Source organism: Centroberyx gerrardi, chromosome 23 (assembly GCF_048128805.1).
Source record: "Centroberyx gerrardi isolate f3 chromosome 23, fCenGer3.hap1.cur.20231027, whole genome shotgun sequence".
Classification (NCBI taxonomy): domain Eukaryota; kingdom Metazoa; phylum Chordata; class Actinopteri; order Beryciformes; family Berycidae; genus Centroberyx; species Centroberyx gerrardi.
Window position 1 is genome coordinate 14,601,019 of NC_136019.1, and position 144,179 is coordinate 14,745,197.

Here is a 144,179-nt window from a genome sequence, read left to right on the forward strand (position 1 = left end):
TCTATCTTTAGGTCGTGGTACAGGGCCATCACACTGAGGCTTGTTGTTATCTCATTCAAAGCGCCCTAGTATTACACCCAGTGGATTGAGTGCAGGTCTTAAGACCGTGGGATTTGTTCACATATTAAAGCATGTCTGTTTGGATGTGCAGAAAAGAAACAGGTGTTCAGTGTTTCTGTGTGTGTGTGTGTGTGTGAGAGAGAGAGGGAGAGAGAGAGAGAGAGAGAGAGTACATGCATGTGTGCGTTCAGTGTCTTTGTGTTTTCTCTGATTCAGTTTGTGATTTTTGTGTGTGCATATGTGCACATAAAAAAGAAAACAACACATACACGCCGCATTCATGTGTGCGAGCATGTGTGTGTGTGTGTGTACGCGCACATGTGTGTGTATTTGTGTGTGTGTGTGTGTGTGTGTGTGTGTATGTGTGTATGACTTGACAGGGGGGTGGGGGTGCTTTATTGAAAAGTACTCCTCTCCTCCCCTGTTCAACATGCTGGATTAGCACCAGCAGTTTCCCATGGAGCCGTCCCTCCCAGCCCCCTGCCCATTTGCATAAGGCGCAGACAGGCAGAGATGTGACAAACAAACCTGGCACACAGCACCGGCTGCCTCCTTTACATGAACTCCCTCCCTCTCTCGCCGTGACAGTCAGAAGAAAGAGACGCAAGATAGATCTCAAACAAAGTGGAACGCGGGCTCGCTCGCTCGCTGGCTCGTGACACGGACACACACAGACACACACAGACACACGCGCACGCGCTTTCCACCAAAAAATGACTCCTTCCCTGAGTCCACACTGTACAATATAAATAAAATTAAAGGCAGTGCCAGACAGGAGTTTGAGGCCTGTATTCTTCTGGTGATCATAGTGATTCGCGGGTAAAGGAATGCAAAGGGCTGAAGGAGGTGAGAAGGGCTTTCATTGCTCTGTCATTTGGACAAAACTCCCCCGAATCAAAGCGTCCTCCCCCTCGTTTTTCTCTTCCTCCGAGATGGTAATGTTCACCTTAAAACATCTTTACTGTACTGTAGCTACATAACATAGCTCTCTGCACTGCTGTCCGGCCGCCAAGTTCCTATCAAGACCCTGATTTATGGTGCTTGATGCATTCCTCGGCCCTGGCGGAGGCCGTTTAGCTGAAATATGAGAAGAGATGCAGAGAACACACTCAAAGTGAGTTTCACTTCAGCCTGCCTGCGCGCTGCAAAGCTAACTTTCCAGCAGGAGTGTAGTCTTAAAACTGCGTCAGAGCAAAAACCTGAGAGACAACCTGGGAGTTTTTCTTTTATCAGTCATCTTCAGAAGGGGAAATATTTCAGCTATGCAGCGCAGTCTGTCTGCCTCATCAGCATGTCCTGTCAGGTGATAACAAAAAAAGACGAACTGTAACCCAGCTGTCACCAAGATCTTCCACGAGACCACAAAACCCCCTTTTGTTGGTTGTGACATGCAGCTTTCACCTTCCCAAATTACACTGGGATTAAAAATGGTAACCACAACTCCTTCCCTTTTCCTGTCCACTTCCATCCAGAAAATTGCATGCAGGTGTACATAGGAAAAGAGAGGAAAGGCCAACACCTTTTCGGTTGTATTTTATTGTAAATGGCCTTCTTGTTTGTGCAATAAAGGGCCGTAATTAATCACATAGATTTGAAGTGTCTTTTTCTCATCATCTGTGTCCTAAACCACAACGACTGGTAAATTAAAATCAACGGATAAGCGAAAACAGACGTTTTTGAAAAAGAAAAAGTCAGTATCCAGAGGAGTAAAAGAGTATTTATTGTACGCTGCATTGCTTTGTCTGCTCCCAAGTTACAACAGTGTGATTATATGCTTTATTAAGTGCTGAAGTGCTCTCCCTGAGTAAAAGCAGATGTCACCACAAGGTCTGTCACTGTGTCTGGATCGGGGTGCCTGTGGTCAGTGTCTCAGCCCGCCTGCAGCTCCCTGTGGTTTCCCATCACTTCAGCACAAAAACGCCGTCTCCAAACAAAGTGGGTAAAAAAAACAGACCATCAATGTTTTTTTTTTTGTTATCACTGCACTAGCTATACTTCTATGTCTCTATTTCTCTGTACGTATACAATCTGTATATATTACGATTTTGCACAATTTGTTTGTATTTTAACCTTGTGCTGAGCTTGGAGAAAGCAGTATAAGGTTAAAATAGACTTTATGAAGGATTAGAAAGGTATTCTCTACTGCGAAAGCAGGCTGTCTGGCATGAAAATGCTGCTGTAAAGAAAGTAGTAAGTTTACTGGATGGTGAACCTAGCTACTGTTCCTGTTGCTTTACATCAATCACATGACATCAATCACATCACATCACATTACAGTGTATCATATTACTTCACATTATATCACATCAATCACATCACATCACATTACAGTGTATCATATTACTTCACATTATATCACATCAATCACATCACATCACATTACAGTGTATCATATTACTTCACATTATATCACATCAATCACATCAATCACATCACATTATATCACATTACATCACATTATGTCACATCAATCACATCAAATTATATCACGACATCACATCAATCACATCACATATCACATCAATCACATCACATTATATCACATCACATATCACATCACATTATATTATATGACATTATTTCACATCAGTCACATCAATCACATCACATCACATTACATCACATCACATCACATCACATCACATCACATCACATCATCACATCACATCACATCAATCACACCAATCACATCACATCAATCACATCACATCATCACATCACATCACATCACATCACATCACATCACATCACATCACATCACATCACATCATCACATCATCACATCACATCACATCACATCACATCACATCATCACATCATCACATCACATCACATCAATCACATCAAATTATATCACGACATCACATCAATCACATCACATATCACATCAATCACATCACATTATATCACATCACATATCACATCACATTATATTATATTATATGACATCACATCACATCACATCACATCATCACATCACATCAATCACACCAATCACATCACATCAATCACATCACATCACATCATCACATCACATCACATCACATCACATCACATCATCACATCATCACATCACATCACATCAATCACACCAATCACATTACATCACATCAATCACATCAATCACAGCACAGCACATTACATCACATCAATCACATCACATCACATCACATTAAATTACATCACATTACATCAATAACATCACATCAATCACATCACATTAAATTACATCACATTACATCACATCACATCAATCACATCACATCACATCACATCACATCACATCACATCACATCACATCACATTAAATTACATCACATTACATCACATCACATCACATCAATCACATCACATCACATCACATCACATCACATCACATCACATTACATCACATCACATTACATCACATTATATTATATTATATTATATTACATTTTGTCACATCAATCACATCACATTATATCACATCACATTATTACATTACAATACAAGTAACACAACTATGTGAAAGTCAATACAGAATACTTTTCTGATTGCTAACACAGGTACGGACATAAGCAAGACATTACTCAAAATAATTATGTGAACAAATTTCAATCCTAACATCAAGCAAAACCCTCTTGCAGCTTTCCTCTCAGTGTTGCTTGATTGAAAACAAGGTGATGCATTTGCATGGTCTCCTTGATTTCTACATAGGGATTACTTTCCTTGATTTTTTGGTTCATTATCTGTACAAAGCTCATCCATAAAACAACAGTCTATCAAAGCAGTATAGATAGATGCCGATACACTCTGAATATTTCATTTAGCCGTGTTTTCCAGTGTTGATAATGAAGTCCTCAGTGATTCTCTCGATGCTGTTTCTGTCAAATCACATAAAGAGTAATGACACCAAATTGAGCATTAACCTGATTTTACCAAGCCAACACTATATTTTACTAATAAGGACCTTAGAGTGTGCAGGCTTATGTGTATAAAACATAATATGCTTGATCGTCTTATGTATCATTGTCTACAATATAAGAATGCAAGAATTCATACATGCCAAACCCATAGCTGCTCTATATAGAATGAATAAAGCTCATTTAGGTATAAAAAAACTCAAACAGTGGGGCTGCAATGTCTCTTATTCACTGTTTACAGAGCAACTCTACTCCTTTACATGTTGATTACATCACATGTTTGAGTCTTCATTCTCTGGCGTCTGGCTTTGGGAGAATATTCACAATATTTCACAAATATTGATTGGACTGTCTTAGGCTGCTGGAAAAACATAAATTCTCAAAATGAGTTTCATTCCCCTTTAATCTGAGACTCTTCCTGAGAGTGGGAGGGACCATGTTTAGGATTGTATACTATGATAGTATTAATTAATCATTGCACATCTGTGTGCGTGCTCATTTCGGCGCCTGTTATGTTTGTTGACTCGTGTGTATGTGTTACATCGGTGCTGTGGCACTTTGGCACCTGCACTACATTATAAACCTAGAGGCTTGGATAATAAGCTGCAGGTGCGCTCTTGGCAAATCGGGAGGTGATGGGTGGGGGTGGGGTGGGGGGGGGTGGTAGTGGAGGGGGTGGGTCACCTGCTGTTGGTGGTTGGCAGTCCTACATTAGCAGCTATATGACGTCAACCTGGCTCCTACCACAGAACTGGCAGCGGCTCCTATACCTCGCCTCGCACTACACACTCACAGGACATTATAACAGCGGAAACGACACTTCTTCAATTTCCATTCTCAGGAAATTGGCTCCAAAGTGCTCCACACAGAAAACAATTTTCTCGCAAACTCCTCTGCCCATCACGCTCCCCCTTCTGGGGCACTGTCAATAATTATTGATGTTAATTACCATAATGATTAGCGTAATTTCTTTATAGCTGTGTTGGCAGGTATGCAAAGTAAAGACGGGCTGACGGAGCAGACCACACGAGGGGCTTCTCTCGTTGACAGCGTAGAGTCGAAGTGACAGCCAATAAGGAGGCAATCTACTTCGTGGAAATCAAATTATGTGATGAATGGCGCAATGTATAGACTCTGGCACAGTAATATTGCACTCCCACCTGCGAAAATACTAGGTGGAATAATTGTTTACATGGGAGGAGGGGGGGGTTACTTTATTTATATAATGCAGGCAGTGTCATTTTTTCCCCTCATCTTTAGGATATCTGTAAACATCTGCCTCTTATCCCCCTACACACACACACACACACACACACACACACACACAAAGATGTGCATTTCTGTTTCCATCTTAATATTCACAAAAACAAATTATTTTCACTTTGACAGATTAACAAAATTAGTGCCAGTCTTGGAAAAAAAAAAAAAGTTGCAGACCGCACAAAACCGTTTTTTCAGGGTTTTGTTTTTTTTTGTAGAAGATTGATGAGTAAAATTCTCGTCATTATGGCTTTCGAATCCCTCACCTGCTTAACATTTACTGTACTTTCTGCTGAAGTCCCACTCTACTTTCTGCTAATGGCTTCCAGACTCCATCTTGGCTGAAGCGCTTCATTGTGATTGAGTGAGAATTCTCTCCTTGGCAGTTCCAAACTGTGACCAACTCCTGCTCAGCAGCGTCTGTACTGTAGGTTTCGGGTAAGAGAGATACGAGCGCGCTGGGTTTTCAGACACAGTGTGCATAACAATGGTTTCAGATCGAGCCCTTTCAGCTAAAATTGAAACCATGAAATCAGGGGGGCCGGACCTCACACCCTCCGCAGTGTGAAAGTTAAACCTTGTAAAGGCTTTTTACCTTCAGGATCAAGGCAGAATCTCCTGGGGCTTCAGGCATAACAAAGTCGGTTCCCCCAAACAGTTCTATGCAGCACTTTTCGGTTTTAAATTGTATTAACTCTGCAATTGTTGGCAACTTAACGTCGAAAAAGAACACCAGCCTTCCTGAAATAAAGGCTGTCTGATAGTGTGGCATATCAAAATGACAAATCTGAATCCTTGGTTTAGAAGTAGGCTAGCGAGACGGCATACAACATATGGCGCTGTGTGTACAAACCTGGCAACAAGCGGCGGATTAACAATGAATATTTTCCTGAGAATGAAACAAACGCATCAAAAAAGGACCATTAAAAGCGGTGTCAAGTGTAACCTTCACTTTCATGTGCCCTGGGGAGTGAGCAAGACAAGAGAGGGAGACTTTTTTTGATTCTTTCCGCCGCAGTTGGAATGAGACTGAGTGTGCATTAGGTTCTCCCATCTTCTCATCCACCCTTCCCCATATGGCATATGGATCTGGGTGCGGATCGAAGGAAGAGACGAAAAAAGGAGTCCCATATGTGTGTCTGTTTCTCTTCATTAGCTCCCAGCCAAACAGAAGTACCTCCTCAGCAGCTTGATTGAAATTAATGTTGTTAAAAATGTCAAGAAGTATGCGGCTCATTTGCATGAGGACTTGACATCACAAACTTGATAGAGATTTTGACATTGGTTAGAGAATAGGCCTATATTATGAAAAATATAAGATGTTTAGGCTGGGTTTGAATGATTCATGCCCAAAATCCCTTCCACTGCTTCAGTGAAGGACATTGCCGCTGACAGTAAGCAAAACTTACTTCATGATTGTTTGTAAAAGACAAAGTCGGGATGTAAGAAGCCCTGTCAAACCGTTTGGCTTCCAGTCATGCTGCAGGTACGCGTCATGCGGCGGTAGCCTGACATGAACTTGAACATTTTCACGGCAGAGTACGCCTCAACGCGGATTATTTCCTGACATGAATAGGCCATTTTGGACAGACGTCGGCCAGATTTTTGGATGTTTTATCTGATTATCTGATGGCACATTTCGAAGCATATTAGAATACGACAACCCAACACATAATTGACAAGTTCTGCTATTCGATTTATAAGCGAGATTCTACATTTTTCTGGGGATAAATGCTCCTACTCTGTGGTTTGCATGGTAAAAGCCAGAAAAAACTTGAGGATTCCATGTACTTCCAAGCCACCTACTTAAGTTCAATCCATTGATGCCGCAGCTCTATTCCCACCACAGTGACCCCTCCCTCCACTCGCCACCAAGTCTAGACAAAGTACCCATTGTACCACTGCCCTCATTCTTACTGCAACACCACCAACACCCTTGTAAGAATTTCACTCCCCACCCCCGCTAACCTAAACTCAGTCTTTAAATTTGAGAATATATATCTATGGCGTTATGCTTTTATCATTAATCAACTGTACATAATGATTTACCAATATATAAGATCTGATTTAACTACTGAGCCATAAACTGCCATAAACGTACCCATAAACTTAAAGCGGTAATTTTATTTTGTCTCCATCTTTGTTGCTAAGCGCTCATTGCTGTGTTTTCTGCACTTCACTTCCCAGAAATCACCTGTCAATCAAACAGTGTGTCCAGTACTGTGACGTCTTTTTCCTTGCTGTTGATGCAGTTTGAGTGTCTGTAGGTGGCGCTCTTTTCTTTCTCTGTTCAGCCATGGTGGCTATCGCTGCTCATGCTAACTACCCAGTTCTTCTTCTGTTTATGCCAAACAAACCGATTTTGCTTCCCGAATTATCTCTTTAAGTAGAACCCTAGCTTACCTGATGTTCGAGGAGAGAAGGGGTTGAATGGGGTCAGTGTGTGTCATGGTGGTTATAGAGTGGGCACCTTGCATCACAGCTGCTTCATTGAGTTACACCCATGACACCTCTTGGGGCTCAACAGGAAATTCCAGCATCCTAAAAACCACCAGTGTGTCTCTGTGTTAAAAGCACCCGTCTTACATTTCTTATCACACAGGGAGCATCATTTTGCACATGGATTCCCCTTGACACCTTTGCCCGCTTCCTTTCGGAGGGGGGGGGGGGGATGGGTATGACTCCTCTGTTACCTTGAAGAGGGTGTTGACATCAGGCCCGGCACCAACGAATTGCATCGTTGCCTCAATTAGCTGCCCGGGATCTTGTGTCAGGGCCGCGAGGACGAGGGGGGCGATGTGATACCCGGGAGTTGAGGCTCTGTCACTTACCTGGTGGCCCCACAGTGTGTCTTAGCATATCGTATGCCCGCGCACACACACACACTCGCACACCGGCGCGGCTCTTTTTACACGGATTCGGCAGAAACAGAGCCTCGGGGGCCTCCGCGGGTCCTCCTCTCCTCCCCTGGAACAGGAATGCACCTCTCTAACTCGGGCCAGGCCTGACAGGGAATACGTTACAACTGATCTGATGTCAGATATTCTCTGGAAGCTAATAGTTACAGGCAGGATTAAGGTTAAGGAGCATCCTGGTGCTAGATCTGTGCTTAGGGGCGTCTTGTACCTCGGAGGAAGTAGCGCCGGCAGACGGGGGTGAGTGTACCTCCCAGCTACCCCCTAGCCACCCTCCTCCAACTGCCATCTGATGTGAGGTAACATGTGAGGGCGAGCTTCCATCTGTCCGCGGTATACGCTAGCAGAAGGTGCAGCTAATGAGGCTTGATTTGCTGCTGCACCTGCCTCCAATCTGGGGGGTGGTGGTGGTGAGTGTGTGTGCGTGCGTGTGTGTGTGTGTACTGGGTTTGCTCTCTCTCGCTCTCTCTCTCACACAACCCTCTCCTCCAGCCCCCTCTCCCCCTCAAGGTGTAATCATTGGTTAGCTTGTATGGGAGCGCCTGCAGGTTGATGGACCCTGGGAATTCATTAGGAAGTAGGTGAGGCCTTGGGTGGAAAGGACCTCCTGACCTGCCTCCAAACAGCCTCCTCACATTGCAAAGCAGAGGACGATTCAAAGAGAGAGAGAGAGAGAGAGAGGCAGAGAATTCCGCCTGTCATTAAAAAGGTAACGTTTGGCCACTAGCTCTCGCAGCTTGCTTGGAACGAATGCGTAGTTGCATCAGCGCCTCGAGGTTCAGTGAAATGCGGGAAATTCGGAAACATTGTGATGCGAGTCCCGGTGGTTGCGTCAGGATAGGTGGCTAGTTGTAGCTTGTGACCAAAACAAGATCTTGCGGCCGCAGAAGATGAGGTTGTTTTCCTCCAGATGGCGCGAGGGGGAGGTGTTATGTCCACATGTTAAATGCAGCATGTTTATCCCCCTTCTCTGTTCCCTGTCACAGATACCATTTGACACAAGAGCTCTTCAGGGGCCAGTTATTCCAGGCCATTGAGTCCAGATCAAAACCAGCCTGTGTTTTTGTGATTCACTGTTCAGCTCCGCTTTTTTTTTTTTTTTTCACAATCCGTCCCTTAACCGCTTCTGGAATTAAGATGGAAGACAAATCCTCACCACAGCTTCGCATTATAGGCCACAAATATGACCGGCTCTCTTAAGGCAGAGGATAGCTTCTAGTTTCATACAGAACATGACAATAAAGATTCAGCGATGTAAACCAGCATGATAAACGTTCACTTCGGCCCCCATTAGTGTGCGTTCAGGTCTTAAATTTTATAACAATGTTTGTTACTCATTCTTGTAAAATGTGTGCGTGTGTGTGTGTGTGTAGGGAACCCGTTAAAGAAAACACCGGACCATGTGGTTCAGTGTAAAAACTGTGAAAAAAAAAAAAAAGGAAAGGACTCATTGCCCCAAGGCAGCACTTATAACTGGTAGTGAACCCATGGTTGGGAAACCTTCTTTGCATGCTGCGTGAATAATCCGCCGGGTGATGTCATCGCCTACAAAAGCGGCGTGCCACTCTAGATTATTTTCAAATTAGCTGGTCCATTCAGGAAGGACTTTTTTATGTGGAGGCCCAAATTAGAGTTTTGCATATTAATGAGCGACCTGGACGGACTAGTAATACTTAACATCTTCTCGCTTGCTTCGGGATATTTACTGAAACCACAGATTGTAGCCGCAGTGAGAAATTGCAGCAACTTTTTAAAGAGAAAACTACCAGCAACACTGACAATTGCCTCCATATTTGATTGTGTATGTTTCAGTAGAAGATAACTTGATAAAAGCAACATTGTGTGTTTTTTCAGGTTACATATGGGTGTGCTACAGAATCACTGAACATATGCCTTGACCAGTTTATTCATCAGCATCTGGAAGGAAAACTGTATCCTAGATTAGCATTCCAACCACTCCTACTTTACGCTACACCTCGTGATTTCATGAATACTTTACGGCTGCTGCTCCAGTTTGTTCAAATGGCTCAGATTTCAAATTAGGTGAACTTCACAACTGACCTGACAGTGAATGATATTCTGTGTACGCTCTCGGCCTTTATTGATAATGTGCGCCGCTGTGGCTCCTCTTAGCCCCGAAGACGCTTCCTAAAATGCATTTTAATCTCAGCCCGTCTCCTCTCTGGAAAAAAAAGATGTCAAATCTGAGCGCTGTTATGACTTCGCGGCTTCATCACCACATAAATCAAGCGGCGAGAGATAAATCTGAAGCCTATGTTGAAATTATGAGGCAGCTCCATGGGAAACGGGTTATGCTGTGAATCTGAGAATGCTGATCATCCCCTCGGACTCATTTGTTTACTTTCAAATTCCCTCTTTTGTGGGTTTGGAATTGGAGCAATGTTTGTGCTTGCTTTGGCCAAGGGGGGATGACTTGAGATGTGATTAAGAAAATGGATACTGCCCTCTTCTGGTGGAAACAATGTTCAGTTCTTCATGAATGCATAAAACAATACGATTACAGCAATAATTACTGCAATACAAAAGCACTGATGGATAACTCAATTGAACTGAACTATTGAATTGAACTGAATTTGAACTGTTTTATCATTGGAATTGTACATATATTTGATGTTTGCTGCAAAAGCAGATTTGTAAAAAAATAAATAAAAATACACTCAGACTCAGACAGACTTGTCCTGACTAAATTGTTTTCCTCAGATTTATAATTTTCATCAGTTTGTGTGTGTGTGTGTGTGTGTGTGTGTGTGTGTGTCTGTGTGTGTGTGCGTGCGTCACTGGATAACATTTTTCTTTTCCCAAGTATGTGTGAGTGGGGAAATGATTCTGCTCCACATTGCTATTCCTGTCCTGAAATTAACAATTGTGAAACAGTTTACCAGGCAGGCCATCCTGGTCTAACCAGGTAATTGTCCAAAAGCTTTTAATGACCATTGCAAATCATTCATTACTGAAGCAAGTGTAAATCCCATATGTTTTCTTTGCCTCTCTCTTGTGTGTAATGGTGCTCCATCCTGGTGGCTGACGTGGGTCAGATCTTCAGGCAGGTGGCTGGGAAATGGAGGCAGATGGGCTGAGTATGCCAGCGCTGAATCTGTGAACTTCTCTCTTCAGTTTCAAGCTGCACCGATGGGCCCTTGAATTATTACTGGGCCCCCCATTCATAATTAGCCCGAGCCTGGTGGGGACCAAAGCCCCACTAATGATGCCTTTGTTGCTGCTGATCTATGCACAATCAACAAGAGAGAACGTATGACTGGGAGAAGCAGTCCCACATTGAGCGATAACGTGCCTTTAGGGCAGCCTCTCTAAAACAATCACGCATGGTTTCAACGCTCCCCTCGTTAAAGATGAGTGTTCACATGGTGTGTGCGTGTGTGTGTGTGTGTGTGGGCGGGGGGGCAGTGGAGGTATATTATGTGTGCATGTGTCAGAGAGAGTGTGTGAGTGTGTGTGATGCGTGTAGTTCTTCAGATATGCCAGTTCCCACAGGCCATGGCAATTGGATTTCACAAAGCTTCCAACTGCAGTCACTGTGTGTTAAAGACGCCTGTATCCCTCAAAAAAATAAAGAAAAAAAAAATTCAATGCAGTCAATCTAGTCTTACTAACTATCTGATTAACTGGCTTTCAACTTGTCTCAGCCTTGTTCCACCAATAAGGATCAATTTGAATGAAGGTGAATTGTATTTTCTTGGTACAGATTGTAATGCTAACAAAATATTCCAATCTATTAAAATAGTGAAATAAACTGCATCACGTTTTAATTGTTTTTGTTGGTAATATGATTTAAATTTCATTCTTATATTTATAATAAAAGACATGACTGGCTACTGTTTACTTGTACTGCAAGAAATGTCATTAGACTCATTAGACATTAACATTAACATTCAACATTTAACATTACATTTTCTTTCAGCATTTTCCATGGTCTTTCAATTGGTCTTTCAAGGAGCCAGATTGCTGTCATGTTTCATTTGTTTCATTGCCATTCATTTCAATATTTCATTTGAAAGACCAACTTGTAACTTTGTGTAAAACTGTGTGGATTAGCCACACTAACTATGGACAATGTCACAGATGTATACTCCACTGGCCTGCAGTTGAAATAACTTTATGTCTAGATTTTCAGAGTTGAAAAATGCAAAACTATTTTGAACTAAAGAAGACAGATAATTTAGGTTGTAAGGAAGCTTCACAAGCATCAATATCTCATGCCAGAACGAAGGTTAGAAATGCAAATACAAATGGACTTTCTGCTCCCATGCAGTTTGTATTATTAGAGATGAAACATTTCAGCAACAAACAGTCATTCCTGAAAGACCAAACATTTCTATGGACATCAGTCAGGCTGAATGAAGTGGTACTAAAAGCCTGATCCTTCTAAAGAAAGTTTCAAGTAATGTCAAACTGGGCTCTGGGTATAACCTACATAATACATAACTCAATGCAACAAACACTATCAGCCCACTCCCTCCCTCTCCCTGCTCCGCTTCACCTCCTCACCCCACTCATCCCATTCAAAATGGAAAAAGGGCAGAGCCTAGCCAATACTGAGTTACATAACTTTAAAAAAAAACAAAAACACACTCCTACCTGTTTGCAATTTCTGATGACACAGACAGGTTGTATAGGTCTGAAATAATTTCACTCCTTTTCACTCCGTTCCTTTCTCCCCCTCGGTCACGACAACTCGTCTCCTGCCAGGAAGTAACTTGGAGGAAAAGAGGGAAGGAGACGGGGAGAGAAGAAGAGGAAGAGAGGAGGGAGAAAAATGAGGTTACTTCTGTGGTTGAATTCCATATTTATGATGACCTCATGCCAATAGATGTTCTTTACGAGGAGCTTTTTTGTCAATACGTTTTAGTCGTCATCAACTTTCAAGCGATAAAATCTTAGGTTTATACAGTTGATTTTATCAGTATATCCCAATTGAAGCATTGAAGCGTTATTGTATATATGTACACATTGATATTCCAGTCATTTCACATATGAGACAATCATGTAATCTCCTTGAGAGGATGCACTTGTGCCTCACTTGAGCATCCTCCACTGAAGGAGACAGAAATTTTTGGCAGCTTCTGTCATCTCCTCTGCTACTGGGAGAGCATGCAGGCAACATGGCGGCACCAACAGCTGTTTCTGGCTCACAGAGGCAAGGAGGAGCGGGTAAAGGAAAGTAGAAAAGTGTTTTTTCTGACTTTTGGGATGTATCTATATTCTCCAGATATGTACCATGTTGGAGATGATAGCTGAAGGAAATCCAGGCTGAGATATTAGACATGAGCTAGTTCTCCATTTCTGCATGAGCGTGCATCTATCTATCCATCAGGGACGGATCCCAAAGTCCAGAAACTTGGCCCTTCTTCAAATGAGAGGATACTATGTGTACGTTTATTAGTGTGCATTGACAGTCTGTGTTAAATGATTGCTCTCCACCCACTGGTTAAGCCCGGCTTTGAACAGTCACACGTGAAAGGATTACCAATCGTGTCCAGATATGGAAGGGCAGTGAAAAAAAAAAAAAGGAATACACTCTCACTGATTACTGTCACTTTCATTCTGCCTCTGAGTCAACCAAGTTTGAGTTGATTATGTTGGCTTTAACAGGGAACTCAATGGAAATGAGTTTTGGTAGTAGATAGAGTTGGTACTGACTGAGGGGAATTGACTGATCTTCTTCATAAACGTGGGATTTTGAAAGATGTAAAATCCTGTGCTGATAACACCATTATTAAATACTCTGAAAAGTCACCTAAGCCTTAGCATTTACTGGGGGAACTGAACCAATTCATAGATAAATCAAAGCATCTTAGTTTCTGTTGACTCCTTCCTAAGTATCACCAAATGTCACCCTGAGGTGCTTTCCAAGATCTAGAGCCTGTTAATCATTCAACCTTCAGCACACAGCCGTTCAAGTTTTGAAATGGGATTGTTGTTGAGATGCCGTCACAGTTGTGTGAAATTAACAAAGTCTGAGACAACTTGGCTCGCTGATTACATTGAAACCATGATCTAGGAAGTCAGCTGTGGAGAAGCCCTTTATGGTTTTTGGCACGTTGGAAAGACCGGTCGCAGCCCATTTTGCAAAACCTCTGTTGTTTCATTGATCTCGGCACAGGCGGTTCGGTGGCGCGGTGAACTGATAAATTCAGCTCAGTTAGCGGAGGACAAGATCTCAGTATTTGCAAAAGATGGTAACAACGATAGATGAAAAGCTAAAAGAAACATTATAAAGCCTGTACGTTTCAAAATGCACAATTCTTGTCCAACTCCATTTTTTCTGGCCCAAGACTTGAACCCCCCGCTGACCTTCCCGCTGTCAGCAGAACACATAACACACACTCACCTAGCCAACAATATGTGTCTGTTTCAAAAACATCCAGCAAGTGATATTTGTTTTCCTCTTGTTTTGGGACACACTTCTTATTAGAGAAACCCGGCGCGGATAGCGACTACCTAGTAGATTAGACTTCTCCAGTTCTTCCTGTTTCATTCCATCCAGGTGCATACTGGGAACGTTGCCATGTATATCCCTTGGTGCACAACAGTACAGCACAGCTGTGGAAGCCACCTAAATTTGATTCCTCTCGTTGTAGCCTAGCAACGCTGGGTATTAGCGCACACAAGCTGGATGGGTGCAGTTCTGGTGCCAGAGGCAGGATGGGCGCCTGGTTGCAGCTCATTGGCAGATGACATTGAGTGAAAGCTGGCATTCGGAGATTAGGGGATCAGAAGCTCACAGCTCTCTATGCAGGAAGTAGTATGAAATGTAAAATCAATGCCAGGAGGGGTTGACAGGTTCTTTACACTTGACGTACAGATGTACACAGATACACCGTACATAATGTAGTTACACAGCGCATAAACCCGCATGACGTCAACTCTATTTGCATCTGTTTGTGTACATTGCTTCAGCTGTGATTTGTTTTTAGTCAGAACCCAGCGTCTCTGTGGATGCAAATGAAAAGTCAATATTTGCGGATGCAACAAAAATGCAAAATAAAACAAAAGGCCATTTTAAAAACCTGTGATCAGATCTTGGCTCTGCCCTAAGATAAGAGAAGCGGCGCAGGATTTGAACAGATGCATTGGCCCCTCTCCTTTCCAGCGGTGGCAAATGCTTGATGTCACCTTTGCTGTTGATTCAGTTTGGATAGATGTGCTGTTTAGACTTGCGGTGTTAAGAACTTAGGACGGTACAGCCAAGCAAAACACTTCTTGTGGGTTTGAAACACAAGCCAGTAGCATTTCCACTGGCTGGAGGCCGCAGAGAGAGGGGGGAGGGGAGTCTCCCCCAAAAGCACTGGCAGCTTCGCTAGCTTCTGTTCGCTAGAATACCAGATGCCTCACGCCACATGCTTCAACCACTTTGATTTCATCTCTGTGCAGTTGTTGATCAGATCTGTCTCTGTTTGACGCAACCTGCCTCCCGTCCTCTCCTAACTTTCATCTTTTCCAAGCCGGGCAGGCGGGCGGCCGCGGCTGTCTTGAGATGTCACCCGGTGACGTGCCGTGTCCATCTGGTATACGTTGTACTGGGCCCGGATGAATGAATGGCCGGCCACTCCGCTGCTTCCTTTATGATTCTCAGCAGTGGCGCTGTCCAACTTTGATTCCCCAGTTATTAGGGAATCGAATTCCCCGCTGAGGCGACGCCCAGAGGAGAGGAAGAGAAAGAGACACACAAAAAGAGTGTGAAATCCGTGGCAGTGCTACAGAACGTACTGTACAGCCCACCACTGCTCTCTTCCTGCAGCCTGCTCTCTCTTTTCTTTGTGTGTGCGAGTGTGTATGAGTGTGTGTGTGTGAGTACATGTGTCTGCATACACATTTACACCACATGCAGCATTCTGAAACAGGATAGTGGGTAAAAATGTGGATAGGCCCCGATATGTAGCATAACTTTTGAAATCTGAGGTGTTTTTAGTTTGTTTCTAGCCTCTTGCACTAATGGCCCAGGTGGACTGAAATTTGAAGCTTGCCTAAATGAGCAGAAGTTGGTAGTAAAGCAGTCTGAAGGTCATGTAACCAACCAGCCACCCTAGGACAGAGACAGACTACACTAGGTGGGTGTCTCTCCAGGGAGTTTCCTTCATCTTAAAAAACTATCGACCGTTTCCCTCTGTACTTAAAGGGCTCCTACTGGATCTCAATCACAAGGGGATTAAAGAGGAAAAGGGCAACTGGGATCACTTGGAGAGCAGCCCCCTCCACTTGAGCCAACACTCAAGCAGGGATGAAGTGGAGGCGCAGAGACAACACAGAGGGAGAGAGCGCAGAGGGAAGGGAGAGACGGGGAGGTGGCATAGTTTGGATTCCCAATATGTGTCCGGGGAATCCGAAGTGAGGCCAGATGGCACGGGCCTGCCGGTCTTTGGGAATCACAGCATACGGCGGCGGGACGCATGGCAGAAGGTAGCGGGAAACAGTGCCGGGGTCAGCTCTTGATGTTGGACGCTCCCCGGAGCGGTTCCTTCCATCCCTTTGAACAAGAGAGCATCTCCGCACAACTGTGCCGCTTCTCTGCTTAACGCGGCAGTTGACTTCAAAAGCCGCGCTATTCCCTCCTGCCCAAAGCCTCCTGAGTTCTAAACATATGTTAGCAGACCTGATGAAAACACTGTGCCAATAACATGCCACTGAGCACCGCACACGGACATATGTGTTCTGTTTCCACCGCAACTTTCATCTCATACAATTTGGTTTGACTCGGTTGTGAAATTGACATGCGGGAGCTGCGTCACGAAGCCGCAGCGAACGGCAGCGAAGCTTCTCAACGCCTGTCTTGCTATATAGTGAAACACACTGTTATGGCAGCCAATTATATCAGTCAGGTTCCTGAGACAGATGTCCAATATAACCTGGTTAGCGCTAATAGACAGATTTTTAAACAAGAGTAATTATTCATCTTTCATAGACCGGTAAAAGAGACTGATGCTAATATGTGATGTTGAATGTGTGTGACAGGTGTTAGCACCAATTTTCCTCAGTGTCTTCTGGCAGCTGATCGCTATGAAAACACCTTAAAACATCTCTGCATTCACAATGTAGCCGTCTTATATATTCTTTTTTTTTTTTTTTTTTACAATGACTTTAAGAGAGAAGTTGTGCATGTGCATGGTGATTATCTTCCTCTATTTCTGTCTGAATAACAGTTTTGGTGGAGTGCTGTGGAAGCCAAGAGTGGTGTTGTGCTTGTTGTTGCATCTCCATATTCGTGTATAGACTAAGATCCCCTCGTTATTCTCATTAATTGTCCATCTGTCATCTTGGCAGAAGCCCACTGGTATAGAGTTAGCTATGATTAACATTTAATCTATATGATTTTCTAATAAGAGCAGGAGTGCCAGACTCAGTAATGATTGATTTGTTTGCTTTTTAATAATGGCTCAGGTTGTTGACTGAGATGTTTAAGTGTGCGCTAATTACCAGGTTATTGTTTCCCAAATTTGATAAAAATGCTACCTCTTAATATACGTCTCCCAACTATGTGTTTTCCTCAGTGATTACTGTAGTCACACACACTGTAGGGAGCATGAATACACTGTCACTCCACAATAAGTGATCCTAATGTTTTATAGTTCAGGAGTTAATGCTCTTGATATGGCCAGCTGAGAATCTTTCTGTTGTTTTTGCTTTTGTTTTTTTCGAAGGGTTACTAGGTTCATTTAGAATCGCACAAGGAAATCATTGCATGCGTACACACACACACACACACACACACGCACACACACACACACGCCACGGCTCCCATTTGTTTTTTTTTAAGGCATTTACTCTCATCCAGAGCACCAAGAAGAGACTAACGTTCAGTTCCTATAATCATCACCAAAATTACATGTAACCAAAAATCAGAATCACAAAGGTCAGAGACTTTGTGCCCTTACAATATTCCTGTGACCACAGAATGAACATGTCAGAGCAAAGTGCTGGGAAAAGAGATGCTGAAGAGCTAAGGGCAGAGATAATGAAGGATGAGAGTGATACAGATATAGATCGATAAGAGATATCTAAGTTGTAAGAACACACTGAATGCACTTGGAGAGGTGTGCGAGTTCGCCAAAGCACAAATATTGTGTACCGAATGCCGTATTGATTTTCTTGCCAAAGCCCAGGTTTTTACTGACTTGACCTCTCTCTTGTTTACTCCTACTCAAATAAGATAAGATAGGATAAGATGAGCTGATAAAATGAACTGACCAAATGAATATCGTGCCAAACGCAGCCACCATATAAAATACCCCTACGCCTCACAGACCGTGGATGCCACAAGACGGGGACTTGTGTCACGACTGTCTGCATGAGCAACGCAGATCTGGAACCTTCCATAGGCTCACTGAGACATCTGCCGTACATGGCAACACCAATAGAGCTGTTGGCTTGGGTTCAAGCTTTCGAGAGCGTCTTTTGTTGGTGAACGGCCTATTGTGGAGGGATAGGAGGATGGTGTTTACGGCCGCCGCTACCTCTGTGGCCCCCACAAGGAGGATAATGAGATACAGTTGTTATCAGTGACAGCCGAGGGCCACGAGGAGCCGTATCGGCCCGGTGCCTCCGCTCTGATCCTCCCAGGGTGCGAGGGGAGATTGGGATGACGCTACTGTTTACATGAAACCCTTCTGAATCTACGACGCTCCCTGACAGAAGCCATGGGTGTCTTGACTGTGGTGTTTTTTGTCAAATGCTTCTGAGCAGGAGAGACGGCGTGGGATCCGTTGTGTGTTTCAGATTGTAGCCAATCAGTCGGTCATGGAAGAGATGGGAGAGCTTTCAGGGATCCTCTCCGTTTTGAGAGGTTTGAGAAATACACACTCCTCTAAGAATATTTACTGCAGCAGCTGACTGATAAGCAAAGTATAAAAGTTTCTCTCTGACATATACCTTTGTTTGAACTTTGACACTTCTGCGTTTCCCACCAACCTCCCCCACAAACTGCTGCCATTAATTCTTATCTCGGAGCTCAGGCCAAACATAAAAGCAAATCAGTGGTGGCACACTCTTTACCCAACATCCATGTTGGATGTGGCACAGCATCTTAATTGATTTGTTCCAAAACCAGATGAAGTGAGTCACAAAAATCTGTGCTATATGCCCCTAGATAAGTGCAAAGAAACACGATTTCGCTTTGAAGGATATCCAGCAATTATGTGCGGTATTTGCGGACAAACACCATTGTTCATGGAATTTAGGGTCGGAGCTGAGGCCTCTACAGATGATTTGCTCATTCACTCAGGGATGGGGGTGGATGAAATGGGCAAATTTCATCTGGCTGCAGAAAGCTCCAGCCCAGCGGGCCCAGAGAAGGCTTAAACATAAGCAGGACGGGTGCCAGGTCCTCTCCTCGGCCATTGTGCTTTAATTAACCTACATAGGAGCTGACTGCTTAAATGTGCAGTGATAGATAAGGCCCCTTGGATGATTGATTTATTTACTGCACGTGCTAGTGATTTCCATAACATTACTACCCCAATTACTAGCCATATGAGGCACAGAAGTCATTAACAGGCAGCCTCAATGTATGTATGACCATGCATGCAATCTCAATCTAGCTAGCTGCTGCGAATCAGACGTACACGGTATATAGGGCGTACCGCGTTCCTCCTGATAACCACCAAAAACATGACAAAGCTTCATGAATTTGGAATCATCAGAAGGAAAAATGTCTCCGCATCAAGCTCAGCCAAGGTCACTCACGTTTCAGTGAAGGACAGCGAGGAATAATTACACTAAATGATCAAGAGATGGTGGATCCACGACTCTTGGAGACATTGTTTTACAAAAGCGCAGGCATCGGGTCTGGCATTGTCAAGTAAAGTCTGGCATGCGCCCAGCAGCAGTCTGAGGCTCTGATTGCAGCAGAACGTCTCCATCAGAGAGCACTAGAAGGTAACGGTGGGATTAAAATGGGCACTGCTGGCACATCCAGGCGGGCAGGGTGTTTTTTTTTTTTTTGTGTGTGTTTTTTTTCGCAGGGCCATTGTTCCATATGTGCTCCACCTGCGCCTCTCAGAGCCGCGCGCCAAACACACGGCCGGCAGGCTCTACCATCCTTGTTGATTGGAAGTTGCCATGGTGATGTTGGAAGCCAGCGATGGGGAGGGGGGGCCGCGCTGTAAATCTCAACATGGTATTTTTTTAATTTAGGAAATTGGCAAAGGAAGTGTAGTAAATGAATCGCCGTTAATAATAATTCACATATGGGACAAAACACAATTAGGCTGTTTTTGGCTACAGGCAAAGAGCAGCCAGCTCCCTCTAAAATATGATCTCATCTCATCAAAGGCACTTCAGCTCTCCCAGTAGTCCTGAGTGAGGAGATATGCCTCTATCTGATAATGATGTTTATGGAAATAATATCACTGAGGATTATCATTGGACACAGAGTGCAGCGAGATGGAGACATCAATCATGAAATGATGAGCTGTATGCCCACCCATAAATTGATTCCTTATCAACCGATGCAAATGGACGGTAAGAGTGATTCAGTGCTTTAGCTTAATAGACGACCGACAGAAAACTGAAAATGAGTTTTTCCCTCTGGGTGCCCAGTACCCAGCCTTGTTTTGTTTAATAACTTATTTTTTCTCAGGGTTGCCTACAGAAAGTGTGTATGGAGTGCAGGGGAGAGGCAAGCAGCAAAGCTCACCCGTAGCTTTTAATAACACGATGGCCACCATCCAGCTTCAGACGAGTGCTGGGATTGGCTGATCCCTTCACACCCTGGCACCTGGAGCAGCCAGAAGTGTATGTGTGTGTGTGTGTGTGTGTGTGTGTGAGAGAGAGAGAGAGAGAGAGAGAGACAGAGAGAGAGGGAGAGGGAGAGAGTGTTATTGGGGGTTGCACTATTGGAGGCGTGATTCAACCGGAATCAAAGGCCCTCACCTGCAACCAAGTGAAAAGAAAAATCATTAAAATGGTTTCAGGCCAAAAGCTCTTGCATAAAATCCAAAAACTTTTAGCATAAAATAATTTTTTTTCTCTGCTGTTGCATTCAAAGTTCAAAGTACGTTCAAGGAAATTCTTGGCTTGACTTTGTTATTTGCAGCAGGTGTGTAAGGGGAATATTTTAGGGCAAAAACCTCCTTTTAAAGTCTGCGGGGCTCCAGTTTATGTGAGATAGACGCCACCACAATGATCCTCCCGACTCACCATGGTGACCCAAGTATTTGCGTGTGATTAGCACCCCCTGCTGAAAACGGCTGTGCAAATATGATATGTACATTTGCATGTTTGTTGTCATTCATTTGACCATTAATCCATAATCCAAACTGTTGTGGTGGTAAACAACATTGTGTGTGCGTGTGTGTGCACGTGTGAGTGTGTATGTGTGTGTGTGTTTGATTGTTCAGCTGTGCTGGTGGGATTGTCCAATGGGTTAATATCTGCAGAACAGAGCTTTGGGCCGAGATCCCAGCATCGATAAAGAAGGATTCAAGAATTCCTGCCATTCGCTGGCACAGAGTTCCTAGTTTAGCAAAGATAAACTCAGACAGAAAGAGACGTCAGTACTGCTAACTGTAAGATGGTAATGTAATAGTAGTCTTGAGATGTTAAACTTCACTTAGTCCTGTTTGTGCGGCTCCTCCGTTGGCTTATGGCCGTGCGGATGTGACCTTTCCAAGTCATTGAAAATGCAGAGTAGCAACAGACAAACTGACCTGCGGAGGAATTAGCCGGTGCCCCTTTCGTCTCCTGCAAACCCAACAGCTTGAACACGCCTGGGCGCTGCCTCACAAAGGCGCTCTACAGAGGAGGCCTATTAATCTTCCCAAAGCCTCCAAAAGCAGAAGAGTCAGTGTGGGCCCCTGAGTTTGGTGCCTGGGGCCCACAGACAGGGCTCCTTGGCAGGCTCCGCAGGGTCACTCTTGGCCCCTGATCAAATAAACAGGGGCAGGACAAGGGCACATGACTATGTACCTGTGCCCTTTGGCAGATGCCAGGGCGAGGCATGCTCCAGGGACAGGTGAAAGGATTATTCCTGGTGCTGCTGGCCTTCACAAACATCAATCAGGATTCTAGCTGCTGTTGCTCGATCATTAAAAGAGGAGATAGATGTCGGCTGATCAGAAAGTGCCAAAGCTTCTCTCTCTCATGTGAGGCCCGACATGGAACCAGTGAAGTGACACCTGTGGCGCCGCTTTTGCCCCACTGTTGTCTCTGTGTTTTAAATGATCATTTCCTAGCATGTGAGACTTTTTTTTTTTTTTTTTACAATCAATTCGATCGACTGAGCTCTTGATGCAAGGAGTGATAATACATGGTAATAAAACATGCGTAATAAAACATGCGTGAAATGTATGTATGTTCTCAGTAGATAACAGAGCAAAATGGACCTGTACAGTATTTTGAGTTGCTGTGCGATCTGAATGCTACAAAGTGATTATTTTACAGCAGAGAGTTTGTTTGTATATGCAATAATTGATGTACAAAAAAAATCCCCAATTATGACTTAATGTATACAAATTCCATCATCATTTGTACATTTCTAAAAGTATTCAAATATATTTGGGTTTTTACTGGGACATTCTGTTTGGTGATGTTTGTTTACTTACATTGGTTGTAGCATTGGTTGTTGTTGCTTTCATTGAAATCTCTTTTGCACACACACTGTTTGTCAGTACTGTAAGCGCTGCCTTGTTGAAGATGCATCATTTGCATCTCTTGTAGCCTTTCATAAAACTCTATTCTTTAGTTTTTTGTGACTGGTGGGAATCAATACCCTTTCCCCACCGGAGTTAACACTATGCTAAGGGCCAAGTGTTATATTTGTACCCAGTTTTGCAGATGGCACATTTGCCAATAAACCAATGGCATCCATCACAGACAGGAGTGAGGCTCAGCTGAGCAGCCTGATGCTGGGGAAGATCCAGGTTGTCATTATAGACACGGCAGTGGATGTGTGTAACGGTGATCAGTCGGTCATGGACAGATGACAGCAACAGCACTTATTTCTCACTGTTTATCCTGAAGACAGACACAAAAATGTCTTTCAATATGCGGTGACTGCAAACTGGCCAATCTCCAGCACAGATATTTATCTGCTCTGCTGAAAGCACAGCAGCACCGCTCACACACAAGTCACCACAATACTATAGGAATGGAGCTGCTTAATTCTAGTGAAATTCACAAATAATTAAGAATACATTGTTAACTCCATTACATATTCAGGGTTGAAAAAGGTTAGTTTTAAAATATAATCCATCACAGACAATTGAAAATCCGTAATGTAATCTGATCACTTTCAATACTTTGCCTCCAAAAACTATAGAGTGGGAACCTAAACTGACACTTTATTCAGTACAGCAACTTGAGTAGTTTTATTAACATCATCTGGTTCAGCAGGGAGGCTTCGTGGTCAGAGAGACCATCCTTCAGCCAGACGACCCGGACTGAAAAACCCGTGTTGCTGAAGTGTCCTCAAGCAAGACGCTAGCGGTCCCAAGGGTGCCGTTCTGTAGCCGACCCTGACCTCTGACCCCCCCTGGAGGAGGTTAAGCAAAGACAGACTTTCCCTTCGGAGACCAAAAAAAGTCTCACATTGTTATTATCTCCATCCATTAACTATTTCAAGCCAGAGTATGTCAGAAAAAAGGATTCCGCGTCACACAGCCATTGAAAATATAGGCAAGGTGCTGCCCTTCTGCAGAGAAACTCCCAAACTCTCTGCATAAATCAGAACAACAAGACGGGAGAGGGGTGCAGCTCTGTGCTTAAAATTAATTTATTAGCAGACTTGCATTGAGCTGCGCCCTTTCCCCCCCCTTTTTTTTTATTTTGGAGCCACAGTGTGAACGGAAGTTTGCTCTCATTATCTCACAAGAACACAATAATTAATCATCTTTTTTCCCCCCAGTGATATTAGAGTGCATGTAGAACTTGTATGCAAGAATTTGCGTTCTCTAACAATGTTTTTTGGCGTGACCCATGACTAAAACTAATCGCGTTTCCTGGACTGATAACTCTCAGAGAACAAAGTGAAACAAAGGCAAACAGGACGGATCCCATTTTATTTGATCACCTTCGCTTGTCCAAATGCACAACCATAAAATCGTCTGCTTATCGTGTTATAGCCTCGGCGTCATTCAGCTGGCTCTATTGCCTCTTAAACAAATAGACCTTGCTTAGGCTTTTCAGTATGTGTAAGGACTTGTCAGAATAGATGTACCCTGCTGAGGCTGCTGCTCTTTTCACCCCACAGCCTGCGAAGACTGAACAGAGCTCCACTGTGCCTCGGCGGACATTGAAATTCCCCCGACGTTTGTACAGTGAATTCCATTTCCTTGCCTTTTGATTCATACTTTTTTTTTTTTTTTTTTTTTTTTTAGTACCTTTTCGTCCTCTGTTTGAACTTATGTGAAGAATTACTCCGCAAATGGAGGTTGGGGTTGGACAAAATGGGTGAAGTGAATCACTTGAGCAGAAAAAAAAAAAGAAAGAAAAAGGAAAAAGAAATGCAAAGAATAATGAAGAAGCATTGATCACAGTCTTTGTGGAGGATGGCTACTTCTGTCAAGGTTCTCACTGAGTGGTCTGTTTGTAAAGGTGCAAATGCAATTTTCACTATTTATCACAGCAGTGCAAAATGGTTCATGTGTTGCAGCAATCGGCGATGAATGGAATACCGCACACCGCATTGAATTATTTGAAAATTCATTTTAACTGACATTTTGAAAATACAACATTCTAGTCTAATCCCACAATTCATATTATATTATGATTTAATCACTTTTTTTTTTTTACTTAGCTCAGTATCATCTACAGCTTCTTGCTCAGGTTTGATGGACAAAAGCTGTAGGTTTGACACTGAATTATTGTGATTAATGATTATTATTAGTGATATCACTGTTTTGCTTTGGCAACAGACACTGAAGCATTTAATGCCAATAAAGCTAATTTGAATTGAATTGAACTGAATTGATTAGCAGCTCAAAAGGAAGTGAAGGTCAACCTGCACCACCGGAACTAACCTTTTTTTTTTTTTTTTTTACCCCACCCTAGTTAGGCCACTCAATGTCTCTATAGCCAATCAAAGGTGCCCACATTGACCGGGGGGTCAGCTCAGAGAAGCCCGTTCTCATCCCGGTGAGGTTCATCTATACTGTATGTGTGGTGTGGATTAGGGGATGAAAGAATGCCACTGACTGTGAAATTGCCTGATTTTTATCGGGGATGTTGGGGAGCAGCTGTGCACAATCCTCTGCCCTAATCCTGGGGCCAGAGAGAGGACCGAGCAAGGAGGGGCGGTGTATATGGGTGTTTTCGCCTGTGTGTGTGTGTGAGTGTGTGTGTGTGCATGCATGCCCGGGTGTATAATGGAGAAGTTCTAAATGGTTGTGTTTCTGCATGCTCCTTCACTAGACAAGTTATCCCTGATAAGTAAAAAAGCCGGTGCTCCTGCTCTCATAACCATATTTTCACCTGTGTGGAACCACCAGTGTCATTGGGATGCGGGGAAGGATTCAGGCAACAGCTCGGCTTTTCATGTTTCAATTGGTATAGAGGCCATCGCCAGTTGAGAGCTGTGTCATAACAATATTATTGATGCGTTGACTGTATAATCCTGTTTCTCCACTATCAGGCCAAGACTACTGCTGGAATAGAGGCGGATAGGAAATCCTGTCGTGAAGTTTATCAACACTTTTGCAGCATTTCAACTCACGCCGCATGAAAGTGAATACATAAACCTGGCTTGCATACACCGCTGAGGGAAAGTGAAAGACGTTCATGTGTTTTAAGCGATGTTAAAATTGAACTGAAATGAGTTTTGTCACAATCTGAGACACCCAGTATTTTAAAAACGTGATAAACTAGAGATTTAAAACAAAGTTACAGGATAGTAAGTCGTGTTTGGTCAATCAAATTACATCATATTTAGAGGTTGGATCATTTACATTTTGGAGATATCGTGATTTTTATTTCCATCAGTATGGCAGGGAAAACAGGGATTCTTTGATGTGGCCAGTTTTTGATGTACTGCCCACACATAAAGAAGCATGTGTGGTGCGGGGTGATAGATGCCACTGAAGTTCTCCCGGCTTTCTGGGAGTGGGGAATGGTTCCTAGTGGCGGCGCTCAGACATTTGCATACGTGATGAATCGCGGCCTATCTCGGCGGCCGCGCCTGACGCATAGGCTGAAATATACTCAGCAGGTGACAGACAAACATATGCCTCGAATGCCATGGGGTCCCGAAGCCGGATCATCTCCAAAGGCTAACTGGCAGGTCTAAGTAGGAATGGCTTTAATACATATTATTCACAAAGAGCATGATTGAACAGAAAAATGTGCCCGGCGTGTACCCAGCTGCTTTGTTGGCACACGGCTCCGCTGCTGCCAGGGCTTCAAGACCCAGCTCGGATTTAGCCATGCATTCACTGAATTCCCCATGCAGCTTTTATTCATTCATTCAGGCATAGGTTTAGCTGTACCAGTTGAACCAATGAACTGGTATGTACGTGTGTGTGTGTGTGTGTGTGAAAGAGAGAGAGAGAGAGTGTGTGCACGTGTGTGTTTGTCATGATACACGTTCCTGAATAGTCATTCTTTATCAGCAATCCTACCATTGGGGGTTTTGAAAAAGCTGACATTTCAAAAAGTCTTTATTTATTCTCCTTTTAATGTATTTTCTCTTGCTTCTTATTTTATCTCCCCATTATGTATTTCCCATTTCCTGATTTCATGTCTTCCTGTAAAGCACTTTGTAAACTCTGCTTTTAGATAAGCGCTATATAAATAAAGTTCATTATTATTACTGTTAAATATAGGAGATGTGACGTAAAAGTAGATGTGATTTAAAAGGGCCTCCTCCACAATGTTGGATCTTCTGTGCCCCTCATTGAATTATTGTAAAGCTGTTTTTCGGACACAGATGCCTGCACTATACAGCTGAAAAGAAGAGTAGAAACCCCTTTCCAACGAGCCGAAAATGAAGACTTTGACCTTTTATTTAGTGTCTGCTTTGCTCTCACTTGAGGTTACAGCACCCCTCTGTGGGCATTTTCATTTCTCCCACTGAGCTGAACTATAATCGTGTTGTGATTTTCATTTTATCTCCATTGTGGTTTCACTTACAATTTCACCTTCTCTTGCCTGTCGCGCACAAAGATGAACCAGTTTTTCTTGGGATTTGTCTTTCTTTGCAGTCCAGTACTTATTTAAGAGTGAGAGGAGAGTCAAAAAACGGGATGTGTTACTCGTGAACCTGTGCTTTCACTCAGCCTGCCAAGGTATTTTACTGCATTCATTATTCACATCCGTGACGGACAACAGAGCCCAGAGGAGCTGCTCTCATCTTTGATACGCAATGACCGCTAAGCACCAAAGATGGAGACGAAAGAAAAAAGAAGAGCAAGAAAACAAGATCTATTCAAGGCTCAATTATCAGTAGCTTCTGGGATAATTGTGGCGTCTCGTTGTATTAAAACTATAAGAAAACTTCAACCACACCGGTCAGGAAGGTACAAAGCACCAGGCAGAAGACTGATTTTCTCACAAGCTGCTGTAGTTTTCCATTTTCATTTCTGAACATATATGAATACATTTTTTCCATAGCTTGCCTCCCAGCCATCTGGAGGTCAGCAGGTGCTTCTACGCTCTCCAGATGTCTTTGGATGCTTCAAGCGGTGTGAGTGTGATGGTTATATTTAGAGATGGAGCGCCCTCTACAGCCAGGGCGGATAAGACTTCAGCCTAGGAACTGTAAGGGAAATCTCTTGGCCTAGGATCCAGGCTCTCATGCTATTGTGTGCCTTGAGCCATTTTAAGAAATCATATTTATTCCCCTCAATTTTTTGGATGTGTGTTACTCGTGTTTTACTTTCACTGGTCAGCACTATGATATTTTTACTATGTGAAAGCTTCATGAACAGAATTATTCACAAGTTTAAGAAATAGCTTTATGTTGGATTCATTTATTTATCAAAAGTTACAAAGTGGTTGCTGACATGGTAATCTTTAATTTAAAACAATTAATAAAATAATAATGATTCAAATGTTAATCAATCATTGTTAAAATGGTTTTGCTATGTTTGCAGGTCAAGTTGCATACAATCTTAAAAAAGGCAATAAGAGCTGAACAATCAATGGATGATAAATCAGTAATTAACATATTTCCCTGAGATACAAAACCAAGATGATTACACAATTAACACCATAGATTCATGTCTTAAAACAGATTGAAAATCCCTGGAATAATCACCGGAAGAACTGAATCATTGTTGACAGACGGGGCCTGTAAATATGTAAAATATGATACAACTGATGAGAATAAACATTTAAATCAGAAATCTGTTTGCCCAGTTTTTAGGTTGATTTCGGTAGAAATGATAAACTGAAGAGTGGATTAATATAAATGTGTTGCATGTATATGCCAGAATTGTTTTCACACTTACCTTTACCGTTTGTCAGCTTTCCAGAGGAAATTTGACTGCAACATAATTCAGTGGGATATTTGTCATTAGTTAAACATTTATGTTTGTCTGACTTCAGTGCGTTTATGCAAAGTTGAGCAAACAACTTAGATACTGTAATATGTTTAGGTAATACATGTTAATAAAATATAATAATTATAATACTAATTGTCACTACTACCAAGCTCTCCCTGGCCAGTGAAGTCAAACTTACATGCTGCCCTTTAAGAGGCTTGCTGTAAAAATCGGACTCCGCTGGGTGGCTTTTTCTCTGGCATTCAGTCACAGCAACATCTGGGGGGAAATTATCCAATATACTCAGCTGCATAGAGAATTGTTCAGTAAGAGAAATGAAAGACTCCCATTTAGTGGCAAGTGAAACTCAGCAGATCAAAACAAGGTCTTTGGGGATTTGATTAAATAACATTTCCCCGAGGATTAATTCTCCACCGCTGCAACTGGGACTGGAGAAAATACAAAGGCACACAAACACCAAACACACGTTTTCTCTGTGAAGACGGAGATGATTTTTTTCAAAGACTCACTTGCCGTGTGATGAACGATGTTGATTTTATCTGGTGGGGGAGAGAAGAGTTGCTGAGCCATTTACAGTATACAGTTTAGCACATTCATTTGTAAGCTGGTTACTTGCACCAGTGTAACTTTCACTGCACCTTTAATGTTTTATGGATATCAAACTTGATGGCTCATACAAACTGATGAAATGATGAAATGTTTATTGTAGGACTAATTCATATTTGTTCAAACAGATTATATCTTTAAACCTGCCATTGATTATGTGAAGTCCCTGAAGATTTTGACTACTGAAAATCTGTCTATTGTTTGTTTTTGGGTTAAAGCTTTCATTCCAACAATCTGGTTCAGGAAAACTATGGTGCGGTGAATGTGCTGAGCCTCTCTTGGATTAGAGGGAAGGTTGGACTCACATGATGAAGACAAGATGAAGGAATATTTACCATAAACACTGTCATCATCCTGTCTGCTGTTGATGATACTCGCTCTCAGCTGATGCAATTTCTCCTGTGGAGCAAAAAGATGCCTTCAGCACTTCTGCACACCGACATAAACATCCATTTATTCACACCTTATTCAAGCTGTTTTTGAGGTTCAAACTAGCTGTGTTATTTTGTTGTGCTCACTGGCTGAGAAAAGGAATAGAGGAGATGTGTCAAAAATCTTGGAGCGACCACAGCTGGCGCCATCATGGGGGTCCAGTGGAGAATTAGCTGTGTGCAAATATGGCTAAATATATAACGACCTAGGTAGAGAAAGAGAGATATCTAATAAAGATTGTTGTGGTATAAGTACGACAGTTCGGTAATGTTATAAGTGAAAGTGAATGGTCCAATAAGGTATTTTCAAATTTAGGTTACTGTGACAGTAAACAACTGTCTTGCCTTTCTTAGTCTTACAGCCTTAGTTGTAGCTTGAGAAGACAGTTCAGTGAACCTCAACATTGTGGCTTTGTTAGCTAGCTAACTAGTCAGCAGCTAGCAAAGCAATTGGTGTTAATGTTAACATCAGACTACTAACACTATTGGCTTTAACTACATAGATACATTAGCTAGTGCAGAAATCAGCTGTAACAGTGATGATTAGCTGACCAGATAGCTAGCTAACCAGCTATATGTTATCTAAACACAAAATCAATCAACATAGACATTAACCATGTTGAATTCTGTTGGGACAATAAGAAGTTCTCAGACATCGTTGCCCAAGTTCTGTGGACCTCCAATATGGCCGCCAGCGGGTGTGCTAGCCCTCTGTCTCCTCTTGAGGACAATAAACTATCATACACCAGCTGCTTTTTGTTATGACAGCCTCTTAGACGGCTTTTTAGAGCCATTTTCTTCACTCGGACAACCGAGCTTGATGTTTCCTCCCTCGGCTTTTGTGTCCGCGCGCTCTGTATTGTGAATGTGCCACAGTGTGATACCTGCTGGATGGTGTCCATGCCCTTCTGAACCCGCTGCCAGTCGCTAAAGCGCTCCAGGGCCTCATCCATAGTGAGAGAGCCTCTCTTCACCCTCTCCTGCAGCTCGATGAGCTGCTGCAGCCCGGGCGTCTGGCTGGGCACAAAGGTGTCATAGGTGGAAGAGATGCTGTCTCGCCCACGTGCTGCAAAAACAAAACCAGAAACAACCCGACAGAATGATCAGCTGCTCTCAGAACTCAAAAAAATTATAGATTTAAAGTGGCAATAGGCTAAGTAAAATTGACCATAACATACCCCTCCTTTCAACACACACACACACACACACACACACACGCACACACACACACACATACACTGACCTCTAGACAAGAAAAACTCATTGTCATTCTGTTTTTTGGACAAAGCCGTAGCCAGTTTGTTGCCTCCAGCAGCGAGACTGTTGTGTGCAGCGTATTTATGTGACAACAACTTAGTAAGGTAGTTTTCGTGTGGTTTAGAAACCATTTTGAAAGAGAATGTAGAAAATTAAAGCTGATCCTTTTTATTTATAATAGGAAACGAGAGGGAAATCAGAAAACAGAGAGCCTCCAGACGGCATGAATATTACCAGGGAAGGTTAATGTGATTTTGCCCATGCACATCTGTAATTTCAGTCAGTCATCCGGATGGTAAAACAATTTTCTGGGGGACTATGGTAATCCAGGGACCTGCCACACAACGTCACCCACAGCACAGCAACACAGGCAAGCGGCTCTATATCTTTGTAATGCCAGATGCAGCGGTTCTTGCACTCTTTTCCACAATTTCCTCTATTCTTCTAATTGTCTTGGCACCAAACTGCGCTTATCTCTTCCTTTTATTGCTCATTTGATATTCTACCCATGTGCGTATATTCTGTTTGTCTTTTCCCCATCTGAATCCTATTACTTTTGCTGTTGCAACGACCTAATTTCCCCACTGGGATCATTTAAATTTCATCTAATCTGATCTAAAGAGTGATGCTGCTCCACTCCGCCACTGGTCATGTGGCCCGGTGCCGAGAGCTCGAGTCAGCAATTGCGTAAAACACCAGATGTGGCTTTGGATGGGATTATCCTAGGATGTTAGAGTTAACTTGTACAGTACAGTAAGTAATTTCAACCGGATAAAATTCCTGTGGTCCTGACTCCTGAGGTAAAAATGTCCAGAAAATCACCAGATCTGCACTGGTAATACTAATGCTGTCCGGATAGGGGGAAATCCGAGGACATTTCTGGGGAAGGTGCCAGCCGGGGACAAAGCTTCGATTCCAGGGACTGTCGCCAGAAAGGTTATTGATCAGTACCAATGACTCAACAATGATTGCATGCCCCGTGTTTCGTGTTTCGGTGCTATAGAAAAGGTGCAGTACCCCCTGCTCACACAGACTAGGACAAACTGCTTTACCAAAGGGAGTCAGATGATCTTTTCTGACTTGTGGTCACAGATACTTCATTAAACTGCTTTACTGTTCATGCAAGGAAGCCCTCCCTTTATTCTTCAAAAGTTACTTCACCAGGTGCTGAGAAACTTACTTTCCAGCCCATGCTCTCAGTTTTGGAAGAAAAACTCCCCACCCCTTGGAGTTTCAAGATGCTCCCAATCCCCCCCGACCCCATCATTGCAGCCACAAAGGCTCAAAAGCCTCGATCTCAAGCCAAACAGGCAAACGGCAAGGCAGTGTTATTATTACAGCTTTTTGCATCATGATATATTACCTCTCCAGCAGACATTTCTGTTGGGTGTCTGCTCTAATTAGCTAGCTTTCTAGCTTTCTAGATTTTACTGTTTATGTCAGGATATGCCTGAGACTTGTGTCCAAGGAGGGAAGTTGTTGCAATTCCTAGTGGTCGTCAATAGAGGACATTAAAAGTCATAGGTTACATAATGCCCCTTTTCTGTAATAATCAATAGAGTGGTTCTAAAAAGTGCTTGACATGCTCATGTAGAAGTGATTGAAGTGATTGAAATTGATGTAACAATTTGGTGTAACAATTTCAAGCACAAAAACAAAAATCAATTTGGTGTAACAACAATTGATTTTTTTCTTGCAAAGTAACATTGCCAATCAGTCTCACCTTGTTTAGTGGGAAGAGAATACAGCGTATCAGAGTCGCCCTGTGGCGTCTTCTTCTGGAACACTGCAAACACAAAGCAGCCTACAGTAAGTATTATATCATTTTCAGACACTTTGCTTACAGTTACATTCACTTTCAAGCACAGTAAACATTACAAGGCTGCCACAAGTCTGGGCTGATACTACAAAGTTCTTAACATTGTTTGTACTCTTGTATTTTAACAAATCTTCCACAAGATGGCGCCATACACTCAATAAAATATGAACCTGTGGCTGGACTGGTCAAAGCTAAATGTGAATATCCAGAATGCTATTAACATATTTTTCAGTGTGTTTCAAAATACTCTACAATGAAATCTGAATATGTGTGAAATAACATATATATATAACTGATTTGGTATTTCACAGCATTCCTCCTTGTTTCTGAGAGAAAGACACATGCATTGAATCAGAGAGACAGATACCCTGGATGATGCTATTGATTGGGCAGGAAGTACTTAGAATGAAATGCTGGACTATTTCGCTGAGCCGGGCATTTCTTCTCTTGCCAGCGGTGGTGGAATTGCCTTAAGGCAGCGGCTTTGTGACCAATACTGGATTACAATTCTACATCCACACCCTGGAAGATACTCCCACCTCCGACTGTTTCCTACATGACAGCAGCGCTCTTTTCCACTTCATTTCAAACATGGCCTCTGTCTCTGTGTTGCATGTAATACAAAACCTTTCTGTGGCTGTGCGGCTAAATTCAAAATGAAACTGTGAGCGGAGCACTGCGTTGGATCCGGTGGAGTTCAGGGGAATCAGTGCAGCAATTACTTTGCTTTGCCTTTGAATGTGTGCAGTATTCTCCACGGAGTTTACATGCCCATTTACTCTTCATAGGATAGTCTAAAATTTTTATTCAGATTTCAGCATTTCAATGTTATTGCGCTGGAGATGTTGCAGCTAACAAAAGAAAACTCCTCATTATTTCCACTTGTGCAGTGTTCTCCAGTAACTGGCACGGCGCCTAATCCTCCACCAAGCCTCATCTCTCCTCTCGCATCTTTCACTGCAGCAGTGGGAGTGAGGAGCAAAATGTGATCCTTGTGTGGTTTTGAAGCTCCACTGTCTCAATAGATGGAAACCTCAGAATCCCTCTCCTTTCTCTCGTGCACACTGGGGACATGGACGATGGAAAACATGTGTAATGACTTATTCTGGCTGACTTGGCCTTGGTCTGGCCAAGATTGGTTGCAGATGGCAGCCCGGTAGTTCCCTCGCTGTTATGAGGAGATGGTTGGGATGCAGAGAGTATAGTATATTGGGCGAGTTCACTGGAGCACTCAATCTCCTTTTCGCTTTGTAAGTCCCACTGGGCAGTGAGCTGGCTCAGTGGATAAGCGCAAGCTCAATAAAGAACGACATAATGGGGAGAGGGTGCCTGTTACACAATCATAATAATTTTTAGACGTGTGTGTGCGGGTGTGCGTGTGTTGCATGCATGTGTGTTGTTTGTATGGATGGTTGGTGAGGGACAATTGTAATATTGGCTCTGGGAAAAGCAATTAATACAGCCTTGTGTGTATGTGCGTGTGCATGTTTGCATTTGAAAGAAGAATAAGAGAAGTAAGAACCGTATCAATGATTTATAATCCTTAATAATACCAGTCACTTTTGGATGTTTCATCTTCATGAATTATTCACGCTGCTGAAATTGAACAGTTAGGGCCTGTGGGCCCTCGACCATCCAGGCAAATGGGTCTTTCTCTTCCTCGCTTTTGTTTGTTTTGCAGAGAGGAGCAACCAACTTTTTGTGGTTTATGTGATCAAAACAAACTGCGTCGCAGAAGCCTCACTGCTCTATTCACCACTGCTCTGCTCACAATGGCAATGCACATTCCAGGCACTTCCTCCCCTCCCACATGATCTCCCAAGATCCCCTTCACAGACTGTACATAACTCAGTCCTGTTTTTCACTCCTAGTCAGTCCTATCATATCTGTGAAGAGGGGGTGATCATGGACGCATGGGAGGCAACAACCTAATAAGAAGGGAGATGAAGTTTATCATCCCCAGAAAAAAAAATTCTAGATCCATAACATCACAAACTGCCTCACAAGTGAGTCATCACAACGGAAATGCTTTATTTTTGGGCTTATCTGTCCATTCGTACCTTGAGCGATGAAGGGGGTGCGGTCTTCCTTAGCCGGGGTGCCCTCAGGCCGCGGCGTGGGTGCTGGTGGGCGGTTGGTAATAAGCGCAGCGTTGCTGGAGGTCAAGATGGTGTCATACTCTTCATCATTCACCCCCAGTGGTGCGTAGGGGTCTTCTTCCCCTTCCTCCTCCCCTTCCTCCTCTCCTTGCTCTTCTCTCTGCACGGCAGTGACGGGAGGATTCCCTAATGGGGATTTAAGGCACATACTGATAACAGCACTGCTAGTATCTCAGAGCCATTGGCTGCATAAGACAGGGTCAGATACAAGTCAGCAGCATGGGCGGGTGGGGGGGCTGCATCATACTAAATGAGACTGTCGTGATGAAGTTCTGCATGCTGTTTTCAGAATCATCATTTCACAGCTAATCAGAAGCAACACTGTGCGGCGTGACCCTCAGCATGAGAGGAGGGGGGGGGGGGGGGGGGGGGGAGTATTCAGCGATGGGAAATGAACAGCACAAAAAGCAAATCTGCCCCAGCTTAATGACACGTAGCAACATTTTTTCCATTACCGGTTTTCCTTTGTCCTCATTCCACTTCTCATCAGCCCCTCACTCACCTGCAGTGCACATCAGTTCGTACACACTGGCATCGCCATTGTCCTCGCCCGGGTTGAACACATTCTGCAACAACAGACCATAAAGAGATGTTCTTTATGACTCTGCCGCATCACGGCGGAGCAGCTCGATAGAGGCAATTCAAAATTCAAAAGAGTGATGCTTCTTCAGTTATGGCGCTGGGTGGTTGCTATACTTATGAGTGGAGGTTTTCATCCCAGCGGTAATACATTTGATAAATCCCGATACAATGAGTGAATGTTTTCCACATTAAGTTAGATTGCAATTGTGTTTTACGATGCGCATTATGTTCTCACTTGTAGCCTGCTTCCAACATTTTTTAGGGGGGAAAGAACATGAAAAACATGAAAGATGAAAATGACTATCCACTCTATAAAAAAAGCACTAAATTACAAATTAAAGCCACATTTTAAGGTCAGTGACCCTGTAGGTTGATGTCACTTTGGTCTGCTTGAATACCATGCATTAATATTTAATGTTTTCATACCAAATATGACCAGTGTCCAGATTATTAATTGAGGTATGTCACTGCAGGGATAGAGAGGTGTGCTATCACAAAGCAAACATAATCCTGCCTGCTGGCAGAATCCATGCACTTCTCCCTCTGAGAGCGACGCTGTGGAGCGGGCCTATTTGCTAATAGCATGCTGAGGGACAGAGAGGGGTATGATCAGAGTAATTATGAAATCACAGACAATCTTCCCCTTTCCGTTCAAACATATCATTTAGTGGGCAATTCAAGACCCAGATTTGGCTTGATATGTGGACTGCATCTGTGATTAGTGATTGAGAATATATTAATTTACTGGCATATTTCGACTTCCAGAAGATATATGAAGAACTCAAGGGTTACAAAATTATTTACAGTGAAAAGCTACTTTCCAAGACAATTTAGTTTGAAGGAGAAATTGACTGAGACGAAAGTTTGGATTGAATGCCATTCCACTGTATATAAACTGTTAATATTACTTCAAATCTGAACCAACTACCATACAAAGCAAAGCAAAGCAAAGAAAGGGTACTGGGTGTGTTTTAATAGACACAAAAACAGCCGGTGTGCTGTGTTATACAGAAAAAAGATTATGCCAACAAATGATTCTATCATAGTGGATATGATAATGTCGTATGCTTATAATTGATTGTATTATTAATTTAAGAGGACACATTTTGAATGTAATAAAAAAAAATCCCATGTGAATAAAATAATTATTTTCTATTCTTTGCAGAACATATGAGATACAGCTCACTTTGATCAGGATGTTCTCCATATAACCAGCCACGCTCTGTGTGCAGTTTCTAAGCAACACAGCCACTCATGACTCAATTACAATATTACACTGTTCCTGGTACTGCAAATTACTTATTGGCTGTCATGAATACGTTACTTAACAGTAGAGGTTCATAACAGCCCCAACAGGTAGACAGGACGGGTTAATTACCATCCCAGCTTGAGCATTGGATTATAATAGTTTGATGCTGTGCTTAAGCATAATGTGCTGTTTTCACTGGTAATTCCTGGAATGGGGAGGGTGGGGGGGGGGGTATTTATTTACAAACCGCAAAATGGTAAATGATTTTGCAGATGTCTGAAATTGCAGGAGCCCCAGGCATTCTGACAAATTCAGTTTCACCACCACAATCCAACCAGCGGTGCTACAGAAAAACAGCAGGAGAGTTGGCCGAACATTACTTTGTTGGAGGAAGGAAGAATTAACCTCATGTGAGTATAGAAGGAGGTCTATAAATCTGTTGTGTGCGGCTGAACTGGTCGGTTCACAAGCTGGCCAGTCCCAGCTCTGCATGCTGACATGATCGTAGTCTGGCCACAGCCTTTTGACATAGTGACTCCATGATAAGGCCGTTTGATGCACTGCAGATTGTGGCATCTCTTCTTCTAGCTCAGCCTATCACATTAAGGCCAGTCACATTCTGCGCATCAAGGGAAAAGAAGCAGTCAACTCAGCAGGCAGGGAGACCTTTCAGACTTCTGCAAAATTATAATCAATCAGTAAATCAGGATGTTTTCTTTAGCTTTCTGGTATTTCAAAGCCAGAAATTCATTATACGATTATGGAAACTGACAACATGGGGTTGATTAAATGTAAGGCCAGTATCTTTCAATAGCGCTGCAGCACACACGCTCCTTGTAGCGTCAGGGATGCAGACAGTTTCCTGACTTCCCTTCAGAGTGAAGATGACCGTATCATTCAAATATTAAACAAATCTCAGGAGATGGCAGACAACTAGCTCATTGTGCAGTAGCTACCCAAACAAACATGGCATGCAAAATAAGTTAGTTGGCATCAGCGGCCAACTGTTGGCCCCAGTGTAAGATGTCATCTAGTCTGGCTTACTTGCATTTGGATAAGAACAGAAAAGTACAGTATGCAACAGATTGACTCTTTGATCCCTTGTTGTAGGAATACCACTGCAAGGTAATTTCTCTTTTTCTAGCTGTAGTCTACTTCAGAGAGAACACATTCAAATCTCTGTTAGGAGTGCACAGGGTCCAGCTAATTGCCGAGTGCAGATACTCAGCCAAATTTGCGATCCAATGATAATGATAAATAAAAACAATGTGGCGTTTGGATTGGTAATTACTATTAGCCAGCCCTATCTTGCAGTTCTAAGATATAAGTTTGCAGCATAGCATTTTCTGTATTTGTAGTCTAGTTATGCTCTCCCTGAATAATTCAGCTTTCCCCTCTGGAGCAGTTCACAGCTAATTAACAAAGAAGTGTGGTGCCAGGCCAAGCTAGTGGATCTGACGTAGGCCCTGTGAGTGATTCAGCCTGTGTGTGGAGCTGGGGACCCATCCATCTAGGATTTATTGACAGAGAGTTGCTACGCCGACGCCCAAATCACTGATCCATCATGGGTTGATTAATTGGAGGTAGGGGAAACACTGTGGATGAGTTAATGAAACTGCCGTACAAAAAGGAGCGAGAACAAAGCCCCACCCCGCACTGATGACTCTCATACCTGCTTACACTAACGCGCCGCACACCGCGCAGTACGTGGGTAATTTTCCCATGTCAAGATGAATTTTAATTACACTCCAACAAAACCCGCAAAGAACTGTCAGCTCCCGGCGCATGTGGAACCTGTCTGACATGTTACATCTATAGGCTTGTGGAAGTCCCTGCGGGGAGACCTCTGCTTGACTCGGCTGCTCCCCTGTCACTTTACTCAGCTCAACGCCGGCTCACAGCGAGCACTTCGACTCACTAGAGCAATCTGATCAAACCTTGCTCCATCTGCAATCACTCGCAATTAGCAGCGTTGCTAGGGGGATAAATACATTTGCAACAGCTGTTGGAGTGTCTAAATTTCCCTCGAGGGGGAATTCTCCATAGGCTGATCCAAGACATCAGAGAGAGTAAAAAGTTACCGGTTTTGCAAACGAAGATGAGGGATAACACATAAATAACACATAAATAAATGTCCATTTTGCTGTACTCTCTTTTGCCAATTGATATACAGTAACTCAACAGTGATTCACACTAGCCTGTTCATTAAAGTTTTTACATTTGCTGTTCTAAACACTCTGGATGGTCTTTCCTGGGAAAAATCCTCTGCTGCACAGGATGTGATGTATTTTCAGTTTCCGGCAGCAGCAACCGCAGTTTGTTTGTAATAAACAGAAGAAGAAGTGGGTAGTTAGCATGGGCAGCGATAGCCACCAAGGCTGAACCAACAAAGAAGTGTCTCTGGGAAGTGCAGTGCAAAAACACCACACCAATGACTGCGTAGCACCAAATATGTTGCCAAAAAACAAAACAAAAACAAACAAGGATCTCGAAGATTACCACTTTAACTCAGCTTTGAAATGTTAGTGCCAGTGACAGTAGATACACCTGTTTGTACTTAGTGTCATTTTGTCTTGACAGTGATTGGCTTGCACATTGCAAGCCAATCACTAATACACAAGATCTGAGGCACTGTAACTAGGCTATTTCCATAAAAAAGGTTTTATGCTCATGTGAAAAATCTGTTTTTATGTTAAATGGAAGGATTGAGAGCGGGCATGTGTTTATCTCTTGCCATGGGTAATTATGTGCAGTTGGAATATGTGGGGAGTTATTTGCAGACCGCACCAGAGAGAACATTAGGGTGTCAACCTGCCATCTTGGCTGTATCACTAGGTGTATCATTTATTTTTTTAATGATTACTGTCCTCACTGCCTAATGAAATTAGCATCGGAAAGAGCATTATGATGCCAGTGTCCTCCGGCTTTATCAAATAAACGGATGCACACGCGTGCATGACGATCCATTACATTTGGATTGCTAGTCATTAGTGAGTAAATGGTGAACGTGCTTCTCTTGTGTTACTGTACCTGCACAGTGAAACAGGAGGTTGAGCAGGGAGAGGCTCTCCATATTAACATCAGAAAATGGCAACCATTACACGAGAAATCTCAACATTAGCGGCTGCATAATCATCCTAATGTATGCAGACGACCTGCACTCACACTGCAAACGCACCACTGTGCATGCATGAACAAACACAGCCTTTCTAGTCTCTGTGGGGGCGGTCCATCAGGAACCTTGCAAGCCGAGCACAGCCGAGACGAGGAGAGCTGGTTAGCCGTAAATCCACTGGCTGTGTCTTGGACTGGAAGTAAAGATGCTGTGGTTAGCGGGGGGAAGGGTGGCGGCGGCGTCTTCCAGGAGGAGAATGAGCTGACCCCTGACACACAGCTCTCTCTCCCTGCTTTCCATCCCTCTATCCACTCCAGCCTGTTCATTATTGATGGAGCACCACTCACTCCACGAGGCCTAACGCAGTACTGGCCTTAGTGAGGGCATTCCTGAGTGCAAGGCTGTATTCTTTGCCTGCGAGATCTCAAGAGGTGCGGCGCATTGTGTCGTTTTCCTCAGCTCTCGTCCAGGTTGCTAACAGGTTGCTATGGAATTCCATTTAGCTGGCATTGCGTTCATTCAGGAAACGGTCTGGACTAGCTACCCAAGAAATGTCTTCGGGTTGTTTTAACTGGCGAAGAAGTCACAGAACATGAAATGTGCTTACCAGATATTAGCGGTTCGAGGAATGCCTGTGCTATATGGATAGACCATAGAGCTAAAACATTACACTGCAAAAAAGGTCCATCTTAACATTTATCAGTCATTTAGTCTCATATTCAACCTTTTAGATTTGATTTTTCTTTAAACAAGAGAAAAATTCTGCCATTGAGGTGAGATAACTCCAATGCAGTTTCACTTGTTTCAGGAATTTTCTAGAAATGAGTGTCACTCTCTTGAAACGAGTCAGAATAAAGCAGATCACTGCACTACTATCAAGAAAATTAAACTTGATTCTACAGAATTCTTGAAACAATTGATTTGCATTGGAAACAAGTGAATTGATCAAACCCCATTGGCAGATTTTTTTCACTTGTTTTAAGAAATTTATGATTTTAGGACTCAATAATAGACTACGTTAAGAGGGAGATTTCTTGCAGTGTATTTTTTAACACCTTACACAAATGAATGCCTACTGGAACAAGGTGAAAGTCATCATGAGACAGAGAAGAATGACTATAAATAGGTACAAACGAGATAGAGAGGCTGATAGAGAGACCCAAGAGATGCAAATGGCCAATGAGGAAATGGTTACCAGTGTTTCCTTCAGCAAGATGTGAAGCTCTGTATGGCCGTGACTCTTGGCGATCTGGATGGGCGTCTGTCCGTGGCGGTTGGCTGTGCACAGCGCCCGCTCAGCACCCGGGCACTGCAGCAGCAGGCTGGAGACGCTCTTGAACCCGTTCTGGGCGGCAAAGTGGAGGAGCGAGGGCACGTCCGCAAGGTGGAGCTCTGCTGAAGACGATTTGGTTGGGTGAAAACAAGAATCTGCCCCTAAAATTGTCATTTTTTACAAAGTCTAGCTGATTTATGTAACAGTGTGCACACAGTATTCTTTAAAGACTGAAGATTGTACTTGATGAAGTCAGTGTTTCTTTCAGTGCCTCCATCTAGGTGATAACTTTAAATTGACCCAATGCAGTCTGAGGATTTTGGGTTCTTTCTTTCTTTCTCTGTCTCTTTTTGACGTGTTTACATTGAAAAGCGTGGAAGAAAGACAGCTCCGAGGCACATATTGACCTGTTTGTCATGGAAACATTTCCCTATGCCCTTTTTAGCAGAGTTAAGAATCAATCTCAGCAGCTGATGAAGCCATCAATCTGCCGCATAATGAGCCAAGAAATAATGGAAGGCTTTCTTCATGGCGGATAATGTGCATCATGCAGGAGGAATAAATTGTGTGAGCAGTAGCCTATGTTGCATCCATGCTGTTGTATAAACACATGCTAAGAGGAAGATAATGAATTAATTGGAGATACTGTTGTGTTGAGAAATTACCATAAATGCTGCTAATGTCTTGTATGTAAAACAAGGCATTCATCATTTTCTTTCATTGTCACCTGTCAGCTCACGTAATGGTAATAAGTTATTCCTATGCAGATCTACAGTAACTGGACTGTATGTGTGAATAATAAGCAAAAGTCAACCGGCTCACAAAAAATGTCTGATTATTACATTTCAATATTTTAGAGATAATATACAACTACTGTGTTTTGGTCACTTACTATATCATACTTTAGCTAACATCACATAAAAGATTTCTTTGTCAAATAAAAAAATGATTAGAGATGAATCACAGTCAACAAATCTTTTAAGATGGTGTGTTTGCTTGAGCATCAATGAAATTCAAAACGTGTGAAAGTGGTGATGGGCTTGGTTGGCCCCAGTAAGACTTTCCCTCATGGTTTGCGGTGTGACTACTCAGAAGATATTAATCACTCTCAGTCTTACAGTACCTCTCTCAGGTGCTTTTTCACACCGCAGTCCCGGAAAGCCCCCGGTGGGCATTCCCTCCAGCAGCATGGAGGACAACTTCTGGTCCAGCTTCTCCACAGACGACACCTGAAGAGCCTGCCGTCCACACAGACACTCAATTTGAAACCATCGGTTGAGGCATGGCTCCAAAGAGGAAGTAGGAACCTTTTTTTTTTTTTCATTGCTAAACTATAATTCACAGTGAACAAGTAATGCTAGCTCCTAGAAAACAATGGGAGTGTATTTGTTCAGCTTTGTAAGGACATCCAGCATTGTACGGCGGAGTATGTAATGGCAAAATGCAAAAATAGCAGGTTGGATACAAAATAATTTGGGGTGGGTAAAAGTTATTACTACCAGACATCAGTGTCCTGTATTGCCAATTTCGAGTCTTAGTTTGAAAGATGGCAGCATTCATTATTCTCATTCATTCTCTTGGCAAATTGGGCTTTTGGCATTGGGAAGTGGACTGCTCAAGTTTGCTTCTTCAGCAAAAGAGGCCTAATCAAATCAAGTGTTCATGGCTGAGGCAAGGCTGAAACTAAAACCTGCCGTCTCTTCAGTTTCAGAAAGGAGATGGTACAGCAGTGCACATAAACATCAGCAGGAAATATGCTGATTCAAATTATCAGCTGTTTTTCAATGTCTTTCTAATGGCTTGATGTGGATCGATCACAGGCAGCGTTTTGGGGTGGGGATTGACGCATTTCTGTAACTGAGTTACATAACGGTGAGTCACTAAGTATAATAACACATTCAAACTGGCTAGGTGGAATTACTTTGATTGAGGAGGAAGAGAAAAGCATTGTGCTCACACATATCCTTACATTACTAAATCAGTGATTGACCACTTATTTGAATGCATTTACAAAGACAACTTCACAGTACTTAATTAGGCCTACTCTCCAAAGTAATTCTGTAATGCAACTTATTACTTTGTTTGAAAGATTACACTTTGAAATACATACTATTTTCTCAGCGCTTTTACCCAACACTGATCGTAAACCACAGTTTACAGAAACCGTTCTATCAAATAAATAAAGTTTAGAAACATGTCGACAAGCTACATTTTAATTATAGTTCTGTCGTTCGCTGCAGTATTTGTTGAAAGCTTATGTGGCAATGTTGCCAGCCAATATCCACAACTGCAAATAGGCAACGTTATTTCTTGGAAAGTTAGATTCATAATATAAAAAGATATATCCCTTGGTCTAATTTTGATGTAAAATATGATCTTTAGATAAGGTTTTCAAAATAAAAGTATGATAAACAGCTCCAACTCCTAATAAGTTGTATGGACTAAAATGTAAATATTCTACCTGAGTAAAATATCCCTGTAACGGCCCTAAACAGCAGGCCTACCTGACACATGAAGTCTACAGGATCTGCCACCCTGGTCAGGAGGCGACTGATCTCCTCCATGGTGCTGTAGTACTGTAACTGGGCCTTGCTCAGTGCCTCTCCACCGCTGTACAGGGTCACACTGACGTTTCCTGCTGGGAAATCTGCAGCGGACAACACATAGTAACTGCACAGAGGCACTTAGATGTGGTTTGGGGCACATTTTAACACCTCACTTATAACCCATTTCAAATAGGGCATTAGGAGGAAAAAAAGAAAGGTGAGAGGTTTGAAGCAGAAGAAAAAGAAGAAGAAGAACAATCTGTATATGTAGCACTTTTCAACACAGGGTTACAAATTGATTTACAAAGGATAAAAAAAAACATAAAATCAACAGCAAAAGCAATAACAGCAAGCGGGAAATATAAAAGCCAGTCAAGAGGGAGGTCAAAAACAATAATAAACGCTCATTACATAATAGCGAGTCTATAAAAGTGAGTTTTAAGAAGTGATGATGCAGATTTAGCAGCCTGAGCTCCTCATGCAGGTCGATCCAAACTGTGGGAACCGATAACAACTTGTTTTTAACCTGCATTTTGGAACAGCCAATAGAAATCTTCCCTCAGGCTATGATCCAGCTCATACGGGATTAAAAGGTCAGAGATAGACCCATCTGTACCTTAAATGTGATCAGTAAAATCTTAAAATAATTTCTGGTAGCCTTTCTTTTCATTTTGTCCCAGCAGGAATCCTAGCTGCTGTGTTTTGTACAGGTTTGGGTGGACAGACAGACTTCTGACTGAGGCAGGAATACAGAGAATTGCAGTTGTCTAAGCAAAAAAAAAGATAAAAACATGAATGACTTTCTCCAGATCACTGAAGGACAAAAACTGCTTACTTTTGGAAACTCTCTTAACCTTCTTGCAAAAGCTGAAATTGGCATAAAAAACTTTACACCCAAGTTTCTAGCTGCTGGCTTTACATTGGCAGACACAGTACCTATTTGATGGTGAATCCATTTAATGAAGTTGGACTAGTTTTGGTGTGGTTTCATGTGGTTGTACTGTACGCCATTGCGAGGGCTTCTTTCCCCGTCTCTCCATTCAGTTTACGACATGAACCAATGATTATATTCCACCGTTTCCACAAGTTGAACTGCCAGTGAAGTGAAAGATATCACTGTAATAAGCATTCCTTTCATCATATACAGATTCGTTTTAATGATTTTGCTCACCTGGTGCATTGACACACAGGATCTGCTCATTCCAGTGGAGCGGCTTCAGTCTCACCCTCTGACTGCCACCGCTGAACTCCACCTCAGCGTCGCTGCCAGCCACTTGATCTTTCAGAAGAATGAATACCTCCTTGGAGCTCTACGAAAGAGAGACAACAGCATAACAGTATGTACCGCAGTATAGTGAGTGTTTGGTGTGTTTTATGAAATATAGGGCCCACTAGCGACTGGATCAGTGTCTCACCCCACAGGGAACTCTGGGAGGGACGACCACGACGCCCGATCTGACTCCAGGTGACTGCATTTGCTCCGGCTTCTGCTCTGATCCTGATGATCTACTTGGCAAGGGGTTGACATTTACTGCTGCGGCTGATGCACCTTTGAAAGACAGGACACTAATCTTGAATTACGCTCTAGCAGTGTTTACGTAAAGTGTCGTTCAAAAGTCTGAAGTTTAGCCAGGTGTGTGTGTGTGTTTATTTAAAACTGGAAGGTATTTCACCACAATTTGGGAAAATGCTGTAATGTGGTAATGAGGTTTTATGTGTTATTGTGTATTATTGTGATTATCTTAAAGTCACACTGAAATGAAAAATTGAGCAGCATACCATATACCTATTTGACGATTGTGACTTTAAAAAATGATTCAAATAGTCATAGAAGCAACAACAAAACTTCAACAAAAAATCAGAGTCTGAGTCAGAGTAAGCTTAAACAACCTATTCATGAATACCAGATATCTATCTCAAGGTTAACGAGTGACTTGTGCTGGTGTGCAGAACAAAAACAGTAGACTGAGCAACATACAGTAGATAATATGATTCGTGCTCAAAACGTACAATGAATGTTCCTTTTTCCTCTGCTTTAACCACTCAGGCAGCTCAGGGGAGAGCAGAAGAATAGAAAAAATGTGTGGGCACTTCATCATCAGTGTCATTTCTATGTGTAGGAGCAACACCAGACAGTCTCTAATTTACAGAAAATGTTCTTATTAAACATTATATTATTGATTTGAAGGTTGTTTAGGATGATTTCTCCATTTCTTGTATTGTTGGATATGTTCCTGTGTTTTGAAACATGCCACAGGTGTCTCTATGATGCCCATTAAATGTCACATTAGCTCAGTTTTGATAATGTTTATGGCGATTATTATGCATTTGCAGTTTCACCTGGGCTATAGAGTAAGCCCAGTCAAACAAATACCTACAAACTAACAATCAAACAGAATTATTCTTTAAGACTAGGGAGAATGTTTCCTTCAATGCCCTGTACTTCTGCCTTTATATTCTAACTGTGAGTGGGAGGCTGGTCTGAACTGCTTTATTGTGTCACAGTGTGATGAAGTGAACATGGTTCATTTGAATTTGCATGGCTAGAGATAACTAATCAGAGACGGCCAAAGAGGAAACACTGGCTATTTTGCATCAGATGTTCCTCCTGCACACACCTGTATCAATATCAGTTTTGGTGCCCCTTGTTATTTTATACAAATAGTGCAATTAGGAAAAACGGGAATGGAGACAGGGGGTAACTGGCAGGGAAGATGAGGACGAGCTACAAGACACCACAGTTTCACCAAACTTGCCTCTGCAGCTGGTGCTAAGAAACATTAATTGTCAGTCTTCAGCATACATAATTCTCAGGAAAAAAAAAAAAAAGGAAAAGTCACTAAACAGGTTGCCAAGCCGCTGCTGAGGCATTCTTACAAATAATGAGCATTCTTTTCCCTTCGCATTCATGACAGGGGAACAGCAAGGCCACACATAATCTTTCCTGGAAGACGTCTGTGTCGAGGAGTGTGATTGTATTCTGGGTTTCCAAGATTAGGACGCACGCAGCGTCTGAATTTCCGATCTGTTTTACTCTCTTCCATTATGATATTATCCAGTGGTATAAGCCAGGGGGAGACCGATGTATCGCTTTACGGATAAAAGTGATAAAAGTCAGATATCGGCCAGTCAATGGCGTCTACCTCTGATAAGATGACTTTGATGGAGTTTGTTTGATTGCATGTTCATTGTACAATTGAGTATGCATGTTTTATTATGACGATGGTTATTATCATCCTTAGTTTCAGTGGAGACTTTTGGTGTCCCATGGTCTAAATGTTGTTTCAGAGGCTTTTCCACTGAACACTTGGGGGATTTTTTGGGCATGAATCTGATCAAATTTAAAGATGTTGAATATCAGCACAAAATATCAGCTATCGGCAGCTTCAGTCCAAAAATATTGGTATCAGCCTTGAAAAATCCACTTCCATTGAACCCTAGTATTAACTGTGTGGTGATCATTCTCATCTTCTTATGCACTGATTGTCGTGATATGAAATGATAAGAACTAGTTTCGCTTAACTTGACTTATTTAAAGAAAGAGGGTGGAGTTATGGGGAAACAGAGGTGGAATACAATGGTTCCACGTCTCACTGGTTCCCAAAATAGGGTCTGGGGACCTACAGGGGTCCTTGAGGGGGTCCCAGGGGGTCCTCAGTGAACAGACAAATAGTTTAATTTCACTATTATTTCATTCTGTAGAGGTTAGCACAGTGAGAGAATGTATGAGGATGACTGTTTTGTTCATGAGATGCACTCTCCACACTGTTGCCTCCCATCTTATAGTATAGACAGCTGTGTATCAAGTCATATCTAACAACAAAATCCCCTCAGATGTTACCAAATGTGGTCAGCGGTCTAATATGTAGCTCTTTGGGGGTCCTATAAAAACTGAATACGTTTGGGAAGCGACGTCATACCTTTCCTCACAATATCAGTGACAGTGGACAAGTACTCGTGAGCATCTTGTTCGCTGGAGATCAGCAGGCACTGGTCTCCGTTGAGGGGCACCACCTCCAGCAGAGGGGCCAGGCTGTCCACCCCGCACAGCAGCACCACCACACGACCCGCGGGACTCAGCACCCGGGCCAGGAAGAAGCGCCACAGCTGGCACAGGCCCTCCAGCATGCCCTTGGAGAGGATCAGGAGCTTGCACTTGTACTCGCCCAGCCTGAGGAAGTCGTCCCGCCGGCTGGACACCGTGGCGATGTCGTAGCAGAAGATCCCACCCTCCGGGATGGGGCCGGTGAAGATGGAGCGCAGGTAGGTGGCCCACTGCTCCGCCTCCGACTCGTAGATGATGAGCAGGTCCTCAGCTGAAGAGAGAGATAATAGGGAAAAATCCCAGAATGAAAAAGGAATTGGAAGTTCACAATGAATTTTAACATATTTTGTTAAGAAATAGTTGAATATCAACAGTGGACTATTCAATAAAATTGAATAGTCCACTGTTGATATTCAACTATCAGGTGACAAAAAGTAGATGTTCAACAAAGTGTCACTTGCCTATTTGCTGCATCTCTACAAACTATGTAACCTTAATCCTGACCCCATTTTTAAATCTAAACCCCACTCTAACATTAACTCTAACCCAGACACTGAATATCTACTTTTCACACTACTGTAAATATCACCTGAAACTCAGTAGACTTTGTAGTGACACATTTTTAACAGTATAACAGTATCTTAACAGTATAATAGTGTTTTTCTGGAAAAACTGAATGTGTCCCTGTTCTTCATTATTTTACTTTAAGCTGCATAAGTTACATTTGTGGGAACAGGCATGTTTCCAATGTTTCCAGACTGTCCTGCAACTGACCCACATACTGTAGAGGGAAAGTGTTACTGCCTCCACTGCAACACAACAAGATATAACATACTGTATGGAGAGGATGTGCAAGCTAAGATCTTGACTCACACAATCAGTATTTAAATACCTTAACTCACAGGGTGTGTTCAGAAAATATGTGAATTATTCTTTTTACTGATGTTGCTTAGATATTGAAATCTAAAAACAAACAGACTAAGCATGGAAATTTAATTATTGTTGCTGTCAACATTGTGCCAACAAAACGATACAGCTGTAAGACACTAATTTAAATATATTATAATATTACAAATTCAGACTGAAACAATGCTGGTGTCACCATGATGATAAAGCAGCAAGACATACAAATTAAATCAATTCATCTTTATCGTTACCCCAGTAAAAACGTATATGATAATAAAATAATGCAATAATGAATGAATAATGAAAAGGGATGGCTTACCTATCTGGCTCATGGTTGCAGTGCTGTTTGTCTGCAGGTCTCACTTCGCAGTGACATGGAAAACAGTGCTGCTATGCAGGCGCAGGTCAGATAAGAGGGAGTTTCCTGCTACGCAAGATTGGACAAGGAGATGAGACCAATTTTTCAAAGTGAACATGCAGGAAAACCTTTCTGTGCAGTTGCTGACGAGGGAGTACTGGTTCAATGGCAACATTTCCCTGCAACAAAGTTGATATGGAATTAAAATATGATGAAAAATCTGTACCCATGCTCTGTGGTTTGGACATGGAGCCATTCTGTCAACCAGGTTATTTTCTGACATCGTTAATCAAGGAACTGGCTGAAAGCACCTCTCTACTTCTGTATATTGAGCCTGATATGCAGAATGGTGTTATAAATTTTGTTATAAAAGGTTTATAACTAGGCAAAGTTCATTCTGAAGAGGGCAGTAGCATGAAACATGTATCATCTGCATTGAAAAAACTGATCGTCAACTAAAACTAAGATGAAAACGAGGTGTTAAAAAACATTGTTGTAAACTGAAATAAACATAAAAACAAGACTGAAACTGAACTAAATCTTGTCTACTTCTGAAACAAAACTAAACTAAAACAGAAATAGCCTATATGACATATTTTTAGTTTTATGTTTGTTTATATGCAAGGGAATGAACTTTGGGTGGAGAATTTTGAAGTGGTCCCAAATTAGTTAGTTGAACATATTCATGAAAAATGTATGTGAATAAATTAGAAAAATAATTTATGATTTATTGTTTCTATTACACAATACCTGTTGAAAATACATACAAAATGTCTGTTCTGAACTTCTGTCATTATACAGTTAAACAATACCAGCCCAGCCAAAAACACTAAAACTAGAACTGAAACTAAATAAAAACTAAACTAAAACACAAAAACAAGAAATAAACTAAAACTACCAAAGCCACACTGAAAACTAACTCCTAAACTGAAATGAAATACAAATGATATACTTAACTTGCATCTTTAATAACCATGCCAATTATTTATATTATTTACATAAAACTTTCCTGGAGAAAGATGGAAGACGGCTCCATGCAAGCTTAATAATGGCAGACTGAGGTTGAGTCGGTGACTTGAGCAGAATTTAATTCCAGTCTGCAAAGCCGGAGTGAGCAGGGCACACCAAGTCCATTTTAAACTGACTAGAAGTTGAGGTGTGGTAAAAAACTATTGATCTAGTGTGAATGTCTACACTACAGGCAGAGATAAAGAGGCTGTGGGATGTTCTGGCCTAGTTAGTATGCACACATACAGTCCCTTATTGAGAGAAATCTTACACTCAGGGCTCCATTAAGTGCCTCCATCTGCCAAACAGCTGACTCATACTACACCAATGTCTCACTAATGGCAGCGTGCTACCATTTATTTCCTTTGAGAAACAGTAGGGGAACTGAAGTGCACAATTGTAGGGAAAATGAGCAGGTGAAAGCTGAAGTCTACTTCATGCAAAACGATGCCATTATCTCTAGTGAGGAAGCGACCACCGGTCTAGGTGCTGTGTACCTGGTGACTCACCGGCGGCACGTCACGCTGCTTTCCCAGCATTCAAACATACTGATGCAAAGATGGTGCGCTTTGTTTATGGCCGCAGCATGCACACACACACACACACACACACACACACACACACACACACACACACACACACACATCCATCCACAAAGGATCTCTAGATCTCTGCATCCAGATCTCTAATACAACCAATAACTTGCTATCCAGGCCTACTATCTGTCCATAACATGTGATTTACTGGTAAATAAAATGATTGGTTAACTGTAACCTCCAGTCAGTGATCATCAGAAGACAAACAACCACCAATATAAACAAAAAAAACATTTATATGTTCAGAAAAAGTTGATTCATGCCTTTTCCCTCCCTATCCTCATATAATTTACACCAGTTTGATGCTGCTTACTATGATGTATACTATTGATTTATGTTAGAGAGATGCCAGCCTGTTATGGGGGCTTAAAATCATTTATATTTTCAGAAAAGAAGGTCACTACTTCACTACATCCTTGGTGAAAACTGACTCAGGGAAAATAAATGTGACCAACTTTATGCTACATCATGGGATACAACATATCCACAAGAAAACCCAAGAACTCATTTGGTTTGATTCCTTTTACAGGCACACTGTCTGAGAACCAGCCAATCAGAACGTGAGCAGGAAAGCAACAGCAACATGACAGGGGATGCTATTCTTTCTGGTTGGCTAAACTGTCACAAACTGTCTGTGGACAAATTCAATACATATCTGCAATGCAGGAGTTCTATGCAGGAGTAGAAACAGTTTGAAGTTGTTGAAAAACCTGCATGTGTCCCAATGGTTATGTGCATGCAAACCCCCCCCCTTTTTTTGTCTATTGTATTATACAGTAGGCTTAGGCTACATTTGCAACTTGTGATGCACATGCAAATTGTTCATCTACAGTTACAGGTTTTGAATGGCTTTTAGCCCCATACATTTTAGCTTATTAAAAGCTTATTAAAAAAGCTTATTAAAAAAATGAGATGGGCACACACACATTCCTTTTTCAATCCCTCTACTCCTTAATTGGCATCTAAATCAAACAGATTTGATATGATTATGACTTTAAATTCTTATCTTTCAATGTCTGTGATGGAAGATGCCCCCCCCACACACACACAAACACACCTTTTCCAACCTGACTCAACTATATAGTGTTTCTCAGCTTGTGATCTCTAGGAACATCAAAGCCAAGTACTGAAATGTAGTATATTCCCAAACAAGGGTTAACTAAAACTAACACTAAAACTAGGCATGAAAAAGCCTCCAAACCCATCTGAAATAATATAATTGGAAACATTATGCTGCCATCAAGGCTCTATACCAAACACCTGTTGCGTGTGTTCAGACATTTGGGGGTGAAACATGGAGACGTGCTGTCTCCCACATATGCAAATGATTTAGCCGTTCAACCGTTCATATCAACCTTCTAAACTGGGGTTTAAAGTGGTTGATATTGTATGCAGAAGACCTGCAGAATATGCTAAATATTGTTGCTGAATGGTGTTGGAAATGAAGACTTGTGGTAAATCAGGATAAAATGCAAATTGTTCATTTTAGCAAAGAATGTGTTGAGTGAAGCCGTTTTCCTTTTATCTTTGGTTCTACAGTGTACAGTCATATACCGAGCAGTACAAGTACCTTGCCTTGATTTTGGATGAACACCTGACCTTTAAAGAGGGTGTGGGTGTATTATCTGATTCAGCTGGAGAGCAGTGGGAGCAGTATTGAATAGAGTGAAAGCCTGTAAGAACAGAGGATTTTGTATATACACAACTGTACAAGTCCTGTGTATGTCCTGTTTTAGATCATGTGTGGGGATTTCAGGAACACACAAATTGTAACACAATTCAATACAGGGCTATTCGCTGTTTTTCTGGGACAAGCTCCCTCCGATTCTAGCTATCTGTGGGAACCAACTGATATCAGACACAAATGTGAGATGCTTTGATTAGACCAGTAAAATATTTATTTGGGAAAATTCTAACTCATGGGCTAGTGAAATAATGTCTTTATTTTTTATATGACTGATTATTCATTTATTGTAGCTTACAATGTGACATACAGGATATTAGAAATAAGTTATTCCTTATGCACAGATTAATATGATCAATAGATATATGGTATAAACCTAAACCTGTTATTAAGAATATGGTCTGGTACTTCACCTTTAGCCATAGAAACAGCCCCCCAGAGGAGGACAGACTGTCTGTTGTGTGATTTGGGACAAACTGAAAATTAAATCCACTTTGTGTTCTATTGTCCCTTATATGATGAAATGAGAAGTGTGCTCTTTAGTAAAATGTCTTCTATCTCTGTTCATTTCTTTTGGTTGGGGTATTCTATTTGTCAAACTTTATCTGTAAGGCCTGGGAAAAAAAGGCAAAACACTTTGTTTTTATGATACTTGAGTTTGCATAAGGATATGCTGCTCTTTACGTTGTAGACGATGCAACTGAATGCATACTGTCCTGTCAGTCCATGTGGGCTGGGTACTTTGTGCATGGCAATAAAATAAATTAAATCAAATAATGTCATATAAAAATGAACCTGATTTCTTTTCAGTTTCAGTCTGTTGGCCATGCTATGACTGAAATGGAAAGAGAGTCACATGTTTAGGCGTGAGCCCCAGATTAACTATCAATATTTTTTCAACACATTGAAACCTATTGGAACCAGCTAATGCAAACCAGGTACTACTAAAACACTCTATACAGGCATGACCATTGAAATCCTCGACTTCAACAAACCTACAAACCTATAGGAACTAAACTTATAGCCCAAATACAAAAATAAAACTTAGATAAAACTAGTAGGCTAGATGCTGTGTGAAACCTCAATCAAACTTAACTGAAATGGAAACCAATAACTAAAATGAAAGGGGCCTTTTGAAGACAACTTTACACAAGATCTTTTTTCTCTGTATTGGGGAGATTCATTAAGACACAGAACCCAAATGCTTAGTTCAATTCATCATTTAATCATTTATGCCCAATGTACTATATTGAAAAACACTACCAATAAATAGTAGCCTATGTGGAATGATGGCTGAGTCTAAAAGTGAATATTCAATAACAGGCAAGGCAGGCTAATGTCTGTCTGAAAGAAACTCTGTAACAGATGTGGTTGGCTTGGTCGTCGTTCACCTGCCGGGGCCCTGAGGAGTCTTCAGACTGGCTTGTGTAGGCCTTTGGAAATCACATTCTCATTACTTCTGCAACCCTTTACCCATTAGCCTTCTCTTGGGTTAGAAATGTAAAGGTTTGTGCACATAGACCAGTCAATAGAATGGAGTCAAAGGACACCTGCAAAAAGTAGAATTAAGACTTATTCTCCAGGTTCTCTAATGAAAAATCACAATAATATGCCTATTTTATCCCTATAAGGACTTAGAGGGCCTGTGGTACTTAACAGTGAGTTCATTGTGACATTAATGTACTTTATGGTGTATTTTTTTTTTATTTCTTCTTATCCAGAAGTAGCAGGGGCTGCAATGTTTATTATTTATTTGTATTCTTTTTTTCTTTTTTTTTTTCTACTGCAACCCATATGGGAAAAATACATTTCACATATACTTCAGAATATGTTTAGAGATATAAATACATAATAAAAATTGCCCCCAAAAATGTTTTGTAGTCTAAATATATAGTGGAGAATGTATTTCCAGTGTCCAAATACATTTTAAACGAATGTCTTATTTATTTATTTATTTATTTATGTATCTATTTATTTATTTATTTATTTAATGACTATTGGGCATGCACAGCTAGAAACTGAGATCATAATTTATTCGTACCAGGCTAGATTGACACAGGAACAGTCCTTTCATAAAAGCAGATGTAAAGGCAGAGCTGCAGCCTGCCGCTCTCCGCCAATGGGAAGAGCCGGTGCGAGTCGGGGGCGGGTCCTGTCGGTAAGCAGGTTAGGCTGCACACTGCGCTCAGACAACTTGACACAGAGTAACAGTAAATCAGACAGAGCTGCTCCTACAGCACCAGCAGTGAAATTGTAACCCTGTTGCAAGTATTTTTGGCCACTGATAGGACCAAGTGAGATCACTGCGGTCTCTTCCTCTCGGATAGACTCACAGTTGTTCGGCAAGAGCAACGCCGGGATCGTTTTCAGACGCATTTCTGCTATATCTCAATATTATATCACACTGGAAATGTCCGAAAACAAGCCGAATGATGACCCGAAGTTATCTACGACGGACAGGGTGGTGAAATGTAAGTGAAATTTCGATGCAGTTTAACCACACCGTTCTTACGTTGGTGAAGCCAGACGCTACAAACAGAGCTGTCTCTGACCAACAGGAGCAGACTTGAACAATTCATGGTCGCAGCAGCAGCAGCAGCAGCAGCAGCAAATCTAGTCGAAATTATTTGCTGGCTACAGAGGAAGAAGGGTGTTAGCCGAGCTATGACAGCAGTAAAGTAGGAAGTGAGGGTAACTCCAGTTGTAGCCTACAACAATAATTTAGCTCGAAATGTGTCACATTCAGCCTGTGAGGCGTGATATAGCCGCTTGTCTCTATACACTGTGTTCACTAGCAACGAATGAACAGCTAACAGTGTGTGAGATGCATGACCATTTCATTGTCACACACACACACACACACACACACACATTGCACAGCAAGAAAGCAGTTTATGCATGCAGAGATATTGCACAACCATTGCATTCAACCCAAGGGCGTTTTTTTCCTCATTTTGCATGCATCACCAAACATAGTTCGGCTGAGGCTTTTTTCATCATTGCATAATACTACTTGATGTAGCCTATGTTTAGTCATTTCACATTTGGAGTATTCATTATGTGCATTTAGTATTCATGCCATATGGGCTCTTTCTTCCTGTCTCCTGTGTGTTTACAGGTCTGTCATGCCACCTTTGCAGTGTACCATAAGAATGCAATAAAGATCATAATCACATCGACCTAGCCCTTGAACAGGGAGTAAGAACAGTGAAGCCTACAGTACCTAGATTTCATGCCACTTTGATGCTGTCACTTGTAGGCTATTTAGTCAACACTCCACTGAAGTTGCAGAATCAAACCCTATTTCTCTGTTTTTTTTTTCTCTTCTATTTTTTCCCAGAGTGTGATCCCTTTATGTCAATCTCAGTTCTATTTCTTGTGGTAGAAAACAAAAGCAAAGCCCGTTAACTCAGATGGAGGATGATAAAACGTATTTATTTGTGGATACCAGTGTGCTGGGCGGTTTTGATCCAACACTAGTTGGAAACATTATTTTCTCTGGCTGTATCACAACAAGCATGTGCAGGGATCACAGGCTGCACAGGCACAGGGGGGAATTGTTGAGTAATTTTATTCAGGCGTAGTTGCTGTCAGGGTTCAACCAGTAGAAATGATCGGATCATCAGTGACCATTGAACATTTAGATGTGGTGAGAAAAGAGGGGAGGCAACGACACAGTGTTCAAAAGACCATGAGTGGAATGATTGACTATACGCTACATGAAAGGCAGCCATGAGCTGTGGCTTGCTAAGCTCTATCGCAAATATAGTTCCACTTCATTAGTTTCTTAAGCATCGCCTGCACCATTTGAAATGGGAAAGCACTGCCTAAATTAAACAAATGACAACTGTAACCATCCCCCCCTCCCCACTTGCTCAGCGAGTGCAGGAGCTAGCCAATTGTGTGGAGGCTACATTTTGCTCTGGAAATGGGGCTGAGTATTAAGAGAGTCACGGCATGTCTTGGGTGCTTTTGTAATGAATATTTCAAGAGATCATCCCCCACAGTCTCCAGCAACTTGAAGGGTAATGAAAAATGGATATGACAAGTATAGGTTTTGAAGAGATTTAACAATATCACTGGTAGACGGTCATGTTATGAGGATGTTGAGCTACTCTTCCCTTTGTCACATGGCTATATTGCATCCAGTGCATGCCGTTGTGTTGCGCCTCTCAATACAGCGTTTTCGATCCTTCGCTTGGCTGTTTAGTGAAGGTCTACTATGCCCTTAATCAGGTTAACAAAAACGTATTGATCGGTCATTGGCTGGGCTGTCAGGAAATCTCAAAGCCCAGGTCAGAGGGCCCTGCTCTTTAACCTGCTGTTTAGATCAGAAAAGTAATTTAACTCATTACTCATTCATCAGTTTCAAACAGTCATTGTTTTTGGTTATGCGTCAGTATTTTGACAACATGGAGACGTTGGCTGTGTACAAAGCACCTCTCCAAAATAACTGGAGGGGATATGTGTGAAGTCATTTGTTTTCAGCTGCCTAGTTTGCCCTGCTACCGAGTGTCAGTCCAACTTATCATAAGTGCTTTGCATCCACCTGTTTTCCAAATGCATTATCATAATGCTCCTGAAAGGCACTGCGGCATAATAATTACTCCTAGAGTTTAATCAGCTGAGACAGGAGAACTTGCATAATTTTCATCTTGTCTTCACCCCTGATGGAAATAAACAGAGAAATGTGAGCATTCTCCCTGCATAACCATGAAATTGAATGAACCCCGTCACTTACATGTCTGTCAGGGGCTTTATGTTGCCGGTGTCTAGAATTTCTGCTCATTTGTTGGTCAGTGCAGCATCACGTTGTAGAATTAATTTTTGATTGACTTACCTGGTTAAATGGTGGTTAAATCAGGGCTGGCATGGTTATGGCTGCATGATTATGGCTATATACAGGTGTCATTTGTTTAATTTAGGCAATGCTTTCACATGTTGCCTTGCCTATTTTGTCAGATATTGTGATCCCGATTATTTGTTAAATTAGCTTTGAGAATTTCAGGAACAAAATTATTTTACTGCACTTCTTGCATCTTAAATCAACGTCTTTTCAACTACAGCGGGCGTTCAAAATGAAATGTTTCAATATTGCCAACATGCCGTTATTCTACGATTAATTGTGGAAACTAAAATCGCGATCCACAATACATGATTATTTGTGTTTCCCTACAAATAAGTAGATAAATAATGTGATAGTCATGGCATAGTCATGACAGCCGTTGCCAAAACGAGTTCAGTAATGGTGTTTTTCCGTCACTAGCTGAGAAGCAAAGCCTCCGTGCCCCCCGACGGTGAGCCGGGTCCTTTTCTATGAGTGGGGATGGATAACATCTGACATTTGACTTTTGAGGAGAGGCCCCCATGCTCAGACGTGCGGGGGTGGAGGGGTGAGAGGGTGGGGGTGGCGGTTGGGGGTGGGGGTGGAGGGTGTCGGCGGCGACAGCGGCGGCGGCACAATGCCAGCCACTGATCCCAGCTGGTTAACCTCGTCATTTATAGAACAGAACATGAAGTAATGCCACATAACTCCATCCTGGCTTTACGTGCGATCACCTGCGTGCGGTTCCGCTTCACGCTCAACAGGCTGGCGTGTGTGCATCTGCATGTGTGCTGTCACTACATGCTCCTCACATCTCGGAGTACAAACACTGTCTTGTGTGGAGAATATTTCTTATCTACTGTGTTAATAACAATAATAATAATAATAATAATAACCTCACCATTTATTAGAATCTTTTCCTCATGTTGCCTTATTCTGGGTAATATTTCCTTATCAGCATGCATATAAACATTGTTATTAGCGATATTCGCAAGGGGCTAATATTACTATGGGGGCCTGAAGTGACTAATTGCGGCATTTGTCAGTGATTTTAATCCCATGTCAGCCCGCCATGTCTGTCATCTGTTAAATAAAAATTCCAGTGTAAATTGCCTACCGTATTTTGGTGAAGATAGAGGTCCCCTGATAGTAATCCTGTGCAAATCAAACTCGCAAATTTGTTCTTGGCACGTGATTGCTTCTTCTTCTACATGTGCGATTTCTATCCTCCTATCATTAAAAATGGAGGCAGTAGTGGAATCTGTAGAGGAAGGTTTTGAATGCGTTGTGACAAATCGTAAAATCTTGACCTTTTATACAATTGTATCTAGGGCACTGGTGATCTCAACGAATTTCATTATGCAGTGCAAATGCGCTTGAGGTTGGGGGGGGTAATTCATGAATTAGATGAGCTCCCCGCATAATACTTTTCCTGTGCAAATAGGGCAATTGTCAGACAAATATCAGGAAATTGTCATGGGGGGAAACTTGTGTTTGTGGAAGCGGGAGTCTCACGGTTCAAACCCTTGAGTTATTCCAAGCCACAGTAAATGAGCGAATCAATGCGCTATTCACTCATGTGAGGACACAGCCATTGCCCTTAGGTGTATTTGACCAAGGTGTTATTACTTGCAGAAAATGAACCATTCCTCATAGGTTTGCTAATGTACCACAGTGTTTGCTGGGATTGAACTGATTTTGTTGACCAAAACATGCTGCTACCTAGATCGAAGCAGGAGAAATGTGTATATATAAGTAGTTGGATTCCTATTTGCAGGGGGGGGGGGGAATCCGCTGCCATATGTTGAATATTTTTTGTGTGTCTTTCCAATCCTTATGAAAGAGAAGGCAGAGAAAAGTGTAAACATTTACTGGGGAGACACAAGGATACTGAACAAATAGAGGTGGAATCAGTCTGATGTTTCTAAATGTACTAACTAACTAACTGAAACTATTTTCATTCAAGATTTTTTTCCTAGACGGGTAGAATTGATTTTCTTTTGCGTAAGAATTGCTTGATAATTTGATCAATTCATTGCAGATGCTCGGCGTTTCTCGACTGCCCGTCTCTCGAATAACGAATTAAAATGTCTCATAAATCCGCCGGGGCGCCCCCCTCCCTGCACGGCCCGAGTCTTTTGCTGTCACGTCTCCTCGGCATCTGGAGAAGTCTGGGTGCTTGTGGCTAGGGGGCCGGCCGCCTCTTTCTCAGCATCTTTTGACAGCAGTCGACTCACGTGGCTCGACCTGGAAATGTCGCTCTACAGCAAAAAAAAAAAAAAAAGAGTGACAAGTAGATAACCAAACAAGCAGTCAAAACTTGTTTCATGTATCTGCTTGCCTAGTCTGCTGCGACTTAAGGGATTCTGTGGGCGGTTCTCCATGTGTGGTTAACATTGTATTGCATCATGTCGTAGCGGGGGGGGGGGGGGGGGGGGGGGGGGGTCCTGAGCTGCCTCTGTTGTGATGGGATGCTCAGATACACAGTCTGTGGTGTTCTGAACCTGAGTAAGTGCACCTTTACCGCTCATTAGATTAAAGAGGAATTAGGCTCTGTTGTGGATTTAGGGCACAGCAAAGCGGTGGATTTGGACAGATTAAGCTCCATATAGGGGGATAAAGGCAGCTCTACTCAGACGTTGTAATCTGACTCCATGCATTAGCTGCTGCTCTTGCTAATTCGTGTGAACAAATGGATGTTGGGTCTCGATAAAGCAATAGGGGGAGAAAAACTGTTTACCTACCTTGGCGTTTTTAGATTGTTGCTAAGCCTGTGAGTACAATTTAGGGATTTGCGCACTAGCCTTTGAACTCACGTTGTCGATGCATTTCGAACCAGTGCAACTTTGTCAGCAGTGACTTTGTAGCTCGTAACGCTGAGGGACCGAGTTTTATCATGGCTTTCTATTGTTGTTGCTCTTCATAAAGTGCTTTTGCACCTCAATGCTAAATTCGCCTCTTGAAGCATCAAAACACCATATTGTAGCAGAAGGCCAAACACAAAAATTCCCTACTAGATTGCCTGTGTGACCCTCACCCACAACGACAGCCATGAGCCATAGATCATAGTGTTATTGTATTGTGTTTAGTAAAAATCTGCCTCCCTTTAAACAAACCCTCAGCGTCTACCATTTCACGGCTGGCAGACACCGCCACATGGGCCTTTTGTGAGCCACGGTGGCTAACAAAAGCAATTTGGAACAGAGACAGGAGTTGCGTGTCATTAGATCCCTCTCTAGAGCTGGCCGTGGCAGAGTCACAGATCAATCAATAGAGTGTCTACTACAGATGTAACTACATGTTGGGCTCACAGTACAGTCGGTGTGGGGGAGGAGAGGCTAACCCAGTGAACTGGGAGCAACTGGGCCTGTAGAGTACGCCTCTGATGTGGGGAGTAAAGCTGCTTTCTCACCTTAATTCCCACTCGGAGGGCAGAAAGGGCTTGGACAGGCAGGGAAGTGATGGGATTGGGGGGGGGGGGGGGTAGTTGAGAATGCAAATCTACACACATGCAGACAAGCACGCACATCGCACTAGAGCAGGGGTCAGTTCACTTCTAGTTAATGGAGGAAGTGGATTTTCTTCAGAATTCAAATATTAAAAAACATCCAGTACGTGAATGTTGCCAAATCGTGTCTATCAAAAATTGAGAGTAAATGCTCTGTCGTTAGTGAATGAATTGCAGTCTTGTTTAGATTTTGAGTTGATTGAACGTTAATTGACCTCAGCCCACATGTATGCACGTGCACGCACACACACACACGTGCGTGCACCTCAAATCACAAGTTAAATGAGAAACACTTTTAGCAGCACAAGACAGCTGAATAATGCTTTGTGCTTCGGAATGGAAGATTCCCGCAGCTAGGTTTTTATCTAGGACAAGCCTCTATGTGAACACGCTGTATTTTGGCCTCAGAGTTTGCCTGCCATACCTTCTGTTTTGAAAAAAAAAAAGGAGGTGTTTACGTGTGGCGAAAACATACCTCTGTGCTAGACGGTAGGCTTGTCCCGGGTTGCAGCTCCGTTCTGGTGGATGGGACAAGCCCCTGCATGCTGCTGTGTGACAGACGCACACAAACACACACACACACACCGCTGTGTTGTGCCAGGCGGTCGTTTGTATTTAAATGTGGGTGAAATGTGTAAAGCCATCTGTGGGCTGCCTGTAAACGGTAGATTAGTAGGCAAAAGGAAAGTTTGTCACCACAGGGGGAGGGATGTTCTAACTCTTGTGTCGGCACATCTGGGGAATACAGATGGGAGGAATGAGATAGGAAAGGGGCACAATATCTCATTCTAACTGCTTCCCAGGTAGTCTTAATTGCCTCTTCTCTGGTATAATATAAACATTGGTACTCGTTGTCACCCACACACACGCACTGAAGCTGATGTAAATGCGACCTGTTCCTATGAGGGGCTGATGAATATGCAGATTTTTTCATTTCCAGTGCGCGGGCATGTGTGTCAGGAGACATAAAGAAACGCAGGCATTATGCAATAGGCACACTTTATCCAAAATTATGACTCGACAGAAAGATTTTACCACGTTGCCAAACCCTGGCTATGGGCGAGTTTGTTATGACGAGCTGACGGAGCCGTTTTATGTCGGCGCGCCCTAACAGGGGCAGTGAAGCTCCAACCGGAATCATCCCGGTTTACAGACTGAGCAAATTTGTTTCTAAACCGTCGCGCCCGTCGCAGCGAATCCTGGCGCCGGCGGCGGCAGCCAGCGAGGCCTAATTTTCACATCACATCCGACGTCGTCCAGTCATTTGATTTTCGCAGGGCGTTTGATAAAGCGTGTCACCTGCCAGAGCGACCACAGGATTTCTCCCAGAATTCACAGTTGGCCTGAAGGTGTAGCGCTGCGTTCCAGTGAAGGTGTTGGAGGGGGTTTGGTTTGGCCAGTCAGTGAGGCGTGGGCAGTGGGAAGAGCGCCGGCCAACATGGCATCAGCACGGCACGTTCAGCCAAGTTGCCCAGTGGTTCCTGGCCAGTGACGGGCTTCCAGGCGTCAGAATGCAGTTTGACATTTTACAGTGCGTTTCCAGCACTCGTAGCTTTTCACTATAAAACGGGAGACCCCAGAAGTTGGGGCTCAGATTGAGTGTCGTGTGTGTCAGCGTGCCAGTTGTTTACCACACCATGCAGGAATGCAGTGGAGCGCAAACCCACTTTTTTATTTGCTACTACCTCATTTAGGCTTTGCCTCTGGAAATCCCTTACTGGACAGATTTTATCAGACGATATCGAAATCTTGATCTTTCACACAGTTCCTTTTAATTAACAGAGGAATCAATACTTTTAATCAGTTGTAATGGTTATACTTCATTAGGAGCAATGGACACAAGAACAGGAATGACTGCGCCTGTTTTATTCCTCACATTTTTGTCTGGCTGAGTTAGATCACTTAAGAATACACGTGACTTATTATTTGTTAGGGGATTTATGTTTAGAAAAGAATACAGCCATTCATTTCACTTGGGCTGTTCTCAGGTTCTGGATGGAGCCTTTTAACATTATTTTATTTTATTTCTTAGGTCCATTAAGCAAATGAGCAGTTATTGCCTTAATTGAGGAAGGCTCTCGTTAGAGATGGGTAAGTGAGCACATTATGGCAGGTTGTTTTTTTCTATGTTGGTTCACTGTTCATCCTGCTGCGTGAAATGACGACCCCGGGGAGGCTTTTTTTTTTCTTTCAGGTGTCGTTAGCTAGCTAGCTAAATACCCAATGTGTGGACAAGAGAGCAACTCCAGCTATACAAATACAGCTGGAGGTGGGTCGAGGCCCCCAGGTTTATTTACACACATTCACACGCGTTAATTATAGACCGCCTGGCTGAAAATTAACCCTCTTATCCCATGCAGGGGTGAATTTGGTGTCTGCTTAGCTTTGTCTACTGTAGAAAAAAAAATCCTTCTTTCACCGATTCTCAACACGTGTAATCCTCCTGACAGAATCTTGTTTTGTGAGATGAGACATGACAATATTTCCTGCTGTGGGCCAACAGTCTCCTCATCCACTATTGTTTTTTTTTTTTTTTTTCTGAATCTTGGAAGTCAGGGCTTGATTCCCGAAAGCTGTTATGCTGCACTCGATTCTTATCAAGCTTATTTGATTATTATAATTTATTTATTTCTGTGACTGAGTTTATCACAAATGAACCATCAAGCTTTTAGTCTACATTCTTCGGCCCACGGATGTAAATGCTCATGGATCTCTGAAGACGCTTTGCGAGACACCCGGGCGAGGAGGGGTTAAGCTTGCCCCAGAGCTGACGGTGGCAGGCCACTCAGTCACTCCCGCCCACGTGGAGGTGGAGGGCGAGGGGGGTGTGGGGGTGCTGCCTGGCCCACTCACTCAAAAGACAGACTGCTGAGGCTGACCAGAGCCAGAGTCGTGACTGAGGTGTGTGTGTGTGTGTGTGTGTGTGTTTAGCTGGGGGTGGGGTGGGGGCGTTTATCTCTCTGTTTCCCTGCCTGAGCTCTTTGGTCTATTGAATAAGTCTGAAGGACCACCAGGTAAAATTTCATTCCTGGCAAATGGCTCTTAGCAATTATTTATCTCTGAGAATATTCCTTCCACTAATAAGTACAAGGTCAATTCAGCTCGCATAAAGTCGGAGTAGATCTACACTAGAGCTCATAATCACAACCATGATAGACGGCGCTGTAATAAGCTCGCTAGCAACATGAGGCGGTACAGACAGTCACAACCCCTGGAAGTAAAGCCGACACCTTTGTTGACTGGGAATTGGCCTCCGCAGTTGCCAGGCCAAGGCGAGTGCGATCATAGTGCAAACTGATATGTCATCAGCCCCGAGCTCACGCTGTTCCTCCTTCGGCCAGATTGTGGAGAGGTTAGTGTGTCCCATTGGCTCCCATTGATTTTGTGCCTGTCCAAACACCACCGGGGAGCCATATGTTACAATGACCAATCATTCTAGCTTTAATGTCGTCCCGCTGCCTATTGGACCGTTAGAAGGAGGGGGGGGGGGGGGGCTCGTAAACTCCTGACTTTATCTTTTTGCTGTCAAGTGGGCCTGTTGCTTCCCCTGCCACTAAAGACCGCCTCATATGAATGGTGGGGTTTTGCTCTGTATCGATTGTGTGCAGTGAGATCCTGTATCCCAGTAGGCTTTGCTTCATTGTCTGCTATCATTGCTGTGTGAGTGTGTGCATGTTCATACCCATGCGTGTGTGTGTGTGTGTGTGTGTGTGTGTGTGTGTGTGTGTGTGTGTGTTCACATTTGTTGTGTGTTGATGATCCTAAAGAATGTAGACTTCAGCATCAAGGAAGTAGTCTGGGCTTCCCATCTGTCTCATTGACATCAGTTTTTTTGTTGTGTTAAACTTGCTGAAGTCTGAACCGTGAAACCGTGGGAGACATGATGTTTCAACAACATAATCTCCACTCTGTGTGAACTCTCGAGCCGAAGATGTGGTCTATTGTTGCTAATTAATGCCGCTGTCACACCCTAGTCCTACACACACATGCTTGCCGTTTGTCATGTTCTTTGGCAGCCCGCGCATGGCTTTGCTATATCGTGCAGCCTTTTCGAGTGGCCCGGCCCCCGCAGAAACTGGAAAGGGTGACTGAGTGGCACAGTAGCTTGCTGCCACACAGTTACCGCCGCGAACACAAGCCGGAGTGTGTCCGTGTCCGGGCACAGCAGAGTCTCGAGCATACTAAAGAGAGTACATGTTCTTTGACAGCTTTGCTGCCAAAGCCTGACAGTTGTTTCATAGCCGGTGCTTCCTCTTTTCCTGCCCTGTAAATGCAAGACATATCTATATGAGAGCTAGTATTTTCTTTTTCACAGGCTCAACTTTTTCTGTCTCTCTCACTCAAGCAGCCCCCAACAACATATTTCATGTCTTTCCCTCTGTTCAGTTTTAGCTGTGGTTCTGCTGTCCCTACTTTCAACCATGACTACAATGCTTCCTCTAGGCCACCATCTGCCATTCATCCAGCATTTCTGTTCATTCCCTTTTGTCGCTTGTTCACTCTGCAGCTCAACTGTGTCAGACCCATGTTGTAACACCAAAACACCCATAATGCTTCAGGCCTGTCTCCCTGTATAGAACGTAATCCGATCCCCCTGGAGGAATGTGGCAGGCCTTGGGGACGGCCAAATCGAGGTACAAATCAGCCAGTCGGCTGGCGGATAGTATATCTCCAAGTGCTTTTGAGCATGTACGTGTAGCTCCGCAGCGGGACAGCGATTGGAAGTGTGAAATGATTTCAACTTCCCTCTCCTCCAACCCCCCAGCCCAAATTTATGATCATTTTCAATATGAGACAGTCTACTGCATGACAATAACACTGGTTGACAGTAGCTGTAAGCTCCCTTCTTACAGGACAGTCTGTTTTGTAGACAGGAGTTAAGAGGGCAGGGGCTTCTCTTCTGCCGAACAGATGGTGTATACAGTACATAGCTATGCAGTCCCACAGCATGGGGCTGCCAAACTGCATGGGATGTCTTCATAGGTGGATTTGCTTTTAATCAAGAGTGTTTTTGGGGACTAACAAACCTTAATACTCTTTATAACTGCTGCCATAATATGAAAACATTTTTGTTTTTGTGTATCTCTGCATCCAGTAGAGAAAATATACACCAACAGTTATGATAATTTTTTGGTGACTGTCAAAGAGATGTAGCCTATATTCAATAACCTTTTTCTTTAGATGCAGCATTTTGTTGCTGTGTATGCAGTGTTAATGCTTTAATGCACTCTGTCCTGCATGGCCCACCCCTTTATTTGTGAGCCTTGCAGTTATTGTAGTGTAACTTAAGCTAGGATAGCTTTGAAGGGGAACATAACAAAATATTTAAGGGGAAGTTGGGGTTGACTGAGTGGGGATGGCTTTGACGGGTACAAAAAAATAAAGAATAAAAACAGCTGAGCTAGTCTGGACTGAAAATATGAAAAGATTTGTGTACAGCTAAGGAAAATGCAAGAGGCTTCCGACCGCAGCAGAAGAGAGTCCGGGAGCAGAGACTCCCTTCAGGCAGTCAAGCTGTCAAGTGTCCCTCGCCGAGTCCCGAACTTTCTCACTGACCTGACCGTCAAGGACACACGACCCTGGCAACGGGCCTGTTTTGCCCGGAGGGATTAAGGGCACGACCTGGGCAGCCCACCGCTGCTTGAACCGCACTACCCAGCAGCACCTAGTGTCTTTAACAGCCCCTCCCCCTCACTTACACTACCCATCTTTGATTGGACAGGGACTGTGGAGATCGCTTTCGAATGCGATGCTTTAACTGCCTTTAATCTCTCGGCTGCTCGTAAAGCCTGCACAGATGGTACCTTCAGCATAATACTCTGCTGGTGAATTTTGAAAGTGCTATCTCTGCAATATGGAGGTCAGGCTGGTGGCAAAGAAGGATGATTTACGTTACAGTCACTTTTAGCCCAGAAGGGTTGCATAATAGCAGCTACTTCAGGGGCTCTGTCACAGCTTCTCCTGATATATAGGGCTCCTTCAGGGGGCTGGGAGTGGCGGGACAAGGTGTGTGTGTGTGTGTGTGTGGTGGGGGGTAGTGTTACATTCCTCGCTGAGTCAGAATTCCTTTGGTCTGTAGAGAAGTATTTCCTTTGTTGCCCTCCCTCCCTCCCATCCCAGCCCCACACTCTGCCATTTTTTCTTTACTTTTTTGGCAGTCAGGTGTCCCTGCTGGCAGGAGAACCCACCACACCCGCGCAGTCATGGCCTAGATACAGAGAGAGGCTTGAGGGGTGGGCGTGGGCAAGGGGAAAAGGAAGGGATGGCAAAGGAAGGGGACTCTTAGGGGCCTTGTTGTCTTGGCAGGAGGAGGGAGGAGGTGGCTGGCTGCGCCGTCCCATTGCCTCACCACCTGTCCCCCGAAAAAACCACAGTCAGTCTGCCAAAACTGCAAAACTGAACCATGGCTCTCTCGGATGCAAACACTTCATGTGGAAAAGTTGCTAGTTACAATATTAATTATGTTGTTGTGTACTTGAATCCTGTTATTATTGGGGCATTTTAACTGTAATTGTTTTATACAACAATTAAATTTTGCTTGCCATTTCTGACCCTCCCTTATCCCCTTGACACTGCCATGCGTGAATGTCATTTCCCACATGATAAGTGATGGGGCTATTCTTGTATAGGATGAATTGTTGGCTCCAACCCACACACCCTTGCTTGTGATAGCGGCAGAGGAGCATTCTCTCTCAAGTCCTGCAGGTAACCTTTCTAGTTGGGGTGGGTGGGTGGGTGGGCGGGCGTGGGAGAGGGGGTGTTAATTAATGATGAGGAATGTTATCTACAGTTCAGGCACTGTTTTATTTGGGTCAGCCTCATGGCTGGTATGCTCTGTTTGCTAAGTGTGGGTGCAAATATAGACTGGCCTCATCCCCTCTGTATGCGTCTAGTAATTGCATTCTAGAAATGCCAACATCTCGGCTGCCAACGAGCCCTCCTTGGGAGGTGCGATCACGCCTGTTGAGGCATATTATCTCAGAGGCAAGCTGTGAATGAGTACAGAAAACACTGAAGCCAGTTGGAGTTGTTGGAACATATCGACATTTCTCTATTGATTAACATAACATGTTGTATTATGTTAGATAACATTGTAGTGTATTAGATGGTGTTCATGGGTCAAGTCATTTTTGACCGTCTAGCTTACTTATCTAGTATTTAACATCTGGTAGCACAGCATGAGGTGGCATTTGACCTCTTGCAGGTGTAGAAAATCCCCAATCATATATATAAGTCTGATTGGCCATCCAGGCACCCGATTTTTGAAAATGTTGTGGGTGTTGAGGAGCAAGGTTTTTATCAGGGAAAAACTATATATCGTATCTTCCATGGGCTACTTCTGATTAAGTAACTTCAACTTATTCAAGTTAGAATTTACAGCTCAATTAAGATTTGAAAAACAGCTGAAGCACCCGTCCCATTGTGGGAAACTGCTAATGCTTATGTATGCAACCTAGTGTTGTCACGGTAACTGAAATTTCAACACCACTTCAGCGCCATTGTGGATGATTGAGTACACTATTGAATTCCATGAACATTCGATGCTTTCACCAAATGTGTTCGGCAAGCTGAAATTCCATTTCAACATTACCTCGGGAGGCTGTATACGTGTGGATTGGAATAGTTCAAAAGAAGAAAAAGTTTTGGAAAAGACGGAGCCGCAATCTGGCTCTTGACTGTGGACTGCAGTCAGAGTCAAACAGTTGAAAATATTCAACAGGGACAAAAAGTCCACCAAGTCTTGAACTCAAACCCAGTCCACGTAAACTGGTTGACAGAACTGAATATTAGTATCGGTTAGGGGTGGGGAAAAAAATCGATTCACTTAAGTATCGCAATTTTTTTTATTACGATTTTTAAATCGATTTTTTTATTCCTGAATCGATATAATTCAAATTCAATTGCTTCATTTTAGTCTATGCTTATTAGACGAGGTGGAAAGAAGTTACTGCTTTTATCCAGCAGATGGCGAAATGTAGCCTATTTGTGTTGAGGTAGTTGGTCTAGACTTTGATGGTCAACCGGGGAGCAGTGCGTATTTAAGACATAGACATCCGTGGCCCACGAAGAGTTAACCATAAAGCACACACCCCCTCCCCTCAACTTGCCCGAGGCCTTCGTTCTGTCTTGCCGATAGACGGAGAAACCCTCCGCGCAGCAGCAGCTCCTAATGTCCCGTTGGTGTTTAATCCGTGCGTGCAGCTCGTCTCTTTGTTGTCCAAGGACTGAACGTTAGCTAGCAGAATGCTGGGCAGAGGGGGTTTGTTGTTTCTCTGTTGGGTTCTGCACAGAGCCCCGGCGCGCTTCCCTCTCTTTGTTTTCCTCCGTCGGCGCGCAGGTAAACAAAAGACCCAGGGGAGTACGTGGTCCGCGATGTCAAAAGTCGGCTTTAAGTCCGAACTGGCTGACAATCGTAACTCCAAAAGTGTTTGCCGATCATACTGAATGAGTGAAAGTACCGTATGTGCAAAAAGAACCAGTAATACAAAGTAAATCCACACAAGTTTGCTGAGTTGACACGGAGCTCTCAGGTGCATTCCATTTGGCCAAAATGCGTCCTCGCAGCCTCGTCTCCTCGCTGACTCGGCATCCAAAAATGAGCCGCCATCATGAAGGACGTTCCAATTGGTCAAAAAACGCATGAAGGATCCTTCATGTGTCCTCGTCAGTGCGGCTATCGCACGGCGCACCGGAAGTCTTTTGAGCACTAGCTTGATGAGCAGGAACAGCTAAATGTAGCAGTTTACTTCAAAAAGTATATATATTTTTTATTCATTCTATTGTACATTTTATGTACCACTTTTATATGCAGTATAGCAGTGATGCTGCTGAAATAAATCTCAGAAAGACTGACTGACATGTGATGTGCATTGTTTTTGGAAATATGATATATCATGAGTCATATTTCCAAAAACAATGCACATCACATGTCATTTAGTCACATAAATTTTATGATTTGACTATATTTTACTCACATTGAAATTGAATGAGCAGTGCATGGGACAGCAAAATAGCATGCATCCTCTTATACAAAACTGAAAAAAAATCTAGAAAATGTATCTAAAGAGCCAAGTAATGCTTTTTTATGAATATAAAGACTTAGCCCAATATAACAAACCCTTTCATAGTAATTTTTATGTTAAGTTAACATGGCAAATGAATTATTTATGTACAGGACACCAAAAGGCATCCTACAGCGATATTGTCCCATATACAGTCTCTAGAAGTGTATGATTCAACTTTTTCCCATGGTCTAGTGTTAAAAAAGCAAACGAAAATCGCAATAAATTGTAATATCGAATCGCAATACTTGTAGAATCGCAATACTTAAGAATCGCAATACATATCGAATCGGCACCCAAGTATCGTGATAGTATCGAATCAGGAGATAAGCATATCGTCCCAGCCCTAGTATCGGTATTAAAGTCAAAATTCTGGTATGGTGACAACACTAGCGCTACCCCAGCTGAACTGCAGACACCATATCTGTATCCTGTCCAGCCGCCCCTCTGCATGTCACCGCTCGCACTCAGAACAAGCCGCCAACAAGGCCGCTTTGTAAAGTGGCTGCCTGGGCACTGGCGGACCTCTCCAGGGTTAGTGGGGACATATGTTCTCGATAGACCTGTGTCGTCAGCCCTTCCCAATACAAGCGCCAGTTGACAGCATGATGGAGAGCGGTGGAGGACTCGCACAAAGGTGGTTCTGTGCACGCGCGGGGGCCAGGTTTGTGTCGAGAGTGGAATCCAAACACGCCCACCGGTCCTTCCCCTGCTGTCTGACCTTCATGTTCGCCGCCTGAAGAGAAACGTAGCCTGGAACTCCTGCAGAAAGATGTCCTCACTGTCACCAAGACGACAGACCAGACACATGACCAGATAGACCGTGTGGGAAGCCTGATTTACCTTAAAGTACACTTTGGACACACCATATTTTTCTTTATTTTACTATTTTCCACATTTTAGAATAATAGTAAAGACATCAAAACTATGAAATAACACAAATGGAATTATGCAGTGACCAAAACAAGTGTTAAACAAATCAAAACTATCTTAGATTAGCTTTGGAAAGAAATTCATACATAGGCATCAACTTCACTATTTATATTATAAAAAAATTCAAGCGTTTAAGCATAAGTCTTTAGATCAAAATGGCTTTAAGATGATGAAAAACATGAGATGTGTCCAAACTGTTGACTGTATGTGTGAGTTATATTTTTGGAGCTGTGAACACTACTGATGGTAGATACTGGTGATATTTGCAGAGGAGCAATATAATAAGATCCCTTTCTGCTTTTTGATCATTTTATAAACTGTATTTTTTTTTTTTTTATGGCAGGTGAAATTCTTGAACCCACCGAGGCTGGTGATTGTGATAAGTAAAACAGCAAATTGCGACAATAGGCATGTAGCATTTATGCAGCAGCTATGAAAGTCTTGCTGTAACGTGCCACAGGTTCCATTTGTGGGAATAGCTTGCATACAGCCAAGCATGCACCCTTAGCACCCTGTCTTCCAGATCCTTTCAGCCTCTTCCATTGTTCCGTCTCTGCTATGCTCCAAAGCTGATTACAGCGCCTTCTCTAATGAAAGCTAATCCTGTGTCACGGCATTGTGGAGGAGGGGGGGGGGCAGGCCTCGGCACGGCACTGCTAGCAGGGAATGTCTTCTTTAGGGCCTGTCAGTCGACTGACTGGCTCTCGGAGGAAATGCCAGAGAGCGTTAACGTCTCCGCAAACCTGCAAATCTACAAGGTGTTTTACACCGAGTTTGAGCTTTAGTGTGCCGGCCTGTTGGCCTTTAACACTTTCCACATAGCATAACCCAAACTCGTAATGGCCTGTAATAATTCACGTTTACTATGTTCAGTCCAGCCGTTCAGCAAAGCTTGGTTGGAATTGACTTGTCTAAATCACTTGTGATATCTGGGCCGGGGTTCACTAGGTGTTGTTATCTGGAGTTTTCAGTTCTCTCTAACACTTGCGTCCCGTTGAATCACATCTTCTTGTCCCGTGTTGCTCCTTTGCTTGCACTGAAAATAATGTGCAGTCTTGTCTAAAGGAAAACCCCTTTCTTTACCTAACACTTTTCTATCATACATTCTAGTTACACAGGAATATTTGTTATTACATCTAATGTCAGGGCGCTTTGGCTCTACTATGCTTTCATTATTGGTTCCTTGTAATTTTGGTGAACTAGAAATTCCAGCTCATCCTACTCATTTGAATTTTCCCTGAGTATAAGTGTCAGCTAAATGTCTAAAATGTGAACGTATTATAGATATGATACTTCCTTCTGGGGCTATGAAGATTTTTGTTTGATTTTCAGAGAATGTTTTTTGAGACCTGAATAGTATGTTGCAACACTGTGTTGCAATTGCGGTTCCTCTTATTCATGAAGTGGCCAAATATGTGAAAAATGTTTCAGCAGCTTGCTTTTTAGAGCTTTTTGTGGAGCAGATTTCAGAAGCACCGAGTTGACAGGAGGTGCTATGGTAAAATGCTCAAATATTTCTACATTTTTAGTTACATTTACAGCTGCAATCCCTAAGTGCTGTAATAATACCTTGGCCGTCTCACTCACCACTTGAATCTTACATTTCTATATGGAACCAAAGCTCGCCATGTTGCTGACTGCTTTGATCAGTGGAAAAATTTTAGCTTGCAGCAAAGAGGTGTAAAAGCTACATCAATATTGTCCTTCACGCTCAGGCAATTTTAGGGAAGAAAGTGCTTTCTTTTTACGTTGTCATTTTCCACTGTGACTTTCTGGACAGTGAAGTGACTTGACTGTCAGTCGCCAGGGCGTGACATACAGTTTTGCTGTGGACTAGAAGTCCTGCGAGGACGGTAAATCTGTCCAGAGATATCCCATCAGTGGACTGTCAGGGAGCGGATGGTTTTTGATGGACTGACAGCTTCTCTCACACCAGCATGCTGATTTTTTGTATTTATTTTCCCCTCAGCCTCGACTCTCCATGCATTTTTATTTCATTGACTGATCTCTCCCTCTCCCTGACTCGCTCCCCTCCCCCACCCCCCCAAGCCCCGAATCGCTGCAGTCATTTGCCAGCCGTGAACCGGGTCCTCGCCGGCCTCTCACTGTGTCATTGATCCCCCGCTGCATTGATGGCTCGCCGCACGCCCAGCCACCACCAGACAGCCAGCACAGGGACGTCCCTGAGAGAACGGCCACCCACCCCCACAACAGTGCTCAGCGGCCACTCCCATCCATCCATCTATCCATCCGTCCCTCTGTTCGCCCACGCCAGCCTCCCACACTTCCAACCCTAACCTCACTAATTAATCGGGGACTTAGTCAGAGTGCTGTCAGAGCAACGGCGCATTTTGATCACCTGCTGCTGCCAACGCTTTTAGATTTCTCATCTAAAATCTGTTGAGCCAACAGCAGGATTTACGTTTGCTCGTCACTCACTCGCAGGCTGCTGCCGCTCTGGTCTCTCAGGCAGCGCTGTATAGGCTGTTGTTTGTGTGTGAGAGCTTGATGGTCTTTGACAACCCTCACAGCTAGGATGGATGGTGGTCTTGGGCGTATTGTTGGCTTGTTCGGTACACAGCCCGTCTGTCATAATCGGGGGATCCCTGGATAATTGTCATTGAGGGGAAAACCTCTGTGCAGTGCTATTCCTACACAGGAGACACAAGTTATGCAGTGAACAGCTGTGAAAAGCGCCATTTCACTTCTGTTGTTTGCGCTAAGGACGTTCTGCTAATGTGTTGTTTTCTAAGCATATTGGAATGTACATGATTAACTGTCCAAATGTACACGATAAGGCGCACGCCCCCAAAATTCTTGTGATAACCAGACACGGATCCACATAACGGAGCACTAACGTAACATGCTGCTGGCGACTCTTTTTTAAGCCAATATTTTGATGGATGAAAGATTAAGACTGAGACTCCACAGCGCTGTTTCCTTGGCAACCCCTTTTACTCACTTTTATCTAATATCTCTCCTGTTTGTTGATGTGATGTAAAAGCTTATAACACTGCAGCAGATGATGATGGTGGAATGAGAAGTGACTCCGCCTCTTTAATGTAAATGTATTATAAATAGTCCACTGGTAGCATTAGAGGGAAGCTAGTCATTAGAGCTACAATTGGTTATGACATTGACTAGTGTCCATAGATTAGGGAAGTGGGGGGACTAGGCCACTCTGCAAATGCCATTGTAAAAAAATTATAATTAATGTAATGAAATGTATATTTACAAAGCATACAAATTAGTACATGCTAGGAAAAGGGAAAGATATTTAATTTGTCATTTGTGAAATCATTCAGAATAAGTCTCAGTTTTTTCCTTGTGTGTGCGTGTTTTAATGGTTTGCATGAGGCTCCAAACATACGCACCTTGTAGTCTGCAAAGACCCCCTCAAGTCATTCAATATCATTATCAAGATTGTTTTGTTTGTTGGGCCTATTAAGTTCCTCTTCAAAGCAATGCGTGTCCTCATGGCACGATATCTATCTTGGATGTAGGCCTCCTGAGTCTCTGTTGACAGTTCTGCTCTTTCCCCTTTGCATTTTTTGCTTCCTCTGACACGGCCAAGGGCTCTCTCTCACTCTCGCTCTCTCTCTCTCTCTCTCTCTCTCTCTCTCTCTCTCTCTCTCTCTCTCTCTCTCTCTCTCTCCCCTTCTCTCTTTCCTCTTTCTCTCCGACTGTCTGTCTCTGGGAAGGTGGGTGTTGTTGGCTCTGTCCTCCTTCCTGCTTCAACCACAGAAGTAACCACCCCATTCCCGTATTGCACACGGATATAATCGCAGCTTGAATCGGCGTACTCAAAGGCACGAGCTTCAAAGCCGCGCTCTGCTAAGCGTTTCGTCCAGAGCCAGCTTCCATCTCTACTAATGCATGCTAAAGAGGTTCACGCCAATTTCTAAGTGACCTTTTCTCTGTTAGCCCTTAAAGCCTGTAGGCCTTTTGAATCCACGGTCTGTCTACAGTGGCCAGATGGGAAGCCTTTGCTCCATAGGTTGACTACCATTGCTCTTCATCCTTATGTACATATGACACAGTATGGAAAGCCTGAGTAGGTTTCTTCTTCTCTGTATTGAGTCACATTGCAAATATACCAGGTGTATGAATTCAGCTGTGCTGCTGCATCGGCCCAAGAATAGACTCCAGTCCTATTAACTCTTTCTTTTGGAGAATTGTCCAAGAACTTGAACTTGGGAAATGAAGTGACTTGTGTTTGAAAGACCAGATTTTGAGACGCTCTTTTATTGGCAAGTAAAGAAGTACACACTGTACTGCAGAAATGGCTGCCCTTTTTTCCCATTCTGGCCCATAGCTCCTTAAGAGCTCATACAGCAGTTAAGAATCAGTCTAAAACCTGTTGCCTTCATATTAAATACTCTTTTGCATCCTTTCATGTACACAATATTGTTTTTCTGAATTGGACTGTGGAGAAGGGAGTTTTCCACACTGACTTAGACCAGCTTTGTACACAGTAGAAGCTTGTTTATGGGAAGAGGGGTTTCGTAGTAGGATTACTGTTCATTTCTGCTTTGATTTCTTTGCTTCAGAATAATCTCTAAATGAAGCTGGCAGCCATAAATCCCCTCTTAAATATTCTTGTAATCCCGTCCATATTATAATACACCATTTACGCTGTAGACTGTGGGCGTCATTCTGCCACCAGAATTCCTATTATGTTAATTGTATGTGAGGAATGCATCACTTCATTAGAGTGCTGACTTATGAATTATTGATTGACAGCTTTATAGGCTTTCTAGATGGGCTGAAGGAGGAGGCAAAGTTCTGTAAGTATCGAAATGCAAATTTGAGGCCTAACGTAGAGACACCATGTTGATGTGTGCGTGAGGTACAGCATGTAGCAAATAATTTATCACCTAACCAATATAATGTCTTATATGGTTCAACAGCTTCAGTTCTTAAGACAGCCATATGATCTCAACCTTTTGCATTATGCATGAAAGGTAATCGGCTCCAGAATGGACTATGCAGGAGTGTAATAATGAAGTAATGAAACTGCTGCCAAGTGACATTTGGAGTTTAGATGCTTTCTATTATACAGTATGTCCTTTGTCTCCTACCGCCTACAGAAGCTCATACATTCTGTTCATCCTTGTCTGCTAAACATATCCCTCTATAATTCAGAGTAGTTATGTAATTTAATTAAAGAACCCTGACCAGCACTGTTTAGGAAATGAGTTGCACACTCTTTGTGCCCTATTCAACACTTGGCAATCGTCCTGCGCACATACAGTACACACAGTGAATACTTCATCACTAAAAGGCTTCTAGCTGGAAACAAGTCTGCTAAGAGTGCGATTGAAAAATGTTGAGAGATGGAGGTTTTTTTTGTATTTATTTTTTTTACTTGTCCATTACAGCCTGTCTGGTAGATTCAACTCATTGTATTCTTTTATGCAGATGATATAGCTACATTATAATGGTACTATGAAACATTATGACACATTAGTCAGTGTCTTAGTGGGCATATAAATATAGATTTTTTTTCTCTGTGTGTTGCCTATGGCATGCCTACAGCAAACAAATTCTGCTGCACGCCGCTCCATTTTGGCTGTGTTGAGCTGTCTTACCTGGCGCTGTATTTACACCAGTGGATCAGATAGTGAGCTTCCACTTAGTTTATTACAGAGAGGTTTTTTGCTCTACCAGCCACTTACTATGCCTCAGGGTGAAGAGCACAGAGAAACCTCATTCAGATAGGCAAACGGATCAGGGGAACACTGTCTCGCGTGAACCAGGAAGTAAATCTATAGATCTGTATCGTGCTCTAGATCAAATTTCACACTCCCGTCCCATCGTTTGCATAATAATATTTCACCGTTCAGTCAATTTACTTCCGGTATTCTACCCTCTGTCCGTACGAATTGACCTTTGCTGCTTTCACACATCGTTCTCTAGTCTTTGTTCTGCCTCAGCTCCCTGTTGGTCATGCTGAGCTTTCCATTGGTCATGCTGAGGCTGAGGGCAGGGAAATTGCTGGCGTGGTGGCTTGTCTGGGGGGGGGGGGGGGTTCTGACGTGGGCACTGCCAACCAGAGTCTCGCCCACACTCTCCGAGGACTCCCGCTGCATCATGCCCTGTCAGCAATTTCTTGGGGTCAATTCCGCATTGGATTGAAAGGTGCTGTGCATTGCAGGATTTAGGTTCCCAACCCTGGAATTTGAGGATTTTATCTTAGTTTGGTGCTTCTCTTGCCAAGCGGTCTGCTGTTTCCGTTTCCAAAGGAATTCAACCAATCCAGCCATGCCCGCTTATTGGCCACAATCCCAGCCAGACTCAGACAATGCAGACTTAATGTTTTTGGGTGTTTTGGTTTTTTTTCTCTAGAGGCAGATATTATCAGATAGCTTGTTCTTTATGCCCGTCTGGGGCATCCGCAGTCAAGTGAAATTGCTGGTGTGATAAGGCAATGTTTGTGAACCCCACTGGAGCGTGAGAGAAAGGTCAGAACTGTTGTCTTAACTTGTATTTTTGCCAGACATAACAAAAGAAAAAATGACGTTCGCCATGGGCATTGCTGTGCAGATTTTTTTTAACTCAATATAAAATGGCACCACTGCTTACAGTAGTCAGCACTAGTTGGGTGCCCACTGGCAGATCATATTGTGTGATTGAAGCTGTATCACTGCAGTTAAATTTTTTTTGACTCTACCAAGTTACAGAATGCATTTATGTTCAATGGTTTGGAATTTGCATTTGCTCAGTAGTTCAAAAATATCTCTCCTGAATAACATCGGTGACCGCGATTCTACTGTCGTTGATTATCTATTTATAATAAATCTTTTGCACACGGCTTTTAGACAGCTGAGAAGGCCAGGAAGGAAAATGAGCAACAGGAATTGTAGACATCTAATGCTGCCTGATCAGGCCAGCCTCTCTGTTGCACTATATATTCTTCACTAAATGAAAATGGCCAGGGGCTGCTTGGTGAGCTCTGCAATAGTCTGTCTCACTTTCTCCAATTAAGCTGATCCGTCCAGCGCTGTACGACTGCACACCTCCCGCTGTCTCATTCCTCAGAGACATCGCGTTAGCTCTGAACTAGACCAACCTGAACATTTCAAGCTGCCCGTTCTCCCACTGCTCATTGGCAGTTTCAGATGTGCTGCACTTGGTAGTGCAGATTTCTCAAGAATCAAATCTGAATGTCTGCTGTACACTCGCATAATTATTCCTTTCATAAACAAAGGTGGTTGCTGGTGTTGATGAGCTAAGGCCTTGTGTGTACAAGACCCAAGACCCAGTACTAACATACTGTAGAAGGGAATGGTTATTCTAACAAAGTGTCAGATGTCGGTATAAACCATGTTGACCAGCACAATATTGTGTTATACTTTTTATTAAAGAAACTTGAGAGTTAATTTAACACCCCCTCCAGAGTTTCAGAGGTTTAGGGCTCTACTAGTGTTGCATTTAAACTTAATGGCTGATGGATGGCTTAAAATTATAGGTCGCAAATTGCAATGCTAATCTGAGACAAATTACCAGGGAAAGTTAAACCAGACTCCTGGTTCTCTCTCTCTTTCTTGCTCTCTGACTCTCTCTCTCTCTCTCGCTGCTCTCTCACTAGATATGAGCCTGCAGTGCAATTTCCCAGTTACATAACAGAAGGGGGCAGAGAAATGGTGAAATTAATGAAAGTGAAAGCGATCAGCTAATGGAGGCCAGCTTTGAGTCATACTGAGTTTCAGGCAGGTAGCCTCCGGTCAGTCTGTGCTCTCACAGCGATGAAGCACTGCAAGATAGGATGGTTGTTTGGATGCACAGGGTCAACAATCGACAATTGGTGTGTGTGGGCATGTCCTTATCCATCTGTTGGAAATGGAAGGGTTTGGGAGGAACAAGGTGTGAAAGGAAAGTTATGGAGCTTGAGACGACAGCTGAGACTCATTTTTTTCTGTCAGACTTTTGACTGTCAAGAGCTTTGCAATGGCAAATTAGTGTAATGGCTCAGAGATGTGGCCCCGTTATTTAATGCAGTTTTTGACACCACCATTTATTTTCTTTGTTTTAATAACTGCACACAACCAAGGCCTAGACGCAAGCTTTCCCTCTTGCTGTAGTTGTTCGTTCAGGTTGCAATCCTTTTTCCTCAGCCCATGACTTTTCATTTTTGTCATGAGAGAAAAGCTTTTTCTTTAGACGTGCCCGCTCAGTGAAGAGTGTAGGACCTAACATAACATTGTGCCATGTAATGCCCTGGCAAAGAGGTGGGTGTTACTCTTGCTAATAAGAGGGCTGTTAGAAATTCCACAAGGGGAAAGTCCTCAGTATTTCCATTGTCATGACTGTAGGAAATGGGAGGATGATGTGTTGAGAGGTTGCCAGTGCGCCAACAACCACAGCTTTCATGCGGAATATTTTTCTAAAAGAATAATGTTATTCTTTACAATTTGAATTTTAGAATGTGTTATGTCGCTTCAGCGGCAACAGATGTGGCCCGCTCGACATCCACAGCCACTCTGATGGTAACAATTGCTTTTCTGCTACAGCTTTTCTTTGCGGGGACACCTATCCTCCGCAAACGAAACCTGTCCGCTAACAGTTGGCAAATACTCAACTCAAATGTTGACAGCATGTCACACCGGCTATGGAAATGCATATTCAGTGATTCGTCCCAGTGCGCTTCCATCATGCCTGCAATATTTGTGACATCACACTGATGTTGCAAATTCTTGATGTAACTGTCATTTCAAAGCTAATTAAAAGCAGCATCTGTAAATGACTGAATGACCTTTCAGTCACGGTGCAAACTGATGAGGATGTGCACAGACCTGACTGTGTGTTTAGGCGGAGGTTCATTAGAGTTCATATGAGTGTTTATACTGTATGTTCCCACCTTCTCAGGGGGCGAGTGTGGTGTAGTCACTCAAGTCAGAAGCCACAAGGCCCTGGCATCGGGCTAGAGTTGCACAGCAGGTGCTTGGGGAGGCCGGCCTGGGGCCCCGGGGTAATTCTGTCTTGGATGGGGATTTCTGAATGCCCCAGGTACCTGAGTGGAGACACTGATATTGTTTCAGAAAATGTCACTAAGCTCATCGATTGTCTGGCATGAACAATGTTTGTCTTAAGGGTCCGCTCCATCATTCCCTTTATACATAAAAATGTTACAAACTTTAAAAATAAAAGGTTTTGATTTCATGAAAGAGGAAAGCAGAAATAAATTATTAACACAAATGTATTGACACTGTCAGTTGTCCTAAATTAACAACATGATGCATTGAAGGAATTGAATGGGCAAGTTGCATAAAGATGTCAGACATCTAACCTGTTTTATGTAACATATAGCCTAACACCTAACATTAAACTAGGTAGGTAGGTAACATTATAATAATCCAAGTTCTTAGGTAACTTGTCAGCAACTAAAATCTTGACTCGTTTCACATTTGCTATCATTGAAAATAGGTTTTCCCTTCACTTGCTGGCTTTGTCCCTGAACGCAGCACTTTTGACTTAGCATTTTGCCATTTTTGGCACAAGGAAGCTTAGCAATGTAGCTAACTGGCTCGAGCATTGCACTTTAGAACAAGTGCGGAGAACTGTATAACCTCAAACAAGGCAGCAGACATCTTATTGCACATGGGTGTGTTACATTGGTAAAGCCGTAGAAATGCTGGAAATATTCCGGGCGATACTGAAGGAACTCTGCGAGTCCAGTGAATGTGCAGTTTGGTTGTACACCTGTTAGAAAGCTTTAAATACTGCAATTAGGATACCAAATTTTATCTGTCGCTAAGCACAGTGCGACACAGAGATAAAGTGGAGGTCTGATTACCGCTGATGTCACCTTTGGGAAATCATTGGATCTTAATTGTGATACCCCCCCGCCAGCTCAACAGTATTCCAGTAATGGCTACTGGCAGAGTGCATTACTCACACCAGTATGCTATGTGCAAAGTCTGCACAGGGACGTTAATTAAGAACATGTCCTATTTTTCAGTGCTGTGAAGGGGCTGAATAGAAAAGTCTATTGGATATGGTCTTTAATTGTCTTCTTTTTGTCCCTTGTATTTTTTGTTTGCGGTTGTCAATAAGTAATATGTTTCTCAGAGGGGTATAAAAAGGAAATATTAACATATTAGGTTCCACCAAAAGCTACCATTGATAATGGCGTCATTTACACCTTAATACTTTTTTTTTTTTTTTAACTATTAGCTTGTTTTTTGGGGTGGACATTTGTTATTAGGACAACCTTTGTTCCCCTTTAATTTAAAGTTGGTTTGAAGACTCTCATGTGGTTATTTGCATAAAAAAAAAAAAAAAGAAAGAAAAAGAAAAAAACATGCACCACCTATTTGTCCCGCTGTGAATAGATTGGAAAGTTCACCATTTCACATTGAAATGCATGCAAACCGGGTTCAGCCTTGAATGCATCGGTTGTATCCAAAATTACTAGAGCACAATGAATTGAATTGAAGTGAAAAGCTTCTTTTCAAGGCACTAATTATGGAAATTGACAGTAACAGAGATTTGTTGTGGAAATGGGTCCTCTAATTTCCATGATGCCTCCAAGACCCTCAGAAAAAGATAATTGTACTCTCAGTCGTCTAAATAATTCTGACTGACAAATCAGTAACTACATGCCAGACTGCGGTATAGTTATATTACTGTCTCTATTCGTCAAATCATATACATAAAGCAGAGGATATTTTTTAAAAATGGATGGGAATGGTTTGACACATTGAACACTTGAAGAGAGCATATCCACAGACTTTAGACTTTTTCCCCATATGAAATGCTCTTTTATATTAACAAAACAGAAGGAAAATGACAGTATTTTCAAGTAGATATCTGTTTTCTGCTCAGTGACTGATATCTCCAATTCTGCCACAGACATTGCCAGGCGAACCCACTGTCCCTAGCAATTGTGCAGGTTTGTTTTAAATGAAATGACTCGCAGATCATAGCAGCAATCAGGTAAATTGTCTCCGAGGGTGGGCTCCAAGCACGGGAAGAAACACTAACCGCCTCTCCTGCAGGGAGCGGATCCCCTGGAAGATACACGCTAATCAAACGGCTTAATTGCCGTTTCCTCGGTGATGTGGAATTACCTGTGTATCTTGATTATCCTTTTGCCAGTGAAAAATAAAGTACATCAGGATTAAAAAGATGCTACTATCTGCATTTACCACTGAAAGACTGAACAACAGGCTAAACTCTCCTCTTGTGTTTCCCCCTTGCAGCCGTCCCGTTCCCCCCCAGCCACCGACTCACGGCCAAAGAGGTGTTCGACAGCGAGGGGAAGCCCAAGGTGGATGTGCTGAAAGCCCACCTAACCAAGGAGGGCCGCGTGGAGGAAGGGGTGGCCCTGCGGCTCATCGGAGAGGGCGCCGCCATCTTGCGCGCAGAGAAGAACCTGCTGGACATCGAGGCTCCCGTGACGGGTCAGTAGACAAACACCGCACACTGGTTGTACACATGGCCTAGTATAGACATACCAAAAGCAGGGCTCAGACAGAGAGGTTTGCATGATGAAAATCAGTATGAAAACGTAATAAGTGAGTCATTGTGCCTCTAGGCCAAACGCGGACCATGCTGCAAGCCACGGCAATGTATTTTAACAAGCGCAGAGGGTCAATTCACCCAGTTTGTCAGAACTAACAAGCTTTCTGACGCTCGCTCACCGAGGCTGCTTCATGCTTTAAAACACCCCACTGGAACAGACAGGCCCAACAGGGACTATCTCTGTTCCCGCACTGGCCGACTTTGAAAACACCTGCTAACCTTGAAGAAACGGAATAGGAAACGTTTGCCTCCTTCTAATTAGAGCCATTAACCATTCCGGTGTAAAAAAAAACCAAAACACAAACAAAACGAAAAGCTGTGACATTTTCTGCCACTTCTTTGCCGTTACTCATTTTTCACAAGATTTATTGTTTTTTTAACGTTTGAGCAGTTCTCTCAGCAGCCGCCTGCGAGTTGAAATTCAGCTGATTCACATCTGCCTCTGTGAAGAAACTTAGTCGGAGGCAGACTGATGCATATATGCACAGATCTAACGCAGCTATTGTTGCCTTTCTTCCTGGTCAAGTGCCTGGTTCCCCCATTAGACTTTCTGATGAGGCTTCTTTGATGTCGTTGTAATCAGAGGCAGAGAGCCACTCAGAGGAGCTATGGCAACCCATCATTTCCTAATAGAGATCACTCCCAAAATATATATATGTAGGCCTATGTACATATTTGCATTTTATCCTGAGTAAATGTATGTGTGATCCCTATTTTTTTTACACAAAAGGCTAGGTCTCCAGTGTTTGCTGAGGGCGTTATGGCAGGAGAATGTCTTGTTTAGCTGTTAAAGAGAGTAGAGCTTAACGAGGCTCAAATAGGTCAGGCAATTGCGAGCCTTCTTACCTGCCTCTGTGTTTATTACACACACATAGAGAGTCAGGTGTGCTGTACCGTTGAGCAGGCCAATGAGCTTCACGTCTGCCCATTTAAACCAATGAGCTTCAAGTCTGGTCAGATTGTCGTTCCAATTCCAGGAAGCCCCTAAGCTTTTTTTGTCAGATTTTACAACGGGTAAAATTGTTGATTGACCAGTAAATCTAGTGCCTTTGTTGTATGAAGTGAGTAGAAACGGAGGTTAGCTTTGTTCTGTGTTTAAGCGAGGGATTCTGAGGAACTGTGTGTTTGTGTGTGTGTGTGTGTGTGTGTGTGTGTGCATGCGCTTGTGTGCACGAGCATGGCAATGAGGCACTTCTTTCCCTCCTACACAACACCCCTGTCTCAACCCCTCTCCCACTCAGTAGTCCTGTTAAAGAAGGATCTCTATTGCTCTCTCTCTCTGTCTCTCTCTCTCATGCAAAGCGTGCACACACACACACACACACACACACATACACACACACACACACACACACATACACACAGGCCATTCCATATAAACATTTCCTTGTTTCTCAGTACTAGCCTCTTCTGTCTGTCCGCCATGTTTTATCTGTCTGTTTCTTGCTCTCTGTCTGTCTGTCTCTCTCTCTCTCTCTCTCTCTCTCTCTCTCTCTCTCTCTCTCTCTCCCTCTCTCTCTCTCTGTGTTTCTCTCTTTTGCTCTCTCTTCTTCTCCCCTTCAATACACACCCCCAATCACAACATGACACATGGTCAGCAAATTTGTATGTAAATATTTATCATAGATGCAAGAGACCAGAACGACATGTCTCTCTCTCTCTCTCTCTCTCTCTCTCTCTCTCTCTCTCTCTCCCTCTCTCCCTCTCTCCCTCTCCCTCTCTCCCTCAGCCCTCCTATACACTCTTGACACATAGTCACTTCCTGGTTGAGCCAGATGGCAGGTGGGGTTTCATGGAGGGAGGGGGGCGTGACGAAGGGAGCCGGCTTAGGCCACAGAGTACAAGCTGCTCCCATGGCCCTCGCACAAGTCAACCATCAGCAGAGCTTCTGCAGCCACATCACCAGGCAACACCTAGTTTTAACACTGTCCGTGCACTTGTTACCAGTTTGGCTGCATCGCATAGAAAACCAAGTTGAATCCAAGTCGGAGCTCGATCACTAAAATGCACCGATACACGTTGCACTTGAAATGATAGTTTTCATGGGATGCATAGAGCACACTGCACAATATAATCACTAAAGAGCATTTGAGGGTTTAGTTGTTTTTACTTAAATAGATCCATTTTGTCTGTATTGCATATTGTCATTATGTATGTATAATTATTATTAAATGGTGAAGTATTCTGTGTGAGGAAATGTTAAAGGATAAGGCCGGTGTTTTTTAATGCATTGCTTACCGTCAACAAATCCTATGAAAATAACAAAATCAGCAATGATTTTGTTTTGCCAGCAAATCTCGTCCATGTAGCCGGTGCCCAATGAAGCCATGTCCCAGCAGCCATAGAACTCCATTGTATTAAAAAAACGATTAAAAACACGTCACAGAGCCATGCCGTTGCTCTGGGCAACATATTTCATCATCGCGATGTACCGGGCCAGCCGACTTTTTCCTCAAACAACTTAATAAGCCGGCTGTAAAGACATTTGCGATCTCAGGAAAGTAGTTCCGTAGCACCGAAAATAGTCCCCGGCGTAATGAAGAATTTGTTCCCATTTGAATTTGATTTGGTAATAACTACAATAGCTTGACTTTTCGTGGTAACAGTTAGCGATTTTTAAAATGGAAACTATGTCTTTGTGAGCTGTATTTCAAGGTTTTTAGCTTACAATTGGAGCCAATGACTTCCGGGTTGACGGCTAAAAATGGCACGTGGGAAGTCAGAAAGTAACGGGAGTAGAGCAAACGCATTGTTGATTTTGTTATTTTCATAGGATTTGTTGACGGTAAGCAATGCATTAAAAAACACCGGCCTTATCCTTTAAGACCTTGATTGGGGAGTAATTTGCTCTCTGCAGACCTTACAAAAGGCCTATTGAGACAAGCAACCTTGATGAGGATGGCAGTTTTGCTCTGTGCTGCATTGCCAGGCCTTCCTGACATCCTTTATACCTTTCCAATACGTTCTTATGCAACAGCCGTGCAATAGGAAACACACTTGTATGAATACTGCCGCCATGCATCACACCTTTTGACATTCGAAGTGAAGGCGAATGGAAAGAAGGCAAACAACCGAGTAATTAGTTCCCTTACTTTTTAACATTTAGTTTATTATTATTATTAGTAGTAATAGTAGTAGTAGCATTTTAACATGGTTATATAGTATTAGAGTTTCTCAGCAGATTGCATGCTCCACCTCCGCCTTTGTGTAAATGTGTGCTCTGCAGGATTTTAGCTCTGAAAAAGTGCCAACGTAAAGCCCGGAGTATTGTTATCATCAAGTCTGCTCAATCAAACGATGATCTGGCATAGTCTGCCTCCCCGTGGATTTCTGCAGCTCAATGAGCTTGGCCTTTGGAGTGGCCTGTGTAGGTTCTGAAGCCGGGTTGTGTAATGCCCACCACCCACTCAGTAGCTGCTGCCCGCTGATATGCTGCTACTCAGGGAGATCACTCTAGCGCACAAGCAGGAGATGGCCAGAACAAATTGTATCTCACTCCAGATAATGTACTCCCACCTGCTCTTCTTATGTGGGCTTTGGTTCTCGCCTCGTTTTTTTGTGTCTATGTGTTTGTGTGTGTGATGAGAGGGAGGGAAAGCGTGTCTGTAGGTGTACTGGAGCAGAGGGAGAGGTGGATTGTATGTGTTTGCTGTGATAAAGCGAGTGAACCATCGCAGGGTTTCTATTTAATTTGCACACGCAGCGACCATCATCATCCAGCAGCGCCTACACAGAAGAGGCGACCGCAATTCACCGCGACCCTTGCTTCAGGTCTTCGTGGCCTGTGATTGAACTGTGGCCATCCCCGTGTCACCCTGCTTTTGTTTCCATCGCCGGCTAATGACAGCTTTGCTAAAGGTCGGCTTTGTCCAGAGCTGGCGATGCCGTCCTCCCACACACAGCGTTTCTGACGTGTGCTTCAGGTGCTTCTGCGGCCACTTGCTCCCTCTTTGGATGCCCACCTGCAGTGTTGACTTTTAAAAACATGGAAATATTGTTAATTTCCCACTGAAGGCTGTGAGTTTTAAGAGCGCTCATATAGTTGCAGTTTGAATCTAGCCCCCACATTTCAGCGGCGAGCAGTAAACAATATATTTTAACAATAATTGCTCTCTTGGTGGTCATCCATTGGACATACTGCACTGCAGAGCACAGTCTGTTGTGAATGTTTTCAGGAAAATTGCTTTAGAGAGGAGCTGTTGCCTATTGCATGCATCTATGTGTTCCCACACAATGGAAACATTGCGGTGTTGTCGTTGCCAGTGCTCTTACAGGTCCTTTATCAAGTCAGTGACAGCTGAGGAATTTTTTTTCAGTGATATGAGTTGTCATTGTTGAAAGGTTTTCATGCCATTGAGATGTTTCCATAGCAATAACCAGCCTTGGCATCATGCAGTCTCCCTGGTAAAGTGCCATGAATCAGTAGGATGCCTAATTTTATTGTCCTTTCATTTCAGTGCAAAATATATTGATTTTGTTTTTTTGTTGCATTGCAACTTGAAATTTAATGATACCTTACCTTGTTTATCCTTCAGAGGTGACCAGCAGGCATGTCACCAAAATAAACAAGAATATTGGTATTGTTGGACGAAGAACATTTATCTTATTTTTGCTTATTTTGATGGTTGTGTTTTTGTGACATTGTATAGTGGGGTTTTAACAGGTTTTATAGCACAAGGGTTATGAAACTCGCTCAATACATACACCATGCCAACTTTCAATTCAAGTCAAAGTTAAAAACAACTTAATTAAAGTCGCTTGTTTTGTTTTCAAACAGCAGCAATATATTTTATTAATATAATAACAATTCCATAATAATTACAGCTTGAGTTTTATCTATTCAAGCACCATTTGTGTCGTCTTTGTTCCAGTAAATCCATTTTGCCAGGAACCTTCAGCCGATCTAAAACAGACCGGTGCTTCATGCTGGTAATGGGAGCACTTGATTGCAAGGGCGAGTGCGAGGACACCTTTAGAAATCGGACGCAGATTACAAGGCGCCTTTTTGAAGTTTGTCCCTACTGTGGAATTAAACAATTTACACAGTGTGGGTTTAATAAAAGACAAATGGTAAACTGACGGTTTACGATGCAGTCGAGGAGAGCAGATTCTCCGAGCTGTCTGTCTCACGGGGCTTGTAACTTGAGCTAATTGCTCTCCAACGCTGTCCTCCAGTTCGCACTAATTGGGCGTCTCTCTGAAAGGCTTTTTCACAGGCTTCCATTCTAATTCTTGCTGCTAGATGCAGTTCATAGAGCAACAAACAGCCATGTGAGAAGTTAGCATGTGTCCTTTTCAAATTAGATTTCACTCCATTCACCCTGTTGTTAATGACTTAATTAGTTGATTGCATGAAGAATAGGTGAATTGCACCACTTTGACATCATGCTTGGATGCCACGCTTACTGCTGTCATCGCAATAGTGTTCACATGAACAGTGTTGATTGTTACCTTTGTTTTGTGGTGGCAAAGGTCATTTTTCACACTTGTTTTCTATAGAGAGGTATAAGGTCAGAAATGGAAAATGGTTCATTATATCAGTGTGTCTGTTGGTGCTGTTGGCTATTTTGATTTAATGATACCCTGTACAGACTTATGCATATTCTATGCATTAAATGTCTTGGCATTTGCTGGAACCTAAGCTCTTCATGAAGGTGCATGCAAGTCTCTGGATATAACATCAGAGGTCAGGGGCAGACTGGATACTTTTAGACACACTTCTACAGCCATTAACCCAGACTCCCATTTTTTTTTTTAGATAAGAAGATTTATTAATGGGAAAAGATATCTACAGATCAAGTATCTACAAAATTGAGCAGGAGCTCTTTAATCAGACATGCACCCTGTCAGTCTACAGCTGCTAAGCAGCAAATCTCCGGTGGCCTCTGCTCCCCTCGTCTCCCTAGGGAGCAGTAGAGTATAGGGTCACACAGGGCGATAGGAAAGCAATCCAGTTTGAGTGATTTGCGGTTCCTGATTTCAGGCGCGGTGGGCCTGTCCCACAACGATCCCCAGACACTACTTAACAGCTTCCCGGCCCGCTGTTATGTGCCTGTATGGAATAGAAATAACGAAGTAATATGTCATTAGATTGAAATAAGTCAAGTTATATAGTGGCTTTAACAGTGGTGAGAGTATATTGGAATTCCTGTCAGTACTGTTGGGGGGGGGGGGGCTGTATGAACCGGTCCTGAGGAATTCTCTGTTTGTAATTGGTATAAAAAACTGTTGCTTTCATTACAACGCCCTTAATAAGATTTGATCAGCAATGCATTCAACTGAAAGCTTCCCAGTGGTTTCAGCCAATGAACTTTTAGTGTATTTGGCAAGGCAAGGTGTGCCCAAATTAAGTCTTAACTAGCTAGTTCCTGAAATGAATGTGTCCCAAGGTGATAAAGAAGCAGAAAGAGAGTGTGGTGGAAAAGCAAACTTGCCTTTTCATGGAAATGCACACTCACTGTTGGCTTATTCTCACCTCTGCACTTAAATATTGCCAATCAGTGCTTGGTAATCTTACAGTACTTTGTGGTGGGAGAAAGTAGGAGGAGAAGAGGCTTACTCATGGTGGCACTGCGACAAAGACAGTTGGATCTGTATGTACATACTGATAGGCTCTGATGTTTCTGATGGCATTCATAACATGACATCAAGTCAATGTGAATACTGCTGCCAACATGCAGCTGCTGCCACAGAAATACAAGGCATAATGCCTGGTAGAGAATGTGACTTGCCACCATATTCACATTCTTTCATTGGTTTTGAAGGGTATCGATCCAGGCAAGGCTCTCATTATTCATCCTATACTGTACAAATCAACATTCCCTGTGTGATGTAATGCAACCCATGCTCTATTCTACCTCTGTGTATATTATCATGTATCAAGCATCAGTTGAGTGCTGAACCACTAGAAGGATTTCAGTTACAAATGAGGAATTTACACAAACGGTATAATTTTTTTCCCACTTTTTTAAGCAACAAACTAAATATTGACTGGATAAATATTAATGTACTAATCAGTAGTTGAAGCTGCAGGAGGTTTTCCCAGGGTCCAGGAGAAAACCTGCCATTCCTCACGAACTCACACCCATCTTAATCTAATCTAGTTTTACAGGGATATACATCATCAGAGCCTTTCACATCTGATGGACAGAATGGAAATCAGCAGTGTTACATACTGTAGTCTGTCATCTCCTGCTCCTCAGGTGTAAAAATAGCCGTTGTCCTAATGTGCTTTTCTTTCCCTTCATGTCGTATTGCAGTTTGCGGAGACATCCATGGGCAGTTCTTTGACCTGATGAAGCTGTTTGAAGTAGGAGGATCACCAGCATCCACGCGCTACCTTTTCCTGGGGGACTACGTTGACAGAGGGTATTTCAGTATTGAAGTAAGTCTTGTATGCGTTTTTTCTTTTTTTTTTTTTTTTTCACAAGTGCTAAATCAAGTGTGACACACACCATGTGCCCTAGCGAAGCTGTGTTTATTAATAGCTTTCTCTGAGCGTAGTTCAAATCAGGTTGCAGATATTGGAATGGTAATATGCTCAAGGCTGAAGTCTCTAATGTATTTTTTTTATATATATTGTAATAACTTCAAAATGTAGACCGGATAACAAATGCTATTTCTTCGGTGTATGTATGTAGAGAAAGTCAATCAATATAAGGCACAATGCAAGTATTTAGTCTGGTACTGCAGATAGGAATTTGCTTAGATATGTATTTCCTGCCAGCTCATCATCTGAAACATGATACGTTTATTAATAAAACATATTTTAATGGAGAGTTGTGCCTATCTTCTCTGAGGGTTCGCAGATATTCCAAGGTTTCTCCTCTCTTTGAGCGAGCTTGAAACGTGTCACAAAATGTACTGCATGAATGTTTCATTATAAGTGGAATTGCTGTATCATGCCACTCCGTGAAATTGACAAAGTCTGACTTAATGGTTTATGTTTCCAGTGTTATATAAAGATGACACGCTAACTCACTCCCCGATCCCCTTTTGTTCTTCTCGTTTCAGTGTGTGCTGTACTTGTGGGCCTTAAAGATCCTTTACCCCAAAACACTGTTTTTGCTGCGTGGGAACCATGAATGTAGACATTTAACAGAGTATTTCACATTTAAGCAGGAATGTAAGTAATGCTTCGGCACTTTATTTTCCCATCAAAATTGTGTCCAAGCAGTCTGGCCTGTGAAGCTCAGTGCAGAGTGGAGGGAGAATTGAGTTATTCTTTCTAAAAGCGGTTCATTATGCATCCAGTACTGCCACTGACCTCAAACGCTCACAGAAAAGTGCCCTCTGGCGTGGTAACGGATTCCGTCAGATTCTTGCCCTCCTTGATATTTACACATGTCAAAACTATTTCTGTTGGACTCAGACGGAGTGGGGAAAAAAACACAAAGGCACTGTGAAATTACGCTGTTTTTCTAAAATGTCTTTGGGATGTTTTTTGGCGCTTTTTTCGAGAGCCTTTCTGTCCCAGTGCAGCACACTGCCCCAGTGTGAGAGAGCCTGTGTTGTTTGACTTGGCGGCGCTCTCACTCCCTGCCCTGTTTTCCCCCCCTGACAGGTAGAATTAAGTATTCAGAGAGGGTGTATGACGCATGTATGGACGCCTTCGACTGCCTTCCCCTGGCTGCCCTTATGAACCAGCAGTTCCTGTGTGTACACGGAGGACTGTCCCCAGAAATCACAAATCTTGACGACATCAGGAAAGTATGTGTCTGATTCAAGACTCTTTTCTCTATCATTTCAAAAAGCTGTGTGTGCGTGTTTACCAGCGGGGGGGTAAATTGTAAATACAATTAATTTGGTAAAAATCAAAGCATCCCGTCTTTTTCTATTCAGTCGAAGTCGATGAGGAAAAAGCTGCATCCATTTTAGTAGGACGTGCTTTGAAAATAATAACCTTGGTGGCACTACACGAAGTAATTCTCCCAGATCTGCCTCAAATAGTGTTCAGAACTTGGACACGGGGATTGTAAGCGCCAGTCTGGTCCTCACTCTGATTAAAAAATGTTGAAGAGTCGGATCCCGCTTTCAGACTAATTCAATAATTCCAAATGCATGCATAATAGAATTTGTCCTATTGAAGTGTCCATCATGCCATCCGTCCAGTAATCCGCGAGCTTTTGTTGGAGAAAGAGCTATCCTTGGCTCAAAGCAAAGTCGTTTACGTTAAGACGTCATTGTTCCAAATGAATGGCTACCACAGAGCATTGCCCGTCCTCTCCAAAACCCCTACTAGTCTATTGAAAGGTGAGCGATGTCTTTGACAAGTCATCTACACTTTATGTCCTCTACATTCGACTCATTTTCACCTTCAATAGAGTTTAACATCACTTCTATGAGCAAGTGCTTGGGGTACCAATTTCATTATGATCTTGACGGCAGCAGCCACAGAAAGAGAAATATTTTCCTCTGTGATAAATGCACAATTTATGCACAAGTCATTTTCTCACTGATCGAGTCAAACAGACTGACGGAGTCCTTAACTTTCTTCCCACAGCTAGACAGATTCAAAGAGCCTCCGGCCTATGGACCAATGTGCGATCTGCTGTGGTCCGACCCCCTGGAGGACTTTGGGAATGAGAAGAGCCAAGAGCATTTCACACACAACACAGTGCGAGGCTGTTCCTACTTCTACAGGTGAGCGCTCACGCTTTTACAAGGCTGACTTGTATTATGTCCCTGATTTCGAGAGCGATCCGATGTTTACAGATATTGAAAGCTGTATCTGTAACGGTAAAATTGAACTAAATCTCCAAAGAAACATTTTTTTTGTTCACTTTGAAAGTAGCAAACTGGTGTCCAGATATCAGCTGTATTTACTGCCATTGTTAAATGCTAGCATCACACAAGGTCCACGATCTTCAATCCATGAGAGAGTTTCTAAATTAAGCAAATACACTATTATTTTTCTAAGCATTTGACCATGGAATAAAAAAGGGGATCCGAGTAGCTGTTACTGGCTACATGAACTGAGGAAAAATGTGTTTTCATTTGGTCTTTTGACCACTTTCAGTAGAAGGAAAATTAAATCACTGATGAATTTTGGCTGTATTATCTGTGGAAACTTGATCACAGCAATGCACCGGACATTTTCTAAACTTTCCTGACCACCCCAGACAGAATATTTAGTCATCATGCATACAGGTATAGAAGTAGACAAAATACTAATGATAAACAACTATAACAAGACAAAATAGCAAAAAATAACCATTACACTGTCACTGACCAGATAAATCAAGAACCTCTCCTGCCAAGTAGTCATTTTCTAGGCTCTTTCCATTCATTTTCTTGATCGTCAGACTCGGCATGAACAACTGAGTGTGAGTAGGAGCCCCACAGTAGTAAGAATATGGTCTGCATTAGTAGTCCCAAAGACTTCTCCTTAGACTGTCGCCAGTATTTATGTAACCCACATTACCTTAAATTGAGCCGAGTAGCTGAACAAACAGAGGAAATGCTGGGAGCGGGCAGCTCGCACTGTCACAAAATGTAATGAACTGGCACATTACCACAGGGCACAGTCCTCTCTCTAAATGCGTTCAGTGCTCCCTCCGCTCATTATGGCCTGAGCGATGCTTACTTGGCCCTGGCAAGCCCGGGGCAAGCCAGCAGAAGCAGTCAGAAATGTCCCTGGGCTTCTAATATGCAATTTCTTCTTCTCTTTTTCTTTTTTTTTTTTAAATAACAGGTGCTTTATAGCCACCTAATGAATAGTGTTTTAATGCCACTGCTTATAAATGAACTTCCTGTGCTGCTGTTATTGTAGTGGGTTTGGGTTTTTACATCGTTTGTTAATGTTTATGTGAGCCATCAGAAGCGCAATTGCAGTTGTGTTTGTGTTAGAAGAACATTTGCCCAGTAAAGAGGTAATGGCACTGTTGTCACTTGACTGAAAGAGACAGAAAGGAAAGGTTAGGTATGTGGCCTGTTGACCTCAAACTACTGATTTGATGTCCGCCTCTGTCACATGTTTTTGCTGTACCAGCATCCCGGTTAACCTTCTGCCATTTGGTCAACATTCCTCTGGAGCCTTGTTTTCATCAGTGTCCTCCACTTCATCTGCCCAGGGGATGGCCGCTAATTGGCATCACACTGGCATTCTGGATTTATGAGACAGTTTGAGCCAGACCGAGAGAGAGCCATTCCTCTACACCCCCCCGCCAAAAAACGTCTGTTTCCTTGTTTCTCCTGCCTTGCAGCGACCGAGATCTTCCCCCAGCGCCATAGGCCCCCTCGTAACAGTTTTACAAACACAACTGAGGCATGAAATTGCATGTTTTGAATATGGTTGCAATCATTCTAGCCTCCGCTCAGCAGTGTAGATGTAACAGCATAAAGTGTAGAAAATATTTTTTCATACTTTATCATTGGTGTTTACTGAGGCTATTGGATGTAAAAGTTTAATACTTAAATTTCAACATAGTGAACATGGGAAGTGCCATTCAGTACACACATGCTGAAGTCTTTTGTCTCTTTTTTTTTTCTTTGGGATCATGTACAACTTGTCATGTTGTCCATCAAGCTCATTAACATGTGTGCCTCGTCATTGGACAGATGGGAAACGCTCTCAACTCAAAATGCTAACTGCCAAAAACGAACTAGGCCAAAATGTATTTAGTCTACCGAACAGGTCCAAATGGCCTCTATCTACATCTGCTGCAGGAAATCAAGAGAAAAGTAAAATATTTATTCCCTATTCTTCCCCTCCCAGACACCCCACCCTTTCCAAAAAAACACTATGCTGTTGGCTTATTTAAATTTTTAATTCCCTCTCAACTCCCACTCCTTCCTTTTCACGTCCCGCCTGCAGAGATGTATTGTGTTTGTCATGCATGCATGTGTCCTTGTGTCTACAGGCACCAAGATATCTAATTAACCTTTCCTAACTCCCATGATGGATTTTCCACAGATTTGTAGTTTTAAATTATTTCCCCTTTTCAATTTTTGACATATGTGCACCAACACAGACATACATATAAATGGTCTAAAAATCAGGCCAATCAGATATACAATATAGCTGACATTAAATGAGAGTGTGGCCTATCACAAACTTGGCCAAAACTCTACAACAGCTCTGTCCAATCATCTTGAAGCCTGTTGTATATGTTGATTACAAGGAACCATGGTTGGACTAACTGTACAGAACTTAGTATAGCTATCAGAACCTCTATTTTGAACACGCACACCACATTTCATGCTTTACTTACAAAGTCTTTGGGAGTGTGGGATGACAGCAGAGAACAAAAACGCGTTGGGAGATAGCGAGTATAGAAAGAGGTTGGGATTTCAATCAGTATGACAAGATGAGGCGTTCCCCGCTGATTGAAGTAATCACACCCTGACAAACGTTTTGACAATAAACATTATGATGGGGTCGCCCTTGTTTGATCGCTCCACTGTCTGCTATGTCACACAAGGCTGTTAGCTGCCCTAAAGCCTCATCCCCTTCGGTGCGAAAAGCATAAAGCAACTGTTATGCTAATGAGACGCATCTAGAAATGAAAGAGTACAAAAAAAAACACTGAATTTCGCCTGCAGTATTGTTTAAAAAAAAATCATCTTCCCACGTTCAGTAGCATGGCTTCAGATGTACAGCTGAGGTGTCAATTTGAATTGTCAATCACTTTGTTGATTGCAAGATTTCAGAACAAAACAGGAGCAGGTTGCATGGCATTCGTTCATTAGACAGCATCCCATAATTCACAGATGCTGAAGTTCACCGGGTTTTCATAATGTTTGTCTCTCTTTAGAAGTAACTTTGAAAAGTACTATTTCTATAGCTCATGCACTCATATTTGAAGTGTTTCAACATCTAGGCATCTCACTTAAGAAATGCTCTTTGGCAGTGACGTGACTTGTGTCTATTTCATTGAGAGCAAAGGAAATTTCCAGTGGAAGCTGGTGCCGGGGAATGAACGGCTGTAGAATGGAAAACCCTGAAACCTTACTGTAGTTTGTTTGTTGTCAGTTAGTTTTGGCCTCTCCGCTCGCAGGCTGAACAGATCAGCAGGAGTACGAAACATGCACAGACCCTTCCCACTGATCCCTTTTTTTCTGTAAGAAAAAAGCCTCGCATGAATCATGTGTCATACTTGACATTATTTGAAGAGTTTTATTCTAAAATGAAATCCACCATTTGAAAAAAAAAGGACGCCTACTCCTCTTACAGCACAATATGATTGCTGGGTATGAAAGTACAGCATATCATGGATTATTATTTAGGGTATGAGTCATCAGAAGACCTTTTGCTTACAAAAATATTGAGTTTTTAGAGATTGTATAATCTATTTTTTTGGAAAATTAACTGAAATTTCAAGTAGAAAAGAAGTAAAGTTGATGTATAGCGGTTTGGAATGCAAACCATTTAAACATTTACAACCAACCTCTCAAGGCAGCACACCTTTTTATCAGCCACAAATTGGTTTTAGACCAAACAAAGCTTGAACTGAGTGTATCCACGGCGTCTCTGTGAGCACAATCAATATACTCATGACTTATTTAGTTATTTATATTGATTATTGTGCTCCATCTTACTGGGATTTTTCTTGATTTATGAGTAAACCAAATGTCTGTCTCTTTATTCAACAGCTACCCTGCAGTCTGTGACTTTCTACAACACAATAACTTATTATCTGTCATCCGGGCCCATGAAGCGCAGGATGCTGGGTGAGTGTTGTTTGCCGTCGGCCCGCCACTTCTTTTTCCCCACCGCACCGTCACACAGCAGAGAACGTCAGACCTGGATATTAATTGAAAACCTCTTCCAATGCTCGGAGGGTTCGCTCGAGCCCGCCCGGAGTGCAAGTTAGGCCCCGGTTTGAACTTTCAGAAGAAGTCCCGTTAAACCCAGAAATGAAATTGAATCCATTACGAAGAGCAAGTTGGCCAGATGTGGGGCTGTTAATGCAGATGTTGTCAGGCATTCTAGTTTAATGTCATCCTGTCATCCTCACAATATAGGAAAGTGATTGGGAAATTGTCGCTATATGCTCTTTATCATACATCATACATACAAACACATCCAGTGCTGTACAACTCTGCCAACAAAACAGTGAGACCAATACAAAAATCACTACCAAACTTATCTCTCACTGTGTTGTTTTCCCTTGATGAGCGTTTTGAGGCTACAGTGTGCCTTGGATTTTTTTTAGCCAAGGCATTGGAAAGCCTCTTTCAAGAGTTGGGTTTTAAAAACAGGGTGGGTGGACGTGTCAGTTGGTTTCCCTCTAAGCAGGGCGAGGGCGGTGGGAGGCACAGCACACAGTTGTTTACCATTGCACTCCCACAGTGTGGTCACATGGGACACCTTGCCTGGTCTCAGAGGAGGCTGCTGCCCCAAGCTGCCTGAAACCACACATAGAATAATGTTATTTATTTTCATTTCTGTTTTTCTGCAATTGCTACCTTTTTCTTCTAATCTCCTTGAAAAGGAATATGTTGTTGGGGGGGGGGGGGGGTTGTTTTTGCCGAATGCGGTGTGGCGAATAAGTCGTGTCTTTTGTGTGGCTCATTTGAGTTACTTCTTTTACTTTGTTTACTTGACGCTTTGTTCCATTCCAGACATCCAAAACAACAAACACAGCACAGACCTTTGCTGGGAGAAAAAAGAAGCAGTAGTTGGGTTTGAATGAGGGATTGGTTGAGTTGATCCTAGCTGTGCAGGTATACAGTAAGGGCATCTTTCACCTGTAACACAGGGACTTGCTCTCCTGAGGCCGAGCTGAATTGACCCCCTTGCTGATACATCAACTGTTACACTCAGGGGAAATACAGCCAAAGTAAACACAACAGACTAGAACAACACTTGATCCTAATCATATCCCAAGGGCTGAACGGCAATGAGCAATCCATGAGTGATGTATTGTAACCTCTGTGATCCTGGCTGATGCTTCTCATTTCGTTGTTTTACCAGATATCGCATGTACAGAAAGAGTCAGACCACTGGCTTCCCGTCCCTAATCACCATCTTCTCAGCACCCAACTACCTAGATGTCTACAACAACAAAGGTAAGGAGAGTGAGAATATGATTATCCATCTTGGCTGCAGTGGCACAGAACCTGAATGCCGCTCCAGTGTCATATTCACAGGTTGTGATAGAGTGACATCACACTTAGTAACCCAAAGGTTTCCTTAAACTCTAATAATTGTCACACAGTGAAAGGATGAGCAGCTTCCATGTTGCATGCATTTACATCCTATAGGATCACATACTATTTCTAACTGCTTTGACAAACTGGTGAGAGTCTTGAAAAAGTTATGTTCTAATATGGGTTTGTCACAGCACAAGTGCATCATGCTGTACCCATACTGGCTCGATTTGGTTTGGTTTGGTTTGGTCCAGGTATGTTAGCATACCTGGATCAACATATTTGATACTGGCAAAGAACCCAAACATACTTGCAGGGCATCTGCAGAAAGTCTTAAAGTGTGTTAAATCATATTATCTAAACTCGAGGCCTTAAAAGGTCTTGGATATAATTAAATTAAGCAATTTAAGCCTGAGATATAGTCTGGTAGGTCCACACTTTCAATTTCACTAGTGAGAACAGTTTTATATTTCATTCTACCTGGCATTAAAAAGGTCTTAAACGGTCTTAAATTTGACTTGATGAGACTTGCAGAGACTCTGATTTGCTGCTGGTAAAGCACCCAAACCCCACTTTCAAAAGCTGCTGGCAGGACCATCAGCGTTACAGCAGTGACACGTAAACAATGTACACAGCTGCTCATTATTCCAATGGAAAACCACACCGTCCCATATCCATAGTGCACCAAATGCGGGTACAACAAGCTCTGTGACTTTGCCGTGGGTCAGGTCATCACAGGGCCGGACCCGGTCTGGACTGAGCCGGCCTGGCACCGGTCCACTTGGCTTGTGGCGTCTCCCTGCGCTGCGCTACGGTGCCCACGCAACAAGATAGACTTGCCTTTTGTGCTGTGAGTCAGCACTTTACCCCCAGAGAGAGCGCGGCGGTATCTGCCTCAGCTGCGGGGGTGTGTTGGGGGGGGGTGGTGGTGGTGCAGAGGGGGTGGAACAATCACGGGAAAGCCCGGAGATGTGAATAACAAGGGAAAAGGAAGGGAAAAGGCGACGGTGCTGTTGGACGCTGTTCCGCACTTCTCTCGCGGTGAAATGCCATCATGGAGGTGTATATTGAAGGATTGGCTGGTGTGAGAACATTACGCAAGGGACCAAGGGCTTTCATTTTTTTTTCCCCAGACCAATTTCAGGTGTAGTTGTTTGATTTAAGATTAGGTTGTATTTGTTTACCCTTTTTCCCCATGAGCTGCCACAGAGCCACTTTTCCTGTGGTGCACAATAAGGATAGTCAAGAAGCAGCCAGGCAGTTTGCTCGGGCCCGTCTGGTTCGGTGTTTATTATTAGGACCCCATTTGCTCCCTGCCAACTAATCTTCCTAGGGCTCGCAGTCAGCACAAACCAAACAAACAAACAAACAAACTGGTGTCAGACACGCGTTGCTTTTAGTTTTGGCATCCCATCGCCATCCTTTGTACCCTGCGAAGCTCAGTGGAACAGCTAAAGTATCGGAAAGGATTTAGTCTATGCACTCATCTTGGCTGCAGCTGGTTGACCTTCGGTAGATAAAATGCCTCGCGCTACATGTGTGGTAATCTGAAAGAACAAGATTACTGGCATCGTCTGTATTTGCTTATATGTATTATTAGAAATGAATTCATTTAGGGTTTAGGCACACAGATGCATCCTACCTAGCGGCACTACATTTAATTCTCCCATCATTTACTGGCTGCCTAGTAATCAGATACAAAGATAATGGGCGAGAAAGACGGCAATGCCCAAGAAAACAAACGTTCCTCCAGCTGAAGGTCTTGCCAAAGATTCTGTTAAAGCTGTTTAAAACCCACTAAGTAATGGTTTTGCAGTTATTTAGTTCCAATTCTGTTTTATCATTTGCATCTAGAGAAATGACTTGGCTTGATGTATTCCCCCCAGTTTACTGTTACACAACTCCATGAAAAAAGCACCGTTTACCAATACAGTCCCATCAGTCCTGCTGATGCTCTTCTAATCAGTCATGTGGGTGGGGTTCACCGTTGGAACCAAAGCCGCTGTAATGAATTGCTCTACTCTTAGCTTCTTGCCGGAGCTCGGGGCCCACTGAGCATGTCCCGTGATTGATGGCCAATCGAGCGGGCACATAAATCTAAAAGGAGGGGAGGGAAGGAGGGGGGGGGGAGGCATCAGCAGGTCCCATCAATCTAGCGCTGGGAGTTGCCAGATTAACCAATGAAACTCCTCCACGTTCCCGGAAAAAGGGGTGACACCAACAGCCTTGGAAAAGCTCAGACTCCTTGGCCAGAAGTTAAAAGTATGTGGGGCGGTGTTGTAGCTGAGTCAGCATAATCAACACCTGAATGATGATTCCATAAAGACGAGGTCCGGCCTCACGACTGCTGCACATCCCTCCTTTTTTCTCTTTAACCCCACCAGTCGCACTCGTCGTTCTGCGCTAAGCACCAGTCTCAGACGGACGCTGACCAGCTGTCCGTCACAGCGCTGACCCCTCGATTAAAATCAGAAAAAGCGGCGTGGACACGGCTGAGCTGGCAGGGAAGCCGCGTTGAAATGAAAACACAGCAGCAGCAATGATTTTGCAGTTTTACTATTGAGCCTTTAAAGTACTGAAGTGACTGCAGTGGAGAGGGAAGGGGGGCGGGCAGGGGGGTGGGGGGGTGGGGGGGCGGGAGTTGGCAGTTGTACACTTTGTAGATGGCTTGCGGTTTTGTATTAATGGAATGGTTTCCTCTGCATCATTATTGACTGGTCCTGAAAGTCAACAACTGAATCCTAATGGTTGCGGTGCCTTCATGGAATAAAAGTGAAATGACAGCGACGATGCCAGCGCTGCTGACGCCGTTTACTTCGCCCCCGAGACAGCAAAGGAGCGCTTGGTTCAGATTCATCTCACACCTGTTAAGTGTTACGCAACCAAATTAATGTCTCTTTCCCCTCTCGTGTTATTGTTCGATGATGAGGTGGAAACAGGAATGGACTGATGGAACGGAAACTGAAATGAATTTTTCTTAACAAAAAGGAGTTGCCAGGGGGAAATCTGCCATAGGGACGTGGGGTCAGGACATGACTGCGGTTCACTCTCAGGACAAACTGGACGGGGATCGCTTTCCCCCCCACCCCTGTTTCCTGCCTGTGCTCATGTGGCGATAGGTAGGCACTAGAGATGGGTTGTATGAGGGGAAGGGAGATGGAGTGGCATGATTGGCTCCTGGCCTTACCGCTGGAATAAATAGCAGGATGGAAGCCAGGGGCAGTGATGACGCCAGCGCAGCGGGGAATTCATTTTTCCCCCTCGTCGTGCGTGCCACAGAGAGGAGTTTCCCTGGGTGGAGATGTCCGCCCATTGACTGTTACGCTGGTCATGACTGGGCTTTCCTTTAGTGTTAAGCTTACTCATTTAAAAATACATTTTATACTGCATACAATAGGAAAAAACAGATAGAAAGAAGAACCTTTTCCATACAGGTTAGGATGAAAACCTAAGAGCCAGTTATGAGTTCAGTTGGTGACAGTGACCATGTGTGAATACAGTAGGGATGAATGAGTGCTGCTGCAATTGTCGCCATTGACTCAGCTATGACAGATATGAAAAAAGATCATGTAGAAACAAGGCGTGCATACCGCACCTGTACGTGCGGCGCAACATCAGATCCCGTATACATCAGACGGATGGGGAGCGCTAAAAGTAACAGGCTGGGAAGGTAAAAACAGCTGGAGTGGAATACTAAGCCGGGGGAACGTGATACCAGAGGCTTTGGAGAGAGACAGACCGTCAGCATTAAGCCTCCGGGCAGGACAGGGGGAATCTCCCCCTGATCTCCAGGCGGATTTAACAGTCCTCCGCGTTACCGGGGGAAACCGGCGGCGAGGCACTCCCTCATGAATAATGAATGAGCGGGGCGACGCCTCTGAATATCTGTGTTACCGTGGCAGCGGACTCCTCGTCGCCACCGTCGGAGCAGCAGAGACATCTAGTGGTTATCATGCGCCGTTTTAATTTAGCAGTCACTGAAGCAACTTTGCATGTCATTTGTGTGTGTGTGTGTTCTGATAGCGGGGAGGCGATCAAGGCGCTGTTCAGGTCACGCTTATCTGTGTCATAACGCAGTATCAAAAAAAAAAAAAAAAAAAAAAAAAAAGGACCTTGACCGGCTCATGCACAGAGCCTGGTGAACACGTCTGTTTGGAGCGGCGAGGTCATCGGCGTCTCTGCTCCTTTAAAGGGAATCAGATATGAAGGAGCGTCGGCGGGGGAGCTGACCTTCTCCCCCACTCTGCCTTTCCCCTCTGGGCTCCCATGGCTGCATTCAATCAAGTGCCTCGACGATGTTTATGCAATATGTGATGTTTATGCAACGGCTGCCCACGCGTGCGCTTGCTTTTCATGCGCGCCGACACACACACACACACACACACAGAGCCCTGTCTGAGTGGAGTTTGTCAGACTAATGCAATGCTTTTCATATTGGGCTCGGATAGCGGCGCGTATTTTGCTGATATTGATAATAATGCCACATTAATTATACAGTATATCGATGTTTCCTTGCAGGAGAATTTTCTGTTTATGTTGGAGGATGTGTGTTCATTTGCGTAGCCTGGTGCACAGAGGAGGCAGCAGTGGAATATAACGCTTGGCAGTAAGGGACCACTTTGATCGTGTAGTTACTGCACTGTGTATGCAGAGCCATGCCCTCCACACACTCACAGGGACACACACACACACACACACACACACACACAGACAGAGGCAAACCCCAGGCCAGCAGGATGTGTTTGTCCCCATCTATGTTGCGACCGGGTTTATAGCCGCTAGCCGGCTGCTTGGCATGCCAGGTTTGATGACTTGCTATTCTGAACCCGGAGAGACGCCGGGGCAGGAAAGTCCCCCATGGTGACCCAGCCACGGTGTCAGCTTCCACCCCTCCCCCCCAACCCCCCATCCCCAGATCTGGGCCACGCAGGCTGGCCGCGTGTGTGGGAGAGGCTGGGGCATTCTATATACAGTGTGGGGTATATTTATGTTTGGCGGCTCTTATGTTTTCCTCGGTGCCCAAATTCACGCCGCGCCTCAATCATGGGTGAGGTCGCCCGCAAGAGGCCGAGGTCAGGATCTGGGAGGCGGTTTTGTACGTCAGTAGTCCACAGAGCGCATGTGATTATGACGAGGGCGTTCTATAAAACGAACTGGGAAATGCTTTGGTTTGATTGAGCGGTTCTCCGGTTGTCATTCTTATCTGATTAGTTTCTGCCTTATACAGTAAGCAATTATGATTATGGCTCCCAGGCCCATGTATGGATCCTGAGGCTGGAGTTTGGTTCCCAGTTGTGTAACTTTATGTACCGTGATGGTTTCATTTGTTTAAAACCCTCTCTGCCATCTGCATGGATATGCAGAAAGTAAAAAAAAAATTGCGATTTCTATTGCTGTTTTTTTGGGGGGGGGGTTTCAAATCATGGAACTGCCAATCAGGCTGTCTTTAATAATCACACAAAACACTGCTAATTGTTTTTTTCATTTTGCTGCTGTAAGTCCCACACTGTCAACATCAACCAACCCACAACCACTGGAGTCATCACTGTTTCATGATTAATACTACTGCTTGAAAATGGCTAATTTTAAGAAATCTTTTTGTGTGTTTTAATTTAAACATATATATATATATCTATATATAGATATATATATATATAGCAGATTTTGTGATATTTGAGCATTTGAAGCAGCATAAGCGGGAGTGCTATGATGGTGATTATCAGCAAAAGTCAGAGTGCTGGTCAGAATGAGCTGTTGTACAATATAACCTTTGCATTTCATACGTACATGTGGTTTAATGTACTTGTCATAGTCCATGGAGAAATGGCTGTTTTTGTAATGAGTAGACTGGTGGTCATCATACAGTTTTCTTCGTTTTGGTCGTATTATGACAGTTGTAGTTTGTATCTCCTCTTGTTTTTTATGTCTCTGTCCATCATTACCGTGGCTTCCTCTCTGGGTTCACTCTCTCTGTCCATCTCTCCCTCCCCCCCCTCACCAGAAATTGACGTTTTCTGGCTAAGTAATGAAGGGCGCCGGGCCTCGCGGAGCCCAGATGCTGAGCCGTGTGTTTCTGTGATGTTATTCACGTATCCAATCCTGTAAATGACAGACACGTTTCAGCGGCTCGAGGGTAGTAATCAATACGCAGAAGGAATGTTCTGCAGGGGGAAAAACGGGGGATTGATTTGAAAGGCCAGCTGTGTGCGGCAGGTGAACAGCGCCGGGGAATCGGACTCGTTTCTCCCCAGACGCCCCTACCTGCATTTTAATGTGTGTGCAATTTTCCAGCTGAAATTTACACGCCTTGGTGTGTTTGCATGTGTATCAGTCCATCTGTCAGGGTAAGGAATGGACAAATGTTGACTGTTTACACATCATCTTGAAATGCTTTTTCTTCTGCATTTTGGGGCTTTGTGTAGGCCGTTGTAAACAGTAGCTTCTTATCCACTGTCAGAGTCAAATCTTGATTGACAGGCAGTGCTTGCCACAATATCTTCACTGATGTCCAGGCTGAAGCAGGACTGTCTTATAACTTGGTTTTGGCCACTTTATGCTTTCTGAAATGGTTTTTAATCAGATGGAGCTAAGTAGCAATTGGCAGGGATTCATGATGATGTTGATTTTGTATAATGATTTTGTACTAATGAGTCAAGGACCAGAAATGGAACAAAAAGACCAAGGCACTATTCACTTCAAAATTCAAGGCCTTTATCAATCTGCCGTTGCTCTATTTAACATTTAAAAAATGTAAAAAGAATTGACACGTTTCAGCCACGTCTGCATCGGAGGAAGGCTAAATGGATCAGCTGAAGAGAACAATGGCAGTTTAATAAAAAGCTTATTTAAAAAGCGAAGAATGACTTGGTCTTCTTGTTTTTTTGAACTCCTTTGAAAACCCCATTACCAAAAAGATCCTTCCAATCAATACTTGGATATTTTTGTTTCATGTGTATCCCAGAAGTGCTCTTTTCTCTTTTCTTCTTTTCATATGAAATTAAGTGCTGCTAAATGAGCTGATGATATCCTCCAACAATAACAAGCCTTGTTTCCTGGTACTAGGGAGGGATATGGGCTGGCTGGGGTATTCTCATCAGGCTTAGACGTTGCTGGAAAGAAAAAGGGCGAAGTACCTGGGTGTGTATTGGCTGCTGTTGCTGTATTTCTAAGTGGTGGTTGGGAGGTTCACCTACATGTACAATCCACAGCTAAATGGTCACACTTTCAAGGTATTTATATGCCGTACGCCCACCTTTTGATTAAAAGCAACAAGTTCACACCCGTTCCCTGGGGGTTGTCGAAAGGCATTCTGGGAAATATAGGAAATCACTAACTGAAGTCGAAGTAGACGAGGCAGGTTGAGGGAAATTGGGCACAACAAAAAAGTAAATTACCGCACTTCATCACAAAATAACTCCTGGAATGCAGTGAGCATCAAAAATGGATGATATCTAACAGAGGATCTGCGGGTGGATTTGTCCTTTTATGAAATGGCAGTCTTTTTTAAAATGGCCAGCACTTCAGCCAGAGTTATTATTCAGCACTTAGAGTTATTATTCATCTTAAAGGCCAGGGCACATTTGGAGTGAATCTGTATACAAAGTGTGGCCTCGCGCCTGCTCATCACAACTGCTGCTCCACAGTGTTTGAGAACGTACTACTGGATGATGCTTTCAATTAATGTTCAGTCATTGAAAACAGATGGTATCTGTGTCTGTGTGTTTTTTTTAATGGTCTGTTGGACTTTGCTGAACCGAAATCCTGATTTCCAACGGCTGCTTACAATCTTAAGAGTGTTTTGAAATAAGGTTGTGTCATCCTGAAGTACAACTCTCACACAACTCTCGTTAGAGGTGTCGGAGATGGTGTTGCATTATTAACACATTAGTAACACGTATTAAAGTCGCAAGGAAACGGCATTTTGATGGTGAACACATTCCAGCCACCAGGATGCAACCATGGTGTCTTTAGGAAAAGGAAACTGGGAGTTTCAGGTGTTATATTGGAATTTTTCTGTATGCCATTAAGTAACCACTAAAAATATAGTTTTCCAGCAAGTAAAAGTAATGAGGTTTTGATATAAAAATACAAGAAACTGAAAAACTGTCTCTTTTTGGCATTTTTAATTGTTAAATAGGTGTATGTGATATGGAGAATCAGCTTACCAGGTGGAAAAGTCATATTTCATTTAATTGTGACTTTAAACACGTTGAGCTGTATCTCAAAACATTTACATTTTAGTTATTTTGTTTACGCCCTTACGCAGAAGGATTTCCTACATGATGGAGTAGAAAGGGGGAAGTACACTTTGACAGGACGTATGGGCTGCTGACGGACACATCATGGGCACTGAAGCTGTGACCTTTCAGTTCAGGGGACGCTCTCTCTAACCACCGTTCATTTTGTGTGTTCAGGGCACCAGAGAGCAACACATCTATTCTGGCACAGTTGGAGATATTTTACCGACCACCTCTTTCTCTCTCTCTCTCTCTCTCTCTCCCTCTCTCTCTCTCTCTCTCTCTCTCTCTCTCTCTCGTCTTGTCTTCCCTCCCCAGCGGCGGTGCTGAAGTACGAGAACAACGTGATGAACATCCGACAGTTCAACTGCTCGCCTCACCCCTACTGGCTGCCCAACTTCATGGACGTTTTCACCTGGTCCCTGCCCTTCGTCGGCGAGAAGGGTGAGACACACGCACGCACACACACACACACACACACACACACGCACACAGTATTCTCCTGTGTTGACTTTGCAATTCAGATGAAATGAGAACATTGAATATGAGCGGTTTTGGATCGAATGTTGTTTGCACCACTGAATTGTAATGAACACTCAATTCCCTGAATTAATAATGAAGCGAGTCCGGCCTCGACAGAAATGTAGCGCAGGCACACAATGTCGCGTGCCACTATTTATAGCTGCTTTATATTGCACAAATACAATACATATTACATATGATTTATGAGCAAGTCGAAAGGTGCTCACATGCAAACTTACAAGTGAGTGTATGGAATCACAACATGCTCAACGAAATGAGTAAAAGTAAGCCAAATACCCACACACACCTGCCCACCTACATGTAGGTACACTTACACACACACAGCTTAGATGGTTTTACACTCAAATGTCTTAAGTCTCCAAGCAAATGGATCAGAAACTGTCAATCAAGCCACAAAGTTGAATACATCCTGGTTTTCAGCTGTTTTTACCTCTGCCAAGTTCTGTTTTCGCTCGTGTCAGATAGTTCGTCCGTCCTTGCGAACTGATTCCCATGACATTCGGTGGACAGATAGGACTTCAGCCAAGGAAGAATTGATTAGATTTTGGTGGTGATCCGGATCTGGGATTTCCACCACGAGATGATTATCGTTTTTAAGCCATAACTATGAAACTAGCGGAGATAAAGGCTTAATTCCAAGCCCCTGAGGGTGTGTTTGCAGTGTCAAGAAAAGCAATATAACTTAAAATTTCAGCGATAAGAATGATTTCTTTGGGTGTAACGGCAAGTTGGAGAATTGTTCAGTGTTGGTGGAGGTTTGCGCCCTTCTAGATGATGTGTTTGCGGCACTTCAAATCACAAACGCTGCAATCATTCACCTCACTTTGCTGTCCTGTTGCCTTTTTAATGTGATCTTTAGCACGCTGCTGACATCTGCCATTACCCAGCTGCAGTCCTTGTTAGATCTGTGTCAATTAATCACACACAAACTATTATCACTTACACACACACACACACACACACACTCACTCACTTGCTCACTCACTCACTCACTCTGGGTAGCTCATTTTAGATGTGACCCACCCATCGCTATTCCCAGCAGTGTGTGTGTGTGTGATTCACCCATGTGACCCCCCCCCCCCACCACACACACACACACACACACACACACGCACACACACACGCCTTGATGTTGCTCCACTGGTTTCCCAGACACAGTTTCAAGGTTGCAGGAATATTTCTCCACAGATATTTCTGCAGATTCCTCATTCCTCATGTTATGTTGATAAGTTTTGCTCATGTTTCAATACTGTACGTATTATATATATTTTCCATCCCAAGCTAAATGTCACACTTGTGTTTCGCTTGCTACAGAAGTCTGTTAATGCTCCTCAGCCTTGACTGAGGTCTGACAAACCAGAAAAATAATATCCTTTCTGTCTCTAGTCACTGTTTTGTCACTTACTGCCTTCGCCTTTAACCAGACTTTGTCTCTTTTATTTCTCTGCAGTCACTGAGATGCTAGTGAACGTATTGAGCATCTGCTCCAACGACGAGCTGACGACCGACGAGGAGCTGGACGGTAAGCTTCGGGCTTCTCAGCTCACCGGCTGCACAGAAAGCTGCTCAGTCACAGTACAGTCAGCAGCCGCCACAGTTCTCACTGCAGTTCACCCTCATGTCCACTAGAGGGTGTCCTCAGCTAACGGGAACACCACACACAGACACACATTCAGTCTGTCTCTCTCTCTCTCTCTCTCTCTCTCTCTCTCTCTCTCTCTCTCTCTCTCTCTCTCTCTCTCTCTCTCTCCCTTAAACACACCGTGCCTGTTCTGCCCTCTTATCAGAACATTGAAAAACCCATCCAGTCGCCCCCTCAGTTCAACATGGGTTCAGTATTAATCATTCCTCAGCTTTATTCAGCAGCAGAGGGCCGATGCAGACGCTGTTCCACGCCTGACAATGCCAGCTGAACCGCGGCTCCTTAACAAGTCTGAAAAAGTCTGCCAATACCTCAATTTACGGCCTTAAAAAGCATTAAAATGTCTTAAATACAGTCATTAGAGGTCTTTTTTTCCACCATGCGCTGACAGGTTGCTTTGTGCTGCATGTACACTCTTACATTAATACAGAACAGGGTTAGCAGTATTTTTTTTTTTCATCATATCTGGATTTCATGTCCCTTAACAATTACTTCCCTGCTGTCCTGTTTCTTACACACGCCAATTCACATATTCAGAAAGTTTTTTTTGGCTGTGTGAATCAATATTGGACTTGAATTCAAATCCTTGTAGCATTAAAAAGGTCTTAGGAAGTGTTCAGTTTGTCTTGACACCGCACCCCTTGAGGAGTGTGTTTACAAAGTCCAGGCCGTGTGCGTCAGTAAACTCAAAAGACAGAGGAGAAGGAGGGGGGAGGGGGGACTGGTGAGATCATTTCCTGTTTGCCAGCGAGGGGTGGGGCCGGGCCGGGCAGAGCAGAGTGGGGGAACTTGCCATCTCATTGTTGATGAGCTGTTAGTCTGGGGTCAAACAGGCGACTCCAAAATGGCCGCGCCACAAACCCCGCAGATAGCTCGCCAGTCCTCAGCGTCTGGTCATTCTCCACCCACTCATCCACTCACCGCACCGCTGTTCGATGATCCATTCCGTTTATTTCTCTCCTTTCTCACTTTCTTGCTCGTGTCTTTTCAATTTTGCCTTCTTCCTCCACTCTTTCATACATTTGGTTCATTTCCCCACTATGTTGACATTTGGACTGTTCTTTGCTTTCTTATTCTCACTCATAATCTACTTTTCTTTGTCCCGTAATCTCTGATAATCTTTTTTTTGTACTACTCTTTATGTGCTATTGGTTGAATATCCATTATGTTGATATTTTCAAGCTCACTACTTTTTCACGTATTTATTCTGTTTCTCTCACATATTCTCTCTCGACCCTCTCATGACCTCTCTCTCCCTCTCTCCCTCTCTCTCTCTCTCTCTCTCTCATGCTGTGATGTTGTCACTGCCTCGGTTACCTCATCTAATTTCTCTTTTTTCTTTTCTATGTTTTCCAGAGTTTTGTGTTCAAGGCATCGCTTTTCTTTACACTCCTTGTTGTGCTTTTGTGCCTCTTATCTCGCTGTCTGCCCCTCTCTCTCTCTCTCTCCGCCGCCTCCTCTGTCATTCTCCAGCCATCCACTGATCTCTCTGTCTTTTCTCCTCTCCTCTCCTCTTCTTCTTCTCTTCTGGGGGTGTTTCTTGAGAAGGACAGCTAATATATCCCCCCAAGAAAGGTACAAACCCTAGCCCTGCCGGTGTGCGCTGCGGTAGATAGACCTTTTATTCCCCGATGCTTGCTCTCTGCATTTCAGAAGTCTGACTAACAAAGCACCGTCTAACATGTCTGCTGATCCTAGCTGTAGATGTTCCCTAAAAGAGGTCTAGGCCGCATTACACAACCGTTACACACGCCAAATCTGCCATGTCAGAAGGAGAAAAAGCCAATGAGAAACTATTTCCAAGAAGGAAGTTAGATATGATGATGTCACATTCCTCAGCTTAGAGCATAAGCTTACTGCACATAGATAATTCAAGTTTATTAAGTTGTGCTCTCACTTTTCACATAGTACATATGAATGCTTTTCAGTTAAATACTCTAATAACCAGCTGGCTATGTGAATATATTTGCTGTACACATTGAAATAGGCGATACTGCTAGAAGGGGTAATTCTAATATTTTACTTTTGTCCACTCTTTAAAGTGATGATCTACCGTAGATGTACATTTGGTTAAACGTATTCTAAAGGAGTTCAGTCACTGGTTCCTTCACTGATGAGAGCGAGAGTGTTAAACAAGACATCAGACTGCTATCTCTTTCCTTTACCCAACCTTTCACCACACACTCATTTCATTTCCATCTCTCACGCTCCACTCTCTCATTTTCCAAGGTGGGGCCCTATAGGGCCATGGAGCTGTTATCCTGCGAAAGGCCACTCTTTCAGCAAAGTTTTGTTTTCCAGTCTGGGAAAAATCCTAGTCCCCATTACCAAAATGCAGGACTGGAAAAAAAAATCCTTTTCACAGATTTAAGGGGGTCTAACTGGTAGAAAACAAACACATTCTGGGCATGGATCAGGCCATCGATCGCAAACTTTTACAAATGTCACAAGGTCCCATCGAAAGACAGTTTGGATTAAAACTTGAAAATGTTTCTTTTAGTACCATCTGAGGAATAGTATGTAGGAGTTAAAGCGACTAGCGACTTAACCAAGACAGCCAGCATGAACGCACTGAATGCTGAGAATTACTCTGCCAAATTGCTGTGATGCGTGGTTGGATTTAAAGCATTTTGTATCATCTGAACTTGGAGCTTCAATAACCGCATTGTGTTTTTGTCGTGATCTGATGTTTGCTCTGATGCACACCTGATTAAAACTTTGATGGTCCAGAAAAAGTTCTGTCGTAGCACATTTGCTTAAGGTACTTAAAAATGAGGGCACTTAAAAATGTAAACAAACGCAAACCACACACACGCTGTGCAGTCTAGATTACACTCTGATTGAGCGTGTTTGTGTACACATGGGGATGTGTGTGTGTCACTGTGTACATGACTATCTGCCCTCTGACCCTTGCAGGTGCCACAGCTTCTGCCCGTAAGGAGGTCATCCGCAACAAGATCCGTGCCATTGGCAAGATGGCCAGGGTATTCTCTGTGCTCAGGTAACCACACATGAAAACCTCTACTGTGTTCTGCAGCGTGTCCGAGCTTTGTCACCTTCACCGAAATTTCAATATTACTCTGTTGCGACTTGTGAGAGATTGAATTGGATGTTTAATTCTATTAACTTTCAATACTTTCAACAAATGTGTTCTGCAAGCTGAAATTCCACTTCAGTGTCACCTCCAGAGGGCATGCAGATGGCAGAGGGATTAAAATAGTTAGGATTGGAATAGACAGAGCTGGTTGGAGACACTGGGCTGCAGCAGTCGGTGCTAAATTTATCGCAATAAAACAGCTGAAAACATGGCAACAGCATCAGACAGTCCACAATGTCTTGAGCTGAATCCCAGTCCACCTAAACTGGTGCTAGGAGCAAAATATAGAACTAGTTAGCTTATCGAGCGGACACCCAAACTAGCAACCACCTACAAACACCCTAGCAACCACTTGTAATCACCTAGCAACCACCTAGTAACACCCTAGCGACCACTAGTAATTGCTTAGCAATCACCAACAACCACCTAGTAACACACTAGCAACCACTAGTAATTGCTTAGCAATCACCTAGTAACACCTTAGCAACCACTTGAAATCACCTAGCAACCACATACTAACACCATAGCAACCACTCATACTCACCTAGCAACCACCTAGTAACACCATAGCAACCACTAATACTCACCTAGCAATCACATAGAAACACTGTAGCATCCACTTGTAATTACTTACCACCACCTATCCACCAGCATTGCTGCTCAGCAATCACCCGCATTTTCTTCAGCAAATGTACCTTTCTAGTTTTTTTATTTGTTCTCATTCTCATTGCAGATTTTAATATTTCTGTTTAAGTTATTGATTTTCATGTTGAACTATGGTGCTTTCAATGGTGCTTTTGGTTAAAATAAATCACAGTGGTTGTTTTGTAAAGTTGCTTGATGATTTTTCTTGTTTGTGGTGGTATCATAGTAGTAGTATTCAAATTATAAATATAAAAATTATTATTGATATTGAAGACAAAATTCTGGTATTGGGACAACACTAAGTGCATCCAGTCCATCATACACAGTGAGTAGCATGTGCAGACATCAAATCTTGTTTGTGTGTGCGTGTGTGTCTGCGTGTGTGTGTGTGTGTGTGTGTGTGTGTGTGTGTGTGTGTGTGTGTGTGTGTGTTCCAGAGAGGAGAGCGAGAGCGTGCTGACGCTGAAGGGCCTGACCCCGACAGGCATGCTACCCAGCGGAGTGCTGTCCGGCGGCAAAGAAAAGCTGCAGAATGGTAAGACCGTCACCGCACACCCCAACACCCCCATCTATGATCCCCACAAGACTTACACACACATACACACACAGGTCCCAGTCCACCTCACACAGTGTGCAGCACCATTTTGAATACACTGCTATAGCCCAATGTTTAGGGAATACATACAATCTCCTTCCCTTCCCCTCATTTTTGTTCGAACAAAATGATATGGTTTCTATCGCTGCCTCTTAATAATAAGAATAGTGAAATCTTTCAGGCAGCTCCAATAGTTTTGTTGTCATTTTTTCACCGTATTCTCTGTAGTAATCTTGTTGTTATGTATTTAGTTAAACATAAGTAAGAAATAACAGCTTTTCTGTATAGTTTTCTTTAGCCTTTAGCAGAACTTATTAGGGCTGAGGATGCAGGTGATCAGTAAGTAATTTGCTAGTTACCCTGGATGAATGACTGTACAGTGTCAACTCCCTGCAGACAGCCTCTTCTTCCCAAACAATGTCAGATACATTCAGCAGATTTTCTTTGTCCCCTTGTCTTCTCTAATGTGTCTCCCTCTTGATGTCTCGCATTTTTGCCCTGTCCTCCCGTCCCCGTCCCTCTCTGTAATCCACTGGTTTTATCTCAAATATTATCTGTATCTTTTTCTTTCTCCTTTCTCCCTAGAAACTGCAGGTATAATCGGTTGTGCAAGTATTCTGTTCAGAGTGTTTTTTTTTTTTTTGTGAGACCAGTATAGAGTTCACCCTCCCATGTTAAATTCCAAACACTCCGTAAATGAGTTTGACAACCTGCTGCCGCTAGGAAGTAAAGGCCTTTCTTGAAACGCCTTTACAGCACATCAAATTTGGTTGGAATCCTGACAGAAATGGACACATTATTTCCCAAAATTGAGCGTAGTTTGAATCTCTCCAGCGCTCTGTCAGGAGAGACGAGGGACTGGCTGTGATTCAAAGGATGAATTGGAATTGACATAACCAACTGTGAATGAAAGGGGGATCGCTGTTATCTGCCTTGTCATCCACAAAGTAAAGCAGAAATCCAAACAGCTTCACTCTGCTCTCGTAGGTTCTCACACACCGTTTCAGTTTCCTGGTCTCTCTCCATTTGCCATGTGCTGGACCCAGACCAGGGAAATACACACACAGTCCTACATCACACACATAAATAACACACAAACCAACGATTTGGACTTCAAAGAGCAGCCATGTAATTTACCAGAAAAGGCTGGTACCTCTTCACCTTAAAGGAGAATGCCACTTAATTTCAGTATTCACATATGTTATTCCCACGACATTGGAGGGTTCAGGCTGAATTTAGGACGATGAAGGATTCTCTCCTTAAAGCTGCACTCAGCAACTTCGAACGTTGGCAGCTCCAAAGGGTAGCGAGAGGTAACCGTTTGAAAAATTTGAGCTTAAATATCCAGAAATCATGTGACGTGACGTCAGTATGTGACGTAACTGCACACAGCACGCTCATGTTTACCAACCCGGCCGGTCTGTGATGCTTTACACCAAAGGGACAAGAGAGGAAAAGATCTAACGTTGGTGAGTCCAGCTTTCTCTGGCCGGAGTGCTGCTCACTGCTGTTTAGGAGACAGTTTGGATTTCACTCTTGAGTTTCAATTCATCACTTGTGGGTGGAGAAGTGACCATACCCGACAGAGTTAAGGTGAACCTAAGGCGTCTCAATTAGTGCAGATTGGACGCTCTTCTCTATTGCAGCCACACTTGATTTAGGCTGATAAGACGTAAGGTATATTTACATAAAAATCTTGCCTAGTGCAGCTTTAAGTAATAAACCAGGAAGAAAAGGACTAAGTGCACAGCATGTAGTAGGAGACACAAAATACATTTGTTAGGCTTTTTTGAAGCAGTAGGTTTCAAACCAGTAAATGCTTTGTAAACTCCAGAAGAGCATCAGTCAGCTTTGTTATATTTGCCTAACAACTCTCACATACATCTATATGACATTACAGATTATCTAGTATCTAGCAATGGGAGACGATAGTGAATGCTCATTACAAACTGAACCCTCTGAGGGCTTAAGGATAACGTATATGAATATGGAAAGTCAAGGGTATTCCTCTTCAGGTCGGCCATTTGGAAGCAGCAGAGACTAAAGAGAACCACAGTAGAGGTAGAGTGATGTTCAGAGATTCCTGTTGCAACATTGGTAGAATCACATTGCCCCCCTCCCTCCGTAGGCAGACGCCAATGTGCTTCTACTGTAATGTTGGATCCATCAACCACTGGTTTTGTTTAAACCTCCTTAGCCTCACTCTGTGTCCGTTGCTCTCGTGTCCTTCTGTAATTTCTTCTCATCCCCATGGCAAAAATTTAGTTTTCAGTATCGTAGAGCTGTAATTTCTTTTGCTGTCGACCTCTACCTCATATCTGTCTTTGTGTGAACCTGATCTATACAGTCTGATCTAAATCTATACTCTCAAGGATGACAGTAAAAAAAAAAAAAGAGAGAATTTGGTAAGTGGTAAATATACCAATGGTTTTCCCTTTTACGTTTTCTTCTTGGCCACAAAGGTATGTCAGCACTTTTGATGTTTTGTATCAAAAGATGCTTTTGCTGCAGTCCCAGATGCTGCTCTACACCTCACACAACATAGTAACAGTGCTCCATGTGTCTTCTCTCTCACATTAGCAGTCCGGCCATCATCATCGCTGCAACACATGCATAGTCCACTCAGATCTTATCCCTGTTTCCCATCCATCCTGTTTCAGCTTCTCCTTTCTCCATGTGTGCACTTAGTCAAACACAATGGCAGTCTACTAGTGTATTTCCAGATTTCGTCTTTTAATTCTTTGCCCTTGTTGTATTTGCCATCAGTGCTGTCCTGTCGCTCCCTCAGGTATCCATTCTGTGACACCTTCTAGCACTACATCTAGCCCTTTATCAGACCCTTTAGCACACCATACATCTTCAAAGTACTCAGGTGATACACGCCTTTCCATGAAGCCGTTCGCTGCCACACACCCTTGTCACCCCCCCCCCCCCCCCCCTTCACAGATCTGGAACTTAAGGGAAGTTAAGACTCTGCTTTGTCCCTCTCTTCTTCTTCTTCTTCTTCTTCATCCTCCTCTCTCTTTGCTAACATTCATGTGTCCTTTTGTCATAAGACGTGGAGATTATGTTAACGTTTGTTGTCGGCATTGGCTCTCTTTGCTGCTCATTGACTTGTTCCTGGGACAAAATGAACTCCTCTGCTCACTTCTCTCATTCGTTTTGCAACCCCCCTCTTCTTCTCTTCAGCTACTATTGAAGCTATTGAGGCTGACGAAGGTAAATGGGTCTGGCTGCCCTCTTCTGTTGCTTCCAGGGCAATAGACAGGGGGCTCCGCTGGGTTTTCATCCATCTCGCTGGTGCTTGAATAGAGTGTGTTGGGTGTTTGGGCTAACAAACTGTGGCATAGTATTAACCTCCCCCCAAAAAACAAAAAAAAAACGAACCAAAAAAACATAAAGAAGTAAGTACAGAAATCCTCCTGTCACATGTTTTAAAGGGGAACAGATTTCATAGCACAGATTTCATAATCACAGAGCTCATACATGTGGAACTGTGATTTTTGTGAGTGCAAAGCAAATATTATGTGGTATCTCACTGAAATGGGCAGGTTAGTCTTAACTATTAACAAGACAACACCTCAGTATGCAGTTATCAAAGACATCCCTATTAGAAAGCCATAAAGAGCTTTATAGACACAGCATACAAGAGAAGCTTAAAAATCTTATAGCTGAGTGGAACCCAAAGCAGCGAGTTAAGTGTTCAGTTTAGAGGAGGAGGAGTCAGCTCATCAGTGCTGCTGCATCTTGTGATGATGATCTATCATCATGTGATACACCAAGGAGAACAAGCCCTGATTTACTGTTAGTTGCAGAAACTGTGGGAATCCACAATTAATACAATAAATGAGCAGAGTCACAGGGAATTATTTAGTTGTGAGGTAAGTTAAGCTTGTTCATTTATCTAAAGCTGTATGAACGTTCCCAGAGGTAGAGACTCACTTAGGAAACAAACTGGTACTTTATTTGAAACACTCAGTCAACTTGATTTTAGTTTTTTAGTGAATATGAAGATACCACACCTTTTAAATATATTTTATCACACTGTAGTGTAGCCGCTGCTCTGCCCTCACACAATAAAGTGAAGTCTTGCTATGAAAGTTTATAATGGTATTTCCCCTTTGAAACAGCTGAAGCAGTTGTGCATTGTTGTTGCAGTGATATGAATACAATCAATTATATAATACGATTTGACTCGGAGTCTGACCTGAATTTGGTAGAGATAAACATTTATTCTCCACAGGAGGCTTCGAAATGCAAATTGGATTCTCCCCAAAAGCAAATTTTGAAGTCGCCACTGGCGCAAGAACAACCTCAACTGCGAGCTAAATAGTAGTTTGCCAGCTGCTATTTACGTTGGAATTGTTCAGTGATTCCTCTCTAGCGCCCATAGAGGACGGTCCATTGTAGTGTCGAGACACTTCTCTGCTTCTTTTTCCATGTGGATCCTCTGTGGCCCTGCTGTGTCGTGTTCTTTTCTGTGAGCTGCTAATAACCTGTGTCTGACCTGTGCTATGCAGCAACACAACTACACTACCCATCAGCCCCCTATCCACACTCCCCAATTTGCCTTCTAAAACGATGCCCCCTCAATCCAGTAACGGATCATCTTCTTTGGAATCATAGTTTTTTATCACCATCAAGATCCCAGCCTCTATGAAAGGTGGAAGTGACAAAAATAGAAAATTGGGCTGAAAAGAAACGCGATCGAGCTGAATATTCAACTGATAAATGAACAACTTCTTTAAAATGTCCCACTGAATGGAATACAACTGGAAAATCAACATTTGAGTGTTTACACTGTTACATTAAATCAGTCTGATTTTATTCATTTCAGTGGCGTTTTAATAAATCGGCTGCCTATTGGTTTTTCTTATTCCATTATCCAATTGAATTGAATTTGATCCTGTCTTCACTTAATTCAACCCGAGTCTCAGCAGCATTGTGACTTCCACCCCTCATACACTCCAATGAACCCGAGTAATTGCTGCATGCTTCAAGCAGGCTTAACAAGTGGTTAGCACCCCAAGTACCTCTGTAGTGTCTTTGTACGTGAGCTCAGTCTCAACGTGGTTCTATTTTGTGGGAGTGAATGTCTCGGTGGGCTCCACTCTAGTTTTTTTGTTTTGTTCTGTTTTTTTTTTTTCCTTTCCCCTCATTCTTTTGTCTCTCTTCGATCATTCTCCTTTGTCCCTTTTTGTCGTTTTAATCTGTGATGTGCTGGGGGGGGTCTGGACGTTTGGGGTCCTCAGGTTTTCTTGTGCTGTGCCTTTGAGTCAGGATGATCTTTTACATTTGCTGTGTATATATATATATATATAGAGGTATATTTTTAACCTTACGTCCACTCAGATTTTTATATAGAGTGCATACTGTATGTAGAATTCGCATTACAGGAGTGAAATGATTTTATTATAGTTTTCACGGTGCTCCCATATTCATAGATGTCATTTCATAGATAATTAACATTGCTTGAACTTGAACTCACACCTTCTTTGATTGGATATCAACGTAATTATAAATGTTATGATGAAATGAATGAATGAATTATCTTTGGAAAAGCACGGCCCAGTGAAAACCTGTTGACCCTGATGCCAGGAACACCCCCTGTAGTTTTAGTAGGATTATAAAATCCTGTTGTCAGTCAAGTTATATCATTTTGAACCTCTGGTAAATGGTGTTAATGTGTTGTCATTGTATAACAATGAGTTGTATCCTTATACTGATTGACTGTTTAGGTGTTATCGCAAGCCCTAAAATTGCACAATGACCAGTATGGTAATATATATGCTGTTGTCCTTTTTAAAACCCATTTTAAACCTTTAAAGTGCTTTATAACAAATGGTTGAAGGCTTAGTCCGCCCTTATTAATAGTACAGATTGACATCATCCTTACAGATTTGATGCCAGTGCTCCAGTTATTCAGATTAGTCTTTATGGGTCAGAAGAGCTAGAGGAAGGTTAATGTAAACAGGCCCGTCCAGCTGCTCATCTGTCACTGATGACTGATTCATTTAGCCAACAGCTCTTCAAGCGCAGCCTCTACAGAGCTGTGAAGCTGCAGTTGTTCTGTCAGTAAACGGTCTCTCCCTCACAATGATTTCACGGCACAAAATAAAACCAAAGATAAGCCAAAAACATTGATGTGTGGGTGGGTGTGAGCAAGGAAAGTGTGACTCCATTGTGTTTTTTTAAACCCTCCTTACCTCTCCCCTCTAAAATCGCTCCTGATTTCCCCCCCCACACACCTTTCCCCTCCTTCTTCTTCCGTCCCAACAGCCATCAAGGGCTTCTCGCCCCAGCACAAGATCACCAGCTTCGAGGAGGCCAAGGGTCTGGACCGCATCAACGAGAGGATGCCGCCGCGGCGAGACGCGCTGCCCTCCGACGCCAGCCTCAACTCCCTCAACAAGGCCCTGTCCTCGGAGACCAACGGCACGGACGCCAAGGGCAGCACCAGCAGCGGCGGCAGCATCCAGTGAAGGCCACCCGCGGGCGCCGCCTCGGCCCGCGGGGCTGCGCCGCCCTCGGCCCCGTCCCGGCCCGCCGCCGCAGAACGGGGGCAGAGGGCGAAGGAGCGGAGAGGTGGGGGAGGGGGAGCGCTGGAGTGCGGAGGGGGGAGGGGGTGGCGTCTCCCGCTCGCATCGGGGGGACATCTCACATGCTAGTCTTTGGATATGCCTTCAAAATATTAGTTCATAGTCAAATCTGCTAAGTTATTGCCGGTTCACATTTCTGAATGATCAGGCCGTGCGCTTGATCCTCTACCACACCACAGTATGTCAGAGAGAGTAAGATCTTAAAGGTGATGTTTTTTTTGAAAGACCCTCGCTCATTTACACCGAATGGAAAGTTGTGTAACTTCTTACTAACTATTGTACGTTTACAAAATACAGCACTAAAAAGGACAGAACATGAGATAATGTTTTTAACATATAAGGGTGTACAAACTAAATAAGGACTATTTATTGATAACTTTTTTTGCTACTCTTATAAAATAGCTCTGAAATGAATTAGGCAGTCTTAAAAAGAATGTTGCAACGTTGTCGAAATGCCAAATAATGGAACGTTTTATGGTTTTGTACAGATTATGCTTACCTCAGGTTCTTTTGGTGTGTGCTTTGACCTGATTTTTCTGTATAATGGCTAAATAACTCCGTAATGAATACCTATTTTCTTGAGTTTCATAACTGGAATTTACATTTACCTATCTATCATTTGCAAATATGTTTATTTTTTGTCTCTTTTGGGGGGGGGGGGGGTAGATTTATTGTGGCTTGCTGGAATTCTTGAGTGTTCATTTTTCTCTTTTTAAGTATTGCGAACAAAGTAAAAATAGAGAACCTATATTGTGTAAAAAAAAAAAAGAATACAATAAACTTAAAAGTGTCTGCCTATGCATGTTTTATAAAAATCAAACAGAGGAAATAGAAAATCTGAATACCTTGGCTGTGGAAGCCTGTTTTGAAATATATTGCGCTTTAGTGAACATATACTGGAAACGTATACCTGCATACTTTCAATTAACACCATGATAATGCTCTATGCCTTCAACTTCTTTTGTAATTGAAGCATTTAACTATCTAAGATGGATGAGAAATCATATTTTTATCCTGCGCTTGTAAGTGCACACAGTCCAATTACGCATGTTTGACAATTCTCGTGAGGTGTGTGGTTACATGTGGAACTCAAAATGCATGATAGCTGTTCGTGTCATATAACGGTTTAATCGGTTTCGTTCTGTTTTGTAAATGTGCCACAGAAAGTGTAATTTGATTATTATTATTACTATTATTATTTGGAACTCTGCTTTGTATATCAGTTACAGGTTTGATACTGCTCAATACTTTAAGATGAAACGAAAAAAAAATACTTCGATCTTTTTTAAGAACTGCTTAAGTGCCCAAGTAATTCACTACACGACATGAAGCCTTGCTTTTGTAATTTAACTTCAAAACTGTTGGCAGATGAGGCATGCACTTGCAACTATGAAAAGTATTTTATATAACTGTTCAATAAAAATGTGCATGAATTTCAACTTGAAATGAACCTGCTTTGTGTGTGTGTGTGTGGGTGTGGGTGTGTGTGTGTTTGACTAAGCCGGGCTGTCCTACTCTCAGTTCTCTGCCAATGGATATGCAACCATCCAAAATAAAATGTAATACGTTCCACAAAATAATCCTTTGGGCATTTTTGCATGGTGACTGAATGGAGCTGTATTACAGAGATAGTGATGTGATATTCAGTGTTGCCATATTCCCACCAGATGATGGGGAACACCCAGAATCGTTACACCTGCAAGGAAACCAGAGGCCAAATTTCATTCTCCAAAATAAAATTATATTCTGTTCTTCACGCCTCAGAGTTGAAGGGGGAGAGAACTGGAATAAGATACAGTAACTGAAGGGTTTTTAAATGCCTTCCAAGATTAAACTTGATTTCTAACTCTTCCACATGAACTTAAAGCGGCATTAAATACTCTTATGACCTTTAGTGACCCCTATTGGTGACCAGTAGGAATTGCAACAACATTGATAGAATTTGTCTCCTCCTCCACAAGTCTCTGGCACAGCTCCCCTCCCTTCCCCAAGGCGGCCTGTGGCCTTGACACAAACAATAGTCGTAATTTCACAATAGAGACAAGTAAGATAACTAATTAGAGCAGGGATCCAAGAGAAACAGGGGCTCTTTTGTTTTTTTCAAAACAGATTACGGAAAAGTGAGGTTTGAAAATCAGAAATCTCAGCACCTGGTGAAGTAATTATTGAGTCACTGGTACTGATCAACAACTCTTATCAACCCCCACTGATTTGGTCTTCCTTATTAAATAGTGGGCTTGCTGTTGGCACATTTCACTCTTGGTAATTGAGTTTTCATCTGCTGCCTAGAGCTTCGTTTCTAACAGGACCCCTCAACAAAGGAATTTGGCATTGACTGCACAATAAGTACATGGGAAACTGCAGCTTGGCAATTCCACATAACAAAGGTGCTTCCTCTGGATCAACCTGAGTAACTTCTCTGATTAAAGATAAAGCCAAGACCGCGCAAACATCTCTGTTTATATACTGACAAAGGTGTGCAGCCTTCCTCTTCTTGTCACACACATCAGAGTCAGTTCAAATCACTGAAATAAAACAGGAAACTATTAGGAAAAAAATTTAAACTTTCATTGAGCTGTCATCTTTCTGATCTTGGAGGGGATAGAGAATCATTCCTCAAAAATCCACTCTGCCTCCTTTTTCCCAAAATCATTTCTCCAGATAAACAAAATATTCTACTGTAAAAGAACCATCCCACCTAACTAAGAACCACTTAGTGACCTTCATTTATTTATATCTGATTTGTAAAGGCCTTTCTTTGGTCTGTTCAGCTGAAGTCGAGGCACAATGCTCCACTGGAAGGAAGTGAACTTTGACATCCTGTTTTCGGGAGAGTCCGAGCCTCCTCATTGGCTTCTCTAAGTTTCGTAGCCCCAGAGGAATAACATGCAGCCCTAACTGAGACTGTTTACAGCAAGGCCTGTGTAATGAATAATGGCTAATCGCACTGCCATTGAAATGACTGAGTTTGATGCAGTAGAAACACATGTGGTTAGGTCTGCAAAGTCCAACATTATAGTTCCAGCCTGTTTGGTGATAACCACAGATAGGAGGAAAAGTGAGACTCCACAATGAAGTCCAGAAGTAGAGACTTTCTTCCTGATGGTATATCAAATCCACAGCCCAAGCAATTTTAATGAAGCACCCATGATAAGTTGGCTAATTTTCACAACATTCACCATTTGCTGTATCATTAAAGAAAAGTTTAGCAACAGCAGGTGTCAGAAGCTTATAACGCACAAACCTTTGTTATACTGTATGTCCCGTCTATTGCTATAACACCTTTGTTTCTGCCACAAGCAGCTGTGATTTCAGGTGAACTGTCAATGAAATACAGTGCTTGGTGGATTGTATCTTAAATACAGATCTCAGTCTCAGTAAGAGCATCAAACTGTATGACTCTCCCTCAGGCCTTTGTGCTCCAAAATCTGAGAGGCAAATAAACTGTATCCACTTCACTCGTTAAAGTGTAAGAGTAGAGTGAGGCTCTGCAGCCTTATTACTGTTACAACAGGAATATTCTTAAGCAGCCTGAACAGTGTGGTGACCTCACTAAGGTCGTCTGCATGGAGGCACTGTTAAAAAAACAATGAAGAATGGTAAAACGTCACAGCTGGTATTTAAGCAGCTCCCTTGGGCTGCGAAGGCTTTAGTCTTCTGCTGCAGCTGTTTGCTTTGCTCATACGTGGGTATCATTAACCTAAGATAAAAGAGACATTTTATGATTGTAAATTGTTTTGAATTTGTGCTGTTGGTGCATCCACTTCAATAGGTATGAATTGGTATGACAATTGGTATGAAGTTTTTAAATCTGTGTGAATATAATCTGATGTGCCTTGCTATTACGCAGCGATAGCAATTGACTCAGATTGTTAGTGGAGGTTTATCAAAGATTCCCAACACTAAAACCAGTTACTTCACCCTATTCAGTGGATGAGGATTTTGAAATGGCGCCACTAACTGTCACTTATTCCAAGGGCAAACCTTGGAAAATCAACTCCTCTGCACTCGACTTATCTAAAGATATAATGAAGATGCAATTCTTGGAAAGCATGGGTTGTCATTTTTTCCAAAGCTTGGTTGTTCTTTTTGCCAAAGCCTTCTCCTTCAGAAGAGTGGTGACATGCTTGACCTGGGTGATCACTAATGAAAGTCTCAGAAACCTCCCAGTCTCGTCCTGACTGGTCACACTGGCCCTCAAATGTGAGCTCAGGAAAAAATAAGTGACAGGAGTTGGCGACACATTCAAACACAATCCTCAAATCCGAGTTCCTGTCGAATGGGCCCGAGATTTCTCGCCCACTGGCTGCTCTGCACTGGTCTGCACAGCCGCCCCCTGCACGTCAGGAGGGGAAGCCAGTGTATTTCCTCCCCTCCTTTATCTAAAGGAAGTGCCAAAATAAGCATCAGCAGCGGGGCGGCCGAGCTCGGACACCTTTTCCACTGGCTGCTCAGTTCTGGTCTGAGGAAGGGACTCGGAGGGGTTCACGGCCGCAGAATCACCATGAAGACCATCAGGGTTCTTGTCCTCCTTCTGCTAGCGTCGTTCCAGTTCTTCACAACAGGTAGGGGAGCCACTGAAACCTCCTTTGACGGGGTTACATACTGTAGATGAGTCAGAGCTGCAATAGACATTCTCAGCTCTCCTTAACCTAGGATCAATCAGTTTCAGTTCCAAGAAACTGTCACTTCAACCAGGACAGGGCCCTCAAATAATTGATGCCTAGATTAGTGTGTAAAACAAAACTGAATCTAATATGTTACAATGGCAAAAGTCTACTGACGCCAGAAACATTTCCACAATCAGATTTTTTGCCATTTTTAGTTGGCAAAAAATGTTATTAGTTATTTTAACAATATAAATGTTTGAATGGAAAGAGAGTTCTGCGTTGTCTGAGTGTTTCGCAGCAGAAGTCGTCCATATTTTTGGTGATAATTGAGCTTGAGGTTTTGCACTTGCTTGCTTGTTTGTTTTTTGTTTTGATGTTATTTAGTTTGGTCTTGGTATGTGCAAAGATAAAGATCCAGAGGAGTATCACAGTGTTATCCGAAAGCCACTCTCACACTTTGAACATTACCTCGGGGGCATCCAGTCTGAGAGTGTATTTCCGTTTGTCCGAGCTGAGATAAGCTGTGTACGTGCACGTGTGCGTGTGTGTGTGTGTGTGTGTGTGTGTGTGTGTGTGTGTGTGGTGTACGTGCGATGTGTGTTCGTCCTCGACTTTCATTGAGTAAACTTTTGGACTAAAGATTGAGAGAAAAAGATTAAAAGTTGTATTTGTTGTGTTGCCGGTGATAATGAAGGTAAAAATACATTCTAATTAAGAAAACAAGAATGAATCAAAACCAAAGAAATGAAAACACATCAAGGAGTGACAAATGAGTGTTGTTTCTTGCTTGAAGGACAGGAAAAATAGGGTGGCTCTTGATTGTTTGTTTTTCTTTTGCAAAGCCGGGCACATATCCAAAAGAACCTTTAACTGTTCTGCGCTGGCCAGATAGGTGATCTGACCGCAGATAGGCAGTGGGAACCGAGCTGCTCCCTCTCTCACAGAGAAGAGGGGTCATTGTCCTGAGAGCGAAACGTCCCGACTGGCAGCGGATCCGCCTCCAGCGTTCAGCTGTAAACATCTGAAGGAAACAACCACGCCATGGGCACCGCTCTCCCAGACGGGACATCTGCACCCAAGGGCTGGAGCTTTTTCTAGTGCCACAGCACATGAAGGAAAGGGAAGGAGAGGAAAGGAAAGGAAAGGAAAGGGAAGGAGAGGAAAGGAAAGGAAAGGAAAGGAGAGGAGAGGAAAGGAAAGATAAGGAAAGGAAAGATAAGGAAAGGAAAGGAAAGGAAAGGAAAGGAAAGGAAAGGAAAGGAAAGATAAGGAAAGGAAAGGAATAAGAAAACCTGAGAAAATTACAATTCTGTAACCTATTAAGAGAGATTAAAGAATTCTTAACACTAGAATGGTCAGTGGATTTTGGGGGGTTTAAGGCCAATAAGCTGCCAATTGAATGGGGTAAATATAATTCTAACCAATATTTCCTTTCCTTACTAGTGTAGTGTGAATTTGAAAATCTAACAACACTAGTTTGTACAGAAAGTGGGTCTAGGGAAAGTCACTGAGGGCCATTTTGGAAGCTTCTAAAATTCAGAACAGTCATCATTCGCCTGCAGCTTGGCCTTCCTAGCATAAAATTTCCCCTTCCCAAATATTTGTCATTCTCTAATCATGAGGATCTCCACATCTGTAGTGGGCAAGGAAGGCTCAACTGCTGACTCTCCTGACAAGGCTCATAAAGCGAGACAGAGCTGCATGCTGGAACCCCGGGGTCAGCTCCTCAGCGGCGAAACACGGGGAGCGGACACGGGTCGCAGCTGACAGCGGCGAAGACGGGAAGCCTGGCCCGGCCCTCTCAGCCGCACAGGGTCAAGGGACAACAATAGTGCGTCTGGGACAGGATGCAGCTTCACACCGCGGCGGGCTGCGACCGGAGGATATCCACCTCCGACACGACACCCGCCACCGCCACTATCTCCACTTGTCATCCCCAGTCTGACACCAGCGGAGGGGCCGCCTTTGTCCCAGGCGCTGGCTGGCCTTTCAGTGCATGCCAAACAGGAACGATGCAAACATGCGGCGACTGTCTGATGCTAAAAGGGGAACAGATCGTTCTGAGGAAATGTTTCACATAGACAAATTGATGCTGGCTCTTTCATGACGGGAGCATTTTTGTTTCCTAGATAACACATCAGAAGAGCACTACCTCAGACTGGGGCTGGGCGATATGGTTGAAATCAGTATCACCGTAATCATCAGGATTTTTTTCAATATCGATATATATCACGATATGGCTTACATATGCAAAGTCACATTATTAAATAATTAAAAATGAATGTGTGCCATTGAATGGTAATTCGAGGTAAACTGATACTTTCAATTAATATTCCTTAAAATGTTTCATACCTCATTTTGTCAGAGTTTTTAAATAAAATTTGCTTGTTATCATCAATTTAGACAGCAGAATTGTGTGTCACGATATTGATTTATCACCCAGCCCTACTTCAGACTTCTTACACTATTTGGCCAACTGTGATGTGCCTGGAAACATGAGTGTGACACCAGCTTCAAGATTTTGTTTACATAATTCACCACTAGATGTATTATCACCTACTGCTGATGAGCGATTTTCAACCTCACTGTTGTGTTACTATGCTATGCCCCATAGTATTGTTTTTAAACTTCATTCAATGCATGACTGTGTTGTACATAATGCAAATGGACATGTGTGAAGTATTTGTAAGTTCACAGTTGTGTCTCTTCTTCCCAGTTTTATCAGATGAGACAGATGAATCAGGACAACCAGCAGTGGTGACAACATTGAAACCAAGTGAGTAGCCTATAGCTCAATCACTAAATGCATGATATTTAAATTATTTCCTCAATAAATCCTGAGGAAAAAATTAAAGAAAATGAGACGATCATTTTAATCCTTTTAATTTTAGTTTACCCAGATGTTTTTTTATCCATCACTTATTCCTGCTGCATTTTGCCCCATCCAAGTTCTTCTTTCCTTGTGAAACCCAGTCTCTGCTGATATTACAGCCGTATGTTTTGACTCAGCAGAACGACATGACCAGAAGTGTGTTAATTGAGTTTTGGCTTCATTTCTCCTTAACTGATCTTATGCAAGTGTTTAAATTGTAACTCTATCTCAATGTCTGTGTGTCTACAGAACCAAAACAAGATCCAACACCAGGCCCCGCGCCTCCTGCCCCTGCTGCTACTACTACTGTTACTGCTACCATTGCTCCCATTGCTCCCACTGCTCCCACCAGGGAACCACCTGAGATCAGTGAGTGTCTGTTGAATAGATAGATAGATAGATAGATAGATTGATTGATAGGGGAGACTGGGGTTGATTGTAACACTTTTAACATATTTGTCCATGTGTTTGTGTGCGTATGTATTTGTGCGAGAGTCATGTGTGTTAACTGGTTTAAGTTGTGACATGTTTATTCTGTTACAACTATCCCCACCCCAGCCATTAAAGTCACAATAATTTGACGTATTTCCAGTTGAAACAGGATGTTGGGGCGGGACATAATGCAGGATGTTGGGGCGGGACATAATGTTGAAACAGAATGTTGGGACAGGACATAATGTGGGGAGGGATCATTCAAAAGTGGCTGACTGTGTAAACCAGTGGGACAGCAGAGTCTGTTTAGGAGAGAAATGCAGTTTTATATGATTGAAGGGGCAAAGGGGGGGAGTTGTTAAAAAATCTGTGATTGTGTTATTGTTTTGGAATTTTTATTTATGGCTACTGGTATACAGCGAGGTATCCTCTAAAAATAGGTTGTTTTGCAGTAATGGGTTTTTTTTAATATAAAAATGTCATTGGCATTTACTGTTAAATAGGTGTATATTGTTACATGGAAAATTAGCTAACAAGGAGAAAAGCTGATTATCCTAATTTAAGTTTGATAATTCTGATGGTAAAAGAGAATGTGCTATCCAAAAAAAAAAAATTTTATTAAAAAATTACATACCTCAAAATCAGAAATTTGGCTGTAAATTTGTCAGTTTTCTTCAAAGCCTCTTTCCTTTCCACATGTGAGCTTGGGATTGAATGGAGCGTCTACACAGTTAATCACATGATTTCTAGCTTGCTCCTGATTGGAGGAATTGAAAGCATTGCAACTATCCTGTGTTGAGACCATCCCCGGTCTCCCCTAGGTAGCTGGACTGGGTCACACAATAGTTTGTGCTTATATTTTAATTCCTAATGTTTTGTGGTTCCAGAGAAGGCAGAGCCTCCGACCACAGCTGCTGTCCAGACGACTGTTCCCCCTCCACCTGCACCAACAGAGCACAAGGATTTGGTCACTCCAACCTTGCCTCCATCCAAAGACAATAACAGTTAGTCTTTGTCCAGAATTGAATGAACTACACAATCTTGGTTTTCATTGCTTTGCTGATGATACAGTAGAGTGGGTACGGGGGTGGGGGGGTGGGGGGAGCAAACAACCAGAACAACTGTGTTGTAATTCCTTGCTCAGCCACAGGAGACCGGCTCCCAACTGTGATCGCAGATTGGGGCTTTAAGACTCAGCTAAAAAGTCTTTAAAATTTGAATTTTTTGTGATTTGTTTGTAGTCCAATATGGTCATTTTCTATTTGTTTTGTGTGTGTTTTTTTCCTTTCTGCTATGTTTGCATTTACTGTATTTCTTTTTGCTGTTTTACTCTATGTAAAGTACTTTGTTTTGAAAAGTGGTATAAAAAATAATAATAATAATTATTATTATTATTATTGCTATTATTAGTATTATTGATCTAACTATTCATCACTATCCCTTACTGTTTGAGATTTGTCATATTTACATGACATTTTATTCATGTCTATTAGCTGCAGTAGAGATGACACAGCAGAACGACACAGTGGCACCAGTATCTACTAAGGATGAGAGTCAACCAAAGCAAGGCTCTGACGACTCCTCTGAAACCTCCAAGGCGGACGTGACACCAGGTATATGATCATTAATGAGTGGGGGTTTGTATTCCAAAATGTTCTTTGCTTGTTGTTAGATAGATGGATGATTACAGCTTCTAAATAATGAAAAACCTTCATGACAGCAAGGTGTGACCTTTGTTAAATGCTGGATGTCCCATTTTGGATTGACAACCTATTTTGAATTTTATTAGAACCGGTTGACAGCAACAAGGAAACACCAAAACCAGACAAAGGTATGTACCAGTATCAAATAATATCACCTCTTTTTTCCACTAAACTACAGAGAAATGACTAATGAATTGTGTCCAAATCATGTCCGGTGATAATCAAAGTTCCCTTAAGAAGCAGAAAAACAATTAAGGAGAAAGCTAAGATGTGACTAAAAAGTGTTTACTCTTGTCATAATTGAAATGTTTTGACCTAAATGCAGTATTTAATGTGCAAGTTTGACTCAGAAACAATGATGATCTTTATTTTCTTTATTGTTCCCCAGCTGCACCTGCTCCTGCTCCTGCTCCCACCCCAGGTACACATATATTTGCAATTTTTTAGTTGTCTATAGAATTGGTATTTTTTCTTCTTTTCAGTTGTTCTTATTCTTTATATGTATATATTTATTTACATGATTTATATCCATGAATGAAATTCTACTGGCCAAAATATGAGATATGATCATTTGACATCTGACATAGCACTTATTACTTCATATATGCCATTTGGTGGATGCTTTTATCCACAGCGCTTCACTGTACCATGAATGTATAACTTTTAGTACTTCATAACTTAAATTCTTGGTTTCAATTTATATGAATGTCTTTTTCAAGGACCCTGGTGGCGATTTGAGTTTATTGTAAATGTGATAGTAAGACTTTTTTTTAGCTTCAGGACAGAAAGAAAAGGACGACAAAAAACCTGTAGAGAAAGGTGGTAAGTTACTTACGTTGATATCATCTACACAGTCACATCACATATGGAATAAATGGATGCCTTTTTAAATCAGAACTCATTCTTAGTCACAATAAAAAGGGACTGGAAGCTAATCTAAAAACACATTTGCTTTGATAGGTACTCAGATTGGCACTGAAGAGAAAGCACCTCCCAAATCAGGTAATGTCCTGTACTGTACTGTAAATTGGGTAAATTAAGTAAATTGGGCTCAGTATTATTAGAGTTGAGGTTATAAGACCATAATGTGCTCCTGCTGGCCTTTTCCCTACTCTGTGCCTTCATTATCATTCCAATTTTAATAATGAAGCACGTAAACATGTTGTCCACCTCAAATGATGCAGGCACCCCATGGGCCAATCAGCAACAAGATGCATCATCCCTCCATGTTTCCTCAAAATCGGACTAGCAGTTACAGCCTTTCTGAAATTTTGACCTTTAATTATAGCGCCCCCATTAGGCCAATCAGTATTTCATCATGTTTCATCTTTAATAAACACTACATGGTATAAACTGTATGAATGTTGTTTTATCCTCAGACAAAAGGCTGCTGTGGATTCTCCTGCCTGTCCTCGGCGTGGCAGTGGCTGCTGTCGTCTGCATTCTCAAATTCAAATGCATGAAGGTCCACGATCACACAGGTAGCCTATTAAAGATGAATGCTGCATGCTGAATGGTATTAATGCTTACATTTCAATTAATAAGGGATACAAGTCAGTATGAATGAAGTGGACAGATCAATAAAAATACAGTCTGTGTTTACAAATGTCTGCTCTTGTCTTCTCTTCTCTTCTCTTCTCTTCTCATTTCTTCTATTCTCTTCTCTTCTTATTTCTTCTTTTTTCTCCTCTTCTCTCATTTCTTCTATTCTCTTCTCATTTTTTTTCTCTTCTCTTCCCTTCACTTCTCTTCTCTTCACTCTTCTCATTTCTTCTCTCCTCTCCTCTCCTCTCCTCTCCTCTCTTCTCATTTCTTCTCTTCTCTTCCTTTCTCTTCTCTTCTCTTCAACAGAGACCATTGATAACGGCACTGAAAAGTGAGTGACTTTGAATTTTGACGACATGGATTCTATTGTAACGGTCTGAACTACCAAAGTACTCATAGATATCCTGCTCTCTCTGCCTCTTCGCCTCCTCACAGCGCGTCTTTCCAGAGCCGACCTGACAGCACCAAAGACGGAGTGATGCTTCTCGGTGTCAAGTCTTCAGGTGGAGAAGAAAACGGTACGTTGTTGTCTTCCATCAGTTTTTCTGAGCTCCTTCTCTCGCTGCTGTCTCCCATCCTCGGCCACGCTGTTTCACCAGACTCGCAATTATTCCAGGGAAGTTGGGAGCTTTTAATATCTCATTGTGCTCATTGGGCTTTGCTGGTGCGAGGGAAGGTGTTTCCTGTGATTTCGCACCCCCGCCCTCCAACGACCAGCAGGGGTTGAAAGATAGGGACTTCCTCACATAAACACAGATTATTTTGGACGGGAGCTATTGTGCGGCCCGCAAATGTCAGTGTGGCCCAGACACTGTGTGTGTGTGTGTGTGTGTGTGTGTGTGTGTGTGTGTGTGTGTGTGGGAGGAGGGGAGAGGGTGGGGGAATGCGTGTGCACGTTCATGTGTAATACGCAGTTTGTACACACACTCACTCCACCCATGTCGAAAAATCTGGGCATGAAATTCCCGCACCTTCCTTCCCTCATACAATCAGGCCTAGATTACTGTAAACAACAGAGGGAAATGGAGTCAGGCTTTAGGAATCCTGCTGAGGAAGAACGTGTTCACGCTGTTTGAGACTATTTAGTCAAATCTTTTTTGTACTGCATTTTTTAAATTCTTATTTTACAGCAATATTTGTGGCTGTTTTAGAGCAGGGTGCACTTGTACTGCAGCATTTCAAACACATAAAGATATATCATGATATTAAGAGGTTGTGAGCTGGGAATTATAAGGTCCTATCTGGCTTTTTGTTATCAAAATTGAGTTAACCGCATATTCATGGTCTTTGAAAATGTACTTTATGCTTGTGTGATGTTATTTTTTGGGGGTTAAATATTTAAAAAGATAGTAAATACATAACAGTTTTTCCAGCTGGGATGTCAAATCTTTGATCCTCAACATCACAGTTTACAGAATCTTAAACCTGATATACATTTTATAACTAAAATTGCTATTATCACTCCTTTATTTAAGATGGGAACAATTGAAATGAACTACAAAATCCCTATCAACAGGTATCACTATAAATAACATAACTAGTTTTATCTGGCCTAAACTAAATGTATTGATCTAATGGATCTATAGGCTATCTGGCTATCTGATATCTGGCTTCAAGAAAGTGACCCAGTTGACCTTTTGGGTGAGAGCATAATTTTCCTCTTAGCAGTGCCACATACTGTGCTGTGTGTCAATGCAACACTGCCGTCTGGTGTTGAGTAAAGGGAAAGTGTTTCTCAACGAGCCAAGGTACAATCAGAGAATGTGTTAAATCTCATTTTCAGCTTTTAGAGAGAACTCCTCCTTTGATCTTTTGATCATTTAGCCTGCTGTGGCTTCATCGGCTGCCTCCTTTGTTCTGCATTTCAGCTGCTGCGAGATAAAAAGAAGGGCAGAACCAGTCACATGGAGACCGACCGCTGGATGAGTCAGACCTATCGCCCACACACTGATGGTCCGGACGAACTGTTTCTATCTTTTTCTAATATTCAAACCTGACATAAGTCAAGTCTGAAAGCCAAGGAAGGCACGTTGTGAAGTAGGAAATATTGAGTAGTTTGTGTATGATTCTGTATGCTGACAGCGTAAAGTTCAAATTGTCTCGTCCTTGAAATTGAATTTCACTTGCACCACATGCTGTATAGGCTTTTCTGAAAATGAACTGTATTGACTGTGATCATAAATCTCAGAGTGAGAGAGCTTATCTTGAACCAACTTTGTTCCTCAGGACTTTATGCTGTAAATCAGAGGGGAACAGGGGTTGATAAATATGGGTCCAGAGCCATCAAATGAATTACAGCTAATCAGTTTAATCACATGGAGTCATGGAGAAAATCATATGGACCAAACCAGAGATTCTGCATTACAGTCCCAGCTCTCCTCTCTTTGGATTGATAGTCTGATGTATTTCAGCATACTGTTGACTAAGACAGACCTAAATGTATTGCCACACATTTTTTGTACAGTGCACTCAGTTCAGATCCATCACATATTTGATGTAATAATTGTTCATGTCATAGTTTTTTTTATTACTATCCTATCCTTTGTTGCCCATCATTTATTTACCTTGCATTGTTTTGTAGATTATGACGCCATTCATTTGTTATTGCTTACATCTTTATTGTCTTCTCCAGCCTCTTTTGTTCAAAGAGGCTGTAAGAACAAGAATGGCCCTGGCAGACATAAATATTTTCAGGTGTTCCTTCTCTTTTCTTTTTATGTATCTAAGTTAAATATTGTTGTTGAAGTTTACTATTCCCCCCCGGCTTCTCGACTGGAAACTTTATTGAACCAGCAGGGTCGTCTTGCATGACAATACTGTCACCAGAAACTTTGTTTGTACGTGCAGATAAACTTTGTGGCGTTTCAAATGGATAAAGGAGAATCTGATATGCACTGATGGTGTTTTTTTCATATACATTTTGACTAAATATTACATACAGTGATGACAAATAGCTGTGTGTACTTCAAAATACTGTAACTATTTTCAGATGTTCATGTACAGCATATGACTGGAATTTCATGCTCACATCCACTATTAAAACACTCCTAATGGTTCTGGTGCCCAATTTGGTTGCATCACTGCCTCATTATCTTTTGTTGTTTTGATGGGTCATCTATGGCAAATGACTCAAAATAGGTGTTTGGGTGATGGATACTTTGATCTATAAAATAAAGTGAGTGAGAAAATTTGGTTAGTTCTCACTCAACAGTGAGTGATAATAGCTTATGTATTAAAATGTATAATTTCATCACACTGCCTGGTACATTAGGCTTCAAAAAACAACAGTTGAGTCATTTTCGGGCTTTTCAGCAGTTTTTTTTACACATTGGGCACAGAGACAATGCTAAATCTTCATGCAATATGCCAAATATTTGTCAAAACATGCCCTAGATTAAATGTTATCAACAATCTGTGCGCATGTTTTTGTTTATCTTGCTTGAAAATGAGGCTTAAGGTACTCTGTGTAACCAACAGCAGTAGGATCCATAGTCAAACAACACCCCTCCTGTTGTTTGTCTGTTTAATTATTCACCACTGGAGGGAGCAAATTGTCAACACAAGACAAAGTACCAACATGGTTTGGCCCTGACCGGTTCATAAAACAGTGTTTATTGCAGAAGGGGTTTCATGAGGTTGCAGTCAAACAGATGTAGGCCAACAGTATGAAATATCTCACTCAGTGTCCCTGCCTGCTCTATCTATACCATAGCTTGCATGCGGTGCAGAACTTATTATAAATTCATAACCAGGTCAAAAAACATCCAAAGGGTGAATCTCCATTATCTGAATTCCATGTGTATGAATCCAAATGAGTCAATAAAGAGAGGCTTTGCTGAGTGGATTGCCATTTTTTGCAGTCACTGACCTCCATTTTTAATTGATTCCCAAACAGCGTGGCTCTCTCTGTGGCCTTTGTAAGGTGAGACTGGGTAACAGCTTTGACTGTGGGCACATTTCCATGAATGAGACAGTGAGGAGGCTGGCAGAGCGCCCATCGTACACAAGTAAAACCCCTTACCAGCTGCAGTATGGGCTATGTTACATGCAAAGTCCAGTGCCAGGCCTTTCCTTCAGCTTCATCGCATAACCCACCAGCCATAGTGTTAAGAGTTTCCCTCTTTAGGCCAAATATTTGTCCATTTCCATTGCCCAACGGGTTTTCAATCGCCATCTAAATGTGGCGCTAAGCCTCTGACAGTGAGACTAGATACATGATAATTGTTCTGGTATTTGGAATTAGTTAAAATTATGTTTTACTTGATGACAGTATCTAATCTCAACATGATGTTTGACAATTAGAAACATTGCAAACATTCCCCTGAAAAACTTAATTATAACATCAGCAAACAAATGACTAATTAGAGCCAGTTTGCTTAGCAATTCTCATCAGTGCTGTAATGAATCTAAAGTCTAAGCTATCTGATATCTTCCCAATTAACAATATTGACTGGATCCTTGTACCATCCTGGGACCATGCAATAAAATACCAAGACAGAATACAGAACTGAACTGCTTGTGGTGGTAGCATAAAAGAAAATGGTTACTTTGAAGTGAGCCTACTGCTTTGGCTTCACTGTTTTGAAACCATGTAATTTACTAAAAAAAAATACATCTACAACTTTTAGGTCCTTAGAGTTCATTTTTCTGTTTTTACCAAACTTACTTTTGTAAGGCAGCAATAACACTGATTGAAAACTACTGTATGCTTCAGAGAAATAATGAAAGTAATCTCAGCATATTAATTCTCCATATCAATAATCTTTGCAGCAGCGCAGTACAATGGTACAATTCAGCACAATGGTACAATTCAGCACAATGAAAATTGCTCCCTTTGCCCTGTTGCTCTGGAGGCAGAGTATAATTTGACTTAATTCAAATTTCCATTGTAAAATAGGCTCTTCAGATTGGGTTGAACTCATTAGTGGCACATAGGAACAGCAACTTCAAGGACAGGACCCACATAAAAGCTAAAAAATACTATTCTGCTGTACATGTGCTATTTTGAATTGATTGATGTCCTACATTTGACTCAATACACATGGATTGTTGGTATCATAACAGAGATAAACTTCTCATCTTTCATTGGAGCCTCATGCCTGTCAAATGAACAGAGTCCATGGGGCTTCAAAGTGAACTTTGGTCTATTGCATTGCCTAATTTTGCCTATTTGTGCCAAAAACACATAGTTTTTGCTTACATTTCAACAGTGACCTTGTCTAAGAATGTCACAGTCAAAGTATTCCAACTGTGAGAAAATACTTCACCCCTAAGCAGCCAGTTAAAGATATAGTACAGCCATGTTGATATGACAGGGACATTTAGCTTGCCAGGACATTTAGCTCCATGGATAAGCTTTTTAGAATAAATGACAGCAATAACTGTCACAAATACTATATCACTGCACACCTAATGGTTAGCTGAAATCATCCAAAGTCTCCAGGATCATTTGTAGATTCTAAATAATAAAAACATGATGCATTGCTTAATATCACATATTAAATATACAGTGGGTTAAGTAATGACTCAGACTACATGCATCTGCAGATAAGAACAGCTCAATCAACTGAGTTCAGGAACAGCTGCATATATCAGGAGCAGCAACTATATAAAATGCTTGAAGCACGACTTAAACAGAAAATACACCATTTGAATAAAGGGATGCAAAACTCATAAATGAAACATTTCAACTGCTCACTGTGGCAAATCCAAAAATCTCTTTGCAGTTCAACTTCTCTCTAATTAATGGACACTAAACATTTAACTAATTAGAAAGAACAGTTTTACTTGAAGGAAAGCCTGTCAGCTTAATGTGCAACAGCAGCAAAGCTACGAGAGACACCGCGCAACCAAGTATCTCCTCTGTTCCAGAAATGCAACTCAGCAAAATATAGGCAGGCTTAGTCTGCTGTTAAATTCCACGGGGGGGAGGGGCGGGGGTGCAACATGAGGCACGCTTCACTGAAAGGTGAGGGGTGCCAGCCTGGCATACCGGGCCTGTTGATAGGGGATAACAGAGGGTTCATCTGAACTGCCATGGATTAGTAATGTGAAGCGCAACACGTTTTATTTTTTGCCTTATTCAGGGAAACAGGAGTTGGCAGATGGAGCGAATTCGCAGGCAGACTTTGGTCGACTCACCTTACGCGCCGGGACTGAAGGTCAAAAGCAGCGGTGCTTCACATTACTGGCTCGGTCTCCCCTCTTTCATGCTCATTGTCAGTCTTTACACAGCTCAGCAGCTACGTTTTGCTGCTCTCAAAGACAAATGAGAGAATCCGTGGCAGCAAAAGGCACAGTTTATTTAACCTTTATTTAACCAGGTAAAAGCACTGATAATTACGGGTAGATTCATTTTCCTTAGATCTGACAATTGCTTTAAAGTCCCTAAGAGTCTCCAGTTCCTTCAGTTTCAAGTGTCTCTGCAGGATGTTCCATGCAGTGGGGGCAGAGATCATGAAGGCTTTCTTCCCAAACTCTGTTCGAGCTGGAGGAACAGTCAGCAAAAATGAATCCTGGGGCTTCAGACTATAATGAGCTCCACATTTCTGACTAATATAGACTATCCAAGATATCCCTTTACTCATTCTTTCACATTATTCTATCATTTCGAATATGTCACATTACTTATCATTTCTGGGTGCAAAAATTTACCAGTACAAATGAATTTGAGTCTTACATGTCAAGTAGTTTCCATCAGACTTGCAGTTTTCTGAATCTGCTGCACAGTGGGATCAATGTGACTTGTTAACATGTGTCATGCATGGTGTGGCACTTTTAGCTGAATAAGGACATTTCAGTGGCCTAGATATACTGCTGTTATGATTTTACTGTCTGCCATTGACACACAGTAATGTCACAGAATCCGACTACATTTTCGCCAAGGCTCCACATGAAACCTGTATTGTTGCAAACTATGTCAGCATCTGCAGATAAGGGAAGGACACTGGGAACTGGGTTCAGGCGCCGTGTGTGAAGGGAGTTTAAGGACAGAAAATACATGTTGGATAAAACACTACAGATTTCAGTAAAGCTCATAAATAATAACTGGCAAAAGAGCACCGAATTTCAGGCTTCAGGATATGAAAATATTTCACCTGCTATGATTCCACACTTTCTATAGTTGACCTCCATATAGATGTCTATGTAAACTGTTCCTGAGTTTACTATGATTTTTCTAAAGCTTTTCACAGTACTAAGGGCCTTTGGAATGTGCTGGACATCTTAGAGACAACACACCACTGAGAGTGTTACTATCTAAAAGAAATGAAAAAGACAGCCACATTGTGATTATAGAGTTTACTGTTGCTTTAAATCAAAATGGTGCAAGGTAATATTTGTAGAAAGATTTCCCTATGTCCTATTCCCACACCATGATAAAGTACAGCGGCTTTGCTGTAATCCCAGAACCACTGGAAGACTATTAAACAACCTGAACAATCTTCTGCCAAAATGAGTGTTTCAAGAGTTCAGTCAGACAGAACTATAGACAGAACTTCTCTTACTGTTGGTCGTTTTTACCCACAACTTCAACAAAAGGCTTGTTTACCTTCAGTCTTCCTCATAGCACTTCAGAATGCCTAAATCAGCACAGGCAAGCAACACTGGCTAAAGCATGTGACGTTTTTTTTTTCTAAGGGGTATCCAGTTTTCCCCATGTGACTGGACGAAAGCACTCTCTAGTCCGCTGGATTCCATTACCCTCCGCCAACAGGGCTGCGGGGGGTAAGGGAGGGCAGATCCAGTTACTGGGAGAAAATGACTGTTGAGAGCGTATGATTATGGATAAACTGTTGAGGAGCTGAACATCTGTCCTCAATCTCTTAATTGCCAAATGTGCACACACACACACATGCAGAAAGATGAGATATTGGCTCGGTAGACCACCGCATGCATAAAGATGACAAACTTCTGCACTGATTGAATCCTCTGCGCCAGGGGTTTCCATACTTTTTCATGTGAAACACCCCCACATAGACTTGCAATAGGCCATGGGCCGCTATTTGATGAGGTTTGTCCTAGACCTCCATCTGAGAAGGCTGATTTAGTACATAATTGCATGCCTGTCTGTGCTGCTGGTGGGGAAATTAAAGTGGACAGAGCGAAACCTCTGAGCTATGTTTCATGCTCAGAGTAGACATTTTTACATATTCTTTGATTTGCCAACCTCTAATAATGCTTCATTTTGCTGCGGACTCTCTGCAGTTCCCCAGACACCAGTTTGGAAGCCGCTGCTCTTCAGGTCAAATCCAGAGGTCACCATCTTTATGCATCTGGCCCATATTTCTAGGCCATTACCATGTCTCAGTACTAATTGTGCTGAAAATATTGCCCACTGCATAAGCTTTTAACGATTTTAAAGATTCCTTGTTTTCACTGTAACTATGTTAACTTAATTATGTTAAGTAGTCAAAGATGAAATATGGAATATACTGTCTTATTTCTCTGAACACACTGAAGGGTATCTGTTTCCCACATATCCGACCTTTTAGTATGATCGCTGACTCATATAGATGGTGGAGTTACAATACCCACCACTATATGATTTTGGGACTAAATGGTAGGGACAACTTGGACCAGCAAGTGCTGGGTGTGCATCTGCTCCTCATTTGCAAAAAAAAAAAAAGCTTAACTTCCTAATTCATTGACTCACATTAAAGCTTTCAAGTTGTATCTTCATCTTGACTGATAATTGATATAACAAACAAAATTACTGGAGATAGTAAGGATTTGCATTTAAAAGTGAGTGAACTCATGCTTGCACAACCTGTATCAATATCATCAGTGCATGTCTGTACCTTTCTTCCTCCCAAATGTTGCCCTAACAAGACAGTAAGTCTGTTTGCTGACTAAGATGTTGAAATGTGTAGGTAGGAGAGTTAAGATTCAAATTCCTCTTTGTCTCCCACATCACAAAATCATGAAACATCTTTTGAAAGGTTAAATGGAGGGTTGTTGTGAATTGAATAAACAATCTAAGTTCATGAAATGAGCCATTTAGTGTCTCAATTTGGAATATTATCATTGAATACTGACACTGAATCATGAGCTATGACCTGATATGATACCATCACAGTGTTTCATTACAATCAGCAGGTTGTCATTGTGTATTTTATTTAAAACCAGTGATGTAGTGGCAAACAGAAAGGTGGGTAAACCTGATATGACCTCGAGTCAACATAAGGCAAACAACTAAAAGGCCATATCCTCAAGTAACTTACAGTTTGATTGTACTTACTATAAATCTACGTTATAAAGGTTTATGTCAGGCCAAACAGGTGGATGAGCTCTATTCTGCAATAAAAAGTTGAGTGCAGGTGGGTTTTTAAAACAAATACCTCATTTCACTCCACTGGCCACAGCCATCATGTTGCCAAATCCATGTAGCAACACAAATATGCTCCTCCACTATTGGTCAACTATTCCATTTAAGAGCCACTCCACAGCCAATCACGAACGAGCTGATCGACAGGAGGTGTTGCTTGGTAAATGTTTTCCTCGACGAAAGACGCGCTCTGATTGGTCGCAGCGATAGATCAGCTGAGTGGGAGAAAGGTATAAATAACCCTCAGACAAGTTTTGAACGCTGCAGGCAGTGTGAGGGTGTTGGTGTGTGTGTTTGTGTGTGTCAGCTACGGGGGGGAAGAGCCGCCGTGCATGTGTGAACTTATTTATGAGAAACTCTCGAAATTAAATTACTTTAGACTATAGAAGAGCGTAAGGTAAGTTGTCAAATGATACAGGTAGACGTGCTGCTCTAACGACTGTTAATGCTGCCAAGTAACTTATCCTGTCATGGGGGAAAACCGGGCAGGGTTTTACTGGTTGTCATGTTTCCCAGTAACAAATTTTGGCATTTTGAAGCGTTTATGTCTTTGCTAGTCACGTTAATGAACTGTGTGACTCTTCTTGAGCTGAAAACAACCCGCTTCGACTGTTGCATTGAAGCTATCACGTCATTTTTCAGGTAACTTGGCTAAACCAGAAGGAAGCAGCCCTCCTCTTGGAATAAGCAGGATTTTCACCATGGTTGCCACAAGCACATTAAAGACCAAAAACAGCGAATGCATATCGGAGCTGGTCGAGCGAAGATATGACCAGGCTTGCATTGAGAAAGGTGAGCTTACCGGCTCTTTGTGCGTTTTTTGTTTCTGTGCGGCTAACCCGCTAGTTGCTGGATACTTCCAGTTGGGTGCTTGTTTATCCCAGTGTGGTGCATGGCTGCAGCAGTGGAGGGGAGGGGAGGGGAGGGGGGCGGGCTGAGGGAAGTCAACAGAGGATGAAGTCATCTCTTCAGCCTGGGTCTGCACAACAGTAGCCTACCTAGACATTACTTTAATCATTTCACAGCATCTTTAGCAGTACAATAATGCATTTGTGTAATGCAAAGCAGATTTTGTTGGATTCCTTAGTTTGGTTTTGAACAGTGAAGCCGTTTGCCCTGCTTTGTTTTTCTATCTTGTGCCTTTTTTTTTTTTTTTCCTCATGTGATAGTGTCAACTCTCATCATGTCAGGGCGTTGCAACCAGAGGGGATGCAAGAGTAAATTAGTTCCCACAGTCTGATCTCATTTGCAAGTGGGGATTGGTGGAAATAGTGTTTGGCAGCTAAATTAGCTTAGACTTGGGGAGAGAAAAACCCTTAATGTGATCTCTTCAGTGCATGTAGGCATCTTAAAATCCATTTATTGTTCTGTACAGTTACTTTATTGTCATTTAAAGAGAAAGCTGCCTTTGACACCTCACATGGCATCCCTTAATGATCAACCTGCTTTGTTTCCACCAGAACTGGACTTCTGGGATCACTGCTTGGCCGAACCCCAGAGGAACGTAGATGTCAGCGAGGACAGAACTTGTCAACAGCTGGCCAAGATGTTCGAGAACTGCCTGTCGCGCGCCAAGAAGACGACGCTGCACTGCTCCTCTGTGCTGGTACCAGAGAAGCTGACGCGGAGGATAGCCCGCGACGTGCTGCGGCTGGCGTCCGGCGAGCCCTGCGGCCTGCGCGGCTGCGTCCTCTACGTTCACCTGGAGCTGGAGAAGGGCTGCAAGCGGCTGGAGCGCATCGTGTACGACGCCGCCGTGGTGCCCACCTTCGAGCTGACTCTAGTGTTCAAGCAGGACGGCAGCGCCTGGCCCAGCCTGCGGGACTTCCTCTTCATGGGCACCTGCTTCGCCCCGGGCTTCAGGCACGTGCTCAAGCTCAGCCCGGGTTTCCGGCTGGTCAAGAAGAAACTGTACTCCTCCTCCTCGGCTGGTACCGTGGTAGAGGAGTGCTGAACGGGGCAAGAGGGAGGGGTGGGAGTGGGGATGCGGGGTTTTGTTCTGTGGGTAAACGCACTTCTGCCTGAATGTAAATGACACTCCAGTGGTGTCTTATTTTCTACGATGTTTTTGTACAATACAGTTTGTCAATTCAACAATTAGTAGCCAGTCTGTTCCTGAGTGGTACTGATTCAGTTTGGAACTAAAGAGTAGGAGCTAGAGTTTGAGGTTGATGCCTAAAAACAAGACTGATAGTTCAGAGTCTTGCTTCACAGTATTTCTAACGGTACACATTTTTATCGACAAAATTGTAATACCCTGGATGTAGTTTTGCGTAATAAGAGCATTTTGCCGCTCGTGCACAATTTGAAGTTGTACATTTTGCAGATGAATGTAAAACTATGTTCACATCAACATGTTGAGGGACATACTGTAGGTTTTGTTAAGACACTAGCCACTTTGTTGATGCATCTGCACGTTTCCAGATTTATCTAATGTGTTCAGCAACAGTAAACACACCTAGGCTTGAATAGGAGACTGATGAGAGGGAGTTGGGCAGTCTTTGGGGGCCATATGTAGCTAGCTGTGTAATGCTGTATTAAGAGGTGTGGATGTTTAGATAAGCCATTGAGTGTCTTGTGAAGATGCTTCTCACACCAGGGGAATGTTGGACGCCTTAACTGCCATATAGAAATGTTTTTTTGTTTTTTGCACTCGATGATTGGATCACAGCTATGTGGGAGTTCAGTGTAATTCTTTATCGCTTTTTATTTATATATATATATATATATATATATATATATATACCCTCCCCCCACCCCCCTTTCATTGCAAAGCGTTTCCAGATTGTTAAAGGGATAGTTCACCCAAATGTAAAAGTATGTTTCCTTCTGACCTGTGCACATAAAAATAACTGGAGGTCCAGCTGGTGATTAATCTGCTATGAGGGAGATTTGGAGCTTAAGATTTTGGTGAATTATCCCCTACAGGTTGCAATGCCGTTTCAGAATAAGTGAAGATGTTTTTTTTTTTAGACGCCATTCTAAATTCCTGTTAAGGAAATGTTAGTTCTTGTCTATTTGACAATAAAACATTTAAACCCTATTTGAAGTTTGTGGAATTAATTGCACACATACAGACGTTCATTCAGTTGCTTCTAAGTAGTCTTTTGAATAATTTTGTTTGTTCAACAGGCATTCAAAATGTTTCATATTCTGGAGCCGTGAACAAGCCTGTTAGGAGCGGGCAGGCAACCACAGTGGCACAATGCAGGCTTTTTAAAGAGGACAACAAAAATGTGACGCATGTGCTTCATTATGCTTTGTCCTGACTGGTATTGCACAGAATTTTCAGCTTTGCATCATGAAAGCCACCAAAAATCCTATAGGGATTGTAACTGTTTTAGCATTAGGCATGACACTAAATCATGGTTAATCATTTTGATGTTTCCATCTATAGAGACTTGGTCTTACAATACTGTGAGTCTATGTACTTACATGAATGACCCCATCAAGAATGATTTCATGATTAAGCCCCTAACCATACTGCTGTTGGCATTGAGCTATGTGAGGAAGCAGCTGTAATTCATGAGTGTTTATTGGTGTAAAACATTTACTGTATCAATCCCAATCCTAACTATAGTCTGGTTGGAGGCCAACATTCCTTGCCAGGTCGAGGTATATTGAAGTAGCAGTGTGCAGTATGCAGCTCTGTGGGTGTTTATGTAAGCACATCAGCTGATAGTTGTGAGACCCTGGGAGCTCACTAATAACCTGCAGAGTTCGTGTGACATTTCTCCCACTCTCTTTAATGGAGGTGTCTGCATGGTGATTTTGAGGGGCTCTGTTGTGTGCCATACTAATGAGAGCCGAATGAATTAAAGCTTTTGTCACTTGTGTGGGACTTTCAGAGCAGAGGCATTTATGCTCAAGACTGATTCCTCCAATTCGGCCTCTTGTCTTTGTGACTGCATGGTTGAAGGCCAAAGGAAAAAGTTGAATGACGAAGTTGAAGGCCCATAAAAGTTGCACCAATTTTATGGTCATGTCTTTCATGTAGAAAAACATGAAACAGGATAAAGCAGCTACAGTAGGTTAATGAGACAAGCACATGATCTTGTGTTAGGAGTAGCATTCTCGTTATGAAGGGACAAAGCACCTGTGCATTGCCCCAAATGTGAACATTTACCATGTGTCACACAAACACACAACCTTGGCCCTGCCATGCTTGCACTTGCGTATGTGGGTCAACAATAACAATTTGCATGGTTAAGCCCATAAAAAAATAACACCATAAACATCTGTGGAGATTTACTCAGTTTCACATGGAGGATTTTTGGCTACATTATCACTGGTTGAACTGTGAATTAGAAAAAAAAATCTCAGAATGTTAGTGTGAACATGTGGAAGGCCAGAGGGACTCACACTCAATCCAACTCTCGTAAAACTCTTATTGGCCTGGATGCAGGACAAGAAATTTTACTGCCCTTATTTATGGTGTACTTTATCCTGAAAAGATTGAACTGAACCCAGGTGGCAAGAATATTTTTTATGTTGTAATACCTAGTTTAGCTCATTTATTTCACTTCACTGTAATAGCCTTTATTTTCATATTCATTATTGTTGTACCTGTTTTGATTAGTTTTACTAGTCATTCTCTTAATAGAGTGGATGTGTCAGGTACTTAATGTATTCTGAAACCATAGGCACTTTACTATGGCATCTAATTTCTTCATATTTCCTATATGATTATTCTTTATAAAACACAAAAATCTATTTTAAAGTTGCATCATGCCCAAATGATTATTTTTTAAAGCTACTATGTGCTGTTTTTTTAAGACGAGTACCTGCCACATGACTGTTTACACCTGAAAACTGCTGGGCATGGGTGTTAATGGTAGCTAAACCTTGCAGTTTGAATGTACCTGCAGTCAGATGATAATGCTCGGTGTTGCGCTGTTGACACCTACATTGAATTCACCTTGAAAGCCTCCAGGCAAAGGCAGAATTTCATCAAACCACTCAGCCTTGAGCGGATCTTTGTGAATGCAATCCCAAGATGTGACGCTTACTATACCACATGCTTCGTTTCTACTGTATGCCCAAAGAAAGGAACTGGTCAGTCAGTGCTACACCATAACGCCCACTAACATAATGAACCTCGCCTCTCATGGAAAACTACTGAAGGGCTTTCTCTTACACTGCAAGAAT

General features: G+C 42.6%; 4 protein-coding genes across 5 annotated transcripts; 3 read left to right on the plus strand and 1 right to left on the minus strand.

Annotated features, from left to right (window-relative positions):
- Window positions 1–28,226: 28,226 nt before the first annotated feature.
- On the minus strand, window positions 28,227–47,962 carry LOC139932718 (B-cell scaffold protein with ankyrin repeats-like; the record flags this gene model as incomplete). The annotated part of the gene is made up of 15 exons (XM_078291861.1): window positions 28,227–28,391; window positions 28,552–28,586; window positions 28,784–28,863; window positions 29,115–29,144; window positions 29,547–29,610; window positions 30,527–30,708; window positions 32,623–32,685; window positions 34,779–35,003; window positions 35,380–35,443; window positions 41,019–41,215; window positions 42,220–42,334; window positions 43,601–43,743; window positions 44,814–44,952; window positions 45,058–45,191; window positions 47,563–47,962. Coding segments are annotated over 14 exons (1,869 nt in total), but the record flags the coding sequence as incomplete, so codon positions are not given.
- A 6,528-nt stretch (window positions 47,963–54,490) lies between these two features.
- On the plus strand, window positions 54,491–118,527 carry LOC139932698 (protein phosphatase 3 catalytic subunit alpha). The gene is made up of 13 exons (XM_071926542.2): window positions 54,491–54,710; window positions 81,772–81,972; window positions 89,353–89,477; window positions 90,107–90,218; window positions 90,657–90,802; window positions 91,596–91,735; window positions 95,687–95,764; window positions 97,011–97,105; window positions 105,742–105,867; window positions 107,417–107,488; window positions 110,525–110,609; window positions 111,788–111,885; window positions 118,225–118,527. The coding sequence occupies exons 1-13, from the start codon at window positions 54,650–54,652 to the stop codon at window positions 118,425–118,427; spliced, it is 1,542 nt and encodes a 513-aa protein (XP_071782643.1). The 5' UTR covers window positions 54,491–54,649; the 3' UTR covers window positions 118,428–118,527.
- A 4,296-nt stretch (window positions 118,528–122,823) lies between these two features.
- Window positions 122,824–132,600, plus strand: LOC139917254 (uncharacterized). Its single transcript, XM_078291712.1, has 13 exons — window positions 122,824–123,109; window positions 125,871–125,930; window positions 126,276–126,395; window positions 127,346–127,462; window positions 127,952–128,071; window positions 128,248–128,289; window positions 128,550–128,582; window positions 128,936–128,983; window positions 129,122–129,163; window positions 129,541–129,642; window positions 130,013–130,037; window positions 130,142–130,224; window positions 131,575–132,600. The coding sequence occupies exons 1-13, from the start codon at window positions 122,824–122,826 to the stop codon at window positions 131,586–131,588; spliced, it is 1,092 nt and encodes a 363-aa protein (XP_078147838.1). The 3' UTR covers window positions 131,589–132,600.
- A 6,717-nt stretch (window positions 132,601–139,317) lies between these two features.
- On the plus strand, window positions 139,318–140,986 carry LOC139917255 (DNA damage-inducible transcript 4-like protein). Of its 2 annotated transcripts, XM_071906344.2 has the most exons (3): window positions 139,318–139,428; window positions 139,674–139,823; window positions 140,492–140,986. In XM_071906344.2, the coding sequence occupies exons 2-3, from the start codon at window positions 139,733–139,735 to the stop codon at window positions 140,983–140,985; spliced, it is 585 nt and encodes a 194-aa protein (XP_071762445.1). In that variant the 5' UTR covers window positions 139,318–139,428; window positions 139,674–139,732; the 3' UTR covers window position 140,986. The 2 variants fall into 2 exon arrangements, with proteins under 2 accessions (XP_071762445.1, XP_078137825.1); XM_078281699.1 differs by lacking the exon at window positions 139,318–139,428 and having other exon boundaries at window positions 139,611–139,823.
- Window positions 140,987–144,179: the final 3,193 nt, after the last annotated feature.

Coding starts and splice junctions, on each gene's coding strand:
- LOC139932698 (XM_071926542.2), top strand. CDS start 54,650: ATGTCCGAAAACAAGCCGAATGATGACCCGAAGTTATCTACGACGGAC. Junction 81,973..89,352: donor CATCGAGGCTCCCGTGACGG/GTCAGTAGACAA, acceptor GTCGTATTGCAG/TTTGCGGAGACATCCATGGG. Junction 110,610..111,787: donor AGGGTATTCTCTGTGCTCAG/GTAACCACACAT, acceptor TGTGTGTTCCAG/AGAGGAGAGCGAGAGCGTGC.
- LOC139917254 (XM_078291712.1), top strand. CDS start 122,824: ATGGGCCCGAGATTTCTCGCCCACTGGCTGCTCTGCACTGGTCTGCAC. Junction 127,463..127,951: donor TCCATCCAAAGACAATAACA/GTTAGTCTTTGT, acceptor CATGTCTATTAG/CTGCAGTAGAGATGACACAG. Junction 129,643..130,012: donor GAAGGTCCACGATCACACAG/GTAGCCTATTAA, acceptor TCTCTTCAACAG/AGACCATTGATAACGGCACT.
- LOC139917255 (XM_071906344.2), top strand. CDS start 139,733: ATGGTTGCCACAAGCACATTAAAGACCAAAAACAGCGAATGCATATCG. Junction 139,824..140,491: donor CCAGGCTTGCATTGAGAAAG/GTGAGCTTACCG, acceptor TGTTTCCACCAG/AACTGGACTTCTGGGATCAC.